General features: G+C 38.6%; 1 protein-coding gene across 1 annotated transcript; it reads left to right on the top strand.

Annotated features, from left to right (window-relative positions):
- Window positions 1–3,661: 3,661 nt before the first annotated feature.
- On the top strand, window positions 3,662–92,808 carry LOC139721053 (high affinity cAMP-specific and IBMX-insensitive 3',5'-cyclic phosphodiesterase 8B-like). The gene is made up of 19 exons (XM_071632383.1): window positions 3,662–4,302; window positions 24,893–24,949; window positions 26,479–26,669; window positions 45,454–45,513; window positions 58,962–59,108; window positions 60,815–61,034; window positions 67,012–67,100; window positions 69,362–69,480; window positions 72,499–72,572; window positions 74,489–74,659; window positions 84,387–84,423; window positions 85,692–85,827; window positions 86,495–86,693; window positions 87,267–87,397; window positions 87,830–87,916; window positions 89,300–89,447; window positions 90,102–90,269; window positions 91,426–91,555; window positions 92,674–92,808. Exons 1-19 carry the CDS (start codon window positions 4,030–4,032, stop codon window positions 92,805–92,807), a joined length of 2,571 nt encoding a protein of 856 aa, XP_071488484.1. The 5' UTR covers window positions 3,662–4,029; the 3' UTR covers window position 92,808.
- The last annotated feature ends 29,088 nt before the right edge of the window (window positions 92,809–121,896 follow it).

The raw sequence follows: 121,896 nt of genomic DNA, 5'->3' as shown, positions 1-121,896 counted from the left end.
TTTGAAGGATTGACCAATCAGCGCGAACTTCCGGTGTCGCAACTCTATCTATCAACCCGCTCTGGGCAATGTGCTATAGCGCCATCTACGTCTGCACTCCACCATCTATCACTAAGATACGAGCAGGGAGATGGAAGAGCCACCTCCCTGATACGAGTATGCCTTCATACGGGTAGTATTTCTCGAGGTTTGAAGAGAACGGCAAATTAACAAGTTTAAAAAATGGTCTTCAAAGAAGGCAGTACATTTCAATGCGAATGATGCTAGTGACTACAGACCTTGTTTCTTCAGTATCAATGCTTGTGTCATTGAGTTGCGTGCGAGATTCACGTGTAGACAAGATATCAACGCACATGCTGTATAGGATGCAAAATGAGGAAGTAATGACGCAATCATGTTCATTCTTGTGTCTCTCGATGTACACGCATTGCTTTGACAATTCACATTTTAGGCATCTGTAACAATGTTTGATACAAAATGAAATAGACAGTTTTGCATTTTAAAGACATGTAATATGACTGTGTTAACTTTAAAGGGTGTGTACAGTTCTGCTCGAGGTGAGGATTAAGCTTTGTGAGATATTCAGAAACCACTCTCACATGAGATGTCAAAGAGCATGCAATTCTAAGGGGTATCAAAGTTTATTTGATGAAAATCGGTTTTGAAATGGCTGGGATATCCAAAAACAAGGTGAGACAAAGAGATCCTAATAAAAGGCGTGGCTTGTAGTCTTTTATTGTTATCACTTTTTGGGATATCTCAGCCATTTGAAAACCAATTTTCATCAAAAAACCCAAACAAACAACGTTGAATTCTTCTTAAAATTACACGCTCTTTCATATTTTCATAAGAGGTTTCTTATTATCTCACTTAGGAATGTTCAAAACATGAATCCACACCTAAACCTGTATATTGTACAGTCCCTTAAATCATATTTGTTGCAAATTCGAAGAGGCAATGATGTAATAACTTCACATTACTAATATCTCTCACTGATTGTTATACAACTAGGCCCCCCCCCCCAAAAAAAAGGGGGTAATAAAGATCGTGTTTGGCTTAGTTGATAATCTATAGCAATGGCAGCTCTTTGCCTTTCAAAGGTATATAAAGAGTCATTAAAGTTGTTAAGAAATGAAGTTATGAAGACCCAAGAATACTTTTAAGCGCGGGAAAATATGATACTTTTTTGTAATTAATTTTATTGAAAAATAGTAAAGATTTTCCTACAATGAGTCGAAAGGAGTGTTGTGAGGTGGTCGTATTGCTATCCACTGTATATTACTGGGTATGGTAAACGCTGTTCCACTCGTCGAGTGATAAGGATCAATAGATTGTTTCGCGAAAAGATTTGAAATGATGCAAAACACAGCAGGTTCCATATCTTTCTTAAAATGAGCAAGTGTGTGATTACTCTCCTACCATTCTGTTTTATTTCATTTCATGTTATTTTATGAAGCCATTGAACAAAAGACTTGATGTCCGCTTGATAAAGCAAAATGATATGCCTTCAGATGGATGTTAATGAGCACTTTTATGTGACAAAACAAAGAAAAGAATGTCTTGCATTTTAAAACTCTCAGACAGCCATACTGTACAGACGGGAAAAAAAGTTCTTCAAACTCAGGCTTCAAACCCCACGTTGGCTCGCAAAACACTACACACACACGCACACACACACACACACACACACACACACACACACACACACACACACACATACAAACCGTCCTCTCGACAGCAGCTGCCGCAGCCGTCATTATGCGATAGATGATAAAAAGAAAACAATATATTACATCAGTCATCGTCGGCTCCAGCTGGTATCCGAGCATTGGGTTTGTCATCAGTTCTTATGATAACAAAAGTGAGTTTTTTTTTTTTTTTGTATTTTTTGGTTAACATTACCTCGGGGACTGCCTGATTACAGTATAGTACAACCGTACACGCAACCCGTGGCACGCAACCAGGAAAGACTTCTGATATTGATATAAATGCGTTCATTCCGCATCCGTAACTCACGGTCGTCGCTCAATATTCTTGAACGCCGGATCATGTCAAGTACAAACGATGTCCGGATATTGCCTACTGGTAGCAAATCCCTCATTATCCATGACAATGACTCGGCGAATCTTGAGACAAAAAACTAACTAGAATAAAAAAATAGAAATAAAAACACAAAATTCAGACCGATAGTGCATATTATAATTCATGAGGGCCTACATAACATTGTTGGCGATATATATATTTTTTCGCTGTATACATTATAAGCCTAAAGGTTTGCCTGTATACCATTATTCAAAAGTCGCTCGTTTGTTTACGATCGTTAGAGTGTGGTTGTTTCTTTCTTGTTTGTTTGTTTGTTTGTTTTTTATTGAACATGTTGCGATAAACACATTAGTTATTTACATTTATTTCCGCAAATAAAAGTTATCAGGGAAAGTACCAATACACTTTTCGCACTTCTGAAATGAGCACAAAAATGATCAAGCAAATCTACAAATTATCAAAACTTTGTTATCTCAAAATGAATGGAAAGAACAGAAACTAAGGCCCCTTGAGACAAATTTACTGACAAATTTCAAGGTTACATTAGAACTTCTTCTTGCAAACAATGATACACAGTTGCCAACTGCAATTAAAAAGATAGGAGTATTTTCATTTTCATTCGAGGCCTTGAAAAGTGGGTCGACATTGTGATGTTTTTTTTTATACTGGCCTTAGGATGAATTGCAGAAGAAGAGGACACAAAAGCAGGAAGAAAAGAGAAAAGAAAGAAGGAGAAGAGGAAAAATAAAAGGACAAGAAAAATCAAGAAGATATACTAGGAAATAGTAGTTAGGAAAATGATGGAGAAAAAGATTGAAGAAAATTAGAAGCAACACTGTTTGCCCATGAATAGTCCCAACCAAAAAAAAAAAGAAAAAGAAAAAGACAACATAACAAAGAAAATGGAGAGACGTACAGATAACTTTACAAGAGACACACAAAAAATTTCATCTCCCCCCCCCCCCCACCCCTTCCACGCGTACACAAGGCAGGGCTGCCAACTCTCACTCATTGAGAGTGAGACTCACTCATTTTGGTCCTTTCTCACTCTAAAACTTTATTTCATTTGCATGCATTTCTATTGATCTCACTCATTTTGACTCCTAAATTATAACATTGGCCTATGGGAGTCTCACTCTCAACTAGTTTCCAATGTTGGTAGCCCCGAAAAGGAGACACTAACACGATCATCTCTGCAGGAAAAAAAGTCTAAGTAGATGAACCAAATGTAACGTTCTTCTAAAGGAATATGTTGCTTAGGCCGAGATACCTTGTTTCAAGCACCATTTTAGAAGATCGGCGACTGATGAGAAAATGCTCTTTTTCATCATTCACGAAATTCTCTTCACGCAGTGCGCGTGCGTGCGTGCGCCTCGGTTCGCTCTCCGCGGCGCCAGTGAGAATGACCGTCGATGATCTCGGCTATCGGACGGGAATTGATCGGACTGCAAGCCATTGGTTTCAGCGCAGCATTATCCGCGGCTACTTCCAACACACAATCGCACGGCGTCGCGTCGCTACATGCATGCGAGGAATATTGAAGGAGGGAGATGTATCGGATCTACTCGTGTGGTAGATGTCCCGTTTGCGTGTAATAACAGTACAGGCAAGGAATACTTTACCGTATACCATACGCCGCGCCACCGCGTTAAAAAACAACGGTAGGGAACCTACTTTTTAGGAGATTATTTACGTAGGAGTAGATTCAGTCGGCTAGTTTCTTGAAGAAGAACAAGTGGAAATTGCCAACAGCTGTTGTTTGTTAGCTGATCATGTACTGGGGTGGAAATATAGGCTACAACATGCCGATACACTTGCGGAGGAGATGAAATGATCCACGATTATTATCGTCATGAATCCCCATCATTTATGACCGGACAGTATATGTGCAGACTTCATCGAGTAATCTTCGGATCTTCGTCATTGCCGAGATTCCTGGCGTTGTGGTCACCACAAATCACAGAAAATTGCGTGTCGTGATCTGCCATGGGCTGTGCGCCCAGCATTACTGTTTCTCAGAGTGGAGTTGTATACTGTCGAGATTCTGACGACTCGAATTCACCGCGGCCGTCTTCTTTTGGCCAACACCAGCATCTTCAGGTCCGGTCCGCCGGCGGCGGCGGTACCGAGGCCACCTTGGAGGGTACGAGTTCATCGGGGGGAGGAACTGTTAGCATGATTCATGGCCGCATGGACCGTCGAGGAACAATTAGCATTGAAGCGGAGACGCAGACAAGTCGGTCAACTGTCACTATGAAGGTTTGTCCATAAATTGTAATTAATACAGAATCGTGTCGAGACCACGAGCAACTTTGGTATTTGATGCCGCTCACAGAACTAACGTTAGCCGAGTTTGAACTCCAGAAATAGAGCAGAAGTAGATCTGGAACAGATTCATTCATTCATTCATTCATTCATTCATTCATTCATTCATTCATTCATTCATTCATTCATTTTATTTAATCATGTACTAACATCAGCCAGCCACGGCTGTTTTTCAGTTAGTCCTTGCGATAAAAACAAGTAGACATATAGATCTACATAACATACATAACAGGGATTGTCTCCCCATCCTAAACAAAAACAGTGACAGAGGCAATTTCTACTAGTAAGTAGTAGAGCCTATAAAGTGTACTACACCAGAGATTCTGTGTGAAATTCCCATTATTATTGTCTACTAATTGTGTTAGAACTTGCAAGCACATTTCCAAATCACAGATCCCAATACGGAAAGGTTAAGCCCTGCCTCCTGAGCTGTGATGAGTTTTCCTTTTTATTCTGTCAAGACTTTGATTGTATAAAAATGTATTTTGTTTCATGTGTGAAAGTTCTGAATGCTGCAGAAATTGTCTGACATTAGCAGGACTTGCCCATAACTTTTTATCTTTTTTTTTTTCAGGTGGCCAACCGGGCCACTTGAACTTGAGTTTATGTGGGCAAAGGAATCTTTAGGTGGCCCAGAATGGGAGTGGAGATTATGCAACCTGCAAATTGCAGAAATGTGCATGAATCAAGCAAAAATTGTGTACAAGAGTCTATTCTAAGTAGCACATTTTATGCCCATATTGAGGACTAGTGACATAATGCAATCTTGTTATGTCTGATGAGAATAATCCTAAGTTGTTACTGTTACCCTTGACCGAAAGATCAGTCTGTATTTGGTTGTTGGGGATATATTCCGCGGAGACTGCGTCTGGCTTCACGGATCATCGCAAACGTCAACAAAATAAAAGACTCAGGACAGACGGATCTTTCTGTCTAGAGTTACCCCTGATACTTCCCAATTCCACCCCCCCCCCCCCCTCCCTTAGATTTCTAGTTGTCTAACCAATTTCACCTTGGGAATTAACAAACATTTCTCTTCATACGTTCATGCCCTTGGGGGCATTTTATCACTACAATGTTAGTCAGATATTTTTTTTTCTTCTGATAAACTGTTTTAAGCTACAGAAATCCACACAATCTGATTGGCTGAGAGCAAATTTGTCTGAAAAAATATCTGACAAAATGATGAAATGCCCAGCTCTGGTGTTGCTGTGTCCCCTTTTTTTTCCAATTCAAGGTATTTCCAGACACTGCTGATGATGATATGGATGCACCCATTTATGTCATCATTTGAATTTGTGCAGTGTATAGTAGAACAGAAATCATTGATAACTGTCAAAATTGTAAAATATGCCTGATTTTACCTCATGATACAATGAAGTGTGTAGTTTTGATTGACAGACATTTTGATACCATGGAAACCGGCTGAATTTTGTGCAGCATGGCCAAGTTAGAAAACAAAATATCCCATAAGAACATGGTGTGTGTACTCCATAGAAAGTAGTACCAGCATACAATGTTGCTACCCGTAATATGGATACTTGGCACAAACATAAGTTTACTTTTTCACTTGTGATGGTGAAATATGTCAGAACAAGAATCGTCACCTGTCAAGGTTATACTTGAGAAGTGTGATATCCCCTTACAATTTAGTGCAGTTTTGATTTAAAGGTACACATTTTGATACCGGTACGTACTTGAAATACTGGCTATATTTCATTTAGCCATCTATGTGAAGTCAACCATACCAGTATGGTTGATTTCGAAAACAAAACACTGCTGGAGAACACAGAAGGTACGTACCAGCATTTGTATGGATACTTGGAAAAATGTGATTACTTCATAGCTTGCATTCGTGAAATGCCACAACCAAAAGTTGATAGGTGATGTTTTTGTACTTGGGCAATTTCTGTCTTTAATTCTAAACCTTAAGTGAACACATACATTGTATGTAGATGACCTGATGTGTCTTTGTTGAGATCATGAAAGACAAACAAAGAATTTCAGTGACTTGTCTGTTGATAATGCTAAAACATGCTCTGGTTTTATCAAATGCATGAGGCAGGTGGTAAGTAGAAGTACATAGGTGACTTGATAATAGTGTGTTTATGATAGGCATGAACAATTTATCTACCTTACTTGTAAGCATAAGTTTTTAGAAGTCACATGGCACTCCAGTAGCTTATGCATATAAAACCAACTATTCTCTATGCAAAAAAAAAATTAAGTGTGATATTTAAGTATATTGGACTGGTTTGGAATGGCAAAGATACCTACAGTCTGGATGACAAATTACAAATGTACAGATCAACAAATGCTACTGGTATCACAGGTTGTAACTAAACTGAATAGCAGGCAGTGCTTCTGTGAATCCTCCAGGATTATGTGTGAATTCATTCCTTGCAAAGCTTTCTTTGGGAGGTGTTTGTCACTATTAATACGATCAATCAATCACAATCCGCAGTCCAATAAAATTGACAATGCACTCCCTATTCAAACCAAGTGACCATTGAGTAAGACCTACTTATCCGTGCACAATAGAGTATTGACCACTGATCGAAGATTGCTATGATCAGACTGTCATAGTTGGCATTCAACCCTCATTGTGCCAGGTAGAATATCAGGGCATCACTGTACAGTGTGGCCAAATCCTGACTGATGTAAGTTATAAACCTTGACAGCCTATACAGTATACCTGTATGAAATTATCTTGTCCTTTTTGGCCTTCTCATTGCTGCTAAAGGAAGCACTGAACTAGCTGAGGTATCATATCTTCGGTCTCTGTTCGTAGATCTGAAATTCATTTCTGAAATACAATTGTATGTAGGCATCATTTATTTTTAGTGTGTAGACAATGAACTTGGTGTGATTTTTCAGACAACTGTTGATCGATGTCCACAGCAAATCTGGTTTACCTTTTGGATAATTCCATAGCACAGGAGATGGTTTTTGAAGTCATTTTCTCCTTGTTTGCAGATGCATCATGAGCCAATAACTTTAATCGACCAAATCAGTCATATTTATGAGATTGCAGTGTGCCTCAAAAGCAACCAAAGTCCTATTTTCTTTCAGGATTTTACTGCATGTAGTAGACATAAGAAAGGGGGGGGGGGAGTTGAAATCAAGAAAAAAATTCTGTTACTTACTAGATACTCTGTAGGAAAATGCCTCTTATTTCATGGTTTAACAAAGTTGTTTTTATAGCCTTAAGAAAAAGTAAAGATGATAGCAAAAGCAGATTTTGAAAACAAACAAAATGTCAAGTGTTATCTTCGTAGACATTATTTATGTCAATAAGACAACATCATTCTCAGAACACTGAAGATAGTTGGAACAGTTTTAACGGGGAAAACCATTGAGGTACAGTGTGTGGTACATAAAGGGATGAAGCCAGAGTAAATACAATCCATACCTTCTAATCCTCTAATGTGGAAAGAGAGTACCTGGTATGTGGTAATGACCCATTTAGGGTCCTATTCACCCAACTGGTCTCTATAATTCCTTTAATCCCTGAGATTAGACCTCAGAATAACTTGAGGGAAGGAGAAGAAAGGAAGGGTGGACACAGATAATCCTTCAAGTCTGTTGTTCAGGCACATTTTAGTGTGTAGGTAGTGAAGCACGAATTTGGGTCACAAGGAAACAAAGATTGACAATGCTTGGCAACCTTTAATGTCGTTCTTTGTGAAGTAAAGTAAAATAGCAAAGAAAGTTAGGTGTCAGTCAGGTTAACCGAGAGAGGGAGACTGCACACTGACAATGGTAAAGGATATCAACTGAAATTATTAATTACATCTTTTATACTAGGGGTTGTACTAGATGTCATGGTCCTATGGTGAAAAGCTTGACTTCAGACCCAAAAGAGGTTGTGGGTCTACCTAGTAAATATGGCCGCAGTTCTATGGTCACTTGCTGGAAGATTTGTTTTGTTGTTGTAGTAAATGCCTGGGTGTGTCCTATCATTGCTGCATTTCTAGTGGAGAAGCAGCACTGCTCATTTGGAAAGGTAAAATTTCTGGTATTGAAGGTAAAAGGTAAAATTTCTAATACAGCCATGGGATCAGACTCTCTGTAGGCAATTAGAACTCCTGTGCTTTTAATACTAAGTCCGTCCTTGATCCATTAAAGATGTAACCTATTAAAACTCTCCTTTTAGAAACAAACCTTACAAGCAACCTGGGAGCAACAATAGCCTAACGCTGATCCCTTGTGCATCTTTGCTTACCCTCCCCCATGGACCCAAGAACAAAAACGCATGTACCCTGGTTGTCAGGGCATTACATAATAGTCAAGGACCCTACTCACTGCACAAGGAGATGTCTGTTGTTTTGTATGACAGTTCGGTAACCCTTCCATGTTTGGAGTGGAACAAACCAATATCCAGACTGACTTGCCGTTGCTACCAAGTGTTTGATATCAAATACATGTATAATGTAAGAACAAAAGTGATATATCTGTTTCTTTGCCTGATTTTGTCAGCCAAAGTCCACCAAAAATAGTGCTTCCTGTAAAATTAACTTTTGATATCAAATATCTGTGTGAACTGTGCATTGGACTAAAATGAATAACAGCAGCGATCATATAGCATAGATTCACTGAAATTAAAGGTTCAGTTTACCTTTGGGAGCAGTGATTTCAAAAATGTTCAAGATATCACATTTGATGCATATGATATGTGTAGGTCTGTTGTATCACAAAACGTCCTACCATATAAAATTTTCGCAATAAAGCCTAAAATATAAGGAGATATCAGTGTTTTTCTCAATAAACCATAACTGTAGACGGTATTAAAAGTCTGGAAACATTTTTATTATAACTATTGTTCACATTTTGTGTATTTAACAACACTTAACAGTGATTATACAGATTCAAATTTTTACAATGGTTGTTTCTATCAATAACTCACATATTAGAATAATTTTGAAGCGTTAATGCTGGGTTTTTATTTCATCTGTAAATGGTAAATTATGCCTATAAAGGACAAGTTCACCTTCATAGACATGTGGGTTGAGTGAATGCAGCAATATTAGTAGAACACATCAGTGCGAGTTTGAGGAAAATCGCACAATCCGTTCCAAAGTTATGAATTCTTAAAGTACAGTTATCTCTGCAGTCACTGCTGAATGAGAAGACTACCACAGTGTATGATGTCACATGCGTACAACGACATAAGGAAAATAAAAAGAGAATTTCACAAAACTTTACTTTTTGAATAAAATGCACATTTCTTTGACTTGTTGCTGATGTTATTCCCCCTGCCTTCTGAAAGAGAGATGTCGAGTGTTCTGTAATCTTATGTTATGCGAGAAAAGTGAAAATATGTTGAATTTTCTTTATTCTTTCTTTATATCGTTGTACACACGTGTGACATCACAAGCTATAGTAGTCTTCTCACCCAGCTGTGACTGAGCAGAAACTTCAAAAATTCATAACTTTTTAATGGATTGTCCGATTTTGCTCAAACTCTCACTGATGTGTTCTACTATGTCTATGAAGATGAACTTGTCCTTCAAATACTGAAACAAAGAGCAAGAAGATGCAGTGTAATAGTATGTTTTCAAGTGAATGCAAACACACAAGTTTGGAAAGAATTTTGGAACCCAACTCCACATACTTGTGGGTATTCATCTTATGGTCAATATTCTGTGTATTTGAATTGTCTATGGTTTATTTTTATTTATATAGCTTTGTTATCATTTTTTTTTGTCTCTCACAAAATAGTGTTGCTATAATGTAACTTCGACAGTGATATCAATATCTTTCGATACCAGGACAAAATTTGATCTGTAATTTAGGGCATAGTGAGAATCCAATTGATTTTACTCTGCCCTCCTTATGTCCACTGAATTTTATTTCAAGATGACATTATTGATAGGATTATTTTAGAAAGTGTTAACTTTTAGACATTTTGTAAAGAATTGACAAGTTCTCGAAAATTATATCAAACTGAAGTTGTATCAAACTTTCTGAGAGACACTGGTGATCTTGCTGTATTATGACTAAAGGCAATTGAGTTATGATATGATCTGTAAAAATTAGAAATGTTCATTTGCAGTTTCATTTCGCAAATTTCATGAGAGCCAAAATTCACAAAATTAAAATGCACTCAAAAGTTTCATTTTGCGAATTTCACAAGAGCCAAGATTCACAAAATTAAAATGCACTCAAAAGTTCTTGTCTACATTATATGCATGGAATGCCAGTGGCAATTCGTAAAAATTTCATACACTGCGAAAAAGGCAGTTGGCTCCAAGTTGCAAAAATTTCATGCCGTGAAAGTATCTTTACAGTAGTAGGCCTGTGTTTTTTTCTTTTGTCCTCCCTCCCCCCCCCCCCCCCCCCCACTGAAAAAGAAATAGATTATGACTCATTACCTTTAATGACATAATGCTGATACATTCATTTGATGCACAATTAAGTTTAATATCATTGGCTTGGAGCTGATGAGCTCAGCGTATCGTAAGCATCTAACATAATTTGCTGTCTTCTTGTAGACCTTGTGTAAAACAAGGTCCCAGAGCAGACCTTTGTACATGTAGTACTTAGCAAAACTTCATGTGAAAGGTTTAGTATCAAACCCAAGTGAGAGAAACAATGCAAAGTTAATTAAAAAGTAAAGCTACCTGGGTACATAAAGTCTAGACTTGATACTTGTTATTCTTCTACATTATATGAAGATCTCTTGTTGGGCAACATCTGAATGTACGTCGAACTGATTACTGGCTCGATATGTTGCTGCTTTAAATGTTTCTAATATGCATTATCAACTATTCGTGTTTAAACTTGAATGGCAGTCCATGCAAAGTACAAGCATGCAGTTGTCTGGATTTTGATTTTTGTATTTTTTTTTTTAATATGCAGTTCAAGAGGAGAAAACAGTCGTTCTGAGGGTCATGAAATGTTCATTTCTGATCTGTCTTCAAAATCATGCTCCTGGAGGATTGAAATTCTGAATTCAGTATACCTGCAGTTGCTTGGTATATATGTTTTAAGGTGATAACTATACGCTATGATAAGAAGTGCTTATATTGTACTTTGCCCACATCACGACTGGTACAAGTGAGTGACCCTGATATGAGAATCAATGCTGATAATGCTGGACAGTGCACAGAGGTCCTAACAGACTGAGATTTTTGTGTTGTTTTTCAGTCCCTCGAAATGAATAGGAGCTTCTGTTTGTGTGCCCTGCTTTGCAGTATTGGCTAAGGATGTTGCTATTGTCATGCATTGTGTTTTTCTGTGCTGAGGCTGTTTCTCTTTCCAATTAGCAGGGTGCTGGGCATTTCATCAGTGTGCCACTGAGGTTGGTGTGAGATTGCTAAAATTTCTGTTGCCGTGGCGACATCCATCAATTGCATTATCGCAGTCAGTCTCGTGAGACATGTGTTTCTTTGTGAATGGCATATGTCTCCGACAATTATTGTAAACTCAATGTATTGATCGGGCTGCCGAGGGCAAACACTGCACTAATTCTTCAAACACCATGTCTAATTGGACATTGATTGTGAGGTCCCAGGGAGAGAGAGAGAGAGAGCGAGAAATCAGCTGCACAATGGGATTGACATAATGAATTCATGTGGACAATGGAGTACTAAGTAATAATGACAGGTGAATGAAAGAGAGGCAGATTTCTTTGTTGTCATTTCATGGTACATTTTACTTTATTACACCGTATGTAATGGCATAGTGTTCCATGAGCGTAATTTTTTTTTGTTAGAATTAGATATTGTGAGAGAATTTTGTGAGTGGTTTGATTTGTGATTGAGAACCACATGGATAGAATGAGAAAGAATTAAATCTGTCTTCAAGAGAAAAGCTAGTGATTTCCCACCTTGGCGACCATATATGCAACATATTGATAGTGTTTAGTGTGTGTTAAGCAATATTTTTATGAATGTTAATTTTGTGAACATCAGTTGACTTATAAGATTTGTGAAAATAAAAACACCACAAAATATAAGGCTTATATAAAGAACTGTATGCAGTGTACTATGTGAGTCCATAGTGTGCAATACACCCAACATATACCCTGGACCATACAATGTGTGTATACTCATCAATTTGAATTTCTATTACAGAATATGCTAACCTATCTTGAATGAAGTGCTGAAGCAAATACCAAAAATAGCTTGACACCAGGATTGAAGCCATATACTGTAGATACATTGTATGTATCAAAATACTTTTCAACACACACCACTAGCATAATATAGAATGTCTCTACTGAGCTTGTATCTTAAAGGCATTATTTACCACTTGTAGATGAAACAAAAACCCAGCTTTAGTGCTTCAAAATAGTTTTAAATGTGAGTTAGGGATAGAGACAACCATCTACTATTATAATACTCGAAGTTGTTGTTGTTGTCGCGGCCTTATGTATTTCCTGTTTTATTCCGGCGTTGCTGGTTTTTCTATCTCCTCCCGAGCCGTCGGCTCCGGGCAGCTGCGACCGGTGCCGTCGGCCGCAGGAGAGTATCCTGCATCGAATGGCGCGGGTTCCGTCCCCGCTCCGCCTCCGTGTCGACGTCGAGGACGAAAAAGAAAAATTAATTAGATAGATGCATAATGCATTTTTGTGCGTGACGAAAGAGCCGAGCGTTTTAATATTCACCGAACCTGCGCTGGACTCCTGCTTTCTCGACCGTTCATCTATTAGCTTGCAGAGACAGTGGGATACTAAAGATGATGGATGCAGCGAAATCTCTGACATCTTCCGGCGGACGCGTACGCACACACACAATGTACCTCACAGAACTCTACACACTCTACACTGTGTGTATAGTTCTGTGATGTACCTTTGCCTCCGCCTGTTACGTGTATGTAATGTATTGACGATGGCGTGCGCGTGATATGGACTACAAGGGCATTTACGTACAGTTCGCCATTGGCGTCCCCAAAATGAAAACAACGAACGTTGTTATTTAATTGTATTTTGCACAACTGCAGAATACTATGCAGCTCAGGTACGTCATTTAGTTTGCTCGCCGTTTGCTCTCAAGTCCGATGTCATTGTACGCAGACTGTTATAAATGTATTTGCCGATCGTCGTACCCTTCCATATCAGATTACACGCGTAGCTGTGTCCATTCGTTTAAGCTGCAGAGCTGCTGTAATCATACATATTCATAAGATGAGCGGACGTAGGGGAAAACCTTGCTTTGCCAACCGCCTATTTTTAAAATTGCAAGTGGAAATAGAATGTGTGGTTCTATGGTCTATCAAACCAAGTTTTGGTGACAAAAAAAAAAGAGGGAGCAAATGAAGACGAATATATATTCTCCTTTCTTCCATAACATGGGAAAAAATATTAAAGAAAAAAATACGAGGTCGTGAGACCCTACTCCCACGGGTGCCTGATAATAATGATAATAATGATAATGATGATAATAATAATAATAATAATAATAACAATAATGGGAGCAATATGTGGTAGGCCTAATATTAATTATGATAATGTATACAGTCTGAAGCAGATGATGGTTCTATGATATATCAAGCCAAGTTTTGGTGATTAAAAACAAAAAGGGGGGGAGCAAATGAAGACGAAAATATTTTATTTTTCTCTCATAACGTGGGGAAAAGAAATATGAAAAAAAAAACCAAACAAACAAACCGAGGCCTTGAGACCAGCCATGGATTCCCGCGGGTGCCTGCGTGGATGCAAGAGCAGGGGGCAATCAAAGTCATAGTGTTAATATCTTCCCGTTTCGACGGGAACAATCTTTGGGCAGAACTTTCGGGGAATCTCATTTGAGTTTTTGGTAATTTTCCCTGAATGTTTTTGTTTTTTGCCCTGCGGAGGTGGAAATGTGTGTGTGTGGGGGGGGGGGGTGAGGGGCAACAAGACAACTGTTGGACTTCAACGGGTGCAAATAACCCCTCGAAACTCAAGTTCTATAATGAAAGCAAGTAGTGGCGGGAATGATCCCTGCCAATGAACCGGATCGCCGGGCACATACTACAAAAATGTACAGCTGTATTATTAAATTTCTGGGAAGGGTGGTCATTTAGAAGACAGCACAATTAACGAAAGAATGAGAAGACTTTTCTTTTTATTTCTTCAATAAAAATGTGCAAAATCGTATTATGAGAAAAAAGAATAAAACCCCTCAGACCCGTGGATTTCCACGGGTGCTGCTAGTTGATGTAATAATGTTAATCAGTAGAATCAATGTTAAGTAAAATATTGTTAAATAAACAAAATGTGAACAATAGTTATAATAGAAATGTTTCTACAATAAACCGTCTACAGTTACGGTTTATTTAGATAAATAGTGATATCTCTAGTAAGGCTCTATTGCGAAATTTTTATTTGGTAGGGTGTTTTGCGATACAACTGACCTACACATGCATCAAACATGAAAACTCAAACATTTTTTTGATAAACAATACCTTTAAGAATCATGCATTCTCAGGTGCTGTAAAAGGGGATATTTTTGTGTGATTAAATTTTTGCACTCAGCCGAGTGAGATGAACTTAGCATGTTTTTAATTCAACGGAATCGAGACACTACGTAGTGGTGCATATATAACAAACAGATATTCCCATGCTTGTATTTTCATGCTAGCTTTTAGTTGCGGGAAATTTGTGAACATTTCCACTCTGCAAATGTCTAATTCTACAGTTTTTCCCACACTGCTCCTTACTCATAAATGTAATTTCATCAAGTGCCAAGTCGGTATTACACTGGTTTTGTGTGTGGACCTTTTCTTGCTCATGTTTTTTCATTTTCAGGGTTTTGATGTGCAGTGACTGAAATTATTTGTTGGTTATCATGTCAATTGTAGTTGCCTATGATGGATTGCTGTACCAGTATACATGTACCTGACATTGTTTCCAAAAGAGTAAAGACATTGAAGCATGCTATGTACAGAGTAGTTTACGTCATTGCTTATAAATGTTGATTGATGAGACTGGGCGAAAGTTTTGTTAGTGGCTCAGAGGAAGAATTTAAGGTGTAGTCATAGTAAAAGCTAACACATTCAAGATTGTTGTGAGACCCTTGGTTACAATGATACAATTTCCTTTTCTCTTTGTTTTCTTTTTGATAATTATTCAACTTTCATTCTTCTTACCTGGATTTGCAATTGTCGTTGTAACATTGCAACTATCACATCATGGACAGGATACTCACATTAATGTAATCTTGCAATAGGGTTTCTCATGATTGCATGGAAATCAGTTTCTAAGTAGGTGGATAAAGGATGATTTAAAGCTTTGCTTTGTTTTTCTACTTTGTTGTTATTGTAAATGTCAGCCTGTATGGTTTAGAAGTTTGTGTGTGTGACTTTATGTCATTCAAGCAAGGTTAAGCTGACAATTATGTTGTGCTGACAGGATGCAGTCTGTATTCAATTGAAATGGTCAGTATCACCTTTCTAAATTCATTTGTCTCGCTTTAACAGTTTGTGCGGACACCATTGTCCTCTTAGGTATTTCTGTATATACACCATTTATTTTGCAGGTTTGTTTGGTGTTTTTTATTTGGCCAATTTTGTGAGCTGGGTGCTCTGTGTGAATTTAAAAACACACAAAAAATATCAACTCTGAACCCAACATGAATGCAATGTGCACATGTACATTTCCCTGTTCATTTCTGCACTCCATGATCGTGAATTTAACCACTCACAAAATTGTTTAATAGAAAGTCCTGATTCACACACACAAAAAAAAAATAGATTCACTAAATATATGGTGTATACAGTAAGTTCTCAGAGATATTGCTCAGAAGACTTATTTGTAGCTGTGCAGTATAGATGTCTGTAACAGGATACACCTGTATGTCAGTTGCAGAGAACTGGGGAGTGGATGACATCATTATATCTTGTAATCACTGAAATCTCTTCAAACGACAGTATTTGAATGAACATGTTTTCTAACTAACAGACAAAGTACAAAGAAATATGTGTATATTTAAAGTCAATGGCAGCCGCTTCCCCCATCCTCGATAGGTGTTACGGTCGCATGCCTCACAATGCAATGTATATGGCCAGCTAATGGAGCGTCTCATTACGGAGGAAACGACCAAGCCAAAGCGCTTTTATGACTACAGTACGTCAGCCGTCGCCTTCGGCAAACTTGGAAGTGAGGAAATGAGGTGGTGCTCCTCGGTTGTGATCTGTTCAAGAGAGAATAGGAGAGAAAGAGAAATAGATAGTGGAGATACTGTAGATGGAGAGAGAGAAAAAAAATGATTAGGTTTAGAAAGTGGATTAGATTGATAGATACTCCCAAATAATAAAAACAAAATGAAAAGATAAAAATATATGTGTGTGTATTGGGGATGTGTGCTTTTTTGATTAAATGTTTTATTGTTTCACAATCAGATAAAATCACAAGATTAACAAATTTGATGAGCAGCCATTGTCAAAAGAGGAAAACAAAGCAAAAACAAAAAGTGACAATTTTTCATTTAAAAAAAGTACTGGTACATGAAAAGAACAGCCATGATTGAAAGAGTGGTGGTGGGGGGGGGGGGGGGGGGGAGGTGGTGCTTGAGTTGCGTACATTGTATTACAAAGAGCGTGTTTCTACTGAGAGCACCTCACATCCCTGGCATCGCCACGAATTGTGACCAACGCAGCACCTCGCATTTTACGACCACTCGAGCTGTTTCTACTGAGCGATAAAATACGAGGTGATGCAAAAGTGACATGCTAATGCGGCGATTCCGGAAGTCAGGTATTTTTAAGTCACAGATTTGGGTCACGCGCGCACTGCCTGTTATACGATCCGAACCCTGCCTGCTTTGCTACAACTGCGTCGGCTATTTTTTGATTAGCCATTTCTCTTCGTCTTCCCATTCAATATACCCCGAACTAACATACTGGTATCCTGCCACTGACTGATAAGAAATTTTTGGAGAGAGGGTCCAGTTGAGATTTTCTCAAGGCTGCCACATACTAATGTGGTACTCTCGCGATTCGAGATAATATAAAATGAAATAACGCGGTGTAAAATCAAGTAAGTGATGAGGGCTTATACAATAGACGATGAATGCCACAATTCACATGTAACGTAACGTATAGGGCCTATAACACATACACAAGCGAGTTGGTACAAACAAAGCATGATGCGAACACGGTCGCTGGGTGTACACACGTATTTTGTACACATGTGTCGAAGGAGTGTGTGCGATGAACTGATTGAAAAGCGCGGGGAGAAATTCTAGACGTCCGATACACCACGAATTTCGTTACCCGGTGTGTTTCTACTGAGAATCGTCCTTCGCGTCACCACGCATCGACCACCTCAATAGATGGACGACGGAGCACCTCGCATCAGCCGGCATCGGCCACTACCCGATCTGTTTCTACTGAGGAAAAATTCGAGGTGTCACCACGCATCGGCCGGTATCGGCCGGCATCGGCCGGTATCACCACACATCGGCTGGCATCACCTCGAATTTTCGACGCTCATAGAAAGTATGAAAACCATTTGACTTGGAGTTTAGGAATCCCTTCAAAAATGCTCTAGTACTTGGCAAATTCTATATTAAATTAACAACAAAGGTTACATTAATCTCTAAATTAAGCTGCATTGTAAAGTCGGGACATCTCTGTCCAAATGGACACGATAATGTCCAGTGCATCTTTTTGTTGATACTGTGTAACGTAGGTATCAGATAATACCGGGTAATTATGAAGAGAAGATCTATGCAAATGTAAATGATACACATTGAGCATTCAGTCTTTTTTTTCTGGCAAAGGGCCCATAATAGCCCACATTGTACAGACTTGCAGTGGGCAGTTTGAAGCTATAGGCCTATTATGCAGCAATCTGTCTGTCTGTCTGTCTGTCTGTCATGGTTTCCACCATGGTTTTTCTCAACCTAGGGAGAGGTTATTGAAAAGGTCAGAGCTCGGCAGGGATCTTGACATTGTGGACTTTATATCAACTGCAGGAGTGGAGACCCTCTTATTGTATTCGTCATACCAGTAATTGACTTGGCCTGGGGTTCTTCATTTCGTCCAATACAACACTCTAGTGCCACATGCCTTTCAGTGCCCAGTCCGTATATCAGTAGTCTACATTGGGAGCATGATACACAGAATTGGTTTATGTTCATGTAGAGGTATGTATATGGTGATGGGATAGGAGATCTATATATCATTTACCTAGACAGAACATGTGTAAGGTATAGTTTTAGACAAGAAAGAACTTGCTGCTATGCTAGTGTGAACGCCTATTTCTCCAGAGCAGTTGAAGAATGCACTGTATTTTACTCTGTGTACAGGAACACAAAAAAAGAAAAAGAAAAAGAAATTCATGTGATGTTGTACAAATAGAGATTGCAAATACCGGTAACTTTCTTTAATATTGAACATAAATGTGATGCCTGTTTCAATTAAGACTTACATTGCATTGTACAATTCAGATTGATGAATCATATTTGAATAAACTGGAACTGGCACTAAAAATCAAATGCAGGATAAAGGTTGTTGTCAATGTGCTCATTGTACTGAGATATCTCAATATAGTCTCAAAGATAATTTATATGACTTTACTTAGACCATAAGAAATTATTCAGTGTGTCTATCCAATCACCCCTTAATTCAAATGTAAACTGCTAAACAAAACCCCAACAACAAAGGCATCAACTCACACACACACACACACACACACACACACACACACACACACACACACACACACACATAAGAGGGTGCTGCTGTGTATCCAGCAGTTCCCATGCATTATGTGTCTGTCAATTTCACATTTTAACACACACTGGGGAAAACAAAACAAAGCAACACTGACAGAAACAGTTTTTGTACATTTGTCGTGCAGCTAAAGGAGAAGTTAGTATAACTATCAGCTGTTATCTGATAAGTGCTTGCCATTGTTTGTAAACCCAATTGGTAGCTGGGATACAGTCTTTCATTGATAGGAATACATACACATCACGCCTGTACTGCTGACACTTCTTATGTAGCTAAGATATTTTTTTCTTTCTCTCAGACAGTCTTTATTTTTCTTCCATTTTGCTACCAAACTGAAACAGATTATGATGAATCCTTAGTCATATGAAATACAAAGATTTGAATGAGTCTGATTATCAAGAACTTTTAGACACCCTGTTTTTGCTTCAGTAGCATAGTACAGTTTACTAGGTAGCTGCATTGCCATGAAACTGTGATGCCAAATGGTGGACGGCATTGTGCTGACAGATTTTGTTATTGTTGGGACTATTGAGAGCTCATTGTGAGTGACAGGCTCCATACAGTGTTGAAACTGTACACCTAGAAAAGAGAATGTGATGAAATTCCTGTAGGTGTATGAATTTTTTTTAATCAAATAGCTGATTTTCTTGGGTGTTGCACAGCCACCATCCAACCTCATTCTTCACTGAATCATACTTCTTCTTTTTTTTTTTTTTGAGGCATGCCGCATCAAGAAATATTCTCTACAGAAATACACAACCTCCATGAGTATGATGCTGGTGTGGTATTGTGTTGCTGTCCGTTAAGTATGTTCTTCCTGATGTAAAATCTGCCATCAGGTTGGATTGAGCCATTTGTTTATCTACAGGACCAATTTCGCCCTCCTCATGCTCAAAACATATCAGTTGTCGAGTTATGACGCCTGTTGCTTATGTGTTGATGTACGGTATGTTGTTGTTTTTTCACGGTTTTTCGTTGATGACGTCTTTCCCCATGACCTTCTTGATCCCTTTCTTCTCTCCTATTGGAGATCTGCTCAGTGGAAGGGATGAAATTTCAGTGGGTTTGACCCAGGCCAACCCCTCTCCTCCACTGACTGCAAGCCAGGAAGTAGTCTGGTATTCAGTCGTCACGTAGCAACATATTCAGTCATCATACCAAAGTCATATCCACTTTCTTATTGAAGCCACATCGAATTCACAATGCAGCTGTGCAACAGAGAGTGACTTCATCACAGAATGATTGCTTGATGATCCCCCAGTGGTCTGTCATATATCGAGATAACAAATGGATGTGCCCTGAACCGAGGCTATAGTACAGAGACGGTTCTCATTCATTGCAAATAATCTGCAGTCAATTTTTCAAGTCACCATAGGCAACAGAACCTAACCCTATAGTATATGGTGTATATTTTGATATAATGCATGCTTTCTTTCGCTTGTTTGGTAATGCATGAAGCAAGTCCAAATTTTGCAGATAAAATCTGGATCCGCATGAAAGACCACTGAAAGCCACCTCTGCGGAGAAACTGAAACAAAATCTGGACAAGGCAGGGGGAAATCCCCGTATCATTGGCCACCTCCCCCCCCCCCATAGATATTGAATGTGATGCGGTCAAGCATGTCTGATGGAGTGAAGCTTGCCAAGTGAGAAGGAAGCAAGAGATGATGGTCATGCCATTTACAGACTGATAATGCAAACATGGCCACTGAATGATGCTCGTTAAGTCATTTGGCAGCATTGATGCCAAAGCAGTGCATGTGTACATGTATTGTTGGAAGCACAAATGCCGTCACAATGGAACTGCCAACCCCATTCTTGCCACCTACAGTTTGGTCCGTTTCAGCTGGTTTAATCTTAGAATGGATGGTCATCTTTTTCTTTATGAGAAAGATGTTCAGGGAATTCCTTCTGAGGTCACCTGAGACAAACATCCGGGAGAAACACACAGTAGGCGTTTTCACATCAGCCCAATAAAAATCCAAGATCAAGATATTTACCAATTTCCCAAGTCAGAAAATAGCGCGCTATTTCGAAACATCGGGCTGACGTGAAAACGCCTAATGATACTCGTCCTGCTTGAGTCAGACTTGCATCATGTGTGATATTACTATTTATGTCTATAACAACGTATTGCACACAAGTGAACAAGTGCATGTCAATGTTCAGCCCTTAAAGGCAAATACAGAATCTCAAATGTTTAGTTTGTCAACATCCTCGTGTCAATAACTACACTGTGATACTACCGTAAAACCAGAAATATTCGAGTCATGAAATTTTCACGAAATGGAGCTGATGGCCTTTTTCCCAGCATGTAATTTTCAGAGAATTGCCACTGGCATTCCATACTGTAGTATAGACAAGAACTTTTTTGCGCACATTTCAATGTTACGAATCTTGTCTCCTCATGAAATTCACAAATATTGTCTCCTTATGAAATTCACAAATATTTCTGGTTTTAGAGTAGCTCATACATGTATTCTAAGAACATGTGCTGTGCTGGGTTAGACAGATCCTCATTTTGCAAATGTCTGGTGTTAATATGAAAAAATTCAGAATAAGAAATAAATCCTTGTTTTTAATTGCTGTATACAGATATGTGTAAATGTACAAACTTCTGTGCAGTTCCTTGTTTTTACCCACGCCGATGTAATCGGCAGGGGGTTATGTAAAGGGTTCCGTATGTTTGTTTGTTTGTTTGTTTGTTTTTTTGTTTGTTTGTTTGTTTGTTTGTTTGTTTGTATGTTTGTTTGTTTGTTTGTTTGTGTACAAGATAACAAGAGAACGGGTAAACGGATTTGCACGAAATGTTCAGGGAATGTTTGGATAATGACAGGAAAGAATCGATTAGATTTTGGTGATAATCGGTTGACCCTTGCAAATTCTGTGTGACCTTGAAGTTTTGACCCCATGGTATAGTGACCACTCCGAACATTTTCCGTTTCTTTGCGATTTTCCGCTACCATACAAATATGGCGCGCCATTTGATCAATAATGCCGATTAACTGTTCATCGCCGAAAAACACTGTTTATCGGCGATAAACACTGAAAAAAACACTGTTTATCGGCGATAAACAGTGTTTATCGAACGAAAAACACTGTTTATCAAGTGATAAACAGTGTTTATCGAGAAAAACTATGTTTATCGACCAAGTGATAAACAGTGTTTATCGAGGAAAAACTATGTTTATCGATCGACCGATAAACAGAGTTTTTTGTGATAAACACTGTTTATCGACCGCCGATAAACGGTGATTATCGAGAAAAATTCAGTTTATCAGTTGATAAAGGTGTGATAAACAGAGCTTCATCTTGATAAACAGAGTTTATCGCTCGATAAACAGAGTTTATCGCTCGATAAAGTGTTTATCGCCGATAAACAGTGTTGTTGGTCGATCGGCGCGCCATATACAAAAGCGTATCTCCCAAACGATCCGACTTCGCTGCATGCAACTCTGTTCGTAAGACGATCCAACTTCGCTGCTCAACACCATTCGTAAGAATTTCGAAATTTACGTTTATTTGAGGAACTATGTCCTTCTTGATTTATGAAAGTTCGGGGTTCGCTCTCCGTCGTCACAAACTGTCCCGTATTTGGTGATTTTTCAAATTAACATTGATTCTTTTTTTGTTTGTTTGTTGGAGGAGCATTCCTCAATCATGAAATAATTTTGCTCGGTCCCAGTCACACTGCACGATATGCGCACTCATTGTCAATGCGTGTTCAAGGCCGGTGAAACTGCATCGCGCTCTACCCTGTTGGCGCAAAATTGCATCGCGGACGTTGCGGCGCTCGTTGGTGACCGAATACTGGTGCAGTATATATTTGCATTCAACCCTTGCATTGAATAATTGCCGTAGGGGGGTAATTGCCCAGGGGGTACGTAAATTTTGTTTTTCTTTTTACCCACGCCGATGAAAATCGGCAGGGGGTTATGTAAAGGGTTCCGTATGTTTGTTTGTTTGTTTGTTTGGTTTTTTTGTTTGTTTTTTTGTTTGTGTACAAGATAACAAGAGAACGGGTAAACGGATTTGCACGAAATGTTATGGAGATGTTTGGATAATGGCAGGAAAGAATCGATTAGATTTTGGTGATAATCGGTTGACCCTTGCAAATTCTGTGTGACCTTGAAGTTTTGACCCCATGGTATAGTGACCACTCCGAAAATTTCCCGTTTCTCACTTTGCGATTTTCCGCTACCATACGAAAACATAAACTCCCAAACGATCCGACTTCGCTGCTCAAATGTTCGTAAGAATTCCGAAATTTACGTTTAGGCCTATTTGAGGGACTATGTCCTTCTAGATTTATGAAAGTTCGTTCTCCGTCATCACAAACTGGCCCGTATTTTGATGATTTTTCAAATTAACATTGATTGTTTTTTTCGTTGGAGGAGCATTTGCTCGGTCGCAGTCACACTGCACGATATGCGTGCTCAATGTCAATGCGTGTGCAAGGCCGCTGAAAATGCATCGCGCTCTACACTGTTGGTGCAAAATTGCATCGGGGACGTTGCGGCGCTCGTTGGTGGCCGAATACTGGTGCAGTAGACATTTGCATTCAACCCTTGCATTGAATAATTCCCGTAGACACTAATCATAGGGGTAATTGCCTAGGGGGTACGTAAATTTTGTTTTTCTTTTGCGCTTTTGTGGATACAATCGTACCATCAAAGATCGTACACTCATACGACCTTTGATATCATCACACTCTCGGCTTGCTATAATCAAAATATCCCGCAAGAAAACGGCGTATTTCTCGATTTTTAGCGCTTTTTCCGCGACTTAATTCGCGCGCGCATGGAAAAGTTCCGATTCTGCACTTTTGACTGTGGAATTTGGGATTTTCGATGGATTTTTGGAGGAGACTTGAGGACTTTCCTGTACGTGAATGAGTGTTAATACCGTATGTGTAATGATGTGATTTGCGTGTGATGTGACCGTAGAACCAAAGATCGTACACTTCAGTGTACGATCTTTGGTAGAACTCACTGGCTGGTGATAAAGCACACTGGCAATTAAGTGGCCGAATTCTGGTAGATGACCGAATGCACATTATGTTTACCCCGACTTTGTACTTAGGCGTGGGTCTGCCGCCTTTGACGGCCCCTCTCTAGTTATGACTATGTTTGTATGAAATGTAGGACAAAGGTTGCACAAAGGATCTTGATAGAATGATTGATACTCTTTGCATTTTCTGAATGTGCACCCTAGAATGGTAGAATGCAGTGCTATGGGTAGAAAATTCTGCTATGGACATGTGGAATTTGTGTGAACATCTTTATTGTTTGCAAAATTTGAAAATATCACAGTGATTTGTATAATACTGTACAAACCATATATGCAGTGATGTTTTTCTTTTCTTGAAGTCACCTGGTATAAATACAAATTTAATAACTCACAGAAAATATTTCATGTGAGAGAGATGCAACTTGCTTCTCATTCTGTCACTGTGGCTTGCAATTGCAAGTTCAACTACTGTAGAAGGGGTTATTTTCGCGCTCAGCAGGGTAAGAAGAGTTGTGCATTTTTTTAATTTCGCAGAATCAAGACATCAACTACTGGAACATAAGGCAAGCAAAAATATTTATGTGTTTTTATTTTCACGCTAGTTTCTGATTGCACAAAATTTGGGAAAATTTCAGCACTGCGAAAATTTCCACTTTTACAGCATTCACAAATTTTAAAGCAGTCTGTTGAAGTCCTGATTCGTGACAATATCATGCATGCAAAGTATATGGTGTAAACAGTCCTAGTGCAGCCCTTTGCCTTTGTGAGCATCAGTATGGTTTCCAGGTTATCACTGGTCTTGATCACCTTTTTTCATATTTTTTTTTTTTCTTTTCTCGCTATCTTGCAGGGGTCAGCCAATCAGGTATCCCTTGGCCCCATGAGGCTGTCACATCCAACCATGCAGGTAAGTGCCAGTCAATTGTTAGATTCACACGATGTTTCATAATCAAGATTAACTAACAGTTTTACACTTTGATGATTAGCTGGTAGTTTAGCCCCATGTAGATGCACTCGAAAGTTAGCAGTTACCATGCATTTGTACATTTAACATGACGATCTTGAAACTTAATTTTCATCAAGACTTTGATAGCAATTCACTCGATTGTAGTGTTTGTGATAAGTCAAGGAAATCATGTGTCATATTTACTGGTAGAAGGAAGTATGTTCAGGTATAGAGTGCATCTGCTCTCATCAAGGCAGTATTCACTGCACCTAAATACTCCCATTCATACCATACTTGATGGAGAATCAGGAAGGTTACACCATGCGTCATAACTGCTCATAGCTGCTCAAGAAAAACCAAACAAATTGGAGCATAAATGAAAGAAAGATATTATTCAGAGGGGTGAAGGTTCAGATGTGCGTTTCTTCACTTTGTCTCCCTCTACAAATTAAATTTGTAGAGGGAGACAAAGTGAAGAAACGCACATCTGAATTGGAGCATGTTGTACTGATGACATGAGCAACTTATTGAATGATTTACGGTTCGTTTCAGTGAGCATGTTTTTTGTTTTGTTTTGTTTTGTTTTTGTTTTTGTTTTGCATGGTAGGAAGGGTAAGGAGTTTCATAAACTTGTGCTTGTTCCAGCAATTGGTGTTTACAGTGGTAGCAAGAGGAGGTCCATAGAAGTTGCTCCAGGAATCAAAATGGAAGAAGTGGAACCTTTAGAAGATTTTATAATTGCTTCATTTGTAGCTGTATTTTGATGAATTATGTCTCATCTAGTACATACCTCCTTGATTGTAACAAACTCTCCGTATTCTACACCATTGTTCAGGACAACATATCACTGTTTGGGTGACAAAACCTCGTATCTCAAAAATATCAAATGTTCAGGAAGTGAAAAAACATGGCAGCCTACTAAGCACTATTATAACAAAAGGGATTGCCTTTCCTTTGACATGCCATGGTGGCTTCATTTTGGGGGTAAGACAGCTACAATTTGGATAGGATGTCATTTGACTGATTATCTGACAACTGATTGTTGAAAGGTGATTTTCACCAATATTTGAGATACAGGGTCATGTTAGCCTAGCAACAATATGATTTGTTTTTTTTTGTTTGTTTGTTTTATGTGCAAGCTCTATGTCCCCTCTCCAATGGCTCTCAACTGCATGCATGAGAAGGTATAGACTACATGTACCTACTAATCTATCATGCAAACATGTGCTATTAAATTGCATCAAGTGACATATTTTACAGTGTCAACCCAATGAAAGATAGCACAAATGTCATTTTCTGGAGTCAGTAGGAATTTTTGAGATGAAAAATTAAAGAGTTGGTTTACTGGTAGATTGGAGAATTCCTCATCATAAGATACCAAAACCAAAATCCTTGCCTGTTGGTGCCCTTTTAGCAGAGGGTTGCTCAAACTTGCCTCGCAACTGTTCCTCGACGATGTTAGAGGTTACCACTCTCCTGTTGTCTTCCAGATCATGCTGGTATTTGCCAAAGAGGACGCCCAGAGTGATGGCTTCTGGTGGGCGGCAGACAAGGGGGGCTACAAGTGCAACATCGTGCGGAACCAGCCGGACGCGTTGCAGTGCTTCCTGGAGAAGCAACACGATGTCATCATCATCGACCATCGAAGCTCCAAGGGATTTGATGCCATCGAACTGTGCAGGTGCGTCCGTCCCATTTGAATTGCTTGGTCCCACCCCTGACTCACAAAATCCCAGAAACCACATTTCTTTTGTTTCAGTGTTGTATCTCTTTATTATAATTTTTACTGTTCACTACTATATACACCATATATTTTACAAGGTATCTATTTTCATGAATCACTACTTGGGTGCTATTCACAAAATTTAACAGCACAGGAAGATATTTGTGACCTGCTACAACAATAGGATCCGAAAGTCAGGGGAGGACAATTTTCTGAAAGTGACATGATATTATTCCCGTACTCTTCCACTTTAATTTCATATATAACACGACTCATAAAAGTACTTGGTTGTGGAAATATTGATGATTTTATTAGCGCATTTTGAGTGGTTTAGGAAATCAGCTCTTCGAGAAAACCCCCTTCAAAGTTTTCCTTCCGACGCTATCATGATCCAGGGGAGGCAAGACAGTTTTCACCGCTTGACAATGGAAGGAATGCTCCTAGCAACCTCCGCGATGTTCATTCAAGCTTAGCGCCAGTGGTCTACGCATGACCAATCAGTAACCAGGATGCCACGCACTGACCAATAAGATCGCTCCCTAGGGGCGGAGTCTAGCTGCAGCGCTAAATCTAATTCTTTGGACATGTTTCTGTTCCGTTGAAAGTTGGAAAATCATGGCCCAGAAAAATACTGTTATCTTGCCTTTCCTTCGATCATTTAGCTTCGAAATTTCGGCAGATGATAGATGATACATTGCACTACAAAATTATGCCAAAAACAGAAATCCTATTGTTTTGACCGATTTTGATGATCTGACCTCAAACTTGATTTTCTCAGCTCAGCTGTCAGCGACTTTAGGATCCTTTTGTTGTAACGGATTACATTTAATCTAATCCCAACATGAATGCAACATGCACGCATTTGAGTCTCTGGAGCAGTGAAATTGAGATGAGCTATTACACAGAGTGATGACAAGATGATAGTATACAAATAATGACTGCTATGAGGGGCACAGTTACAATTATGGGCCCAAGGTGACGTGAAAACCGTAACCATGCCCGAAGGAAAGCTGAGGGCATGGTTATGGTTTTCACATCACCGAGGGCCTACATAATTTTAACTGTGCCCTGAATATCTATCAGTCATTATTTGTTTTATATACCGAAAATACAGATTCCGAAATATAGATACCGAAAATATAGATTCTAGTCTCTTTTACAGCACTCGTAATCAATGCTGATCAACAGCGCGGCGGTCGTATCATTGGTCCGTGCGTACATGAGTGATCATCTATGTGTACAGTGTACGGGGTTGCGACTGTCTCCAAGCCAGTTTGCTAGTCTCTTTTACAGCACGCTGATTGAAAGTGCGGCGGTTGTGTCATTGGTGCGTACGCGTTATGAGCGATCTTTGTGTACGGGGTCTCGACTGTCTCCAAACCTATTAACTAACTGTGCCCGGGCCCGGTCACAGTAACTCAAAAATAGGGCACAGCTATTTTCATGACTCCCCTTTTAGCCAATCAGATGAGAGGATTCTCGAAATGAGGTATATAATACAATCTGCAGCAAGATTTCCCCCAAGGATTGAATGGATCAATGTGCTATTCCCTCGGAATGCCAGCATTTGGTGAGGCACCAAGTTTTGGGTTACGTGTTTTATAAAATGTGTTAAGAATGTAGCCAATCAGAAGCACTGAAATTAATCATGTGTCTTATATTTTTTGCTGATGCACAGGAGTGCAAAAAGGGTGCAGGAAAAAGGCACAACTGCATCGTGGGGGGGGGGGGGATGTTCACAGTGTTGTGTAACTTGCACTCTACTGGGACTCCTGCATGTTGCACTGTCATTGTGAATACCGAGAGTGCACTGCATCTCCACTAACACACTCGACCCCGTGAATTATTTGCGTATAGTATAACCTTCACTCCCTTGCACTATGGAAAGAGGCTGCACAGAGTGTAATGCACAATTGTTCGTATTGTTCATAAAACATTCACCTCGTACTTTAGCATCCAGGATGGGTACCTGTATGTTATTGCTGCGGCTAATTAAATTGCAACTTTAATAAGTAATATTGTAAAATGAATGTGGCACCCAAGAAAAAGCATCATAGCACTGCCCAATACCATAGACAGTTTTCACTCTACTCGCTTCATAGTATCATTGTGGATACTCAACATCTTACAGTTTCCTGTAGGTGTGTTGGATGGATGCAATTTTATGCAAGTTTATACATTTATTACATGTAGCTCATTTTTCATCGTTTGCCCTGACATTGTTGATTTTGGTGAAACTTTTCTCTCTTTGCCTTTTTCCGCTCGATCCTGTTTCACTGTCATGTAAGGATTGAGGCTGACTAGTCTAAAATAAAAGTCTTTATTTAGATCACTTATTACTGCAATCAGAGGACATACAATCTTGTAGTGCATCAAGGAGAGTATTTATAGCTTTGTGTCCATTGCAATACAGATACACACTTCAAGCGTGCAGCTTCAGTATTCACAACACTGTCAGAGTACTGATAGTGTATGGATACACAGGGTTTCTGTGCAAGATAGCAGTGTGCATGTATGCACTCATATAGAATTTATATGAGTAAGGTTTTGAAATAACACAATAATATTGAAAAAAAAACCTTTCCAGTAATACAATTACTTTAAATGAATAGTTTTATACATGTATGCTTATATATTGTTGTAATACATTGGTCATTTGCTTTACTTGAAATTGTATGAAAACCAAAAATGTGATATTGGAAATAAAATTTGATTTGAAATGAACTGAAAAAAAGGAAAATGATATTAGTAAAACACATCAGTAAAGTTTGAGAAAAGTTGGACAATTCATTCAAAAGTTATACGTTTGTAAAGTTTTGAAAGTACAGCCATTGCTGAATGAGAAACTCATGAACTCAGTCAGTATAAAGAAAGAGAATTTCTCACAATTTCATTTTTGTTTTAAATTAAAAGTACACATTCCCGCAACTTGTTTCTGAAATACATTGTAGTTCACAATATTATTCTTCTTCCTGCTGTCTGAGAGAGGTGCATGAAAGTCAAGTGTTCATAATGCTGGAAAAGTGAAATATGTTGAATTATTTTTATATTCTCTTTATGTCATCCATACATGACATTACAATGTATTGCAGTCTTCTCATCTTGCGATGGCTGCCTCAAAATCAACTTTTGAACTGATCATCCAATTTTTCATATTCTGGGCTTATGTGTTGTGTTGATATTGCTGCATTCCCTCAACTCACTAATACATAACTATATTAACTACAATTTGACATCCACAAGAAGGGGATTTTTGTCCTAGTTAAATTAACTCTTTGTCTATACTCAAGACTATTGTGTGATGGAAGAAACAACCTGGACTAAAGAAAAAAAAATGTTTATCTGGATTTAATGACTATTGATGGCTGCTGAATTCTCAATTATCAAGTTTAAACTAACTCCTACACACAGTTTGTGCACTCTGAGTGCCGCAAAATGGAGGGGGGGGGGGAATGGTTATAATGTGCATGTATGCAAATTTCTATAGTGTGTCTTGGAGCAGGGAGGTGGAAAACTTTCCACCTCCCTGCTTGGAAAGTTCTGGCAGTAAATCTTCGAATGAAAATATTCTTGTTGTTGCCAACTGTGATTGGTTTTGATTAATGGCAAATTGTCTTTTATGACATTTTCATTATATTCACTCATTTAGACTGAAAATTTATCTTATTTTTTTTTTTGGTAACATCAGCGTGCAAGACTACATCTGGCCAATATCAAGTGACTGCATTATCTGATCTGTAGGCAGATGGCATGCTCTGCAAGTTGAGATGCAGGTCTTGCTGAGTGTTTAATGAGAAGCTCTGTTTTGGGGGAAAAGAGAAAAAAATGTGGCTGATACATAATCTGCTCATTATTGATGATAAATTGCTCACGAAGGCAACAGGGAGATGGAGAAGTGACTTTCTTCAAGGTAGTAATGGTGACTCAACATATGAAAAAGTGGATTTTCATGTGAAACTGTCATATATTCATTTTATGGTAGTTGATTTGCAGATAAAATATTGTAACGTGAACTTCTTTGTTGATAACTCCATTAGAAATGGATTAGTTGGGTGATTTTTTTTTTAACAAGTACAGAGCTAGTAACTAGAATCAGAGCTAAGAAGACAAAAGAAAAGGTGTTTATATGCTTTATTATATTTTCTGATGTTTTTATGCATGATAGAGATTATACATTGCATGTTATCCCCATGGATTGGACTTTGGATGGCAATGGGGAAAGAGACAGCTTGGGAGGTTTCTGACTAGGCTGTTTGGGAGGCAGAGAAGCTAACCACAATATTATCAACTCTGAACTGACTCAGAGACCCCTTCTAATTGCACAATATTGCAACATCAGAAATCTTGATGTTTGTCCTTTCTATACATACCGCAGAGAAAATCATGAAAGTTACATTCACAAGGTTTTGTCACTGTAATACACATACTGTACATGCGTAATTAGCTCTGCGGAGTGCCGTTATACAAATAATACACAGCTGAGAGTGCGTTTACGCAGTTGAGATGCAGCATCATGGCTGTAAACCTGTGCATTATTTGTTTCATGAACTAGGTGTATGAAGTATGATATCAGCTGGTTAAACTCGGTGTAATACCGTGTTTCAACACAATGGGGCCCCTCTCCGCTGTGCAGACAACCATGTGAATCAAAATAATTCGGGTTCGTGTCACGAGTACAACTACCATGCACAGAGCAATCTATAACCTGCAATAGGATAACACGCCGTGCAGTTATCCTTTCTTGCTACTCACTTTTTGCATGCCTGTGCATGCAAAAGTTGGAAAATATAGAGTGCACTCTTGACTTATCTCCGCGCTTCTGATTGGCTACATTCTTGAACCCATTTTATATGCAATTAATACCCTGTTCTGAGAGACTTTACCTGAACATTCTGGTAGAGATGAAACACAAGGTAACATTCTACAGATGGTATTCACAACATGGAGTGACAATGTGTGCACAATGTGTTGCTGAAAGACCTTCCCGAGGTGTGTTAATTGTAACCTCAACATCCCTGCCTAGCTCATTACAGATATGAAGGAAGTTTGTATGTAAGATTCTTCGTTCAGCTACATATATGTCAGATTGATATTGCACCCATAGGTAGTGGTCTCTCAATTATTTGCATGTGCACCACTGTGTGAAATAGTATTATGTTATAATTTGTTTTGTAGAGTGCATTATGTAAAGAATTTCGTAATAGCCTATGATACGTACATAATATTCTGTGCATAATGCTGTGATAATCATTATTATAGTATACTGGGCATACGATGTACGTAACAATGTACCCTTGATCTTGATCAAACAACGGTATGCTACAAATGCGTATGTGCATGTGTATATAGTACAGGTATGCATTACAATTTAAATGTTTTTTAAAGCAGAATCAAAGATGTTGTTTGCATTACGGTTTCTTTGTTAAGATACATCTACCATGTGAACACATTTTTTTTTCTTCATTATTTAAGGATAGAATGATTTTGTAATTATCAGTATTAAAAGAAAGTATAAATCATAAAATCAGCAACATTGGTTAAGTCCTTGGATACACCTATACATTTGGCACTAATTTGTAAAGCAACATCATATTGCATATTGCTGAATATTTCACTCATCCCTTATGATATGAGATAGTGTAGAAATTCTCACATACAGAGACACGGAAGCTGTTCTCTGAAACGCATGCTGCAATACATCACACATATATCTGTCACGCAATTCCTACGTAGTGCACGAATTGAAGACAAGTCTGAATGCGTACAATGGTATTTCAGCCAAAATAAGATTTGCATCTGGCCTTGCCAACAAATTTGACCCCCCCCCCCAAAAAAAAGAAGAAAATATGAAATCAGTGAGCAATTTAGGATAATTCACACCCTGTGGTCTTCCCGCACTGCTTGAATATTTTTGTGAGAATGTACGCTGCTAGAAAAGAACTATTATGGAAGAGAGTCACAGAGTCTAGACGCAGCCAGAGATGTGATTATCGAGGGTGTTGTGTAGGTTGACGGGAGAGAAGATGCATCCCATAATTGTATTTGCAGGTGGTCGATTCATCTCCATCAGGTAGTAATTGGCGTGCACCATCTTTGACCTTTGTTTCCAGTTATTCCAGATCCGCAGACGAATTCTCTTCTCTATCAGCTGGATGCCGGCATGATTTAGGAGAACAAGTAGTATCTGAGAAGTTCTAAGGAAGAAGAATTTTTAAAAAATATTTCATTATGACTGTCCCTGCAAGTGGTATCCGGTGGCAGACTTTGAACATTTTTAGTGATTATACTAGGCATCTTTGAAATCATCAAACAAATGTTTTCTTCTTTGTTACTTTTGTTTTTTTGTTTTTTTACTGGCAAACTCTTAAGATTACAACCCTTCTATATACTGTCTGTGGAGAAATAAATTACTGAATTTTTTTTGGAGATTGACATTGCTTATTTTGACACACACAGTACAAGCTCATTTATGCAAATGAACTTGTTTTGTTACTGGGGCTGGTTGCAATATTTTTACATTTAAGTTTGTGTCGATACAGCTGACATGTGTTGTGATTGTGTTTCATACAAACGAAAATTCCCTTTTTATGGCCTCTGCCCTAAATGATGCTGGAGGAATACCGTAAAGTTCCGTGTATAAGACGCACTATTTTTTCGTCGGAAAACGTTGAAAATCGGGGGTGCGTCGTATACACGGGTACAGTCGAATCACGGAAAAAAAATCTGTCATGTACACCCAATTTTATAAGGCCAACTTGGGGCCATGTATGCCCATCGACGTTTGGAAGGTAAGCAATCACTAAAACTTGCGGATAAAAGAGCGATCTTTCAATCTGGACACACACAAAAGCTGCAAATACGAGATAAACTTACATCGGCCTTGTGCAGTAACGATGTATCAATCTGGCCATAGACAACAGCTGTAACAGCACTGCTGTACATGCTACCAATGTCAGTCTACCAAGCTACCAACAGCCAACCTAGTAGCTGGAATACGCGATGTACAGGTATCATTACTAAATTACCGATACCGTAAAACTTATCAATGTGCTAGTATCAATATGGCCATAGACAAAAGCTGTAAAATACGGAGTAGGATCGACACTATGTCACCGTAAATATGAACGATGTGTGAAGCATGCATGCATATCCATGTCGTTCGTTTGCTCTTTATTTCACGAGTGCGAAGCCAGCTAGGATACCATAGCTACACTGTAGCTAGCTAGCTAGCTAGCATGCAAGCCTTTGGCAAAGGCAGCAGCTGCAGAGAGGCTTTTGCAATGGACTCGCGTGCACACAGCGATCGGATCGAAGCGCGCTTGCCCGTTGCGCGCTGTGTGTGCAAGTCCATTGCTCTCTGTGAGCGTGTGCTGAAATTATAGCGAGCTGCCTTTTGCAAAAGGCTAGCACTGTGCATACAAGCATGGTACAAGAGACACACATGTTACTGGTAACAGTGCATGAGTGTAATTACCGTACGCACCGTACGTCTTGCCGTATGATCCCTCTGCTACACTTGTTGATGTTTTTCTTATTTTTCGTAATGAACCTTCCAGTCTGACATGTGTCAATAAGCGAGACACCCTCTGCTATGTATGACAGCAAAGATCGTACTGTACACTCATGAGTACGATATGCATGACACATGTACCATGATTGAAAGGCGAAACAATAGCAAGTGAGTACCGAGACAAGTCTCGCATTTTGCGTCTTCCATATTTTGTTGATGTCCGATGAATACCGTTAAAAGAAAATATAAAAGGAAACGAAAAATAGAGCAAATACATGCTGCATTCTAGGGAAATTTTGAGCTGAAATAATATGTATGACACACGCAATATTTGCGTGGACATTTTCGTGTTTTTTTTTTTTTTTAAATTTTAGGTCCGAAATTAGGGGTGCGTCTTATACACGGGTGCGTCTTATACACGGAACTTTATGGTAATGTTACTGTAAAACGAGGAATGTTTGCATGCTTTTTGATTTTACGAATTTCACAAGAGCCAGGATTTGCAAAATTAAAATGCACGTGAAAGTTCTTGTCTACACTATATGCATTGAATGTTAGAGGCAACTTGCAAAACTTTCATGCAGTGAAAAAGGCCGTTGGCTCCAATTCGCGAAAATTTCATGCTGCGAAAAAAAATCATGTTTTACAGTATTCAGATTGTCCATCTGTCTGTCCCACATTTCGTTTCCTCCTTTCGTTGAGAACCCTGTCTTTTAACTTAGAATATGTTATATCTAACCCCAGATGAGACCTTCGAATGTAAAAAAGGTTCCTTGACATTTGCTCCTGCGATGAATTCTCCCATGAAATATCTGCATGCTCAGTCAAACATGAATTCTACCCACGAATATAACCCTAAGCCTAATCCTACCAAGGTAATCCTCACATGGAACTGACACCTAAAACTCTCTCACAGCCCTAACCCTGATGAGTCCTTGGAGAAAATAAGACCGGGGCAAAATAATGTTACAGGAGCAAGTGTCGCGTCACCGTAGAAAAGAATACCCCCCACCTGAAAAACAAAATAAAACAAGACACACCATTAAATAATACCCTTTATGGCATGATCGTGGTAGTGTCTGCACCTGCGTTTGTATTTTGCTTCGTGTGTCAAGTGGTACTCGGCACCTCATTCATCTATTGTGAGATGAATAATTCATTCTCCTGCCAGATCACTCACACGGCTCTTTTATCTCATTGGCGTCCGATCATACGCAGCCATGCAGTCATGAGCAATGGATTCTATATCTCCAGTTACCACTTCAAAAGTTGATGCTGTTTGTGGCTAATTGTTTTTCTCTGAGATCAGCAGGTTTTTTGCTAGGTATGACTTGGCCCTTTGCTAGTGACACATTCTTTAGCCGTCTTCTAAACGCAATTCTGCAGTGGCAGTGTGAGAAATGTTCACTCTTGAAAACAGCCACTTTTTACTTCAGGAAAACATCATGAAGTGGTGACCTTCATTATTGTAATGCTTGTTCAAGTTACAGGTCTAATATGACATCTTTGAGATACTGGGCAAGTGTATGAATTAGTGCCTATTGTGCAGAGCACAAGGGAACAATGAATTTGATTCTCTGTTCTGTTACATAATCTGTAGTGAGATAGGTTTGATTTTAATTCAGTACAATGCTTCAGTGTGGTTTCTAGAAATATAAAAACTTAATGAAGCATTCAAGCAATACCTTAAAACTAGTGATAATAATAATACCAATTTCTTTTGCCATGAATTTACCATGAATTGCCAGAAACTGTCATTTTTGCATTTATTTTTTGCTTTTATTTATGGCATAACAGAAAGCAAATTTCTACCTGACTCAAATGTGACAGTTATGTATACTGTAAAACCAGAAATATTTGCGGCATGAAATTTTTACCAATTTGAGCCGACAGTCTTTTTCGCGCATGTAATTTTCGCGAATTGCCACTGGCATTCAGTGCGTTATAAATGTAGACAGAAACTTTCATGTGTATTTTGATTTCAGGAATCTTGGTTCTTGGGAAATTTGCAAAATTAAAATGCTTATGAAAATTTCTTGTTTTACAGTACATACACTGTAACAAGGCCTGTCAGTTCCGCAAATGAACTTCGCATGTTGAGAATTACAAGCCATGCAACTTGAGCTGTGTGCGTATTAAAGTCGCGTATTAAAGTCTTGTATTGCATTTCTCGCAAACATGTTTCTATTAAGTCATAAATGTTTAGCCAGTTGCATTCTGGAGGCATTTTCAAGTCCAGTTTTACTAGATGGTGGGAATGTGCCTGTAATCTGAAAAATGGCTAGGCCCCAAAAAACATGTTTAATGAGGCAGAGCTTAGCTTAACCTTCATTCACTTCCACTGATAAACAGTGAACAGTGCTCTGTGGATGTGTATTAAGACCAGAAATATTCTTGGCATGAAATTTTCACAAATTGCCACTGGCATTGATGATACATTGTGTAGACAAGAACTTTCGCTGCATTTTAATTTGCGTGAATCTTAATTGACTCCTTGCAAAATTCGCGAAAATTTCCAGTTTTATAGTACAGGGCTCGACAATGGCGGTAGAATTGATATTGGGCCACCAATTTTTCAAAAAGCATTAATCTTTTGAAGGCCCAATTGGGCAACTGAGATTCTGTTTTAATATAGATACTAGTAGCTATTTTTCCTCTTATTTAGCTCCACAACACTTCATTTGGGGCCACCAACATTACGATTAAACTGATTTTAGTGGCCCAAAAGGGCCACCAGAGAAAGTACTGTAAAACGAGAAATGTTCGCGTGCATTTTAATTTCGCGAATTTCGCGAGCGCCAAGATTCATGAAATTAAAATGCACGCAAATTTTTTTATCTACACTATATGCATTGAACGCAAGAGGCAATTCGCGAAAATTTTTTGCCACGAAAAAGGCCATCGGCTCCAATTCGCGAAAATTTCGTGCCGCGAATATATCATGTTTTACAGTAGTGAATGTCAAGTTTGACATACGTATTACGTTATATATATTATGTGTGTGTGTGTGTCTGTGTGTGTGTCTGTGTGTGTGTGTGTGTGTCTGTGTGTGATATGTCGTGTACACAACGATGTAGAATGTATGTGCTCTTGCATGCATGTGTACGGAGATATGCATATTTGATGAACAGGCCATTGAGTTTGCGGCACAGCTGTTGGAGAGCATGACACTTGCAGTATGCAGTTGCTTGGGAGACTTGATCATTTGTGTGTATTCACACTCCATAAAACTATTAACCATGAGTAAAAATGTCTTTCAGGAAACCTGTGACTGGAAAGGAGGCACTAGCTGCTTTCTCACACAGGAGGTATAATTTTTTGCATCGTGACACAAAAAGCAGTTTTACTTGCCACAGTTCACACATGTCACCCCCTCCCCTCCACCCCTGAAAAAAACCCCATATATATTGTATGATTATATATATATATATATATATATATATATATATATATATCACTAGGCTGCATTAAAATGAAAGGCTTTGAATCTTCAGTTGACTGGTTTAATATGCCTGGGCATAATGTGCTGCGCGGGGCATACACTTGTATCATCACAAGAAATTAACCGACCCCCACCCCCCCCCCCCCCCCAAAAAAAAAAAAAAAATGAGATGGATTGATCTTTTATTGTGATGTGCAATGCAGGAGTTCACTTTTTTTTTTTCTATCATGTGTCTACACACAAGAATTAACTGTTTCTGCATTGTGTTGCTAAAATCAGTTTGTGAAAAACAGTTAAATTCGGATGCGTGTGAATGCGGCTAGGTGTAATCTGAATGCAGACACTGCCTCGTAAAATGGACATTTTTAGCATCGATGGTGTTTCACGTGACGGGACGGAAAGGCCTCCAATGATGTATTTTTTCTTCGCAGGGCTCTTGGAGTGCCATCACCGGCTAGAATGTGACAATTTTGGGACATTTTCAAACACTGCACATGCTTCTATTCATAGCAGTGTGTACATGCCTCTCTGTGGTTACGTGTTTGCAATTCAAACAGTAATGGGGTTGCACCATTAGCATACTTTTAATAGCAGCTGACATTTCCTACATGTAGTTGCACACATGAACTGATATATTAAAAAAATAATGTAAGTGATCCTCAGCATCAAAATAACTGAGAGGACTATGTGAGTTGCTCCAACAGCTTTTTTATTTGTAAACAGACAAGATATGTGTGCTGTCGCCCAAAACTTAAGTATCCCCTCTGGTTTTTTGTATTTTACGAAATATCTCATTTTGTCAATGATATAAAATTGTGTTTCTAATATAAGATATAATTTGCATCATGCACATTATCAACTTTCATGACTTAGGAGCTGTGAATCTGTTATTTGCAATTATTCATATTACTGGTTTCAAATGGTGTGGACACTTAATATGAAGGATGATTTTGCTTTGTTTTGATCAAATGGGGAAAATTGACTCCTGCCCATGGATTACTGCATTGAAAAGATTGTCTTTCCGACTTCAAGACTTTTCACTTGGTGAAAATGGTAAATTTCAAGACTGTTTTGGATAGTAGCTAAAAAGTTGTACAGCGGTTCTGGAACAGGTGAAAACAAGGGGAAATATTGCAATCTGGCTGGCTTGGTTTGGGTTCACTTTTACTGAGGAGGTTTGGAGAGAATGGAATCAGAACTGTCTTATTTCCTTTGCTAAAGGTTTGATGCCACCACTCGAAAAGATTTGAAGCATGTGCCAAAATGGATATGCCGTGCAGATAGGAAGACAATTGGCTTGTGTCTCATTGCAAAATCACCAGCCACTTTCTAAGGAAGATATGTCTTTGTGATGGTAATTACTTTTCACTATCCCTACTTATAAAAGATAGGTCATATATTATAATGGTAAAGACACAGGGATGCGCGAATAGAAATTGTGTAAAAATAAAATGATGAAATAAAAAATGAAAATTACTCGACTGGGCATTCCTGGGCACCAGTCTGATATATCTATCAATTAAGAATTATACTTGAAGATTATTCCATATAAGTTTTATAAGTAGGAATTAAGCGGAAAAATAATAAAACTGGCTTTCTAGGATGGTACAATTTTAAACACTTTCCCATGATACAGCTCTGATTTTGTAATACACATTTGTACAATTTCTGGACGGGATTGACTTTTGTTTGATATGCTTTATCATTAAATGAGATTTCATTTCATTTAATGAATAAGCAAGCAAAATATTGCCAACAGTAAGTCAAAGTTCAAAATTAATCTTCAGATCGCTCGGCAAGACAGCGGCATCAAACATTGATCGTCAAAGGCACAAATGCACCTGTGGAATCCTTTTGTACATCAATAGAAAACTGACAACTTTTTGAATAATTACAGCCAGTTGGAACTCCAACTCTTAAACCTCCTTGCTTTCACAAACAGCTGTAGTACATTTGCTTTGCTGTCTCATGTGGAAAACAGTGGTATGTTGATTTGTTTGTTTGTTACCTTCCAATGCATTTTATATGTTTAAGTACCTGCCTTACTTATAGGTGGATGTGTGATGACACTAGTTTCGTGGAACCCGTCCCTGGCTTGGCAGGGTTACAGATTGACGCAAGCCAGGTTATACAGTGTAGCTAAATAATAACCGGTAGCCAGTAATACTCCCAGACAGCTTATAAAATGACATTGTAGTACGGTCTTGGCCTAACCTACCCTCACTATTTACAGGACAGAGATCTTTCCGCAGAACCTGCTTCAGAATGTCTCAACAGCAATATGATAGGCTTTTTAGGTTACATCAGGATAGATAATGTCCAATCAATAGATCATCAATACTGTTTTTGTTTCTTTTCATTTTGTTTTTGCTGAAAATCTACATACACACTTTACACAGGTTGATGCCTTTATAGTTCCTATCATGCATCAATACTCTTTAGATGTTGTGTGTGTGTGTTTGTGTGTGTTAGTTACTGTGGAGGCTTAAAGGGTACGCAAACCCAAAGAGCAATGTGGATTGTGTGGAAAGCAGTAACATTAGTAGAACACATTAGTGAAAGTTTGAGAAAAATTGGGCAATCGATGCAAAAGTTATGAATTTATAAAGTTTTAGTGTTGGAACTGCTGGGTAAGGAGACTACTGGAGGTTATGACGTATGAGTGGACTACAATGTAGAGAAAATATAAAGGGAATTCAATAAAAATTCATTTTTCATGAAAATTACACATTCCATCAACTTGATACTGACATATGTTAGGGGGTTGCACTTACATATATTCCCGCTGCTTTCTGAAGGCGGTTAGTCAAGTACTCTTTCATTTTGCTAGAAAAGTGAATTTTTGTGTAATTGCTTTTATATTTTCTTTATATTGTTGTCCACTCTTACGTCATAACCTCTTGTAGTCTCCTCATCCAGTGGTTTCAACACCAAAACTTTAAAAATTCATAACTTTTGCATCAATTGTCCGATTTTCCTCAAACTTTCACTGATGTGTTCTACTAATATTAATGCTTTTAATCAATCCACATTGCTCTTTGGGTTTGCGTTCCCTTTAAGTTACATCCAGATGCTAAAGCCTACAGGTAATTTTGGTTGTCTGTGCATGTTTTGCTTTGATGAACAGATTAGAATGTTTATGACAAAGGCGCATACACATGGCATAGGCAGCAAATCATACAAATACAAACAAAACAAAGCATACAAACAAATGCTGAAGAAATTTGGGAAGAAATAAAGGTGGACCTGCAATTCTATGAACTTTGGTACCCACTTTCAAAAGGCATGAATAGTTTAAGACATACTGTAGTCACAAATTCTCTTGATTCATTTGGCATGTATGTGTGACAGTCATGAACTATTATTTAAAAGCAGCCAATAAAGAAGGTATACTTTGTAATTGCCTCTTTTCAGCAAATTCTTTCACATGAACTGATACAAGCTTTTTATTATGCAGAGTTGTAATGTGTTATATAATATCATGATATGACATAAAACAATCTTGGATGATATTCTCTATGTTGGAAAGAACTAGAAAGTAATTGTGAAAAACCAAATGCATAAAATGTATAAGCTGTCATTTTCGCGAGGGTTTAACTTTCACGAATTTCACTAATTATTTTTGGACTACGAATTTAATAACACATGAAAATACTGCTATGCGCAAGGATGATATTGCACTTACAATAGCCTTGTTGTCAATTCGCAAAACAGCATCTTAATACAAAAATGTCAGTGACCTCCTCATTTGTTGAGATATCTGTATGCAAAAATACAGCTTTAATACAGTAAATGATTCCTGGCAAATTCTCAAACCAGTAAACCCCCATCCCCAATATATGTGACATCTTATAAATCTGGCATTACATGTTTGCTGTAACATTCTTTATGACAGTCACCATCAAAATCCTGTATCATGGTTGGTTACCTGAGAAGTTTTAAGTTTCTAAAGACTGATGCATTACACAACTACAACTCCCATATGAGGAAGAGTAACCTATTGATTGCAAGTTGTAACAAAACTTGCAAATGCCTTGGTAATTATAATGCTGCAGTTTGTGTGTAACTTTGTCATTATTCAACATATTGCAATTTTTCTTTCTTATCAATATTGCCTTGGTTGTATAAGTAGAGCTGTGCGTGAGCTTAGTTAAAGGGAATTAACATCATGACCGTGTAGAGTAGAAATATCAACACCATTTTTATTCTTGACTGGTATAAGGTGGAAACTTTTGAAATTGAAGTGTCTGGTAAAATGCAGGAAGCATGTGAGTGCTTTTTATTGACCTTTCATCAGTATGGGCGCACTGCTGCTTTATGGTGAAAGAAGTTTGACTGCCAGCTCTCCATAATGAACCTTTGCAGAAATCACACCAGCTGATATGTGTTGGTGCATTAAGCCAGGTTCGTGAATCAGTCAGCCTATCCATGCTGCACAACCGCACACATTTCTGCGCGAGATGACAGTGAGTGTGACTGTTGAGGGACATGCTGAACACCTTGGTGGAGCAATTTGGATGATATCACAATGCGCATTTGCGATGCCACTAATGGCTATCTGATAAGAATCTCGCGAGGAGAGTGAGAGGGACAGGGTTCTGTCTATCTAGAGCTCCTTTTCCTTGATACCTGTGCGGTTCACAATTGCTAGAATCTCACCATTTGAACGAATGATTACATTTTTAGCTCACCTGAGCCAAGGGCTCAAGTGAGTTATTGTCCCCAAGCTAGCAGGCATTGTCACTAGGGTGAGAGAATATATACTTGTAGAAATGGGCACCATGTCCCCCTCCCCCTATAAACACACCAGGGGACCCCAAAACCCCCAAACTGGAGAATCTATAAAAAGTAACAACAACAACAACAAATAATTCTGTAAAACCAGAAATATTTTGAACAAATATATTTAATAATGAATATCCTTTCAAGGTTATTTATTGTAGATCCAGAGGTTACTCCATAAAGGCCAGGACTGAATTAGGAGCCAGTTTTTACCCATTGATTTTCTTTTTGAAAATACATTTGATGACCACACTTTCTACAAACTTGGCGGGTATTTTTGCCCGTGTCACTGTGATTGAATAAATACAAATGGACTCCATGCCCCCTGGGAGGCCGTGAAAACTGCCCCAAAGTTTGCTATGTTCTTTGGTATAATAGTTTACAAGAATGCATGAAAGATGAACTTGCGAAACTCAGGTGAGCACGAGGCCCCGGGTTTCTTGTTATTTTTTCCCCAATATATTTGCCATCTTTGCCATTAGTGGAAATATGCATTTCATAGAAACATTTGCATACCTTGAACATGTAGCCCGTGGACCTTCAGCAGTTTATTTTTACATAAAGACTCATTCACACTGCTAGAGAAAACTTTTGACACTAACATATTACAATGTCTCATTAGATTGACTAGGTATTTGTGCCAAAAGCCTCCTGAAACATCGCCAGAAAGTTTGCAGGCTCGAGTACTATATCTTCGTCTTTATATGGCGTTTTCTATTATTATTTGCAATGAGAGCACTCACTGCAGGAAAAAGTAACTCAGTATGATGAAAACTGTGGTGTGGTCTCTCAGAAAAGAGAACAAACTGAAGTGTGCATTTATCTAAAAAATTTCTGAGGCATAATCACGATCCTAAACGCATTTTACATATTTTCGGTGGTTAGATAAATGCAACCATGTTTTCAAACATGTCTAGAAATGCCGTTTTGAAATGCCATTCAAAGGGCATTTTGAAATGCGTTTGAGACCACGATAGCCTTTCTGCGAATAGATAAACGCAATGCCGTTCTGAAATGCATTTATATCTCAAGATCAATTCGCAGAGCTGTTTTTGGTTGTGTTTTCTACCCATTATTTGTGTGTGAATGATGAGGCATGTTTGGTGGTTCGCAGTTGACCTTTACTTCCTGGGTCGAACAGCACACAGCAGCTGCGCAGTGACGACACCTGAATTGCAATTGTATGATGGATAGATAAATGCTGCATCCCGAGATTCGCGTTTCAAACTGTATTTGCAAACATCATTCCAAATGCGTTTTGAAACATGCTTCTCTCTCTCAAGTTAGATAAACGCAGCCTATGTCAGACGCGAAAGACTATTTAGTTTCTTCCCGATAATCGGCTCTTTATGATAACTTCAAATCAGCAGTTATCTCCAGTTCATGTGTAAACATGCAGTATGAGCTATGTGATGAACAAAATGCTTCTTTAAATTCAGTTTCTGTAGCTGATATTTCCCTTGCACAAGTTATCCACAAGCCTGGTCACAAACAGCCTTGCACTAGTTTGTGGATGTTATGAGAAACATGTTCATTTGGTATAGAATTGTGAAACATAACAAAAAAAGAAAATCAAACTTTCAAGCAACACATAAAAGATCTCCTGTGAAAGCGTACAGAAAATTCTAACAAAAGATTTGATTTCCTTTGCAACATGAAACCCTTATTCCCAAGAAGATATTGAATTCCTCCTTTGACTGAACTTCAGTGAAGTGTGCATTCTATCATATTCGATTGTTCCTTACAATAACTTGGCCTGGAGTTGAGATAATGGATACTTTTCTCTTTTGTCTCCCAACTTCCATATTAAAAGGTCTCCTGTCTTCACTATCTTAAATTGGATATGAAGATGCCCATCAAATGCCTGTTTCATAACATACAAGATGTACGTAACAAATGATAATTTCGTAAGCCAGTGGAGGCGACTGAAAGCACTTGTTGTCCAGTGCGTAATTACTTTGTGCTATCACCAGTGCAGTACTAATCTACCTTTATCTTGCATTTGTTGATTTTGTATGATCTGTCAACACCTATTGAAATTTTTGAATCCAGGCTTCTGGAAAAGTGTGACGATTACCTATGTGTTGCAAATTTATGTACTATCTCCTTTGTTCTACTGGATGCTATTACCAATACAGTAATCACAGCATAACTGGGCACGTGATCATTGGGAATGTCAGTTAAATGATGTACACCTCCTTGGAAGATTTCAAGTGCATGCTTTTTTTCACTGGATGGTTGGGCAAAGACCTCTTATAAGGGAGACACTTTTTTTTTTTCAAGCAATCTTTATTTTTCTCACACTCATTACACAAAAGAGATATTCTTTTGTATCAACAACCAAAACAAAACAAAAAACTTTACAAAGACTTTGTATCAGTTGCTGTTTATATATCAATATGCATACAGTACCTACAATGCAAGATTTCTGTACTGTTGGTGCGAGATCGTATTTTCATGAAAGCAATTCCAGGGTGTGATATCATCATCATAATTCTCTTCCATGGTTCTTTTATCTCAAGCTATTTAAGGGACTGTACAGCACTAGCTGAGGTGAGGATTCAGCTCGTAACGTTTTGCAAGATATTTAGAAACCACTATTTTTAAGAGCATACAATTCCAGGGGAATCAAAAGTTTATTTGAAGAAGATCGGTTTTGAAATGACTGAGATATCTAAAAACAAGGTAAAATGAAGAGATCCTAATAAAAGTCATGGCCTGTCAATTTTATTAGGATCACTTTTTTTTATATCTCTGCCATTTCAAGACCAATTTTCATCAAATAAATGTTTAATCCTTCTTGAAATTCATGTTCTTTCATATTACATAAGAAGTTTCTCATTATCTCACCAAAAAAATGTTATAAACCTGACATTAGTTCTTGACCAAAACTTTACGATCCCTTTAAGTACATGTCTTAATAACTTTATGACTTATGATATATGCTAGGTGTGTTTGCATCTCATTTATGTGTGTTTTGTGTTTGGTTTCTCCTCAATTTATCACAGGTCATTGCGAGCCACAAAGTCGAGCAAGCACACAATCATCGTGGCAGTGACCAAACGGAAGTAAGTTGCTCCAGCCCATATTTATATTAATATCAAGATGGCCTTTGTATCCAGCCTGGCATGGCTGCATCATCTTTGGTGTGATGATTGTTGCCATGGCAGCATGACAGTTTGTCAGCTATTAGACAGATTAATGGGGATGCAGATATTGTCAAGTGACAGGGGCAGAGATGAAGAAAAGCAGAAAGTAGAGTGAAGAATAGTGAGAAATAGACACAAATGAGCTTCTCAGGAAGGAGATGAGGTAAAAAAAAAGAAGAAATTAAATATTAAAGGGACTGTGCAGTACTGGTTGAGGTGAGGATTCAGCTTGTAACGTTTTGTGGGATATTCAGAAACCACTCTATGAAATGTTAAAGAGTGTACAATTCCTAAGGGGAATCAGATCAGACAATCAGTTTTGAAATGACTGAGTTATCAAAGAACAAGGTAAAACAAAGAGATCCTAATAAAAATCGTGGCCTGTCAATTTTATTGGGATTGCTTTTTTTGGATATCTCAGCCATTTGAAGACCAATTTTCATCAAATAAACGTTGAATCATTCTTGAAATTACATGCTCTTTCATATTTCATAAGAGGTTTTTCATTATCTCACCAAAAAATGTTATAATCCCGATGTTAGGTCTCGACCAAAACTACATGATCCCTTTAAGTATGTAATATACAGTTGTCACAGAGCATTGGGAATGATTGTGTAAAAATATAAAAGAGAGAGGGAGAGTTCAAAATAGATAGATTGAAAGAGAGAGACCAAGAAATGGAAAGTACTAGTGTATTTACTGTGTAGGAAGACAGAGCTATAGGGAGAGAGTTATTGCAAAAGAAGAAGAGATGTTCCTCTCTATGTAAGTTTCAAAGAGAGAGAGAGAGAGATAGAAAGGGCATAATACATAGAATATTATGACCCAAATTGATTGAGTATACACATACAAAGAGAAGATTTCAGAGACATATAATTCACTTTTAAATAGAAAATACATTGTGAAAAGAATGTTCCACTGCAGTGTGTGGGAGGACATCTAGACATTCTGTTTGCCACATTAACAAGATAAGATTTCATGATTTATTAAAGACACATAAAACTGTTTAGAATTGAAGAGAAATGTTCAGTAGAATTAGTAACTCAGTGAGATTAAAAAAGTTAAAAAGGGGTTGTGTTTTGTGCATACTGTGCACCTGGTTGCAAACTCTCTCACGGGTGCTGCAATATCATGACGTGTGTGAATAATCTGTGCTGTGATGGCAATGAAGTCTCCATTGTATGTCTGTGATCATGTCACACCTGGTAGCAACTTCAACATGTTACACCAACTAATCATGTTTGCAAGCCATAAAAAAAGAGAAAACTCTACCTTTGATAGATATCATTGACTGTTGTTCTCTCCCCCTCTCGCTCACGTGCACTCCTGCTCTCTCTCCCTCTGTCTCATTGTATACCACTAAAATTGATTACACTCAATCATTTAAGATCCATTAGGTGCAAATCAGCCAATGTTGAGGAGCAGTTTCATGCAATGCTGACTGGCAAATCAGCAGCCGTATTGTCAGGGTAGAAAGAATGATTCATAAATACGCCCAATATGACATCACACACATGCACGCACCGTCTCGGCGGTGATATTGAATTAGCTCACAAGCGACTTCAATCAGGCCAGGGTGTGTGTCATAATGGCCAATGCAATTAGGGGTTGATCTAACATGTACGCCATGTAATAATGAGCAAAACAATGTATAGTCTGTCAGTTGTGGTACATTAGATCTTCCCGTCCATCTTCATTCTTGATTCAACCAAATCAGTAAACGTTTCATGCAGTTTGGAACAAATTAACATGTCCAGCGACATCGAAGTTCAGACACCAAAAATAGGCATCTAATCTTAACCTATGTTCTTGTGATTTCATAAATTGAAAGTGCAAAAAGAGGGATTAAAATTAAAACTGCTTATGAACACCATTCAAATTTACGATAGCTTCTGGTTACAAGTGTTCTTGCATTTAAGTGCTTGTAAGTTAAAGAGAAAAAGTCATACATTTGGTATTTACATCTTGAATTTAGTTTACACCAGTTTAGTGCAGCTAGTGGTTCAGCCGCTCCAGGACATACACTGTACCTGCCCAAATGCCTAGCACACCAAGAAATTGTCAGACAAAGAGATTATGATGAAAATACAGAAGAAAGATATTTAGCGAGATGCACACCTTTTTGTTCATTCCCACCCCAACATATGATTACAAAGTATACAATCGGATCATATAGTAATGAAGTATATATTACTGGTTTACAAAATTTAGACTTGATCATCAAGTTAGTGTAGAATAGTTGAAATTGGTATTATTTGTAGATAAATAAGAATTAAAGAATGAGCAGTGATTATGCCGATGTAAAAAAAAACAACAAGAATAACCCAGCAAACTTAATAGTACAGAAATGAAATCAAGAGGTACAAAAAAAATAACAACAAAGTACTGTATCTTGAACAATGTTGCATGAAATCTATTGCAGGAGATATGAGCTTGAATTCTCAAAACAAAATTTAAACTTGTTTTGTGTTAATATCATGGCCTAAACTCAACTGGTACAAAGTAGAGTGCAAATGTTAGGCTGCAAAATAGAATGAAATGTCCTGTTTACCTTTGGGAGCAGTGATTTAAAAAATGTTCAGGATATCACATTTGATGCATATGTGTACATTGTAGGTCAGTTGTATCACAAAACATCCTACCATATAAAATTTTCACAATAAAGCCTGAAACATAAGGAGATATCACTATTTTTCCTCAATAAACCATAACTGGACGGTTTTGTTTGGAAACATTTTTATTATAACTATTGTTCACATTTTGTATATTTAACAATACTTAACATCGATTATATTGGTTCAAATTTTACATTGGTTGTTTCTATCCATAACTCACATTTAAGAATTATTTTGAAGCACTAATGATGGATATTTGTTTCAGCTGCAAATGGTAAATTATGCATTTAATCTGTCCATATTAAATTTGAATGATATGATGTCAAATATATGGAGTGCAGATGTAAAGCTGTGAAATAGAATGAATCTGTCACTACTATGATATCGAAATTAATCATCATTTACATGGAAAGTTCTTGGTAGTGAATTTAAACCAAGTGAAAAGGTGAGCGAGGAGAATCACTCTGACATGATTGCATGTTAATGAATTTGAATGAAAGTTTTATGAAATCATGCAGGAAACTCCATACTAGTGGGGTGTAATGGGTTGTCTTCAGTGCTTGATGTGAATGGCACGTCTTTGACACGCAGTACGTACTGATCACTATCATCATGAGATGTTAACGTGTTCAGCCTTTTTTTTTTGTCAGAAAATACAGTAGAAGCTCATTTTGTGAGAAGAGATGTGATGTTAATCAAATTTCAATCAAAGCTGTAGTTGACCAAACAAATCATTGGACAGTGCAATATGAATGTTTTTTTTCTCAGGCATGGCAGATTTAGTGATGAAGCGCAGACTAGGAATTATAAAAGACAGTGTGCTAGATCAGTCATTATTTTTTTTTTTTGGTCATATTTTGGATATTAATATTGCAGTTTCTGCATGAATGTCAAACAGAAGTGTGTAATTGCAAAATCTTAGTGATTTTTTTTTTTTTTTTGGGGGGGGGGAGGGGAGTATTTAAACTGCTACAAATCCATGCAATTTAGTTGGCATTACATAGAGAAATATTAAAGTCTGTGTGTGCATTCAGAAGAGCTAGGAATCATCAGAACCTGGGAGCCTTTGTCTGGCTGCCGTCAGTGAAGAACTTTTTGTGCATTAAACGTGTCAATCATTTCATCCTCGAATCAACCCAGTGAACAGTAGGAGGGAGGAGAGGAAACTATTGTCCTGTCTCTCTCCTCCAGCAATCAGAATGGGAATGAAAGCCAAACAGCAACCAGCGTTTCACTTTCCGAAGTTGATAACGAAGAAAAAAAGAATTATTGGGAAAAAAATAATGTTTCCAGCAGTACTGAATGAGAGTTGGTGTACAAAGGTACATGTACATTGGATGGACCAGGGGGGCGTTTCATCAATTTAGTCAGCGCTGACAATTTCAGCAAAATCCTTGGTTTTGATTGGCTGGGATGCTCTGGTCGCTGACTGTTACTATGGTGATTGTCAGAGACTGACAACTTGTCAGTGCTGATAACTTTCATGAAACGGTACCCTGGAGCAGATCCAGGAATTCTGTAAAGCGGGGGCGCCTTAACAACATGAAAGGGAGAGGCACACGTGCCCCCTCATTTTTTCTTTTTATTTCTTTTGGTTTAACCAAAAAATAAAGAGGGGGCGCGTGCCCCGTGTGCCCCCCGGCCTGGATCTGCCACTGATGGACCATGTTGAATCAAACAACTGGAAGGAAATTTTGTTTGTACATTGTAGATGTCATGAGAGGTAATAGTGTGTGGTTTGCATGAGTGCTGCTTTTAGCAGGCATCTCATCTGTCCTGATAGATGTGCTTCCATGACAACGCAGGTTTGTTTGCTGTTGGCCAGAGAAGTGGTGCTGAGAGTACCCGGCATGATACATGCATAACAACGATCTTGTGGTATAGTGTACGTGTATCCAATGTTAGTGTGTTTCCAAGTGTGCAAGACTTGTCAGTGGGCATTTCCAAACTCAATTTTTCTCTGTTTTTGTTCTTGTTTTTGTTTTCAAAGGGGGGGGGGGCGGTTGAGAGGGATCTTCTTTATGCAGAGTATCCATTTATACTTCATCTGTCATTCCCTTATAGATATCACCTTAAAATATGGTTTGTAAAAAGATAATTTTAATTTCCTCATCAAATGGTAAAAAATACTCTGCCTGTTGAAACACCAAAGAGTTTCATTTATGAAGCTGCAGTGTCAGAATAGTAAAGTGTTATATACATCAATGTTTTGCTTTCACTTTTTCAATATCTTTCTGTGAGATAGAGATCTGTATTTCTCTTTCTTTTTTCTTTTCTTTTTTTTGATTTGCGTATCGGATGACATACAACAAGAAGACAGACCAGCTTGTCACTCATGAATATCAGAGAGCATTATGTGTGAATACTTTTTCCCCGTAAATGTGTTTATGTGCACGGGCAGAGCAATATCGCTCAATGAAAGTCAAAATGAGCACACCACATTGACCTGGGGCAGAGGCTGTTAGTGCCTTACATCCCCGAGATGTTGTCACAGATCCCAAAGATTGCTCTGTAATTAAACTGTCAGTCTCGTGACATTTATTTCTCTATTTCTTCCTTCTGTTCTTTTTTCTGTTATAAAAAAATGATTGTTGGCTCAATTACTGGCACTGTTCCTGATGGGTGCAGGGAAAATTGCTGCATCAATCATCACGCTGCATATTATGTGTACCTCTGTTTGGTGATGTCAGTGTGAGCACTCATCAAAAGTTGTATTTCTTGTCTCCTGCACAAACTTTCATGCCCAAGATTCAAGGAAGTGCACAATGGCGGGAGTTGATGTGTAGATCAAACTGCCTCACCTTGTTTTTTGTGTGTGTAAAGAACAAGGAAAGTGTTCATTTTGTGTCTCCCCCCCCCCCCCCAAAAAAAAAAAGGAAATTGTGAAATGCTGTGACTTGGAAGTTCTTAACAGGCTGATGAGTGGTACAGTGCTCACCGCTTAATCGGGAGGGGTCGGGAGACACGTTTTTCTCCCGTTTAAGTGGTGCTCCTGCTTAAGCGGTGGCTGGTACTGGCCATGCAAACCACACATCATGAAGCCCAGTATGTGGGCAGTACACTAAATCATGCACAGTTATTAAACCCAACGATAACCACAGCAACAATTACAGATGTGCTATGACACGCAGATGCAAAGTTGCAATAAGGAAAGACACAGCAGTCTCATAATTTTGGAAAATGCATCATCTGAACATACCTCCAATACATTTGATCCTCAAAATAACGCTTTTTAGAGTTCTAAGTACATAATCAGTCACGATGCCTATGACCCTATCAATGCAGAGAAAGAGGCAGCTATGCCAACTTCCAACAAGCTGTCTAAATTACATGCATGTTACGGCGACACTGATTGTAATGATTGTACAAACACATTTTTCTCACATTCATACCCCCCTTGTTCTGCTGCCACACACGAACATACACACACTGCATGCATACTATGCGCAAACATGAAGAGTATGGGCCACATGCGGGAAAGGGAATTCTCCGTATCACACTGAAGGGGTGGTAAGCGAGTGTAAGTGCATGAGTAGAAGCTGACGACGCTTGATAGATGACCACCTCTGTGCTATGTCTTACTGCCCGACACTGATGCCATAATCCATCGGAAACTAGTTAGAAATTAACCTTTGTGGTGCGGAAATGACATCTGTGCAATTATTTCTAAGGATTGGCTTATTCTTTTTAGACATTAACTAGAGAGGGGCCGTCAAAGGCGGCAGACCCACGCCTTGTACAAAGTCGGGGTAAACATAATGTGCATTCGGTCATCTACCAGAATTCGGTCACTTAATTGCCAGTGTGCTTTATCACCAGCCAGTGATTTCTACCAAAGATCGTACACTGAAGTGTACGATCTTTGGTTCTACAGTCACATCACAAGCAAATCACATCATTTCACAACAGGAAAGTCCTTTAGTCTCCTCCAAAAATCCATCGAAAATCCCAAATTCTACCGTCAAAAGTGCAGAATCGGAACTTTTCCAAGCGCGCGAGAATTAAGTCCAGTTTTAAGAGTATTGTCTACGCGACAGGTCGCCGAAACAGCGCTAAAAATTGAGAAATACGCCGTTTTCTTGCGGGATATTTTGATTATAGCAAGCCAAGAGTGTGATGATATCAAAAGTCGTACGAGTGTACGATCTTTGATGGTATCCACAAAAGTGCAAAAGAAAAACAAAATGTACGTACCCCCTAGGCAATTACCCCTATGAAATGATTAGTGTCCACGGGCATTATTCAATGCAAGGGTTGAATGCAAATGTCCACTGCACCAGTATTAGGTCACCAACGAGCGCCGCAACGTCCCCGATGCAATTTTGCACCGACAGTGTAGAGCGCGATGCATTTTCAGCGGCCTTGCACACGCATTGACATTGAGCGCGCATATCGTGCAGTGTGACTGCGACCGAGCAAATGCTCCTCCAACGAAAAAAACAATCAATGTTAATTTGAAAAATCATCAAAATACGGGCCAGTTTGTGACGACGGAGAACGAACTTTCATAAATCTAGAAGGACATAGTCCCTCAAATAGGCCTAAACGTAAATTTCGGAATTCTTACGAACATTTGAGCAGCGAAGTCGGATCGTTTGGGAGTTTATGTTTTCGTATGGTAGCGGAAAATCGCAAAGTGAGAAACGGGAAATTTTCGGAGTGGTCACTATACCATGGGGTCAAAACTTCAAGGTCACTCAGAATTTGCAAGGGTCAACCGATTATCACCAAAATCTAATCGATTCTTTCCTGCCATTATCCAAACAGCCCCTGAACATTTCGTGCAAATCCGTTTACCCGTTCTCTTGTTATCTTGTACACAAACAAACAAACAAACAAACAAACAAACGAAAAAACAAACAAACAAACAAACAAACATACGGAACCCTTTACATAACCCCCTGCCGATTTTCATCGGCGTGGGTAATGAAGGACAATAGTAGTGTTTCAGCCAGATTTGTTCCAATAAAGCGGTTCACAGTTCCGATTAAGTGGTGGAAATAGCACATGAAAAATTTGTTACATCAAGTTTTGTTGCACTTAAGCGGGGTTCCCGCTGTAAAAGCAGTTCCCGATTAACAGGTGAGCACTGCACTAAGCATTCTTTTGATTAGATTAGGTAGGGATTGGAGTACCCGACTGCTCTGACCAGCAGATTGTACTGCACATGCCGGGGGCTCCCTCTGACTTATCGTGAAGAAAAACATCTTCTCTGTCCCAGAATATTTTTGTGGAGACATTGGAATGGAATCAAGTGATGCCTGTGTACGAGATTCATCCATCCATAATCCAGGCTGCACATAATGTTGGATATTTTTTTTTCCAGGAAATATCCACAGTGCTTTGAAAATGAGTGCTGCTGACAGGATTGCCGCAAAGAATGTGAATTGAGGTTAGAATGATAAAGAATGTGAACTGAGGTTAGAATGATAATGAATGATCCTCGTAGCAAGGTAGGAGGTCAATAGGCACATCACTTTGAGTCTTTAACCACAGTCTAGAGCCACAGAAGCTCCACTTTGCAGTTTGTGCTGTAGCTTCGTATTTTCATCTCTCTCTCTCTTTTTTTTTATTCATTGTTGTTTCCATATAGAGTAAAAAAAGAAAATGTAAAATCCCTTTGAGTCCTTTGTTGTCCATGATATAATTGTTTCTATTCCAGAATCTTTCAAAGCTTGTTGTGTATACACTTGATATGCACTTCATTCTTGAATTGACAACATATTTTAGAAATCTTAAGGCCCTGCTTCTCTTTCAAATTGACATATTTTTGTGCAGTTCTTTCTGATTATATAACAAATGTAATGAAAACCATAATATTTTTGATTGGGTGATGGTGTTGCGTTGCATTGGGGCTTCTTCATGCAAGTGTTGGAAAGTTGATCAAATGTGCGTTGCATCACTAAGCTGTCATTATCTTTGGGCTTCTGCATGGTTGACTTCATGGGTTTATAGGGCAGAATAAGTGAAAAAAGGTGGCTTCAAGTTTATTTTATTTTTTTGCTTGCCTAATTGGGTAATTCCAAACACTAGTCCCACTTTGATTTTTCAATTGCCCTGGGAAATCGGGCAAGTGCTTATTTAGCACCTTCTTAAATTTCAGCTTACACTTCCAAAGTGTTCAGCATGCAAAACAACAAGTCTGAGTTAAAGGGATGGTATAGTATTGGTTGAGGTGAGGATTCAGTTTAAAACTTTTCGGAAGATACTTAGAAACCACTTTATGAAATTATGTTAAAGAGCATACAATCCTAAGAGGAATTCAAACTTTATTTGATGAAAATCGGTTTTGAAATGGCTGAGATAACCAAAATCAAATAAAGCAAAGCAATCCTAATAAAAGATGGGTCCCATCTTTTAATTAAGATTGCTTTGATTGGGCTGTCCCGGCCATTTCAAAACCGTTTTTCATCAAATAAACTTTGAATTCCTTTTAGAATTATATGCTATTTCATATTTCATAACTGGTTTCTCGTTATTAAAAAAAAAATAATCATAAAAAAGCATTGGAAACCTGAAGCCCATCTCAACTGAAACTGTACCATCCCTTTAAACATTGTCTCAACAATGCTCATCCTAAGGCACCAGGCTTGGATTGTGTGCCGCTACCCACAGAAAGAAGACATAAATTTCTCTCTGTTATTGGATATTAAAGTGCAGAGAAGGGTGATACAGGTCTGGTATTTAACAATTCAAAAATCACAAAAATTTCCACACACCCACAACCCACAAATACACACATGCTCGCATTGGCAGATAGGCTTATGTCAACCAACTTTTATTTATTTTTTATGTATTTATTTTTTTTTTTGCAGTACAGGTGTACTAATATATTACCCTTTTTTTTTTCTTTTGCCAAATATACTGCAGGTTTTATGGAAAATACTGTTTTCCCCTAATTGTACAGTATGTCAAAAAAAAATTACAAACGGATTTTTGCATTGATAACACTCAATATGATTAAACCATCTAAATGCTACTTCAGGGTCTTAAAATATAACATCTTAGCTCTATTTTACAAAAAACCCCATTCAATTTGGTTAAGCGGTCACAGAGAAATGTGGATTGTTGTAAAGCATGTCATAAGTTTAGCACTTGGATGCTCTTGGAACTGCATATTAATGAGTAAACACAATAGACAGAACTTGGAGGGAAGGGATTCCTGATATGCTCTACAAAAATCCTCATTTCTCTTTGACCGCTGAAGCAAATTGAATGTTTTTTTCTGTAAGATGTGGGTAATGAGTTATAGTTTCATACCCTGAAATTGTGTTTGGATTGATTCACTATTTTTAAAGTTATCATTGCAGAGGGTACCATTGTAATTTTTTTTTTTTTTTTTTTTTGGGGGGGGGGGACATACGGTATTACTACATGTGTCTATTGCAAGATAGGCAAAAATACTGTTTGTTTGTTTGTTTTTTCAATCAGAAATACACCTTTTTAGCCCTCAGAACCCCACAATGTTGTTGACAAGGTTTTGATCCCTGCAAGGGTGGCTGTGGGCAGTTTGGATGCTAATGACTCACAAAATGTCATTATTCAGTCACCTATGGCCAAGACGGTACAATTATTTAAAAGTAACGTTGTGATATCTTATATTATCTATGGCACTTTTGTATTTTCCAAGCTGCAGCTTTGTACACAATGTCTTTTCTAGATTTTCTCGTTAGTGCTGATAAAAAGCATGGCCTACAGTGTACCTGTGAGTCGCTGTTGTACAGTGCCACATATTTACATGCAGGTGTTCTTGATACCTTTCTGTATGATTTCCAGCTACTAATACGTTTACGAGTATTTATATGCATTGTATGTGTGTGTGTGTGTGTGTGTGTGTGTGTGTGTGTGTGTGTGTGTGTGTGTGTCAGTGTGTGTGTGTTAGCACGCAGGTCATAATGGCAGGTTCATTATGTTTGATGACTGCCTACAGTTGTACGTACATTGTACATATGTCAACTACTGGTACAAACACTATGATTCAGGCGGGGCTGCCAGAAATTGTGCTGTGAACAAGTTGATCAGTTTTGCAGAAGAACTATGCCATGGATGGGTGAATTGCATAGAGTATGAAATGAATAGGAAGAAAGCAATGAAGTATTAGCAAACAAATTGATTCACAAATTGACAAATTATGCCATTGATAAATTCATTGCAAAGTGATGTTAGAAATCTAAGACAAGGGCATAGTGCCTCTTCTTGATCTCTCCCTGATCTTCATGTATTTGGCACATTTATTGTTATTATTATATCATGGTTATTTGTTAATAGTATAATTGATACTAGGCCTAACAGTTTTACCACTTGAAGTGTAGATGTGCAAACTCCATCTGTTACAAAATGGCTTCAAGTTTAAATAAAAATGAATCAAACCCTAGTGAAGTTTGGGGGGCATTTCATGAAGCATTTTGTCTGACAAAGTTGTCGGACAAATTTGCTCTCAGCCAATCAGATGCAGGGATTTCAGTAGCTTGTAACAGTTTGTCAGAAAAATATCCGACCAAACTGCTTCATGAAATGCCCCCCAGAGTGTCATTTTCTAGCTAAAACGCGGGCCAGAAATGTTCAGTAGTAATATGACTTTGTGGGAGGGAAAGGAGTTGCATGAAACAACAGGAAAAGGTCAAGCCTCTAACTCAAAGTTTGCTCAATTTTGGCTACTGTAAAAGTGGTTTCTTTCGCGGTGGTTTTATTTTCGCGCTTTTCGCGCTTTGAGGTCGAACCGCGAATTTAACATCACGCGAAAATGTTTTGAACTCGCCGCTTGTTACAATGCTATTGCGCACATGCACACACGGAGATTCCACGCATTGAGTGTAGGCCTATTGATGCTCAGCACACACACACAGCGACACCGTGCAATGTAGGTACAAGCATGGACCTATTAGGTTTTATGGTACCAGCATGTTATAAAGTACTCGAGAGACGGGATTTCAGGAAAGCCTGCCTTTAATTCTAATTTCTATTTAATAAATAAAGGAATAATTGGATTATAGTTTGGGTTTTCATGTGCAAAATAAAACAGTTTTTGCCAACTGTGAATTCACAGATTTTGCCGACCGCGAATTTAAACACACGCGAAAAAGTCGGCATCGATGGAAACCGCGAAAGTATCTGTACGCAAAAGAAACCACTTTTACAATATTAAAGATAGTTGTTGCTGCTTCAGCTAAGAAAGTAATTTTGGAATGTGATGTGGTATTGATTTACACATTAACCTACTGAAGACGAGTCCCGAGTATACTCTCGGGCAAGCGTCTACGGGAAATGCGTGTTGTAGCAAAATCGGTCCCTCCTGAACAGGTTAATAATAAATGGGTGAATATTTCCTTTGTGCAAAAGAGGTCAGAATCTAACCGTCAATGACAAAAGGTCAAGATTGTGCAGCTTTTTTTTTGCTGTGAATGAAAGGTCTACGGGTAACTAATGTGACTAGGAGTAATTAGATATCATGAAAGGAGATTGAGGTATATCACATGACTGCAAACTAGCAATTGAATTGCTATAGTCTGTAAACACCATAAAAAATAACAAACAAAATGGTAAATACTCCCAGCTAACATGATTTGCCACTTGCATACCTATGCTATAACTGTCTGTCTGTCTGTCTGTCTGTTTCTCTACATCAGAAGTGCATGGCGTGGTATTGGTAGGCATGGGCCTCATAGAACAGACATGTGAGGGTAGTATTAAATGTAATGGCTTGGTGCTGCATTCTTTCATGTGCCACGAACATAATATCTCGAGTTTCAGTGTATGCAACCCAAATCCTCACTCCGGTATATTATTTCTTTCATGGAAGCGTGTCTTCTCTTTGTTTTTGTTTAAAGTCTTTTTTTTTTCTTGTCCATAATAATAGGTAAGATGAGATTCTAGCTGAGTTTGTGCACTATTAGCTTTAATAACAATAAAACATACACAAACACACACACACATGCAGGCACACACTCACACACACACACACGCACACACACACGCACACACACATACACAGTCACTCACACACACAAATGAAGTGTGCATCTCTTTTCCTGGTATGGGCTGGTATCCCACACCCATGCTTTTTGACTGTAATAGTCAGTAGGTATGGTGAGTGTGTGCATGTCTATAAAGACAAGTGGATAGATCTGCAATCTGTGATGCAGAATTATTTCCAGTTTAATTTTTGCACAGAAGAAGAAACAAAGTGTTATGTTCCATTCATTTAGCCCGGAAATGAATTATCTCACTCTTTATGCATTTGATATATAGTTTGCTTTTTTTTAAAGTCGTTAGATATACATTATGTAGCTTGCATTGTTTGTTTTTGAAGCGTAAAAAATTGAGTGAGAAAAAAAATTATTCAAATAACAACTTTGCCTACTTTTAAAAAGAAATGTATCATGCAATGTGTATGCAGTTGAGGTTAGACAGGAACATTTTGTGGAAGAGGAAAGTGAATACAATGTTACCTTTAATGTACCGATTTAAAAAAAAAAAGAGTGAAAAGACTCATATTGTATAATGTGATAATGGTATTTTATGATTTATATTTTTGAAACTTCTTTCTTTTTTTTAGGATGGAAGACAAAAGGCATTCAATCTGCATGAATTCAGAATGACAGCCAAGAAATAATGACTGCAAATTATCCTTGGTACTGTTAGCCCATCTATGAGTGGAGGCAATGTATAATTTGACACTGTGATTAATATGCATACCTCAATATGTGAAGTATTTTGTTTTCTCACCCATCTCATGTTGTCTTTGTCCTGCAGTCCACTGGACAAGGACGAACCTTCGATCATGCCCCTCATCAACGCTGGCTTCAACCGCCGCTACGCCGAGAATGCCAACACGGGAGCCTGCCTCAACGAGCTGCTGCAGATAGAGTTTGGAGAGTTCCGATCACAGTTCAAACTCAGGTGAGACAGTTGCTGGGATACTCTGCTTTGCTGCCTCCAGGGATGCGGTCCCGCTGACAGGAGCACAATAACATTCAGAGTGACCCTTCAGATTTACATATCTCACATTTTGCTATGCATATTAAAGATAGCAGAGAAAAAAAACCCGAAAGACTGTATCGTATTACTTCTCTAGATACTGTTTTGGGTATAAAGAAAATCTTTGCCTCCATTATGAAAAAAAAAAATAAATAAACAAACCAAAAGATTTGAGTGGATGAATTTTAAACAGAGAAATATCAGCATGATGAGTCTCATCAGAAAATTGTACATTTTGGACTTGTTTAGTATGTAGAAAAATTCATCTCCAATATCCATAAAAAAAATCTCATGTAAAAAAAAAAACACACACAAATCCAATTTCTGTACAAATAATGTGTAGAAAAAAAAATATAGTGCATTTCCAGTTCTTATTCTCAGACAAATCATGTGTAGAAAAAAATAATCCAATTTCCACACAGATTCTGATGGCAAGTTATTTTCCCCACACTTTACAAACTATGCTTTTTTTCTGTCTCATATTTCTTCTTTTTTTGGTGGGGGGGGGGGGGGATGGTTGAGATGGGGTGGGGGAAACAAATGAATGTTATGGTGGAATAATAAGTAGGTGGTATGCTCATCCATCTTGTTCAAATGTCAGCCAAATGACAAAGAAGCTAATGAACTGTCAACTAACAATGCATACCAACATGCATGTCTATGTTTTGATTGGTTAACGGCTAGTGTCAATGTCAAGATGATGATACGCACCTGTTCCAATGTCCATAATGAACTCTGCTTTGCATCCAGTGGGGGTGATAATGAGAGTGGTTCATTTAATGGACTTTCAGGTTATTGAATGAGGCCCTCGAGGGTTGTGAATGTAAAGACAAAAGTTCTTTCATATTCTATTAATACAGTAACTGTGCTCTCCCCATGATTTTGTTTTTTCTTCTGTGTTGTTATTCGGCTGTACGTGTTTGTGCATTGATTTTTGTTTCTCCTTTTTTTTTAGATGTATTAAACATTATTTATAGCCTTAAGTTTACATACAGGGGACAAAATATATGGCATAGAAGACAACATCTATCAATCAGACATGTACCTCTTTCACCTCATTTCATATCTATTATTCATATGGTATAAAGTATGGAAGAAAGTTTGAAGTCAATGGGTACTTGAAGGTGGAAATAGGATTTAGTCTGTCCAATGCTTCAGTGACATGTTGGTTGGTATCTTTATGATATCCATAATATTGTTCTCTTTATCCCCGTCCTAGCAGGCCACAAAATGCAGGGTAGCCTCAGGGTAGCCTCTGGCGAAGATTGTTCCCAGGGGAAGATTGTGTCTGTTAAGACGCAACACAGTGGAGAGCCTTGGGGGTAGCCATGGGGTAGCCTCCTGCGAAATCTTACCCTGCGATCAACCAGGGTAGATGCGGGGTAGCCTGCGGCGATTCACCTGAGGCTACCCCGCGATGGTGTCTGTTAAGACACTTGCGGGGTGAATCTTTCCTGGAGGTGTCATGTGACCAGCGCTACAGTCAGGTGACCAGCGCTGCTGCCAGGTGACCAGCGCTGCTGCTGTCATATGTAGTCAAATAATATGCTTGGCTGTTTATTTATCAATTTTTGTATTATAGATCCTGCCCAAACCAATGTGAATGATTTTGTGCTTGCTTTTCGCAGAGCCACCAACTCATTATTCGCCGCACTGGAGAGCAGTTCGGAAGCCATCCAAATCACGAGCGAGAACCGCACCATCCAGTACATGAACCCCGCCTACGAGCGGCTGTCAGGTTACACCAGTGAGGAAGTCCTTGGCCAAGAGATGGAGGACATGCCCAGGTGCGACAAAAACAAACCAGAGCTCGTCGACGGCATCTACTCACAACTGAAGAAGGCAAAGGTTTGTGCCACCACCACCCCCCCTCCTCCACACACCTCTTTTAGAGTTAAAAACATAGTTCCCAAAAAGGCTCAAAATTCATCTTCTACGGTTTGAAATATGCTTGCAATATATCGAAAGGCTCTATCCAAGAAACTTGTCTGACTGATGCGATTTTGTCAGGATAGTGAGTCATTTTGGAGTATTTTGAGATCAAAAGCATGAAATAATAAAAGTCAGTATTGAAGCTTTGATACACTAGTGTCTTGCTCCAAAACAGAAGGTTGCCATGATTTGATATTGTCTAAAGCTGCTCCAGAAAGTGGGAAGCTATTTTCATTGGCTACGCCATATATGGTTTTTGGCGAGTGTAATATTTCATGAATTTGGATTCTAGACAGTTTTTTAATCTAGGTTAAATTTGCTGTAAAAAGGACCACATTGACTGAATGACGAAGAGGTAATATCTCTTGTCAAGAGAAAAGTTAGTGATTTCCCACCCTTGAGATGTGTTTTTGTCAGAAAATAAAAATGAATTTGAATTTAATTTAATGGAATTGAAAGGAGATGATATAAAAGGCAATTGTAATGTGGGAGGCAGTATTTCTACCATGTTGTTAATTTCACAAATATTGTTTGACTCAGAAAATTTGCAAGCAATATCAACTTGCCTGCATCTTCTTCTCTAGGAAAGGCAGAATATGTTGAGAAGATCGAGGATGTGAGATTTTTACATACTTTACTGATTAAGAATGATAGAAGGTGTGTACTGTCATGAAGCATGGTGTTGGAGTTGCAAAATCCCTGAGTATATCAAAGTGCAAGAAGACGACACACCATCACGCCGCAACTTACTGTGTGTCAAAGAGGCGTGATATATTTTTCCGCTATTTTGTTTTTCCAGGTCATCTCAGAGTGACTTTTACATGACATTAGAGCTGATTGGGTCTCATTGTTGTGCATTTCGCCCCAGGCTACAGCCACGACAATTTGCTAATTGCAAATGCCAGAGAAAAAAATGATTCAGCCAGATCTAATGATAAGTGATAAAATGCTTTTAAAGGAGAACATGTCCATGATTGCAGGTTGTATTGTCAACAAGTGTGGGAGGACTTGGCGATTGATAAAACGTTCACCATTCTGCTTCACTCACCAAAGAAATATACAGTAAATACAGAAAAATACATGCACACCCACATAAAATGTACTTACATGTATACACATATGTACAGTTACAAACACACACGTGCGCTCTCATGCACACACACACACACACACACACACATACACACACACACACACACACACACACACACACATACAGTCATGTGCAAGGGCAAGCACACAAACACAACACAATTGGATGTAATGAACATCTACGGCTGATCTTATCTGTTTCTTTGTTCTCGATTTTGAGCTGTTCCCGATGCCAGATTATGGGTGATTATGCCATTCCTTGCACTAATCACTTGCCTTTTACCCCTTCAGAAGAGAGTAAATGAGCAGAGCAGGTTGCCCCCTGTTTCTTGAGAGCACAACATGCCAAATTACCTCTCCTAGTTTCTCTCATTGGCACAAATTACAATGGTGCCATTTTTTTTCTAGCATTGGGGGGCGAGAGAAAGTGTGTCAGTGGACGATTCTGAGTGTTCATGTAATACTTTGTAGTGAGGCAAGGTCATATATGATGATCAGAATTATGAGGGGATGACTGCTCGAATGGCTAAGGGTTCCCATGCTAATAGTTTGTTTCTCCGTTGGGGTGGGGGAGGGGTAGGGCCTTGAGCAAAGCCAGAAATCCACAGCCGCAGCTTAGCATGACTGACGTCAGCTGCTGTTGTTATCTGCCTGGACGTACCAGGCAGGAGTAGTACAGGCGTGGGTGGCAGTCGTAAAACGGTTGCTCTCCGAGTGTGACATGGCGACGTATTTCGGTGGAAGTGCGTACTTGAGTCGGCAGCGATGAATAATTTATCGCAAATTTATAATCACGGGAATTTTTGGTGGTAAATGCCAGTGACTAGCATTTACCTCTGTAATTTATGTGTCAGCTCCCTTGATGGTGACTGTATATGATTTCCAATTTATTTACAAGATAAAAGCAGTCGGCATGCTATTGTGACTGAGGAGCAGATGGCTACAATTACCGTAGTCGATCATAGTTTATACACACGTAATTCACTACTGTGCACAGTAAAGTTGATTTAGCACCATTTAATCTATGGAAGTGCCTATGATTCTGGCGTGATTGAACAGTATTTAAGGAATATAGGTGTTTTTTCAACTGCTGCAGGTGCACAAAATGATAATACATGAAATTTCAATGTATGACAACCCTAGATTCGATACCTTTCGAGTCAAGGAACTTTATTTCTTCCTGACTTAATGTGAAATCGTGCAGCAGTGGTTATCCCACATAAAAAGAGCAATGATGACGATGATAATAGTATTATTAATAATAATCATAATAATGACGATGATAATGATAATGGTAATGATAATATTAATGATGATAATAATAATGATAATGATGATAATGATAATGATAATGACAATGATTATGATAATGATGATAATGATAATAATAATGATAATGATAATGATAATAACAATAATGATAATGATAATGATAATAACAATAATGATAATGATAATGATAATAATAATGATGATAATAGTAGTAATGATAGTAATAATAATGATGATAATGATAATAATAATGATGATAATGATAATAATAATGATAATAACTATTTCTTATTGAACACTTTCACAGGGGCCTGCAAAGCGCTGTACAATTTACATACAACATTCATATGTTATAAAGACAACATAATTAAAATTCAAACAGTTTAGTCTTAAGTTACCTTGTAAACATTTCTTCTGAAACACATAGGCGGAGTTGTTTTGGTAGAGTATTCCAGACGACAGATCCAGCATATGCGTTCGAATGCTTTGGTTTTTGTTTGTGGGATTTGTAGGATTGTTTCTTCATTTTGTGACCAAAGTTGATATCTGGAGATTATACATGTAGGAGTGGTTATTAGGTGGGATAGGTATTGACAAGCAGTATTCATAATGCACTTGTGAACAAGAAAGGCTAGTATGTAATCCATGTATACGCTCTTTGATGGGGAAGCAGTGTAACTCCCTTAGTACAGGAGCGCTAGAAGATCTACTCTGTATACCAAGCACTGGGCGAGCTGCTCGACTTTTTGGAGTCTTTTCATATCGCTGACATTCATATTTGCCAGCATTCACAATGCTTTACTGAATTGAAAATAAAACAAAACAAAACAGCAGATCTGTGAAGATGATTTTATAGAATAACACAGATTCCCAGTTATTTCACTGCTATTCAATATTCATAAACAGATACTAACATGGATGAAAGCCATAGTCCCGTACACCATCACATCGGGTAGCCATTCAAGAAATGCGCATTTTACGCTCTATGTACGCTTCATATCCAATCTCCCTGAAAACTCAAGAGTCTGTTTTCTCTCGCCCTGTGACTTGCAAGATGCGTGTGACAATTGTTGTCTCTGTGTATATGTTCTTTTTTGTCAGCTATGTCCATTTCTCTCCCCCCTTGTTTTTTCTCTGTTTTTTCTCTCTTTTTTGTAATTGTCTTTGTCTCTATTCTTTGTCAGTTATGTCAATTTCTCCCCCTTTTTGCTTGAATTTAGGCAGACAGATGCACGTATGTTGGCCAAGTAGTACACTTTTGTTTTGGAGCATTTGAGCCTTTGTCCTATCAACAGATGACAATATGAGTGTGATGAGTATATGTTCTGTGTAAACAAGATTAGGATATTTTCTGTACACTGCTCTCCAGGAATAAGATTTAGGAATGACATGTATACTCAGCTCTGATAATAAAATAGCTATTTCACTGATGGAGTGGTGTTAATCTCTCTATTTCTGTGACTTCTCATTGATCAAGTGTGAAGGCAACTCATGCATGCATAATTACCTCCACCAAGGGAGGAGGTTATGTTTTCATCGGCATTGGTTTGTTGGTTTGTTTGTTAGTTTGTTTGTCGGTGTGCAAATAACTCAAAAAGTTGTGCACGGATTTGAATGAAACTTGCAGGAAAGGTTGAGAATGACACAAGGAACAGATGATTAGATTTTGGTAGTGATCTGGAAATTTTTATGGATTTTATGAAAGATTTTCGATATTTTGGCAGGTAGGGTCAATGAACTTGGGAGTTCAGCACATTTTTTAGGTTTTCATACGCGCACTAAAGTGCGTGCTCTAGTTATTGCTAGGGCGAGGTGCGCTGTGCAGCTGAGGGTTTATGACGTAACAAAGGCTTCTATATTGGGAAATCGGACGATTTTTCAGGATGCATACGTATGGGGTGGAAATCGCTGATCTCTATGGAAGAGCAAGATCATCGATGGAAAGTACTGTAACTGTTTGGCGGAGGTCTGCGCTCTCAGAGTGCTTTTCTTGTTGCCAATATTTCTCATTTAAGAAAGAAACTTGTAGCCTTCCTCCATTTTACACAAGCAAGTTTGTTGCAGAGATTAAAAAAGAAAATCTAAGTGTCATGTATTTTTACTGGTACACAAAGTATCTTCTGCCGTGTGTGTGTGTGTGTGTGTGTGTGTTTGTTTAGGTGTCTTTAAGGCTATCACTAAGCTATGAATCTGTCAATCAAACAGTGGAAGTGCAAATGCAAGATAGGCTAAAAAACAACTTTTGTATGTTATTCACAATTAATGATTCAAGTGCCTCTCTGAAGAGGATGTTGATGTATTATTCATCAACATTTTGAGAAAGCATCTCATCTTTTTAAGATCGAATCTTCATCATGCATGATCTTCTAGAATGTTTAACATACACACAAAAGGTTAAAAAACAAACAAACTCAACAGCATGAAGTCAGTATTGCATGAATATAAGAACAAAGCAAGGGAGTACATTGTAGTATTCATATCATTTGTTCTGTTTGAAGACTTTATGCTTTTGACTTTGTACATAGTGCTATTTTTCTAGGTCTTCAGAGTTTCCTGAAAGCATTTGTAGATTCCAGTAAATGAAATTATAGAAATCATGATTTCAAGCATTATTAACAAGAGACTCTATTTTATGGAAATCATAATTTTAAACATTATTTACATTTTATGGGAAAATGGAAAAAAAAGGGTTGTACCTCAAATGTCATCTAATACAGATATGAAAGGAGTGCAATTTGTGCTTTACCGTAACTGTGACTGTGTGCAGACAAAATAATAAGTAAGAATACTAGACAATTTCAGATGCATTATATGTAGCTTGTCACAAAAGACCAAAGAAAATGTAAAGCTCAGTTATGGTGATTGACAAGTCTGTCTCTCATTCAACTGCCATTTGTGAAAGACACAAAGCCTGTCATGTGGTTGGCATACTGCCAGATTTATTGACAGTCTACTGCTCTTCAATGAACCATACGGTACAAAGAGGAATAGCCTGTCTGGAGAAAAGTGAGATTGAAAAGGCTGTGGACAGATTGACAGAGACATAAATACCCTCTGGAAGGAAAGAAGGAAGGGTGATAATGAGATAGAGAGAAGGGAGAACTCTCACCACAGAGATATATCTTGAATATAAAAGAAATGTTAACAATAGCGCTGTGTTTGTCTAAGAGTGAGAGCAAAAGATGGGGGAGGGGTCAGAGAAAGGAGGTTCTGATGAAAAGCGAAAAGTGAAAAAATGCGAAATACGATACTGTACTTTCATTGTATACAGACTGTCCATTGTTATACCTTGTTCTTAAATATCACCAGGGTAAGGTTTCATATGTTGGTTTTATTTTGGTTTGTTTGTTTGTTGTTGTTTTTTGGCAATCCTCATTAATAGATTTATTTGTACAATGAGGTTGTCTGAATCATCTTTTTAAATTCTTTTTCCTTTGTGTCTCAGCCAATCTTGGCCAGAAAGTTTCAAGAAAAAAGAACTCCTGTTAATATCAAGCTTGTTTGTTTTTTTTTTCTTCTTTCTCTACAGTCCTGGGAGGGTATGCTGTACTCTAAGAAGAGAAATGGTGAGAGCATTCCACAAATGGTCCACATCACACCTGTCATAGGCTATGGAGGGTAAGTCTCTTCCATAAGATGTATATGATATATATATATAATATATCTATGTATAAAGTGTGATAAAAGGCATGTACCATGTACATGCTGAAAGCTCGGAGGCCATTAAACCTGTTGAAATCTATAGCTACGCCTACCACTCCTTTCGATTTCTCATTTACATACTGTATAAGTAGTTATTTTCATGTACAGATATTTTCGCAGATGAGCAGGTCACTGACATTTTCGCGAGATGTTGTTTTCGCGAATTGACTCTTCATGAGGCTATTGTAAGTGCACTATTAGTCTAGCGCATGATGACGTTTTTGTGTAGGAATAGATTCGTGGTCCAACAGGTCATTCACGAAATTCGAAAAAATGTAACCCTTGCAAAAATAACAGCTTATACAGTATATGTATATATATATTTTTTTTTCTTGTGCAGTCTTCCTGTAACAATGAATCAGCAAACACTTTTCATTTTTTTTTGTATCCTGTGCTCTGTCCATTAAACTGCTTGTGTTACAATTTGAAATTGTTTGATTTTCTGTCATTGCTATCATTTTTTTTTAAACACAAATATTGATCCAAGGAAACTACATGTATGTGCCAAGTGTTTTATTTTTAATAAAAAATTGATGAAACATATGAACGAGTGATATTATTAAGATATTTCCAGCTCATGTGACTCTGTCTCCCACATTTTGGTTCAGGTAGAATTAACGAAGGCGATGAATTATATAGAGGTTTGTAGTTGTACCTGTTATCAGGAGCAATTGGGGTACATAAGACCAAGGTGATGATTATGTTATCTTTTTTGCTATCTTATGATATGAATGCAAAGAAGGAGATCTCCATGATAAGGAGGTTGTAAATGTATTAAGGGATGGGGGGGGGGGCGAAGAGAATTACCCAGATGCCCATGTATCCTGGCTCCTTGAAACAGAATGAGGTGAAATACTCATGAAATTAGCATATTGTGACATTTTGGGAACATTGCGTGAATATCAAGTGTCACGATTTCTGTGCAGCGAGGCATCTCCTGGTTGCCATGGGAAGGGAATTTTGTTCATTTCTCACTGTCATGAATCAAAACGCAATCATGAGGGTATGGTTTGAGACACCTGTTGACTCGATGTGCCATATATGAACATCTTGTAGTGAGATAAACTCCGTATCGATGTCATACAATGGAAGTGTACTTAACAATTTGAATCCATTATTTGCCACCAGATAAAGTTTTTAGCTTAAATGAACAAGTAAAGGGTGTGCAGTCCATGTTAATTCTGTTGGCAAATTTCTAAGTGTCATGGTCAGACCACCCCTTCGTGGAGCTAGCTGTTATGGATGTCTGGATAATCAAAAGTTAAATTGCTTTTACTAAGAACATTCATTTTGCAGATAAAACTTTCATCAAACCATTACTAAAGTTTGAGAGAATTCTTGTTGCACACAATTGCAAACAAGACAGATTTTTCAGAAACTTCACTGTGTCTTTGAAGAGCCCACAGTGACATGGGTAAAAGTTCCCATGGGATATGTAGTATGGGATTGAAGATTCCTTTATATACAGTTGAATAAGGATACATTTTCAGCAGCTGTTAAAAGTTCATGGATCCCTGAGGAACCCTTTCTCTCCGCCATGTGTGAAATCCTAACTGTGTGACAGAGAATATTGAGAAATGAGTATCCGATTCACCTGCCTTTTGAAAAGCCAGTTTTCTTCTTCATCATCCTTCCAGCCCATTTCTGTGCAAACTGTGCTGACATGATATAAGTTCACCCCTTATGAATTCAGTCGGATATGATTATGTCATTGATATTCTTTCCCCCCACCCCCCTTCAAGTAGCTTAGCATTTATGTGACAGAAAACCCTCAAATGAATGACTCTATTCATGAACAATATTTGTAGCCAACTCTTCTGGCTTTACATAAAAAGTCATCAATAAAGAATGGCAATACTCCAGTAAGATCCTGCATGTACTTGAATTGGGCATTACCCCTCATGGGATGCAAGATTCCATTATGAGTAACACCTTATGTGGTTGGCGCCATCAGTGTTTGTTGAATTTTGAATTGCAAAGTTGAGTTTCAAACAAGAGTCTTGAGGATTTGGGGCTTTGTCCATTTCTAAGTCACATTCATGCAGTTGTGAATGATTATATCTCAATAACATGTTTGGATTTCATAAAGACCCTACTTTGTTTGTGTCTGTGCTTTGATTTTGTTCTGCAAAACGTCTTGTGTTTCACCGATCCCTCCACGCATATTTAATCACCAGGAAAGTGCGCCATCACGTCTTCAACAAACGGAGTCCCCAGCAGACCACGAACGGCCCCAGCGTCTTCAACCAGGAGTTGCAGCACACCGTGGACAAAATGGCACAGGAATTCTCAAACGGTAAGCCCCCGGCCAGTGGCCCCTCATGGTATGCTCGCATTGCCATGGTAACTGAAAATAAACTTGCCGCTTGACTGCAATCCAGTATTTGAGCCCATCTATAAGCAGATTTTGCTTGAGACGAGAATGCAAATTCGGGAGAGGTAATCGGATTGTTTCCTTGTTTGTTTGTTTTTCCATGAAGTCAAGAGGCAATTGAGAATTATATGTGTGCTGGCCTGAAAGTATTTTCTTGTGCAATGTTGTCGCATGAGATATAAGGTAGCAAATGCACAACTAGGCAAAAGTAAACTCATGAATATCATTCCTCCATTCAGACATTAGTGTATATATCTGCACCAGTATGTCCTCTTTGTTTGTTTGTTTGTTTGTTTGTATGTTTGTTTGTTTGTGTTGGAATGTGTGTGTGCTATGAATTGTTACTTTTTCCTGTCATGTAATTCTTCAGTCCTTAAATGATATATCAAACAGCAGATTGTTATAAATCATTTTGATGTAACTTAAAGTAGATTTCTATTTATGTGAGTTTGCTTGAATTTGATAGATCACATAATAGATTGTGCCCTTGCTTAATTCCAAAAGAAATGATGCATGACCAAACATATGACCACCCTGGGTGCTATATTCTGATGAAATTATAAAGTTGCATATGTAAAAAGTAATTTTTTACTTGACTTTTGGCTCAGAAATCTCACCAATTCTACATACATACATTGTGACTGCATTCTGGAAGGGAGGATAAATGGGTTGTTATGTACATATCATTTTGTTTTACGATAATCACTGGATATAAAAGATGCTGTGGACGTGATGAAAATGTGTTTATTAAAATACTTTTGCTGCTTGTAATTCTTCAAAACATCAGAATATTTGTGAACTTTTATATTGTTACAGATCAGTTTTTGTGAAGATATCTGTATAAATGTGAACATAACATATTCAAGTTCTATCATATATTTCAGTAGGGATCCCACAATTGGGTATTCTTTATACAGACAATATTCTCACTCACATTGTATAATCTCACATGTCAATATTCAGGTCAGTAGTTCGCAGAGTACAACAGTTTCATTTGTTTTGAGACTTTTTGTGGTGCATCTACCATTTTTCGTACCCCAGATTCTATGCTGTTTTGTGATATGCCAACTGCACTTTATGCTGATCATACAAAAAAATATTCTAGACAGCTCTGTCGCATTACACTTTTGTTCCTAAGACAATTCAGAGGTTTTATAGATGATGCATTTATTTATCACCTCTCCATATTTTCTGTGGTAGATTATACTACATATTTCATTCACCAATCTCTCGCTAGGTGCCATATCCAGAGATGTTAGTGATCACGGTGTACCATGAATTTCTGTTTCTGGCCTTCTAAAATCAGCTTCACTTCTTGATGTCTTATACTCCTTTTTATTACCTCCACCAAGGAGGGTAGTTTTTCGCTGGCATTCAAGTTTGTTTTTCTTTTTTCTGTTTGCAATAAACCTTGAAAAGTTGTGAATGGGTTTGGATGAAATTTATAAGAAAAGTGATAACGATACAAAGAACAGGTGATTGAATTTTCGTAGTGATCTGGATCATTAAATGTTTGGTGTTTTTTATATTTAAACTTTCAAAGGATTCAGAATGGTCATACATGATTCATCTTAAAATGCTACAATGAGTTATTACGCGGTTTTTATTATTTTTAGATGAATTGTTTTAAACTTGTATCTGTTTACAATAAATATAAAAACTGATCTAAAAATGAATATAAACTTTTAAAATCCCAAAAGTACCATGCATTAGTCATCAAATCAGCATGGTCCTTTTTGAGCTGACATCCCTGTTGCTTCCTATTTTGCATACAAACCACGCACATGCGCATTCATATCAATACTGATACCCTGTATGTAGTCAGCTGTGTAGTTTGTTCGGCAAAGAAAATTATTGTATTGTGTATAATTACCCACTCTTCTATCTCGATAGGACAGTGGTGTAGCTGCTCATGTTGCAGCATTATGCCAACGTCGAGAGAATGCAAAAAATGTCAGTCAACCAAGGGCAGAGACATTGTTTAGGATATGTGTATCACGGAACTTATGCATACTGCATACAACACGATTTGGAGAATGTTGGTAAATTTTTATGTTCAGCTAGGTAATTGTCCCAAGGTCTCTCAACCATACAGGGCACCTTTCATGATTGTTTTTATGGATCTGAGATGGACAAAAGAAGAAACCAAATCTCACTAGTGAGCGTTTGCTTAACCTGTTGAGGATGGTTTCATTATGCTACAACATGCATTTTCAATAGGCGCTTACCCAAGTATACTCGGGACCCATCCTCAACGGGTTAATAAGCAGAACACGATGTTCTTACAGGTGGGCATGATCAGTGACGTCTGATCTTCCACTAACACTCCCTCATTAGCATATTCACCACTGCAGATTCACACTTTCTCAGTCAAAATATATGCACTTGTTTGATGATTTGAAAGTTTTTTTTTCGTGAAAGTAGTTCATTAGAGATACCATCATCAACATAACGTTTTTTTTTTAAAATTTGTGAAGACTGCCTCACTTTAATCACTGGGAAATAGGACCATTTTTAGCATATTAATTATGTGGAAATGAGCTGCTTGGTGGAGGTCTTTGCTCTGCGAGTGTGTTTCTAGTTGTTCATGCATGTAGACTGGTCATCCAAGACATTCGCTTCCTACCTTTGTCCTTCTTTCTCTCTATCTTTCCTTCTCTCTGTCTTTCCTTCTCTCTGTCTTTCCTTCTCTCTGTCTTTCCTGTCAATATAAGATTTTCCAGTCTGTCTTTTCTAATCACTTGCCCAAAGAAGAATATCATTTATCTAGTTCTTATCTCCCCAAATAGTTTTCTCCCCACTCTTAGCTTTACATTCATCAATATGCCATGAAATTCTACATTTACCAAGCTCTTTCTTCATATGCGGTATGTAAATTTTCTTTCCTCTTTTCTTTTTTCTTTTTTTTTTTGTGTGTGTCGCACATATCCATCTCCGCAGGTCATCAAGCACTGCATCGGAGGCAATCTGTTGCTAGGATACACTCGATGACAATAGAAGCTCCAATAACGAAGGTGGGTTTGTTGATGGGCCCAGCAGGGGCTGTAATCAGATACCTTGATGGCCTCTTCAAAGGAGTAATTAGTGCGGCGTGTGATGTAGATTGTGTTCTGGGACGCATTATTGGCCGTCACTTCATCTAGATTATCAGTGCGGAGAGAATAAAGATGGGGGGGGGGGGGCAGCGAGAGAGAGACAGAGAGAGAAAAAGGAGTTGATATTAAAGCAAACAATTTAGGCTGAGCGAAAGTGTTAAAAGCTATTTTTTGTGTAGCCAACTATCAGAATATGCAGGATGTGGGAAAAAAAAACACCAGAAAATTCTCCGTTTTTCTTTCTTTTTCATGGCAGCACAGGTTGCCATTTGATATTTTCGCATTTGATATTAATTTATGTGTTTTGTGTCTTCTGCCTGTGAAATGTAACAAACCCGAAATATGTATATGTGGACTGAGCGAATGCAGAAATATTTATAAAACATGTCAGTGAAATATTAAAGAAAATCTGACGATCAATTCAAAAGTTATCAATTTTTCAAGTTTTGCTACCACCAAAACTGGGTAAGCTGTTTGTGTGTAGCCTCCTGTCAGTTGAAAGCTTTGGGATATCAAAAAAAATTGACAAAATGTAATTTTTGTAACGAAAAGTGCACGTGCCCTCCAACTATTACTGTCATCTTTGCTGAGGATAATGTAATTCCCCACACCTTCTGAAACTGATATGCCAAGTACTCTGTCATTATGCTAGAAAAATGAAAATATGTTGAATTCTCTTTATAATTTTGTTATATATCAGTGTACTACTGCAACATGACAAGTCATTGTAGTCTCCTTATCCAGCGATGGCTGTTGGTACCAAAACTTTAAGAATTTAAAACTGTGAATGGAATATCCAATTTTCCTCAATCTTTCACTGATGTGTTCTACTGATATTTCTGCAATCACTTAATCCACATGTGTATGGGGGTTTCATTCCCCTTGAAAGAGTTATTCCATTCTGTTATCACGTTGACTTTGATACAGAGTTTAAAAAACAAACAAACAAACAAACAGAAGATTTCCGTCAATACTGGGTGCAATAACTGGAAAGTTATAGGACCTGAGAGTTTCCATTTTGTTAAAAAGTGATGTGATATTTGCAACCACATGAAAAAACTACAACCAGGTTAAGCAAAGATATTTTAGCCTCAGCAGTCTCTCTTACTGTGTATAAAAGTGTGTTTTGTTTTTGTTTGTTTTGTATTTTTGTATTGTGCATCAGTTTGTGGTTTCATGTAATTTTTATTGTACATTAGTGTGTGGTTTTATGTTGTTGTTATGCAGAGTTTAGCAGTCATATGCATGGCTTATGAGAATTTAATAGAGCAATACCTCGTCTTTCTTGTCATAAAATGTGGGCGATTCATCCTTACAGTAGTTGAAGTTTTGACGTACAGTGTAAGGATGATATCAGCCTCATTCTATCCAAATGCATTAGGGCGTGTCAGACAGTGGGATTTTAAAACTGGTTGCAGTGATTATATAAAAAAGAAGACACAGTAAATAATGGTGTGTTTCTTTTTTCTCAGGAAACCAAATGCTGATTTAGTTTTATCAGATGTTACAGTGCTGCTTTTACCGTACGAGTATAGGGCTTGATCCAGTATTCTGTGTCAGAGATTCGAAGTTAAAACGAACTGGTCTGTATAAATCGAGGTAGCTGCATTTGAAGCACTGTTTCTCACATTTTTCCAGTTATGGTAGGAACATAATTCATGGGGTATACAAAGGGGCCTGTTGTTACAACTGTTCTTGCAAGCGTTGTAAATCTGGCTAATTCTGCATTGGGGGTAAAAGTCTGTAGCAATCATATTCTGAGCATATCTCGTACACAGCAGTAGAGTGTAGGTAGTTGACGTGTACTTGCTGCTTGGATTCTGTGCGTCTCTCAGGTCATCAACATAATAAACACTGCCCAAGAAAATAGCCCGAGCACTGTGGTCCAGGCCTTGGACCGAGTCCTGGACATCCTGCGGTCATCGGAACTCTATAACCCGGTACAGGTCAAGGAGGATGACCAGATAACAACTGACCTCGTCGGTGGACTCATGGCGGTAAGCGATGTGACTTATCCCTTTAAAATGCTTATTTGACCATTACTTGTCACCACAGTGTATATATTGCAGCTGATATTCAGACTGTGTGTGTGTGTGTGTGTGTGTGTGTGTGTGTGTGTTCATCTTTGCCAATTCACTCCTCACAAATGTGATCACCCATTCACCATTATAGAAATGTTGCCCGTTTTTGTCCCACCATGCAAGACCCATGTATTGTCATTCATGACCCTTCACGGTATGCACACATCACCTCACACTGCTTTGTGGCACATGCATGCATATCACGTTTGTGCAGAGTGCACAGTTTTGACCATTGAAGATAATGTAGGCAAGACAAAAGAAGTTGTTCAGTAGTCCAGTGCTCAGTGAACAGGCAAAACATATGGGTCCTGTAGATTCATAGTGATATTGCTCTTTAATTTGTCTTTAACTGTGTGATCAATGTAAGGATGACTAAAAAAAGAATTGATCATTTCAAAAAATTTACCCCCCCCAAAAAAAAACAACAACAACAAACAAACAAACAAACAAACAAACAGAAGAAACCTCTGAATTTTTCCAAGGAACTGTCAAACAATCGGCTATCATTGACACTACACCATAGCTTTCATGGTTTTCTTTCATTATGAAAAGAAAAGGTAATTTGTCAAATGTTCTCCTGGTGTAGTATCCATCATTTTATGTGATAATTTGGGATCCTCATTTTCAATGACATTAATTGTGGTCACACTCACATGCCCAAACCGCTTACCCACTCATGTGTATGTGCCCTTCCTTATCTCCCTCTGACCCATTCCCACATCCCCTATACCTCGCCGTGAAATCAGAAAAATAAACTCATGAAATGGCAGCTTAACCCTCCTTGCCCAAAGAGGGGTGGGGGGGGGGCAAAATAGCCCCATGAACATTTTTCATGATAATTTTACAACAAAAATGAATGTGTTTCTTTTTATTTTTCCTCAGATGACATCAGTTGTGGTGATCCTAACTATTCTACATAACAAAACAATGAAAAAACAAGAGTCAAAAACAGAGAAACACATAAGATTTCTGCCCTAATAATCAAAATTTGAAAATTCTGAATTGCAAGAAAAACTAGCATATTTGCAAAATTAATCACAATTAAAAATCTAAAATTTAGATACAATTTGATTGAATTATATTATAGATTACATGACAAACTGTAAACAAAAATTTGATTACATTTACTTCATAAATGGTAGAAACTAAAAATGAAATTAGCATTCTTTGAAAAAACATCAAATCTGCATAATCAGACTATTGAAGAATAAGAATAGAAATAACAAATTTAACTATGTGTCCTCGTAAAATACAATGTATATGATGGGACATGAACACACTGACTGAAGTCACAGTTGGTGTACGAATGGCCGAAATCTGGGGTAAGGCAAAATATCCCCTCCTCTGGTTATGCAGTTTCAAAATAGTGCAACTATGTATAGTTAAAGAAAGAATCTTTTTGTACCGGTGCCTATTCCCCATGCGACACATAAGCATCTGCCGCAAGTGATCTGTGTGAATGCGACCCCCGTTTGTACCTAAAACCCATTAATGCTCCAATATGAGTGTTACCCTCAAGGACCTTGATCATGCTTGCTGGTTTGAGGCTGTTTGAATAATAGCATCCTTTCCCCCCACTGGAACGGCTCTGTGTTCTCGGCACTTGAAAGCCCAAACACCAATCAAATCAAGTCACTTAGCGCATAATGGCCTGTGCAGTAACCCTACATCCTGACGTATAATGTGTGATTTCCACAAGGCCATATTGTTGTAAAATACACAGCTACATGTCAAAAGTAATTTTACGAATATGCATTATCAGTCTTTTTTTTTTGGGGGGGGGGGAAGATAATAAATTTGTCCATTAAACCATAGTTATATGATTCATTGTCATGCTACTTTTCAAGGAAATGCTGAGAGATGACATACTAAGATGTAGCCTCCTTCATTTTATGTTTGGTTGTTGGGTGGAACATGGATTTGTGTGAAAGTGATGGTTATATAGTGTGAACTGGATGTATGTAGGCAGCATTGGAAACAACAACAAGAACCAAACAAGGATTCCATGCGCTGGTCTTCCGTTTTTTCTCCAGTCCCGTTATAATGATAGTATTTAGAAATAATGATCAAGAGTATATGTGAAAAATGGCTGCTTTGCTGAAAATGTTGCATACTTTAATGTTGATTGTAATTTTGTCAAAAGGGACTGCATTCAGTAGCTGTAATTTGATAGACTGGCCATTTGCTTTTTTAAACAGCAAAAAAGAGAGTTTAACAATGGTACAGGAGTTTTTCCGTGCACACTTCACCCAAAAAAGTTTGTGCAAAAGCAAAAACTTTTTAAAATTCTAAAAGCCCATTTTTAGTTAGTATGTTTTTATTTGAAATTATAGTTTTATTTTGAGCAGAAGCTGTGTTGAAGAGCAGGTAACAAGTGATTTTTCCAGAATGCAGCTGAAATAGAAATTAGCATATTTTATGTATCACCCTTCAGCCCTCCTAGTTTATGATAAAATCTCATTTTGAGGAGGTGTCTGCAATTCTGTGTGTCTGATTTTGCTCTCTTTTTTTTCAGAGGCAACTTGAACAGGGTGCAGAATTACATTTTAGATTGTTGTGTGCAATCGCAGTTATATTTGAAGCACTGCATCTGTGCAGTGTTTGCTAGGGAACACCTTATGCAATGACCTAATGGTAGTCTAATAATGAGATTATAAATTGTTGTGCATAATGCATCCATATCTATGCATGATTTTGTTATCGTTGTTGTAGTTGATAAATCTCCTACCCTACTGAAGTCATATATTCTCAACACGTATGGTGAGCTATTTTTAAAAACCATCAAAGTAACTATGCTTCCACCTTCCAGGGCTTTGTTTGCGACAAAACCTCACTTAAAGAATCTGTCTTTCGAGTGTAATGGCGCCTGTGGGTGAAGGTGGAGATGGTTCTTTAACCCAAGCTTTGCACCCATTTGGATGTCACAATCTCCCTTTTGGGCATCATCTGCTATAAGAGTGTTGGTGTGTTAAATAAGTAAAGATAATTCCTTTGAGAGATATCAATGGCATACTGTGCACTCTTTTTTTTACCTCATCTTACCCAATAAATTATTCTGTATCTTCAAGAGACCAGTACAAATGAACAAAATATGAATCAACTGAGAAAGTTATGAAAATGAGCAATATGTAAAATATTTAACTTCATGTCATACTTATATTCACCAATCATTTTCTTCTTCAGATATCCTTTTCCTTCTTCAAACCTGGTATAACAGGCTACCGTGTATAATGGGATTCTGGTATACCAGGTTCCTGTAAGGAACGGGTTAAGATTTGTAAACTGTTCAGAGGAGGGCAAGTCGGGATATTATGGCCCCATCATGACAAACGATTGTCTTAAATATACTGTCTCTCTAAAAAAAATTTAGTGAAAATATTCACTCTTGAAGGAGTGAATACAAAAAAGAGTGAATTTAGAGTGAAATTGGAGTGAATTTAGAGTGAAATTGGAGTGAATTTTGAGTGAAACTGTTCATTTTCACTCATTTTGGAGTGACCTTAGGGATCACTCAAAGATTTTGGAGTGATCCCTGAGGTCACTCTAAAACTAGTGAAAATGAACATTTTCACTCAAAATTCACTCTAATTTCACTCTAAATTCACTCTTTTTTTATTCACTCCTTCAAGAGTGAATATTTTCACTTGACTTTTTTTTTTAGAGAGTATCACAAAGCATCCAAGGATCACAAGGAATTCTGAGGATGTTTATCATTTTTTAAACCCCCAAAGAATGACAAGCTAATGAAATTATTGCAAATTGGAGCCCACAGCCTTTTTTGAATCATGACATTTATGCTAATTGCCACTGGCATTCAATGCATATAGCGTAGACAAGAACTTCCATGTGCATTTTAATTTCTCAAATCTTGGCTCTCGCAAAATTCGCGAAGTTGAAATGCATGCAATCTTTCTTGTTTTCCAGTAGTTGAGACAATAAGAGTTCTTGTATTTTGGGGCCATGCTGAGATAGGTAAAGTTACAATGCACATGCTCAAAAGTAAGATAGAGAGATAGATAGATAGATAGATAGATAGATAGATAGGTAGATAGATAGTAGGTAGATAGATAGATAGATAGATAGGTATATAGATAGATAGATAGATAGATAGATAGATAGATAGACACAGTTGATAGGTAGGTTGGTAGGTAGATAGATAGATAGATAGATAGATAGATAGATAGATAGATAGATAGATACAACTGTAGATAGATAGATAGATAGGACTGTAGATAGATAGATAGATAGGAAGATAGATAGATAGAACGAGCAATGGGTAAAGAGAGACTCAGACAGAGATAGAGGGAGGAAGATAGAGGAAGAGAGAGATGTAGAGAAGAGGGAGAGGGGATAAAACAGAAATGGACTTCATCCCAGAGCTGACAAGGGCACGTGGGATGTTTAAAGTCTGGCCGTTGCCATGACGTCATCATCAATGGACATTGCACTTTACCATTTCCGTCGCCTGTGAGAAGTTGAGGCGTGGGCACAATCTGCCAACCACTCTCTATGCAAAAAATACACCTTTATACTCTTTCTTTATGTACAGTGTGGTCGTACTCACAGTATGTAACACTCGTCACCATAGCAACAGTCTGGTGATGTGCAGTATGTGTGTACACACATACTGCACATCACCAATATCAAATCACATTGCTGTCATTTGTTTGCATTACATCTTGTACAAATTATATCATGAATAGAAAGAAAAAATGTGTTTGTTACTTTTTGTGTATTTATTTTTTAGTTTTTGGTCAAGTCATTTTTTTTTTTGTTTCTTTTACATCATGCAATATTCAAATCTAATGTCCCCTCACCCATCACCTTGTGCCTCATCCCTGAATGCACACCCTCTTTTGCATCATGGCTGGACTGTCGCCATGGCCATCATCATCAAACAGGGTCGTAATGCGAGCTTGACCTCGCTGAAAGAGGTATACTAACTGCTTACTTGGATGCTACTTCATATTGGTGTGTGTGTTTTAACATCCTTTCACCCTCATGGAAACTTCATTGACAATTGCAAAGATTTGCTCCCTTCCCCCACAATAATGTTTGAGGTGGCAGATGTACTGTATACGCTGAATATTTTGCGAGGTTTTTATTTTCGCGAAGTTTGCAATTCGGGTGCTATTTGCGAATTCAAAAACACACAAAAATATGAACTCTGACTCTGACATGAACATGCATGCACGCAAACATGTCTCCGTTCAGTAATGTACTCCACTATCGTAAATTTAACCACTTGCAGAATTGTTAGGAAAGTCCCGATTCGCGAAAAGTCCCGACTCACTAAATATGTGGCGTATACAGTACTTGCACGCAGAGAGCATGAAGCACTTACATCTGAATTTATGCAGGATTATATGCAGGATAACTTTTACCATTCAGTGATGTGCACTTGGTGCGTAGAACACTGTTTTCGTAGTGCCTGTACGTCAGCCTGCATTCGTCAGGCTTGCCTCTGCTGTTTGCCACCGTCAGATTTGCAGTTGTCAATGAAGCGTACTGGCGTGTGAATCTCTCCTTCGCCCCGGTCTTTTTCTTAACTGGCTTTATGACATCCAATTACATACTTCAGTGCATGCTTCCCCCAGTCTGTGCATACTTAGCCACATGATGAACATGCTGCCTTCAGCTCTTTTCAACATCCTTTGAATTTGAATTATTCTTGCCTCGTTCTGCCTCATGTATCATGCTTGCATACATACATACTTAGCTGCAGTCTTTCCTATTTTGGTGTACTCCAGTGTGCAATGAAAAAAAAATGTCTGCATGAAGTACATTTATGGGAGTGCTAGTGAAGAAGAATGCATCCTATATGAGGAATGAAAGAAAGAAAGAAAAGAAATACATAGAGGAAGAAACTATCTAGTGAAACTATTTTTTGTTTGTTGGTGAGTTGTATTTTTGTGCAAGCAAGAGATGCATTCATAGAAGGCATAGATTGTAGGTGACATACTGTAAATGTGAGAGAATAGGATGATGTCATGAATAGTGTTAGTCTATCATGAATATGTGAATTCAGTGCTGAGAAATGAGAAAATGTGAAAACGGGTAAGGGATCATGGTTCAGGCCTGCAGGCAGGCAAAATTGATGGAATGATAGAATTATATGAATGGACAGATGGATTGAAAATAGATGGATAGATGATTGAAAGATTGAATGAGTGAATGAGTGAGTGAGTGCACTAATGATTGAGCATTTGACTGGTTGATGCACTAATTGGTTTATCTGCTGACTCTTTGATCGATATGCTTATTTGTGATTGATTGATTGAATGAATGAATGATTGATTGATTGATTGATGGATGGATGGATTGATGAGAGGAAATCATGAGCAAGATTGGAATGGCATGAAGAAATATTGTCGAATCACTGTTCAGTTACTGCCTTCCGAAACATGACACTTGAATCAACAGATGAGTCAGAATCAACAGTAATAGCAGCTACCATAGAAGAATGAGTGAAGTGTGCCTTAGAGAAGTTAGCTACTATTAGCTGTTGTGATTTTTTGTTTGACGGAATTCTGATTAATGAGTACATGATGATAGCATATAGTACAAATTAAACATTAATATACAAACTGCTTTGAAATGTATGGATACAATCTGAGAGAATGATGTACTGTCAGTGCAGTTTTTATACCCCCGCCAAACGAAGTTTGAAGGGGGTATATAGGAATCAGCGGACGGTCGGTCGGGCGGTCGGGCGGTCGGTCGGGCGGTCGGTCCGTTGCAAATCTTGCGTCGCGAACTACTTCCTCAGTTTTCAACCGATTCCCATAAAACTTGGCACAGATGTGTGCCTTGGGTTGTAGATGTGCAAGACGTATTTTTTGACAGTACCCAAAAGTACGTTGCCATGGTAACGGCATATTATGGGCAAAAATGGGTACAAATCTTGCGTCACGAACTACTTCCTCAGTTTTCAACCGATTCCCATAAAACTTGGCACAGATGTGTGCCTTGGGTTGTAGATGTGCAAGACGTATTTTTTGACAGTACCCAAAAGTACGTTGCCATGGTAACGGCATATTATGGGCAAAAATGGGTACAAATCTTCCGTCGCGAACTCCTCCCACAGTTTTTGATCAATTTTTATGAAATTAGGTACAGATGTTCATCTGAGTATGTTAATGTGCAAGACACATATTTCCGCAGTGGCAAAAAGTGCGTTGCCATGGTAACGGCATGTTATTGGTAAAATATAGGGCAAAATGCTTCATGGCAAAACTGCTTCATCAGTGTTCTTCCAATTCTCATGGAATTCATATTGAATGTTTGTCTTAGGATATAGGTCAGCATGACACATTTCTTGACAGTGACAAAAAGTATATTGCCATGGTAACAGCTCACATATTATGAGCCAAAATGATGGAAAATTTTGTGTTGCAAACTACTTCCTCAGTTTTTGCCCAATTTCCATGAAACTTGGTACAGATATGTGCCTTTGGTTGTAGATGTGCAAGACGCATTTTTCGACAGTACCCGAAAGTATGTTGCCATGGTAACGGCATATTAATGGCAGAAGATCAAGGAAAGATCTTGCGGATTTAACTACTTCCTCAGTTTTTTGACCAAAGCTTATCAAATGTTGTTTTGACCAAAGCTTATGAAATGTTGTTTGGCGGGGGTATAACGCGTCGCTGTAGCGACATTTCTAGTTTGTTTTAAATCTGGTTCAATGTAGAACATTGCATACAAAATTTGAAGTTCATGGTTATGAAATGTGTTCATGGAATGGAATTCAAAGAGTAAATGTTAGCTTGGAAGTCAGTGACCCTTTTTCTGAATGTTGATTTCCCTAGCAGAAGATACTTAATATGCAGTTGTCACTCTGTCTGGAAATTATGCAGAGATGGATACATGGCAAAGGAAATGTCGAAATTAGGCTCTGATCGTATGAACATCGTGATATTTGTGAGGGCATCTTAAAAGCCATCGTATGACCACAGGTGGAGTTTCTCAGGCTCCAGTTGCAACTTTGTGAGCAGTTGCAAGACCTTCATGTACCCATTGTGTTTCCCTTGTGTGTCTTTCAGGTAGGCTTCTTAATAAAGATTTACATCTTTTGTGTAGCCTTCGTACATGAAGTAGGTGCCATAGTGCGACCTTCTGTAGGCATCGTACTTGCTTCGGCCTTCTGCTTGGCTTTTGACCAAGTTCGGGTCAACTTTGCACGAAATTGAGAATTCCATATTCATATGGCCATCTTGTGTAAATTTTGAGACAGTGTGATTCCTTCCTATATTATTGTGGTCATACTAATCTACTTACAAATATCAATCTGTGATTTGATAAATGTTACTACCTGGATTGCTGTGAGCCCTAATTACTGTTACTAATTACAATTAATGCTGCTGTTTAACCTTCCTTTATTCCATTTGTTATTTTAGCTTTTACCATCTTAACCAGTTTTCCCCTGTATACTAAAAAGTCTTTCCCCCCTTCCCTTGGGTTTGCTGTGATTTGTTATGAACTACTTGACTTCTGTAATTGCATGCTGGTACAATTTATGGATTTGATGAAATAATGCTTCTACCATGATGAATGCTGGAAGCAGTTTGATTTGGGTATGACCATTTTACTTGATATCTTTGTTTTTTCTGCATTGTTGTTTGACAAGCATTCATTTGAATTAAGTAGACTTAATTGTGTACATGTGCTATAAATGAAAAAAAAATGCTGATCACATTACTGTAAAAGTGGATATTTTCACGTGAGTAAATTTTTGTGCTCAGCTTGGTAAGATGAATTTCACATGTTTCTAATTTTGTGAAAGCGGGATATTGATTACTGGAACATATGGCATGCAAAAACATTCACGTGCTTTTATTTTTGTGCCAGCTTCTGATTGCGGTGAATTGCGCGAAAATTTTCACACCGTGAAAATTTCTACGTTTACAGTAATGTAAACACTATTTAGTGACAATCAGAATTGAGGGGCATATACAGCATGATTTTATTATATCAAAATGATTTTTGCACGTTTTGGAAAAAAAAAAAAACAATCTTATTTACTCTTAAGTTTTTGCAGCAGAAGTTTCATTAACAGTGCAAAGATTGATTGAGGTTTTTCTTCTTCTTCTTTTCATTTTCTTTTATAACTGCATGTGTGGCTATGTATTTTGAGCAAGGGTGTATGATAGGAAGTATGAATAGTTTGGCATGGATCAAATATGGATTAAATGGTTGCAAGGCCCTGGCAAAGACAGATATCTTGAGACATATCTAGTGACATGATGAGATTCAAAATAAGAACATCGAGACAAAGTTGTGGAAATAGCGACATCAATAGAGACAGAAATACAGACAGACAGACAGATGCAGTGGTGAATGATCAGAAGGTATACTTGGGGGGGGGGGTGAGCAGTGATGAGTGACATCTTGTTCACATATAAAATCCGTTACTTGCAACTGCTGTCGTGCCAACGTCTGCCTGATGTAGTAGATGTATAATGCAATTAGCAGAAAGAAAATCAAATGAAGGGTAAAACGCCGTGAAAAAGATCTGACAGATGTCTTTCGATAATGGTTTTAGCTTCATGCCTCATCTCATCTTTTTTTTTTCTTTTTTTTCATGTCTTTTTGATTTTTTTTTTCTTGTCTCGTCATGTCTCTCCCGCAGCATGGAGCATTCTCAGGGAAGAGAAAGATGTCTGGTTCAGACGTGGCCCTCTGTAAGAGTGAGTTTCAGATTCCCAACATGATTCCTGTCGATCTTCATCAGATATTTGTTCCATCATCTGTCTTTTTATATGTTATGTTTAATCAACTTGTGAAGTATTCTTTTTTTGTAAGAAAAATCAAATGGAAATGGATGGGAGAGGAGACACCGTGGTGCCTAGATCTAGCTCGTAATGAAAGGGATATAATCCCCCCCCCCCCCCCTCATCCAGGAGGGTTTTACAGAACACTGGCTAAACCATAAATCCATTAAAATCCATTAAAACTGGTGATGACTTTGCAATATTTAAAGATGCTTTCAAGTCACTTTTTTTTTTCTTAAAAAAAAATGAAAGTAAACATGGAGTGTATAGACCTGAAAGAGAGATATAGCGTAATGGCAAGGGAGGATATAACAGAATAGTATTATAACACTATAAAAAAAAATAAAACAATACAAAACAAACTTGTATGGTGATTAGCACAAACTATACTGTTAGCAAGAGCAAAGATTTAGAAAAAAAAATCAATTACCTGGTACGTATGAAATACTGCAAAAAAAGAAACATTAACAGCATAAAACTTTCACAATTTTGAGTCGACAGTCTTTTTGGTGGCATGAAATTTTTGTGAATCACCACTGGCAAGCATTCAATTCATTGTGTAGACCAACTCTTTTGCGTGCATTTTACTTTCGCAAATCTTGGCTCCTTACAAAATTTGCAAAAGTTTTATTCACATGGAAATTTCCGATTTTACAGTGGTCCACACATTAAACTATGGGATGCCAGATATGGTGTGGAGCAGAACACATATTATCTATACCCTTGATATTCATGAATAGGACTCCTTCAGGATATGTGTTTCCAATATATCACACGAGAACATTTTAGAGGTTTACCTGTCCAAAGAACAAAGCTTAAAACATGAATAGCAGAAGTAGAAGCGTAAGGAAAGATGTCGAGGTACATCAGAGAGGGGTTATGAACACGGCTGAGAATCAAAAGAGAACAGGACCAGATCACTAATATCATCTCTTTCCACAAGAGAATAAAAAACAAACAAATAAATAAACAAACAGACAAACAGACAGACAAACAAAAAAAAAAAACAAACAAACAAACAGAAAGAAGCTCTCTGGTATGACCAGGCAGTAGTGAAGCTGCAGAAACATTATAGTGTGTGTCGAGTCATAGGACAATGTTGAATCACTATCTGGAACACGCACATTGTGAAGTGGATGTCTTCATGATCGCATTCTTGCTTCTTTACCGCCCTGCCCGGACAGGCGTGGCCTCCAACAACAGCCAGTCCTCACCCCTGACCCACCTGAGTCAGGCTCCACCTGAAGTGGTGCGCCTCCTGGAGGACGACGCATTGTGGTCATTTCAGATCCTGGAGGTGGAGAGGATTACCCAGCACAGGTACGGTATACATTTCTCCCTTTTTCATATAAATGTAAAAAATCAAACAGCAGCATTGCTGTTTCATGTTCGTAGCAATGCATCGCCAACACTGTGCACTGGAGCTCTGTTTGATCACACATAAAAAACACGGAGCACTATTTCTATCTCCAAACTACCATAGTTTTGTGGATTTTTCAGCAGTTGTTAGTGAGGAAAAGAAATATGAAGCTATAAGCTCTGAAAATGCATTTCTATTGTGAAGTGACAATGCTGTAGTCATGATAAAAGGGGAAAAAATAGATGCAGTTACCGAGTATATGCTCTCCCCATGTCTGATGCGCAACAACTGCATTCCTGGAAGTTGGCAAGTCGACACTGAAAATGTGATCCCACTTGACCTCTGTGTGTTGTGTGTGGTTGCATAATCTCACCTCATTTGCATGTAGCGTATGGCCAGCGTATGGACAAGACCACTAGCAATGAAATGTTTTCATATATGTGCAAAAGCTCTTATTCTAACTCCTCACAATTTATTCAGATGTATGTTCTGAGGTAGTGGTGATAATATAAATTGCCAAAAGCATCAATATACCCGATCGCAAAGTTGTCATTGAATATGCATGTCTTTTTGGGGGGTGTGCAAAATCTAACAGCCACATGCGTGGGCTCTTAATTTTTTTTCCAGGCCACTCTTATTTACTGGTCTGAAAGTGTTCTCTCGATATGGCGTCTGCAACTTCTTGGGCATCTCGGAGAATGTCTTGCGGAACTGGCTGCAAGTTATCGAGAGCAACTACCACTCCAGCAACCCCTATCACAACTCCACACATGCTGCCGATGTGTTGCAAGCCACTGCCTACTTCCTGGGGAAGGACAAGTTGAAGGTAAGACATGCCACAAGCCAGATCCACATCAACTTTCAAATGGTAACACGTTCTCTCTTGTTATATTACCCCACATGAACTGACAACTCCAGTGACCCTTTGAAATCCATTTTTCGTCCTTTGCTTTCATAATTTTTTAGTTTGCTGTATGTAATTTACTGTGTGTTGGAAACCTTATCATGCATTTTCATGTACTTCATTCACATGCCCAGCCAGATTTTAACTAAACTTGGCCAGAATCATTCCCAGCCAAGTTATTCAAGCTCTACATTGTCTCCCTCATTGTCTCGTACATAAAGAAGTACAGTGCACTGCCGTTATAATGAACATGGTTCTAACAAAATGCCGGTTACAACGTAGTAAAAATTTCGGACGCAGTGTTGTCCACATTATGTATTTTTATTGTTTATTTGTTCGGTTATAGCAAAATTTCGATACAAAGTGTCATTCAAAGGGGAACAAGTGGTCCTCCTCAGTTACAGGCATATGGAGGAATAAAACACTTATTTCGAGAAGTTTCAATGAAGTCTTTATCTCCATTTTTTTTTTTTTTGGTGGGTTTCTCCTCTCCAGTCGTGCTTCGAGACAGCAGACCAGGTGGCCGCACTCATCGCTGCAGCCGTTCACGACGTGGATCACCCAGGGAAGACAAACTCCTTCCTCTGTAATGCCGGCAGTGAACTGGCTATCCTCTACAATGACACGTGAGTTTTACACTGTCTGCTCTTTGTTTTCTGTAGATTGTTAGCATTCAGTTTCTTTCTTCTTTTTATTGGGGGGGGGGGGGGAGGTGGACTTTGAGGGTTGCAGGGGATTGGGTTTAATGGGATGGGGCAACAGGAAAAGAGATGTAAAGCTTGTAGTTGATGGTTGACTTGAAGGGAGGAATAACAACTTTATACAATTTTTATTGTGGTGAGGTCCTTATGACAGTGACAAAGTCTGTTATTCATGTGCATAATTTGTTTAAATTCTACATTTTTAAGACATTTTCTTTACATACAGAAGTAGAATGGATCATGAAAAAGAGAGAAATTGCATAATTCATGAGCTCATTTTACTGTTATTGGTGGTGATTCTCCGTCAAATTGATGTCAGTACTTGCCACTCTTCATGTGCCATTTTCCATTTTCCAGAGCTGTGCTAGAAAGTCACCATTCAGCTCTGGCTTTCCAACTTACGACCAAGGAGGAACGGTGCAACATCTTCAAAGAATTAGACAGGTAAGTGGTTTGATAGTATCTTTTACCTCATGCAGGCTTCAATTCCACTCCAATTGATTGAATTGGAAAAAAAAATGGTCTTAAAAAAAGGCCTTCTTGGATGACTATCTTTTTTTTTCAATCTGATGAAAGCTGATTCTTGTTGATTGTAGTCACATCCCATCTTTCTTTATATATTTTATGAACATTTTGCATAGAGGTCTATCCGATAAAGCTCACTTACCGCTCTAACAATTTACTCGCATTTCATGTCCATGAATTGAAATTAGGAGTCCTAAACTGGGTTATAATCTTGAAGAAAATATCCAAGCATGTCATTTTAAGATACTGTGGATGACATGGACTTAAGAAAAAAAAACCCAAAACCTTCTTTGGATGTCGTTGTGTCTGTGCCATGATACAGACACATCACTCACATGCAGTCCACCCCAAGGGATCATGTGACCCAAGTGTGAAAGTTCATTTTGGAAGATGATGGACAGAATTCTACATGTGATGGAGGTCCTGTAGTTGTCTAATGTAGATGTGAAAGAAGTTATTAAGAGTTATAAAGTACTGCAATTATGCCCGAGAATGAAGCTGGTGGGTGTGATGTGTGTGTATTCATCAGTCCATACCCCACAGAGAATACTCTTATCTGAGTGTGTGAGGCTGTAGCAGCATCTCTTTACACCTCTCCTGTCTCTCTCTACCTGTGTGTCCCTTTCTCACCCTTTCTCTTATACATCTGTCTGCTTGTCTGGTTTGATGGTGTGATGTCGTATTTTCTGTCTTTCTTTCTGTTTGTCTGTCTCACTTTTTCTTTTATCTATCTGTCTGTCTATCTGTGTATCTATAATCTTTATATCTATCTATCTATCTACCTATCTATTTATCTACTTATCTATCTATCTGTTCATTTATCTATGTATCTGTCTATCAATCTATGTATTTATCTATCAATTTATTTATCAACCTATCAATTTATTTATCAACCTATCAAATCTTTCTATCTATCTACATGCCTTTCTGGTTTGCTGGCTGGCTCTCTTTCTTTTTTCTTTTTTCTCTCGTTTCTTTCTTTCTGTCTATATATCTATATATTTATCAATCAATCTATGTATCTTTCAATCTATCTTTCTTTCTATTTATCAATCTTTCAATCTATCAATCAATCTATCTACCTATCTATCAATCCATCTATATATCCATCTATCTATCAATTCATTTATCTATTTTCCATCTGTCTACATGCATGTTTGATTTGCTGACCACCTCTTGTCTTTCTCTTCTTACTTTCTCTCTGTCATACTCTTTCTCTGTAACAAATATCTGTTAATCTGTCTGCCTGTGTGGTTCGCTGGCTGACTCTGTCTGTCTCTCCGTCTGTCTGTCTCTCTGCAGGGATGACTTCCGAGCCCTGCGTCACTCCATCATCGACATGATCCTCGCCACGGAGATGACGAAGCACTTTGAGCACCTCTCCAAATTCGTCAACTGCATCAACAAACCTGGCGCTCGTGAAGGAGATGACTCCTCCTCCTTGGTATGTGTTTGAGGCAACAGAGAGAGATAGATGATAGATAGGCATCGGGATATGGAGGAGGGGAGGGAGAAATATATTACCCTTGTGTCATTGAGCATGCTTCATTCTCTGTCCTTACCATAGAAACTAATATCATGAGCTAGACAAAAAGGTCGCATTTCGTATTGTTTGCAGTTGGTTTCGAATCTGTTCCAGATTTGTGTTCAACTAAATCTTTGCTTTCAGCAGGCCTTGCAACAATGCTTCACGTATGCATGTGAGTGCATGGTATACACATACCCACTAGATGTTTTTACTTGTTTTGAGGAAGTCAGGCTAATATATTGAAATATGAATTTTTGAGTATTCATAGTGTAATCTCACAAATGTCTGCAAACTTTAATAACAAATCTCACATCTGCTGCACAATACTCAGCATCACTCGTGAGTCCACAAGCAGTTGTTTGATATGCGTGAGTAAACTGTCTGGTGTAACCCAGTAAAGCATCAATAGGTTTGAAGATTTTTGTTGTCCATCATGTGCTGTCAGTATTCCTATCACTTGGATATTTCAAATCTTAAATGCAGTCAGCATTGGTAGAAACAGGCAACAAGTTCAGATAACATACAGCCCCTAGAGTTGAGTTGATAGGGTATACTTCCCATCCCACCCTCTCACAGCAGAGCGGCGGGCGGAGCACCCCCGACACGGTGGCCCTCTCGACGCCGGAGAACCGCGCCCTGATCCGGCGGATGCTGATAAAGTGTGCAGACGTGGCCAACCCCACCCGACCCCTGGAGCTGTGCCGCGAGTGGGCCCGCCGCATCTCCCAGGAGTACTTCAATCAGGTCAGTCGGTTCGGCAATGAGGGTTGCTGATGTTTCTCTTAAAGGGGAAATCCAGTCCAAATATAAGTTACTCTGATAAGAAAGAGTAAAATATTACGAGTTCAATGGTATAGATTTGATCGAAATCGGATGAAAAATAAGGAAGTTATGACATTTTGAAGTTTCGCTATTTTGGGGGAAACAGTTCTTGAACAGTCAATATGAATATGCAAATGGCAAAGTGAGCATGTCATTCCCTCACAACTCACCATATGGTTTGTACATAAAATTTTGAAATTTCCAGTTTTTCATTCAAACGCAATAATACCCGAGGTTCAAATCCTCATATATCTAACTGATCACTATTCTGAAGCTATTCAACCAGGAATAACATCATGCTTCAGACTTCAATGACAGAAACATTGAATTTTCGTCACTTTTTTGTACACGATCAGTGGAAAATTGTGAGGGTATGAGATGGTTAGCTCACTCATTTGCATATTCATACCCACTGTACAAGAACTGTTTTGGAGAAATTATCAAAACTTCAAAACTTCATAACAAATTTTTACCATTGAACTCATAGAATTTTACTCTTTTTTTATCAGACTATCTTATATTTGGACTGGATTTCCTCTTTAAGACTTGTACCAACATTATTGGCCCGTCTTTAGTTATTAGCTCTCAGAATGTAACCATTGTCCCACCATTTATTCAATGTGGTATTAATTTTAGCCAGCCCACAGACCAGTCTTGGCGGATTAAACTACTTGGTTATAAAGATATACATCCATGACCCCATGAAGGACTGACTGACTGACTGAACAAATGACCAGCTGACCTTCCATCCAGCCGACTGACCAACAAACTGATGATCCGTCTGCCTAGCTTTTGACTGGATGACATATTGAATGGATTGATTAACTCACTGATGGACTGACTGACTGACAGTCTTTGGAGGAATAAATGGATGAATGAATACATGAATTAATTGATTAATCAATTAATGGAATATGTAACTCTATGCTGCATGGAGGCCATGTGAAAAGATGCCGATTTCAGTTCAGCAATTGGGCTGCTACTCTCTGAGAAATAGATTGAAGAAGTCTGTGTTGTGTCTCGTGCATATGATGAAACGATCAAAACAACTACTTTTCCTCCCCCGTTTTGTTGTTAGACTGACGAGGAGAAGAGACGAGGTCTTCCCGTGGTCATGCCGGTGTTTGACAGGACGAGCTGCAGCATCCCCAAATCACAGATCTCCTTCATCGACTACTTCATCATGGACATGTTTGAAGCGTGGGACTGTGAGTACAGGACCCATCCTCCCTGACATACCAACCCCACTTATGCTGTTTTACATACATTGACCTCAAATCAATGTTGATTTCCTTTTGGTGACAGTGGTAGTGTTTTTTGCAACTGCGATAATTTACTTCATTTTTTTGTAAGTGGATTTGCACCAAAGGTGCCACAAGTGTTTCTGAAAAGATGTCTGGAACTCCAAACTCAGCTTACAAGGAGTTACAAACGGCTTCAGAATTTGTTTTAAATGGAAAAGTTGCGACCTCGATTTAACACATAAAAAAGTCTTTTTACGAGTAGTTTTGTATGCAGTCATTTGAAAAACATACATATTATGATAGATGGGAATGAAGGCATGATTCAAATGTCTTTGTGTTTGATAGGCAAAGAATAAGGTGTACAAGGTTCACCAGAAAGCCATTTTAGTTGCTTCATGGGTGCTTCAATAATTTAGATTTGGAAAAGTATTTTATGTAAACATGAAAACAGATTACATCATGCCTTATCATTTAGATATTGCCTTTTTAGAGTTGCAATATAATACTTGACATCCCCGCGGGAGTCATCTTTTCTTCAAGAGATTATATGGAGTGCTTCGGGAAACTGTCGTCTCAAAGGGAAAATATAACTCCTGGGGGACTTTCAAGTCTCATATATATTACAACGATACAAAGTAGATGAGTAAACCATCACTGAGAACTAATAGTTGAAATTATGTATTCCGAGGTGACAGAAATAGCGCAATTTCCGTCACAAAGGAAGCCATAATTCTACTAGAAGCTGAAAATAGTGCATGAAATATTGGTTTTATATCCTCAAACACATCCTTTAAAATGAGGCCATGAGACTGATACAGATAACACTTTATACACGCTATCAATGACTATACCTCGAATATGACGTCATGGTCGTCTTGTCTTCAACATAGCAATGTTATGCTTGGTCACATGACACTATGTAAAATTAATTAGCAAACAGGATATAATGAATGCCAATATAGGATTGACAAACTTAGCTGCATACTAGTATTTGATTCCTTCATTCATTCTCTGACCTGTACTGTGATGGTGAAGGTATCTATTTGTTTCCGTCCCCCACCACAACCCCCCCCCCCTTCCAGCTTTCACTGACAGTCCTGAGCTAATGGAGCATCTCCACATCAACTACACATTCTGGAGAGAAGAGGAGGAGAAGGAACAAGAGAAGAAAATGAAGGAGAAAGAGGAGGAGAAGATGGACGAGGAGAAGGAGTAACGAATAGAGGGCTCCAGTTACCCCATCGCCGTCAAGGCCTTCCAGCAAAAATTCTGGAATGAAGCGATGGCACGTTGCTGGATGGAGTGGTGGTGGGAAAATGCACAAGAAGCAATGTGAGATGTATTGCTGTGGATGGAGATATTCAGTCATCGTGCATGCAGAAAGTAGAGACCACTGTGTAATTAAGCTGCCAATGTGTTTAGATGCATTCATTACTGATGATGTGTGCATTTTGTGCAAAAGAGCCGGTATTCACATGTTTGTATTTGTCCAGCGGTAAAGTGACATCATCCAGGATATTATGTTTTCCAAAATAAGCAGAGTTTTGCCGAAATCTTTCAAGTCCTGAATGAGATGTAACTTGCCAATACATTTATGATTCAACAGTGTTACCATGACAATGACCCTCCAGGATGCAAGAGAGGAATTCAGGGAGACGTGGTTACTAGTATAGGTGCTCAAAATTGACTCATGCAACTATATCCCAATATTCACCCGAGTGCAGCAGTGTGTTAAAATTACATTCAGTCATGATTGATTTGAATTTAACCTTGCATGTGCCAAAGGTCTTTGCATGATGTATTATCACTGTTGCACCAATATTAGGCAGGAAGCCAGGCACTCTCTGTGTTCCGATACTGAATGCAGCAGGTAGAGACTTCTAAGAAGAAGTCTGGCCTTTGCGGGTTTGTCAAGGTACAAATCACCCTGCAGTATATTCATATTCATTGACATTCTGGTTCATATTGTTTTGTGCTCTTATTGTTGGACATTTCTGTGCTTGATTTGGCCACTTTATGTCTCTTACGAGTGGAGAAAATGTACGTATGTTCAGCAGGGTCGTATGCATTTTGAAACACACAAAGCTTAGAAAACATGCCCAATTGTTGGACGTATTGATCGAACCAATATACCCGAGTCTTGTGTAAAATGATTGTGCAATTGAGATGCAGTTTTGTGTGTTTCTCTTTTTTTTTCTTTGTGCTAAAAGAATGAGGAAATAGATAATTTGCTCCAATATACAAATATACTTTGCCTTGAGAGTTTTCTGTTTAAAACTATGGGCAGAGGTGACTCAAAAAGAACTATTCACTGAGGACCACAGCCACGAAGTGAATACGGTAGTTCTTTTGGAGGCACCAGGGCCTGTAGTTTTAACCAGAAACGCGAAATTAAGCAAAGTATATTTGTTGTATATTTTGGATCAAAAATTTAAACAAAAGAAGGGGGAAATGGGAAAAATTAAGAGGCGAGAAGTTGTGTGGTGGATGCAATGTTGTGAAGGGACCCTTACGCTTAGAAGCAGCACTTGATGTCAAAACTGCTTTGTGATGTTACAATATGTTTTGTTTGAAAATGTTACATTTCACAGAGTGACGGTACAAGCAGTGCGCAATGTCAAAATTTCTCTGTGGCGTCACAATTGTTCTGTTAGAAAGTGTTGCATTTCACAGAGTGACGGTTTGACGAAGTGCATGATATCAAAATTTCTCTGTGATGTCACAATTGTTTTGTTTAAAATATTGTTACCTTTCACAGAGTGACGGTACAGAGCTGCGCACAATTTCAGGAATGCTTTGTGATATTGCAAAATGTCGTTGTAGAAGTTACGTCATTTTGCAAATAGTACTTCTCGGAGGGTCAAACATGCCAACACTGTCTCTGACATAGCTGAAAATACCAATAATCTCGTGAAGCCCTTTCGACAAATCACTAGAGGATGAATTTTTGATCCAAAATATAATGTATAATATTCAAGTGTATAAGTGGAAGTAGAGAGACAGACAGAGAAGGAAAAGGAATATATATTTATATATTTTAGTGTTTGTTTATTTGAACCTGGAGCACTAAATTGGATGCAGTACTCTGTTTCATTAGCTGCTGTTTCAGAAATCAAATTAAATTACTAAAGATATACATATAAATTAAGATCCATAGTAATTTTTATGGTAATGACAATGATTGTAATGTTATTGTTAATGATGATAATAGTAGTGATACTTATAACAATAGTAATGATAATGATAAAAATTGAAATACTACTCCGACTAGTACTAGTTCTATTTATAAGTATATTTATAATAAAGATAATAGTAAAGCCATAAATCATAACATATACATGTGTTTATTATATAATATATAATGTTATAATGATGATATCAATGACAATAATGTTATGACAAAATGAGAATATTGGTAATAGTATAATGGTTTAGAAGACTTGGTGAAGTGTGTTACTAGGAAGAGTAACAGTGCTGTAGCAGGTCTCTGAGCTATGTCAGCCCTTGATTCCTCAACTTTGTGCTAAGCCTAGTTCTCACATTTCTCTATTAAAGGCCACTGCACACTATACGAGTTTCGGTCGCACGACTGACTGACTTCCAATCTGAAACGAATAAGAATAGCCTCACAAAAAACACGCTTGTTTATTTCAGATCCAAAGTCGGGCCAGTCGTGCCATCAAAAGTTGTATAGTGTGCAGTGGCCGTAAAGACTTTGTATTTCAAAGGAGGGAAGAGATGCATGTTTGAATATTTTTGGGGAAACAGTAGATTTTGAAGGATCACTCTTTTCTCTCTCTCTCTCTCTCTCTCTCTCTCTCTCTCTCTTTCTAGTCTGAATGGAGTGTAGATTTTGCTCAGTTTGGCAGTTTTTTTACTTTTTACAAGATATTTGTACTTTTACTGAGATGAGCAACAAAACTGGCTTGTGAATGCACAGGGTAGATTAATGTACATACAAAATAGATTTTATCTGACTGCCCTTAATGCAAAATCTAGTCGTCAGAATTGATCAGATGCTGGTCCCATATCATCATTTTATCTTTTCCTTTCCCCATCCTCCTTCCTGAGGAAAACTGATTTAACTTCCTTGTTCGTGCTTCTCAACTCAAACTTTGACTTTCACTTTTATCTTATTACTGTATACGCCAAATATTTTGTTGTTTTTGTTTTTTTTTTTTGAATTTCGTGAGTCAGGTGCTGTTCGCAAATTTAAACACGCACAAAAATATTGACTCTGCTCCCGACATGAATGTGCCGTGCATTCATCTCCAATCTGTACTGTAGATTATCTACTCCCTGATTGCAAATTCAACCACTCGCGAACTTGTCAGGAAGTCCTGATTTGCGAAAATTTAGACTCATTAAATATATGGCGTATACAGACTTATCTCCAGAAAATGTCATTGAGATTGAAGCAATTGCTCAAGATGGCAGTTTTATGTATTTGTCAACGTAAAGTTATTTATATTATTTTTTAATGATTAAAAGTGACATATTGACATCTATTTCCAAATCGTATTGATGTGTGCTATTAAAGAACATGTATTGTGTTGATTTACACTCTGTATGTTTTATAATCTTTAATCATGTATCAAAATGTGTATATGTTTATGTTTGAAAATTATGAGGAAATCAGTTTAATTCAAATTGAGCTTTTCCACGTCGCATACTAAATATATTCATCAAGTATTTTCTGGACATTCATGTGCCATATAATTTTCTGCCAAAAAAAGTATCAACTCTGTGAAGTATGGTAGAAGAATGCATCTCATGGTCGACTCTTATCAAGTGTACAGAAATTGTGAATAGAAAGAGATTCTTTTTTTAATCAAAGCTATTTAGATAAATAGATGTAAACAGCTGATTTATGGTAGAGAATATGTGTATTGGTCATGGTAATGGATCAGGCTTAAGATGCAATTTTTTATTAAGCGTTGACATATTTTGAAATTTTTTACATAGAGATAAGAACGATGCAAGAATTCCAGTGACTGTAAAATCACCTTGATCTGAGAGGAAGTAGCTATTTCTGCCAGTACTCGTGCCAAGAAATGAGTGATCAAATTTTTAGTTCCTCAAGATTCTGACTTTGGCATGTGTTTATACCAGGCTAGGTTTTTTACCTCTCTTTCTTCGTGTTGCTGCCAACATGTAACTTTACATTTTATGGCTTCGAAACTTTGATCTCTAGGACAGCGTAATGCAAGGATCAAACTTTGTTCAGATTGTTTAAAAGTAGTGTCTTTGGACAAAACTTTGAAGTCACTTTCTCTTTAAGGAAAAAGGGAAAACATTTTTAATAGGAAGTCGCTAGTTTTATACTATCTAAAATGACAGCACTATGAACAAAGGAAATTTTTATTTCTGATCATTATGGGTGGCAAATTACAATATATGTTTTTTTATGTTTCTCAGTGTGTCAAAGACACACATTATTAAGGTGCAAGAATATGAACTCACCCTGCGTTTTTTGTATTCTTTGATAATCACTCCAAAAAAAAAAAATGTTTGTACAATTCAACAAATTATGATTGAGAATTTTGTGAATGTTTATGGTAACACTTCAAAATATATTGAGTTTGATCCATTCCTCTTTCGTGTAACTACTGACAAGACATCTGTGGACACATGGATCGATGTTTGCATTATATTGATTTTGTGATTTTTTTTTACATTTTTTTGGATAATGTCTTTTTTTCAAGTACTCAGTGCTATCTGTTTAAAGGCATCTTATTGTGAAAAGCTGTATTCTGTCTGTCAGTGAAACCTAGATTCCAAATTTTCTATGTTATCCTGTGTGATCAAGGTATTATAATCTTAACTGATCAAATTGACGGTACCAAAGACATTTTTTTTTTTTTTTAGTCAACTTCCTGTAGTATCATAGGGTATCCTTCTGTTAGAACACAGTAATGTAATGCATAATGTGTTTCAGGCAAGTTTCAAGTGATAAAATGTATTCATTTGAGGTAGATTCTTATTTGCCAGTTTATGTGACTGTTGACACTTTTAATATCTGATCTTGCATTGTCGCTACAAGACAAAAATTTGATATTAAGGTGTCTGATTTTATGTTTCTTGCCAAGATTATAGACTGTTTACTGGCAAAAAAACCCCAAAACACACGAACAAAACAACACATATGTGTGCTACGTTATTTGATCTGTGTACAAGTAGAGGATCTCATGCGAGGCAAATGTATTTGCTGTTCAAGGGACACAACAAATATTTGACTTGTAAATAGAAATAGGACAGGAGAGAAGGTATAGTATCATCTATCATTCAAGATGCATGTTGTATGTAGTCCCATTCATAGAGATTAGTGATGCAATTGTGTCGCGTATTCCATAAGAGAGAATGCAAAGACATACATGTTCTTTGAATGCAAAGGTGATGCTAGAAGAAATGTCTGTCCTCATACTTTGTGTGTTTTTTTTTTGTTTTTTTGTTTTTTTTGGGGGGGGTATGATTTTAAAAATGTATGATTCCGATAGAACTTTAGATTGTGCCATTGTGTTACGGATATCATATGTCTGATATATGTAGAGAACTGCACCATTGTGTGCGTGTGTGTAAATAGTGTACAGAGAAACCAAATTCCTATTTAGGTACATACATATATTTATAGACAAAACCAAGAAATTATTGTACGGCACCTTGCAGCTTAGCTCTGAATGTACATAGTGATATTCTATTTCCAGACACGCACACCCAACTGGCAATCCTCTCTGATTGCAATCTGTTATTGTTAATGCTTCTGCTTGTGCATGGTTTCAGAGGCATTATTGGTCAAGATGTCATTATATATGTAGCGTATACGAGAAAAAAAAAAGTATACTACTGTATCTTGAAAGTTCACCCACAGTTTATTATTACCCATTTCATTTCATATATTCTGTTTTGTAGCAGGCAGGAAACAGGATTGAAAAGGAAGGAAATAATGTCTGTTGTGTTTCAACAAATATGCAATGAATGTGATAGGAACAATGTAACAAACAAATGACCCAGTATTAATTATGTAAAGTAAACAAGGAATATTTTGCAGTGAGGTCATTTTTTTTAGATGTGTGTATGTTAATTTTTTGCCCCTCTGAATTTGTGCAAAAATGAGAACATAGGAATATTCAGGAGAGATATTAAAATCGTCAAGAAGAATTATTTACTCCAAAATGTCCAATTTTACAGAAATTTCCTTTGCGTTTTAAATAGCAACTATGAACCTCATCTCAACAATATGATATGATTTTGTATGCATCAAAGGGATCAGTATTACAGAATTAGCAAAAGAGGACCTTGAAATATGGATAATTCCAACTAGAGACCGTGAAATATTTTTCATATTGAAAAATGAATGATTTGCTAAACATATTTTTGTGCTATGCCACGAAGTATTCCGCATCGTAGTAGATGACATTGTTGGTTTTTTAACAGTATGACTGGGTCTAATCTTGGAAAGGAAATCTGTGACGCTGTGTAAGACGATTCTTGATTACTGTACACAGCGCCTCTATGTCATTAGTGGTATACGTATTCGGGAAACCATACTTTTAATCTTTGGTGCCATAATTTCGTAGCCCTTTGTTTTCCATGATGATTTATAATTGGTTCGGCTGCAGAATTGTCAAAAACCTCTAAATTGCTAAATTTGTAATTGATTATTTAGATTGGTAACACATTTTAGAAGATTAAAATTCTCACTGTCGAATTTACAAAATTTTGTTTAAAAAAATGTTATTGATTTTGCCCAGATTTAATTGATTTAGCTACTGTATATGCTGAATTTCTTGTGAGGTTTTTATTTTCGCAAATTTCACAAGTCACATGCTATTCGCAAATTTAAAAACACGCGAAAATATTAACTCTCATCCCGACGTGAATGTGATGTACACAAATACATTTCTCTGTTCAGTACGGGTACTCGACAATCATGAATTTAACCATTTGCGAAATTGTCGGGAAGTCCCAATTTGTGAAAAAGTAGACTCACTAAATACTGTATATGGCATATACAGTAGTTCCGTCTAATCTTTCTCCAATGTAAGATATGTAGTGAAATACAAAGGTGCCAATTTGATAATGAGAAGATGATCATTTCCGCAGCCAAAATGGATTGATGTCAGAATGCAGAAATGTTAATATCCTATCTAATGTTATCCCATGCTTCAAAATGACTGAACAGCAACATGTGGTCACAGGATCACCAGCCACTACCTCAATGCATGGGTGGCAGGGAATGAAAACTGCACATACACACACACACACAAACACACACATGCACACATGCACACTTAAACATATACACCTGACAGAGTAGGTGCTCAAAAAACATTAGGACACTCTGTACAGATGCCAGATACTTCTATTTCCAACTTGCAAGATTTTACATCTAGAGTTTTTCAGTCGAACAAAATGGAGAGAATGCTTCATCAATGCAAATGGACTTTGTTTGGTTGTACATGTATATGTCGATATAATTATGCTGTATGAAATTGCAGATGAATGTTGTGTGTAGGATCACTTTGTAATTTGTAAACTATCCCGCATAATATCTCACTGAGCACTTGACTTAGATGAGCAAAGTCCTAGCTGTTAGATGAAGCATCGAACTACCAAATGTTTTGATGGAGCTCTCTCATTAAATTGCTTTATGGAAGACAGTGTATTTTCTCCATGGAATTAAGCCGTACAGTGAATGTCGACGAACGGGAAAAATGCAATGTACAGTGTGATATTGGTGGATCACATACAAGCCAGTCTCTGCACAAATATACACCATGCAATTGCACTAGTCCACATCCATCATTGTATAGGATAGTGTAAATTTACTGACTTAGAGTGTATCTTAGCTACCACCCTTGAACAAGATCAAAGTACTGTTGAAGGCCTTGTGACCAACATTCCAATTTATCCTTGTACAATGATGTACACAATGTGTGCTGTATAGTATGTCTGTGTAAATTGCATTTTGTTGTATTTGTTTTTTGGTTTTTTTTTTTGTGTTGTGAAAGAGTGAACCGTCTCAAATTTGTGGTACCTCCGGTTCGTCCTTTCCCCTCCGATATTTCGGTTGGCATGGATGACGGTGGTGCCGAAAGTGACAGAATAAAACCGAATCTTATCGATCAACTCTCCACGGGGCCGTTCACATCTCTCGTCTTTGTGTTGAGGTTCTGTTTTTAATATGAGAGTAGCATCAAGGCTGCACTTGCAAATGTGAGCCCATGAAAACCTCATTGGTGCAAGCATTGATTTGAGTATGATTCATCGTAAATTGATGTCGATCATTTTTGCGATGAAGTACACACGTTACTACAGTAGATGTGGTATGGAATGAACATTGTTGTATTAACAAGGGAAGGATTTTGGTGAATCTGCACCAACAGGCAACTTTGGCATTTGGGACAGACATGCATTTCAGGGAACTGCAGTTGTTATTGAATAGATATTTGTATACATCTATATCTCTCTCTCTCTATGTCTCTCTCTCTCTCTCTATGTCTCTTTCTCTCTCTCTCTCTCTATATATATATATAATGTCAACATGCACACCTTTATTGGGTTGAGTGAAACTCCATGAAATAAGGTACTGTTGAACCTTATATCAACTATGTATCTGTGTGAATGTTATTATTCTACACTCTACCTCCACAAAATCGAGCATTCTGTACAAAGATAGCCTTTACAAAGTGAGTGTGTGTGAGTGTGTGTGTTTGTATGTGTGTGTTGCTTTTTTTAAAACATATGGGACCATACAAATGCTGTGAATCATATGCACATGTACTAAATTTTGAGGTACATGTATCTACTGTAAAAGTAGGTATTTTTGCATAAGTAAATTTTTTTGGGGGGCGTTCTGTCGACTAAGATTAATTTTGCATGTTTTTAATTCTGCGTAATCAAGACGCTACATAGTGGTATATAGCAAGCAAAAACATTCATGTGCTTTTATTTTTGGCCCAGTTTCTGGTGGTGCAAAAGTTTCCACACCGCCAGAATTTCCACTCTTACAGTATATATGATGCTCAGTATTTGGGGGGGGGGGGGGGGGAGGAGAGTGAAGGGGAATGGGAAGAGGTTTGATTCACTTCTATATCCAAGTGAGGAAATGACAAATACTGAGTGAGCTGAATAATTTTGGGGCCACCATGAAGGGCTATTGGTTCTCAGAATGCAGGCATGTTATGTATTAGGCACAGGCAAATCCCAAATATCAAGACACATGTCTGTTGTGACAATTTTGACATAGTGAATAATTCCACTGAAGGGAGGGGTTCATACTTATGAAATATATATATGAGTATTATAAGTACACATCACTGTCAAATGCCATCTTCTGTTGCAATTTTGTAATATGTGTACACTCTTTGGAGTACATCCATGAGTGATTCCACAGCAACAAAACAGAACACAAGCAAAACTAATAAAAACGACAACGACATTATGGTCTAGACAATGAGTTGTTTTATTGTTGACAAAGAAGTTTTAGTACTGAAACAAAGGTATTATCACATCCACAATCAACAACTGAGACAAATATAACAAACATTTAAGTACAGAAAAATCAAGCCTTTTTTCTCAAACTGTCTGAGGCAAAGAAGAAGTGAGAACGTCATTCTTTACCTCATAAAATTCTCAAATAATTGCCATTATTTCATAGCAGTAGCACAACTGTAATATGTACACATCCTTTTTCACATACATGTATCTGTGTGTATACATACATACAAAAAAAATATGCAAAAAACATAAATTCAAATGGAAGATACCTTTCACAAACTCACATTCGGAGGTGAGAAACATAGCTCTCAAACATTAACTATGCTATTTCACACTGATAAACCAGTATCAAAATTGCACCTCAAAGATACATTGGCTGTGACTTAGTCACAACCTTTCATTCACCGCTAAAGCCATTTCTGAGGAATTGAAAGGGGGAGGGGGGGGGGGGGTGGGGTGGGAGGGGGCTGGGTATACAGATAAATAGGCTCCAACTCTTGAAAATTGGACATTATAGTAGTGTGTGCAAGATATCATACTTCACTCTCTGCCAATCTTTCCTGTACGTCAGTGGATAGTGCGCATTTTTGATATGTTACAGACACGACATGATTGCATGAATTACTGGCTTCCGTCTTGAAGCAGAATTTTCCTTGTTTTATTTCTTTTCATTGTAAAATGTGCAAACACAGGAAGAATATGCACACACAGAAATTTTCACAAAATATACCAATGTATTGTTCCAGCTTTGGAGTTAATAACATTTGATAGAAAGTTTGTGCATACGTATCAGTGTACAATGCCATTCATTGCTGCACACAATTCAATCTTCGTTGTACTTCATCTATTGAAAATACACAGGGGTGTTTTTTTTTTTAAATCTTCTTGATTTTTTTGTTTTGTTACAATTGTTTTGTTACAAAACTCACCAACACATGTGTCCATGAATCAACAAATTATGCAAGTCATCAGTGTGGTAACTTTTTGTTCATGATTTCATAGGTACTTGTTGTCACACAAAGAACAAAAATACCCAAGAAATTGTCAACCAGGACAGAGTTCACAGTAAACAAAAAAAAAAAAATGAAGATGTACATCTTTGTGTACACTTAGAAATTTCAGGAATTTATCATGATATTGTAATAAATGATTATAAATATGAACAGTGCTGATTACATCATTATCATTAAATATATATATATATATATATGTATATATATATATATATATATATATATATATATATATATATATATATATGTATGTATATAAACTACATAGGTAAGTATCATTTCATACTGCTCAGTGTAACTACATAATGTCCATAACAAAATATGCCAATGCTTCTTTAATGTGCAGTCTGTGCCACTTAAATTGAAGTACAAATTTAACTTGTTTGAAGCAATCTACACTTAAAAAAAAATGTTCACTTAAGAAAGGGGACATAGAAAAAGAAATGCATGGCAATTGTCAGAATTAAATGGACATGCATACTGCTGTCTGCGCTGAGATAACAGAGAGTTGATAATACTTGTTGGTTTTACTTAGTGCTTTAATACTAGACCCTACATTGTGGTGTAGTATTTTCTTTTAATATGACACATTATTTCCATTACAATTCCAACCATTTCTGTCAATGAGGAATCCATAATTTCACCGATGGCTTGCAACAGTACATTTTATTTGTTTGACAGCCCTCCAATGAATCTAAAAAAAAATAGTGAAGTTGCTGAAACATCAATGTTTACGTACAGTAATACATTACTTTTACCATATTCTCATTGTACAAGCCACTAGGAAAGTTGTGAGGTGATGTTGTTATCACCGCAACTAATTTGCATAAAGGATTGTCACCACTATCCTATGTTTTATGGAAACTTGTTCAAACACTTAAAAATTAAACAAATTGATTTCATTTCCAAATGTTTCAGTAAACTTCCATAATGCCATTGAATATAATTCCCATCAACAGTCATAGCTGTTAGAACGGGTTTACAGACAGCAGCTAACCATTTACTTCACAAGGCTGCCCAGGGGCAGTGAGACTGTGCTAAGCATAAATAGCAAGCATGTGTAGCCAATGTGTTACAATCTTGTTTGCTTCAAACAGACATACTCTGTGCACAGTGATTTCTATTTTAGTTGTTTCAATCACAAATTGTTCATTTTGGGAGGGATCAAAAAAAATGATTTTGGTGTGCAGTGTGAGGCCCGTCTACCCGCAGTTTATTCGAGTGAATTTCTTGTGAAGTACCTCTTCCTATAGAATGATCATAACCAAATCGATCCCAACACAACATGGTGGAGAACCCGCTTTGAAATGAGCAACATGAGGGCGAGTTGGGACTGAGATAACATTTTCTACCAGAAGTTGATCTGCATTGCCTAAAGGATTTGAGCTCAATTCGTCAACTCAATATGGCATCTGTTTCATTGCTGGATCTTCAAATAACGATTTACTTCAATCATGGTTGCTGTTGAGCTCTATCTGAGCACATATCCTTGTCATTTCAAGGGATGCAGATACCACTGTGATATCCGTCAACACGACTAGCTGCCTCCTTGCTCGAAATCTGTCAGAGCAGCTCACCTTCCAGTGTTTCTACAGTTTCTGCCGTCTTCACCTTTAATTGACATTCAACAGATGCAACCATGATCTACCTCGGTGTCCCTGTGACTGTTGGTGCCCAGCTGACTACAATATTACTGCACTGCACGATGCGAGCCTCATGGACATCAGAGGATGCTTCAGTGTTCTATTGACTATGGGCAGACAGGGATCAATTGACCAACCTTCGACTGGCATGATGACTACAGGCAAACCGGGATCCGACCAACTAACCCACAGCCTGTGCCTTATATGACTGATAGGGTCAACAAATCACTGGAGAGTTCTTGTGAACTACTTAATTGCTACTGACACTAAACAAGAGAACATTATTAGACATGTTGGACACATTGGACTTTCAAATAAGTAAATATTACGTTTTTTGTTAGCATGTTTTTTATGAACAACTTCCATTAATTAGATCACTTGGGTAAGACCAGGCGTCCACTAGGGCGTGGACAAGACGCGGACAACACCCGGAAAGCAAATTTCGTATTCCGCACTCGTTCGGCAACCTGTCCGCACGTTCCTGAAAGTGTCCGCTCACTGTCCTAAACATGTCTGGGCATTTCCGCATCTTCCTGAGAGAGAAAAATTTCCGCATCCAAATTTCGATCGAGACCAAAATTTGGACGCGGAAATGAATTTCCTGACACCTTCGGCAACTAATTGTCCTGACTATGTCCTCAGGGCATCCCGCCTGTGCGGAACCCTTCCGCAAATGCTCCTGAAAGAATCCCGCGGTGTGGGGAAGCTTCGCGAATGAAAGCGGAAGACACCAGGAATGTTTTAGGACAGCGCGGAGCCGATGCGGATCTATATATGCAAGTGTCCGGAGCCAATGCGGAGATTTTGTGATCCAGACACGAAAGTGTCGACACGTTCCACGAGCGTCATGCCAATGAAATGTAAAAAGAGCAAGAAGGGAGGCGAGGCCCCCATGCAAATATCCCCATCACAGGCACACCTTTCGTCTAGTGATGAAGTACACTAGGTAAATCTAAGGAGTTCCCGGTCCCAGAAGGCAAAGAAGAAGATAGTAGAGACTGTGCCAACAGCAACCAGAAAGAAGAGGAATCAGCCCCCTCACTTCCTAGCAAGTTTATGTTGATTTGATTTTTTCAGAAATCATTTTTCATCTGAGTGACTTTCATGGTTGCCATTACCTACTATGGTACATTTTCTTTTATGTTGTTTTCTTATTTTATCTGCAAACAAACTAAGTTGTCCCATGTGACTGCCTAGCTGAAAACTCACAAAAGTAGGTGAAAATACACTCTGAAAAAAAAAGTGCATGTAAACACTTTTTCAAGTTTACATTTCTCATATAATTTTTAACTACATGTTAATGTATTATATAAAAATGAACAAGTTGTCATTCATAAGTAAATGCTCTTCTATGATACAATTAGAACAAAAGACAAATTCAACACAATAAAAAGCATGAATTCAAATTGCTAAAATTCTTACATATATTCTATTATTTCATAACTAAACTGAATGAATGAAAGGAATGTATTGTGTTCATTGAGTCACATTTGTGCCCTTGCTCTCTATGTCATTTGAAGTTTGTCAAAAAAATATTTAATTTCCCCTTTAGTTTTCCACTTTGATTTTGTTTGAGTCTTATAAGAGATAAAGAGAACGAAAACTCATTTTTGCTATTTCATTCATGTCTTTCATTGTGTTAAACTGCAAGCAATCATTGTTATCGTCAAGGGCATTTGCAAACGAAAGATTGTCCGCGTTAATTCCTGGTGTAATCCTTGATGTTTCCGCGCTGCCCGGCTACGATTAGCATATTCCGAGGTATTTTGCGCTCTTCCGGAGTGATTCCTAGGACACTCCTAGGAATGTCGGCAGTCAGTTCGCGGACAGTCCACGGATATTCCTAGGAATGTCCCAGGACAAGCCGATTCGCACATTTTTTCCGAGTCTGACGCGGACAGGATGCCGAAATGACAGAATTTGCTTCCGCAACCCTTCCTGGGCTTGTCCATGCCCTAGTGGACGTCCGCCCTAAGTGAAGCACATTTAATATCATTATCCTTTCTGAGAGCGAGTATGAGAATGTCTGTGAGAAGGGAATGCATCATCTATTTGTAGTAATTGTTAGTATAGTACGCATACTGAGTATGTATGCTTTGTAAGCAAGCATTAAAAATTCATTTTATTCTTCTCCTATTTAAGTATGTTTACTAGGTTGTCCTAGCAGACAACATGACTACTATACTGTACTTCTTCGACCTCAACGACTGACAGACAACCGGGACTTCGACAAACAGACTTTCTGTCCAATCGCTTTTCAGGCGATCGTATTATATTGACCGGGACCTTTGCACAGCTCACATTCTTACATTTGAGGACTACCTCGATGTACACAGCTGTGACATTTCAAATTCCTCCTCATTTCCTGCCATTTTGAAAGTCTTCAAAAGGAGCTTACAAGGCCAGGCAAGACACTGGATAGAAGGAAAATTATTTGACAAAGATGTCTTCAGGAACTACACATGCCAATGCTATTTTGGCCACCATCGTCGTCTCATCAGGCTTACTGAAAGTGAGCCATGACAGGGCCATGAGTGCAAGTGGAGTGGGAGAAATGTCACGATGAGAGACAGCTTCTTGACCAACTACCAACAACCGCATCAAAAACCAAAAAAAAAAAAAAAAAATCTGCAGTAGAAGAAAGGGGAAGATGGGACTCCTTCCCCGAGAATGCCGCAGCCATCCTCAAGATCATGGAAGCTGAAATAGCTCCCACTCTCCTACTTCCAAACAGATGAAGAGCACAATTTTGATGTCAGAGAAGGTACAGCTACCCACAGGCACTTGTGCAGAAATAAATGTGGATGTCTCACCAGAGATGGAACAGGAGGTGGAGCAGTCCATCGAATCATCTCAAGCTCCACCAGGGGGGTGTTGGTGATGATGGGGTTTTCTCATACAGGGTCTGGATCGTCAGACTCGGGATCAGACAGTTCACCATCTGAGCCAGACGGAGACACGCTGGAAGCACACTTAGGTACGGCAGGTCCAGGTGAATCATCCTATACGAGAGCTGTCCACTCCAGTCATGCTCCAGAACCAATGGGCACACATGGGGTGGGGGAGCAGTCTTCGCGAGCCGTGTCTCGAGATGGGGGGGGGGGGTGGAGATCTGGGGAGAGAGCTATTTAAAAGAGGGAACATACAGAATCATATTCCTGTGAGCTTAAAGTAGAAGCCCGCAAGTACAGCTCATCAGGTTGCATCACGTGGATACTCGAGTACCTGGCAAAGCAATGACAGGATATGCAGTTGACAGTCTAGCCGCCCGCTGAATGGCAATAGGGACTTTTCGATTTGCACATTGAGCCAGGCGTCACCCTGTTATGACGTAGTTTTTACATGCTGCGCATACGTCAGTGTCGACTCCCAGCACATCCACGTACGTGTGTGCGCGCTAGACAGTAAGCAAGTTATGGGCGCTGCCATGATCACAGATTCAGCGCATTTCAAACTCGAGGGGGCGCTTGTCGCCAATGCGATTAATATCCAAGCGCGCGATAATCTGATCTTATGACTTCACGACCGATCGCCGATTGTAAGTTTTGGCGGCAAATTTGACAAGAAATAGGCGGGGCCTCACTTGGTTTCTATGGAAAACTGAGAGTACCAATGGAGATGATGCATTTTGAACATAACATGACGTACATAAACCCAAATAAACAGGGCTACACCCGCCACACCTAAACACTACGGTGGGCGGTGTCGGCACTCGCATGCAACACAACATCTCACACAGCAAATATCTATTCACTTCCCATCTCTTGTTCTTTTTTTCGTGTTTTTTTAACATACTTATTGATTTTTCCAGAGGATATCTTGTATGCTCTGTGATTCAGTGATAGTTTTCTTATCATTTAAGTGCATTTGCTTTCATTCTTAATTTTTTTGAACGTTGGTAGGGTATTCCAAAATAAAGGGACCCCAGAGGCCAATACAGCAAGATATCTACATCTTATCAAGATAGCTGCTTGTGTCTCAGACCAACTCAGTTGTTTTACAGTACATTTGTAGTCTTTGAAGACAGGTGTGATGAATTAAATGATCAATGGATCAGAATATTGAGCATTTGCAGTCACTTTGTCGATTCTGTGGAAGGAGGGCAAAGTCATGTGCCAACACAAAAGCTGTGTCTTTCAAAGTATCTGATTATGTTGGTGCTATAAGAACTGCTATTCAAATTGATGCCAGCAAAGATGAAGTAGCCGTCCACCCAAAACACTTCTGCCACAGTTGTTACTGCCAGATAATAATCGATAGGCCTACTGAAACTAAGTGGCAACCAAAGAATGACTGGAGACCACATAGTCGATTGAACAAATGTCACACATGTGATCTGTACGAGCAGAGTTCAAAACCAGGACGGCCAATCAAAAAACGAAAGCGTAACCCTGGTCGCCCACCTAATCCAAAACCTGATCCAACCACCCATTTCAGACGCATGACACCGAGTAATATTGAAAAATGGGCGATGACGGGTTTCACATTGAGTGAGGGGAAATCTTTTCTTGTGTGTTCAATTTGTATGTCGTTGTCTTCCTGCCCTGTCCAAACATCATGCCATCATTTGTTTTGTATCGACTGTGTATCATTGCTGTTGTATGCTGGATCTCTCAGCTACCCTACAATGACTCGGGTTCACTATCAATGGTGGGGAATCATACTGATTGAAGACATTTTACATCGGGTCTAAGAGTACAACTGTTAGACTTTATTCACTGTAATGTTTCTCTCAAGAGGTGGCGCTATACACCTCTTACATCTCCCTTTTTTTTAAAGAACAAAATGCCAAGATACTTTGAAAACAATTTCTGTAAATCTGGCAAATATTAATCTATGAAAATATAATACCCAGTAAGCCACCTTGCTAAATATCACAGAAGCCCTGTGGTTGTTATGTACTGAATACACGTCCTTGATCCACTGTATCTAATTACATGTTTCAAATAATGTACTTACAGTTATAAATACTATTATAGGCCTATTGTTTCTTGTTGTAGCTTTCATATGCATTCATTGTTACTCAATAAAATACAAATACTATACAACATATTACTTGTTTACTTATGTGTGTTTCTTCTAAGCCTCCTCTAAGCCTTAATTCCAAAACTCTTCTTTTTTTTTTTCTTTAATATAACTTCAAATTCATACCTGTATCTCTCCTCTCTTTCGTTCTTTTTTTTTTTTTTTCATTAAACTAAATCCGCCTATTTTACCAAAAGTATAATAGTGTCAAGACACTATGGTATCGGAAACTCTACTATTTCTCACCTAACTTTAAACACCTGGTAAAACAATACTTTCAACACTGTATTGTTATAGCTAACACTCACAAACTGACTTACACATTGTTACACTACTATGTACATCAAGTATGTATATACATTGTATACCGGTACTTTGTTTCAACCATATTGTAGCTACTATTTGCCTACATGCTAAATACGGGTAGCAGAAATGGTAGTTAAACTGAAAAAATGTTGTGAACTTCAAAATCCTCACATCCTTTGTGTAATAACTCCAACATCATATGTGAGGGGTTTGTTTGGTTTAATCTTGTCTTTCTTACAAAAAATGATATGACATCACAATAACAAAATACGGGGATTTTACTCACATCAACCAAAATTTCCTAACTGTTGGAGAGGTACCTGTGAAAACTAGCAATACCATATGACATCACAACACTATGTGCCAAGCATTGTGCCATCCTTGTCATATCTCGTCCTTACAACTAATTTTGGTTTGCATGTGGACACTTGAGAGCAAAAATAAAATATATAGCACCAGATACCGATTTGAAGAAAGTGCAAAACATTATGCACCAATACTAACTATATACAGTATGTGTAGCTCCTTGCAACTTGGGTACAGAAACAAATAAATTTGCATACTGACATAATCAATACACACGCATTTTCAAAAATAAACTGTAAAGGAAAAAAAAAACAAACAAACAATGCTTCATCTCGTGTGCAAAACAAATGTTCGCCCAAAATGGCTGCAGTGAAGCCATTAATAATTGTATTTAAAAAAGTCCCTGAAAATCAAAGTCATATGGGCATATTGCTCATACATTCTATTGTTTTGTGTGTGGTGCAGTTTTAAAGAAAATACAAAAACATAAACAATTAAATCTTAACTTTCATTGTCCTGAAATTATTGAACAATGTATTTATGTGTTGTTGTTTTTTTTTTATGTTATTGTTGGTCTTTTCTTTTTTTTTTTTTTTTTTAAACCACAAAGTTCAAAAACAATACTTAAAACTGAAACAGTCATCTGAAAAAATAATCAAACATATGACAGAGTGGATAACAATTACACCTCACTCTGCAGTGATTATAATCCATAAAGACTGGATTTTGAGAAACTAAACTACATAATCTATAAATGTTTCACAAAAAAAAGTACCGCTGAGCGTCCATTTAAAAAAAAAAATGTCTGTCCAAATAATCACGAAAAAGCATCCGTTTCAAAATGTAGTTTTAAATTATTTCCTCAGAGCGTCCAGTTGAGAAAATTGTCGTCCAGAAAATCACCAGAAAGCGTCCTTTGCAAAATATAATGTTCAAAATTATTTCCTCAGAGTGTCCAGGTGAGAAAATTGCCGTCAAAAAAAATCACCAAAAACATCCTTTGCAAAATATAATTAATTGAAGCAAGAAAAGGAAAAAAAAAAACGATTTATGGGACTTAAGTCTTGGTCTATATTCAAACCTTTTTCTAGTTATTGGTTATTCACTTTGACACGTAATCGGCAAAACGCTTGGGGGGATGAACTACCCGTCCTGATCTGGTGGTTACAAGCAGCCTTCCATTGCGGTGTTGCGGTTGGGCTGCCTGCTTAGGGGTCACCGGTTGATCCTCTGGAATATCTATCTCAACTGAGGTAGACATGGCTGGTTCGTCTGTACAAACCAAATGGCGTCGATTTCGTCGATAGAGAGCACCATCTGCTGTCTTTACCATGTATGATCTCGGCTCTCCTGTCGCCTGGACCACAACAGCTTTCTGCCAGACCTTCTGCTGTCCAGTTGTAGGCTTCATCCGAATGACATCACCAGGTTGTAGAGGTTTTAGATCCTTGGCATTCTTATTGTAGTAAAATGCCTGTCTGTTCCTTGCAGCTCTCAGTTCTTTTGCAGCCTTTTGTACCTTTGGTTTCATCAGTTTCTCTGTAGCTGGAAGTACAGTCCTGGTCCTTCTGCTCATGAGCCTCTGTACAGGGCTGCTAGTCATACCATTAGTAGGCGTATTTCTGTATGCCAAGATACTCAGATATGGATCTGAGTGCGATGCTTTCGCCTTTGTCATAATGGCTTTCGCTACTTTCACAGCATTCTCGGCTTTCCCATTGCTCTGGGGGTAGTATGGGGACGACGTTTTATGCTCAAACTCCCAGTCGTTACAGAACTTCTGAAAATTCTCTGCTGTAAACTGTGGGCCATTGTCCGTGATCAGCACTAGAGGTATGCCATATCTTGCAAACTGTGCTTTCATCTTCCTGATGACAGTGGATGATTTCGTATTTTCCAGATAGTCGATCTCCCAGAATCCAGAATAGTAATCGACTGTCACAAGATACATCTTGTCTGAGAACTGAAAAATATCAGCTCCAACTTTCCTCCACGGATTCTGGGGTACATCATGGGAATGCAGCGTTTCTTTCTGTTGGTTCCGTCCCAGGGATCTGCAGGTATCACACTTTTGGATGAAGTCTGTCAACTCTGAGTTCATATTAGGCCAGTAGATGCATTCTCTGGCTCTTCGTAGACATCCTTCTATCCCGAGGTGGGAAGAGTGAACTTTCTGCATCATTACTCTCCGCTTCGACTTGGGAATCACGACTCTTTCCCCTCTGTAAACTAGATTATCATCTAGGCTGAGTTCATCTCGCACATGGAAGTATGGTCGCAACACTGGGTCAAGATCATGTTGTCTTTCTGGCCATCCTGACCTGATTACTTCCTTTAGCTTTGTCATCGTCTCATCCTGATTTACTGCTTCAGTCAACTCCTCCATAAGCGGTTGGGATATTGGGACATGTCTAGCCATATTCACTGTTTCCATCCCTGTGGCAGGTTGATCATTGCAGTCTGTCAGGTACGCTCTGCTGAGCGTATCAGCCAGATACATCTCTGGTCCTGGTCTGTAGATAATCTTCGCGTCATACGTTTGCATCCGCACTAACATCCTCTGTAGACGTTTAGGAGCTCTATGTAATGGCTTGGTGCTGATGATTTCAAGCGGTTTATGGTCAGATTGGACATTCACCCTCCTGCCATATGTATAGATGTGGAACTTCTCTAATCCATATACAACTGCTAGGAGCTCTTTCTCTATTTGGGCATACCTCGTTTCAGCATCCGTGAGGGCCCGACTTGCGTAAGCTAGGGGCTGCCCATTCTGCAGCAATGCCGCACCAAGTCCTACTTCCGAAGCATCCGCTTGCAAGGTAAGCTCCTTCCCGGGGTCATAATATCTCAAGACAGGTTCAGCAGTCACCAATTTCTTGATTTCCGCCACTGCTGCCTCATGGATATCAGACCACCACCACTCAACATCCTTCTGTGTTAGTTTTCTGAGTGGTTCACACTTGTCACTGAGTCCTGGTAGGAACTTGCTCAGATAGTTGACAAAGCCAATGAATCTTTGGACTCCCTTGACATCTGTGGGGTTTGGCATGTCCAGAACCGCTTTCACCTTGGTAGGATCTGGTTTGAGACCTTGCGATGTGACCAGATGACCAATGAATGGAATTTCTGTTACTTTCAGTTTGGTCTTTTGTTTGTTGAGCTTCAGGTTGACAACGCGACATCTCTCCATGAGATTTCTTACATTCTGGTCATGGTCTCTCTCTGCCTCTTCGATGGTCTTGCCTTCACCGAAAACCAGTATATCATCAGCAACTGATCTGACACCCTTTAGACCTTCCAGCACCTGGTCTTGTCTCCTCTGGAACTCCTCTGGGGCTGTATTCAACCCAAATGGCATTCGTAACCAACGATACCGTCCATGTGGTGTGTTGAAGGTAGTTAGGTAAGAGCTCTCTTCATCTAGCATCACATGCCAAAACCCATTCTTGGCATCAAATGTGCTGAAAACTTTGGCATCCTTCAAATCCACTACAATATCCTCTATTGTTTTCATTGGGTGGTGACTTCTCTGCAGACCTGCATTGAGATCTTTTGGGTCCAGACACACCCGTAGTTGCCCATTCTTTTTCTCAACGCAGACCATACTGGAAACCCATGGGGTAGGGACATCAACAGGTGCTATTATCTGCTTGTCGGTCAGACTATCCAATTCAGTTTTTAGCTTAGCTTTCAGGGCAACAGGGACTCGTCGTGGGGGATGGACAACCGGCTTCGCTGTACTGTCCAATTCCAGATGGTACAGTCCTCCAAGCTGTCCTGTTCCTTCGAACACCTCTGGATACTCATCTGCGAGCTGTTGTACATTTTCAATGGTCGCTTCAGTTGTGGTCACCTTTAGAATCTTCTCACTGTTGACTTGGATCAAGCCCATTTCCTGCACAGTCTTGCTACCCAAAATAGGCGTAACATCTGGCAGGTCAACAATCAAGAAATCAACCTGGAACTGTTCTGTATTCCTAGGATTGATGACATCAAAGGTACATCTGCCAGCAGGCTTTACAATTGTCTTATTGTACATTGATAGTACATTGCTTGTCGGTTTTAAGCGTTTGTCATCAAGAGCTATCTTGTGTCGTGGAAGCACATTACATGTTGCGCCAGAGTCGAGCTGAAATCTGATTTGTTGGCCTTCTACCAACATTGTTGCATGTAGACTTCTTGAAGGTGCTACCTTAACTGACTTGATGTCATCAACGAGTTCTACAACCTGTCACTGTTTTCAACTCTTGCTCAGAATCAGATTCCTCAGTTTGCTCTGTCATTTCATGCACTTTTGAAGACAATATAGTGGATTTGCAAACCGAGTGGAAATGGTTCATTTTGTCACAACGAGTGCATTTCTTTCCGTAAGCAGGACAGCGTTCTTTTTTCAGGACATGCTTTGTCCCACAAAAGTGACACCACTGAGGCTGATTGCCGGTAGACTTGCCTTTCTTCTGCGGTTGGCCAGTCTGAGGGTGACTGACGGGGAACTTGCCTTTCTTCTGTGGTCGGCCAGTCTTTTTTACTGCGTGTACTTCAGCATCAATCTGCTGTTGAACAAGAACTCCGGCATCTCTTTTGCTCAACTCTGCTGCTCTGCAGGCTTGGACACATTTATCAAAAGTCAATGTCGATTCTCTCAGGAGTCTTTCCCGCATTGCATTTTCCTGAATGCCACAGATGATGCGGTCCCTGATGAGGGAATCTCGAAGGTCACCAAAATTGCATTGTTCTGCAAGCAGTTTCAATTCTGTGAGGAAGGAGTCAAAACCTTCTCCATGCTCTTGCTTCCTGGTAAAGAAACGATAGCGATTCACAGTCTCATTCTTGGGCGGGTCACAGTGCTTGCCCAAGGCATCCAATGCATTCTCTAGCGTTTCCACCTCTGGCCGGACAGTTTTGTAGATCTCGCGACCTCTAGGTCCAATCAAGTATTTGAGCATCTGCACTTTGACTTCATCTGGTTTTTCAGTCATTGCTAATGCAACAAACAAAGAGAATTCTTCCCTCCACTGCTTCCATTCTTTTGGAAGGTTGCTCGCTTCAAAATCTAACTCTTTTGGGGGTTTCAACTGCTCCATGATGAAATTTCAAATCTGAAAAAATCTGGTCGGTATATCCGGTCACGAGCACGTATTATACCAATGGGACTTTTCCTCGCTGGTATATCCGGTCACACAGTTTTCAGCACCCTTCTCTGCAAAACGTGAAAATTTTCTCAATTCACGCCAATCACTCAGTTCATTACAGTTGTCACTTCATAATGATAATTCTCATTTCTGCACGATATATTCATATCTCCGAATCGGGGTTGCAAACTCACCGTCGCAATGCACTGTTCAATGTTCACTTCCAACCAGCCCCACTCATATCATTCGATGTACTGTGTTGCCGCTAGGAGCGCAATCATCCCGGCAGTCGGCACAATTTCCGACCGGCAAACAAATTTTAGCTCCTCTCCTGACACCATGTATCATTGCTGTTGTATGCTGGATCTCTCAGCTACCCTACAATGACTCGGGTTCACTATCAATGGTGGGGAATCATACTGATTGAAGACATTTTACATCAGGTCTAAGAGTACAACTGTTAGACTTTATTCACTGTAATGTTTCTCTCAAGAGGTGGCGCTATACACCTCTTACAGACTGTATCTCCTCTTTGTATCATGGCACTGTGTCTGTTAATTGTCCTGTCTGTGACACCTTGATTCATTTCACAGAAACATTCACACCGCCACACTACATTCAAACACTTCTCAAGGACCTCAAGGTCACTTGCAGAAAATGTTCTCTCAGTCTGCCTTACACGCAAACAGACATCCGCAGCTGTTCAAATGCACATCAAACAGATCACACATACAATGCTGTACGCAAAAGACCACATCATGAACATAGAGTCGCTGACACCCAAACAAGTGCAAAAACTTGGGACAGTGATTGTTAAAGACAGCTTGTCTAGCTCAGCAGACAAGAAGACTGCCTCCTTTGGCATTCCAGGATGTGGAAAGGTAAAACTACAGTGCTATGTTTAGAGTTAATTAGGGACATTGTGGTAACAACAGTTAAAACAGTTTTAAGGACACGTATAGTACATGTATAGTCAACCTCGCATCCCTCAAATCATTAGAGACTGAAGAAAATGGTCTAACTTACACGAACTTTGAGGTATGGGAGCTTGAGTTCTCATAGGAGGTTCTCAATTAGGAAAAATTGGGGATTTTATTTTGCAATATTCAATATTTCAGGACAAACTCTGAAAAGGGAGCAAGGAAAAGGAGGAATACAGGCAGTGATACCACTGAATACCTAATGAAGAAGCTTGAAATGGAGAGAGATCCGAAAGGCTGAGAGTTGCAGCTGAGAAGAGAGGAAATGGAAAGTAAATGACAAGAAGAACATAGATAGTTGGAGCGAGAAGAAAGAGAAGAAGAAAGGAGGAGACAAGATGAAGAAAGAAGGCGCGAAAGAGAGGAAAGAGAGGAAGAAAGGAGGAGGCGCGGTGAAGAAAGAGGAAAGGAGGAGGAAAGAGAAAAGGAGAGGAGGATAAGAGAAGATGCAGGGAGTGACAGAAGAATGGACTTGCTCCAACAACAGCTACTCCTGCAGAATGAAGTTATATATGAAGGGCATCTGATTACAGAAGAAGAACTTGAAAGAAGAGAAGAACATTCAAGAAGAAAGCGTCTTCTGATATGAATTCACCTGGAAAGGAAAGAAGCTGTGGTAGGTTTTTGTAGCAGACCCAATCTTTCACATCCTGAAGTTATGAAATATCAATCCTATTGCTCAGTTCTCACTATCACATTGTAAGCTCACCCTTGCTAAAAGCTCACGGTAAGCTCATGCAATTGCTTTCACCAGGCATCTGTCGTGCTAAAGTTTGTTCAACGCAGCCATGCTGACAATGCATGGCTGGCCCACCACCAAGAGGGGGATGCAGTGTGGTCAGGGTTGGAGGCAGCCGGATACGAGGACATCACAATTAATGGAACGATCTTGTTGGCGTTTGGTAGATGGCTCAAGAGGCACATCAGCCAGGAGGGGGAGGATCACTACTACCGCTACTGCATCATGGAGTTTGGCATGAGGATGCCCCTCATCCAGTATGAGGTCTTCCGACTGAGTATCCCAATCGAGGAGGTAATTTACCATTTTACTTTTCATGTAAAACCACATATTAAATGCCTCCTATCAATAACTTGAAAGAATTACACTTTTTTGGTTTTATTTTCATATTTTAGATCGAGCACATTGAGGTCCATCTTGGGACTGACGTCGCCTACGTCACCCCCCCCCCCCCCCCCATTCATCTAATAAAAGTTCTAGGGCCAAGGAATATGGTGGGAAAATGCCTGTTTCGTTGAGGAATAAAAGCTGTTCATGGGATTCCCTACGGTAATCCAGTTCGGCACCTGGGATGGGTGTAAGTCGGGAAGGGCGGGACCTCTCTAATGTAAAATACACAACATTTTGACTTTTTTGTAAAATGAAGGCCAAATTTCAACCAAACTTGATGGAGGTCATCATTAACGGAAGGGACTTCAAATGGGGTTTGTCACTCCTAAAGGAGGGGAGGGGGACGGTGGTAGGGGTTAGAGGCAAAGCCCTTGTACCAATTACTTCATGTTTACCAGGAGTCTTTGCTACACCCAGGCACGCTAGAGCCCAGTATTTTGAGTGCTTATGTGTGCAGATAAAGAAGTAAAGTTCTTCATGGACCCCCCCCCTTGTCACATGATAGAAGGCCAGATGACACTTCAACATTGTTACAAAGTGAGCAATGCAACAAGACGTCAGTATCCCACAAGCGTGCAGCAGAAGATACATCTGACATGGATAGAAAAAGAACGAAGACCATAAGGCGAATGTGCCCTTTCTGTGGTAAATCCTACAAAGACAAGCTACATTGTCAATTTACAGTGATGCACGATGACCAAGATGTAGTTAAAGATGCCCTGAAAGCACCCAGGAAAGAAAGAATCAAGCAGTTCAGTTTGTTCAAGAAACAAGGTATCTATGAGGCAAACAAAAAGATTGCTGGGGACCACAGCCCAACATTTCAGCAAGGGAAAAGAACAAGAACAACAGACAAACTGATGATGTGTGGAAGCTGTAAAGGGTTTTTCAAATCTCGATTACGAAAATGGGGTTTTCGTTCATCTGCCTTTGCATTCTCGACTCCACAACTCATGCAAAAATGAATTACAAATTAAAAATTAACGATGATTTTCTTCCTCTATTTCAGAAAACTTAATAATCATATTGACACTAGCTTATGTCTATTGCGTATTTTAGATGGCTCAGAAGATTGTGAGGGTGGATGGCTGAAAGACCCCATTTCCTAACGACATACCCAGAGTTACGTGGGTTAGGAACTTCTTGAAAAGGAACAAGCAACTCTCGAAGCGCATCCCACAAGGCCTAGGTAAAGGAAGAGCGGTCCTAAGAGTAGAGAAATTAGAAAAATGGTACTTGGATCTTCACAAGTAACTTGAAGAGTAACATGCTCTTTCAATATTAAAAGATCCAAGCCGAATGTGGAAAGCCAATGAGTCCGGGTTTGCGTTGTGTCTAGAGGGACAGAAAGTTCTTGCGATGACGGGATCGCGTTTTGTCTACTCTTTCACATCGGGAGCGCGGACAATGCTCACTACCCTGGAAGCTGCATCGGCTAGTGGGGTATACTGCCCACCGTATGTTATCTATTCGGGAAAGAAGGTCGGAAGGACCTGGCGTCCGCTTCAAGGCGCACCCGACTCCTGGTTCTGGGGATTGAGTGACTCCGGATGGATGACAGCCGAGCTGTTTTACAGTTGGTTGTCGAACCACTTTCATCCCTTCCTAAAGAGTCAGGACGTATACTTTCCAGTTCTCCTACTCGTTGACGGCCACTCAACACATCTTGATGAGAGTGTCAGCGAGTTATGTGTTGAAAACAAAATCATCTTGTACAGGTGAGAGGTGCACGCATCCCACATCATGCAGCCACTTGACTGCTAATTATGATATTCTGTAAGAAAAATAAACTTTCGTCCAATAACCAAACAACGGGACACCAGGTTTATCGGCGCGAATTGCGCTATGACGAACACCGCCACCAAGCGGTCGAAGACTGGCATATTCGCACGACTCTCAAAATGGCCGCAGTGACCATTTACAGACAATAAGCTTCGCTGACGATTACATTTGGGGGATTGGTAGGTATATGTCCTAGGTATTAACGATGGAGTTTGAATGAAATACCTGACAGAAAAAAATTAAATACGGGAAAAACGGTTAACCCGACAGACACCGGCATCGTTACTCTACAATGAAGAGTGAAATGCTCACGGCTTTAAAGGAAGCCAAGTACTTTTCCATCATGGTTGATGGTTCTACTGATGCCAGTGTGATTGAGAACTTGTCTATGTTCATTCTGTGAATGAAAAAACTGGTGAGGTCTGGTCAAACTTTGTTTTTGCCTTACTGATGTTAGGTAAGCTACAGCACAAGGATTGAAAGATGGGCTGGATGAAATATTCACTGATGTAGATATGTCACTGAAGGGAAAGTTGATTTGTGTTCGCACTGATGGTGCCGCAGTAAACGTGGGAGCGAAAAAAAGGTTTGGTTGTTCTTCTACGGAATGATGAAATGCCCTGGTTAATTGGGATGCACTGTCTCAATCACAGGCTGGAACTGACAGCTAAAAATGCCTTTGAGGACACATACATGAATGAGATCAGTGACATGTTTCTGTTGTTGTATTATGCGTATGAGAAGAGCCCAAAACGTCTGCGAGAGTTGAGGACTTTGGGAGAAGTCATGGGGGATGTTGTAACTAACCCAGAGAAGGCTCATGGGACTAGATGGCTACAGCACAAGTCCAGGGCACTTGCCTCCCTTATGCGGTCATATCCAGTCATTGTTGGCCATCTTGAATCTATGGCCAGTGAAACATCTGCAACAGATTTCGTGGATACCTGAAGGTGTTGACAAGTTTCAAGTTTGTGCTTCACATGCTGCCTTTTTTTGTTTTGTTGCAACCTTTAGCAGCACTTTCCTGCAATTGAGAGGAGGTACAAGTTTAGGGGCCCTCCTCATATAATACAAAATATATTTGTGACCTCTTCATTAAACGCATGACCCTATTCTAACCGAACTCAGATAGAAATCATCCATATGGGACTGAATCATGGGTGTCAAGAGCATAGCCCCCCCCCCCCCCCTTCAAAATGGTCGGGGGATGTGGGGGGACTTGATAGGTAAAATGCATGTTCAGCCTCTGTCTGTAGGGCTCATTGCAGGATGTAAGTACAGTAACACTATTTAATACACATGAACAATCATTATACGGATTAGCAAAAGCGACTCCAGTGTAGATCATGTGGGGCACCCAACCCTTACTCCCTGAGGGTAACTTGAAAGCCAATAGCTTATTTTCTTGCTTTAAATGCCAGTATTCAAACATGGCAGGAATCATCCTTAAGAGAGGAGTTTTAAAGCTAAGAAAGTGGGGCATCTGGACCTTCTTCTCCCACCCCACCGGAAAAAAACAACAAAAAACTGATGGTCATGGGACTTCTAGGAGCAGTGGTGATGGCCATAGGACTTCCAGGAGCAGTGCTGATGGTCATGGGACTTCTAGGACAACAGTCACCTACCAACCAGAACCTGGGATCAAGTACACAACAGTCACCTACCAACAAAGAGCTGGAATCAAGTAAACAACGGTCAGTGCTGATGGTCATGGGACTTAGATCTAGGAGCAGTGCTGATGGTCATCTGACTTCTAGGAGCACTGCTAATAGTCATGGGTCTTCTGGGAGCAGTGCTGATCATCGTCGGACAACTAGCAGACGAGGTGTGTTTGCAGTGATGATGCTTAGAATGCATTATTCATTACCAGAATGTGAATTCAACTATGATAGATACTGTATAAAAAATGCCAAATATTTCATGAGGTTTTCATTTTCGCGATTTTTGTGAGTAGGGCGCTATTTGTGAAATTAAGGACACCCCAAAATATTGACTCTGATCCCGATGTGAATGTGATGTACGCATGTACATAATTTTCTCTGTTCAGGACAGGACTCCACGATTGCGAATTTTAACCACTTGAGAAATCGTGAAATTCTAGACTCGCGAAATATATGGTGTATATAGTACATGAAACATGCATGCCATATTTGACACAGTATTTTATCAGTTTGGTCATGCCCATTGAAGGCAGAGAGAGAGACTAAGATAATCTGCTGTTGAACCGCCCCCAAATGTAGAAATGCCCACAAATATACTTAAGTAGAAATACATCAACCACAAGTGTAGAAATTGTCCACAAATGTAAAAGTAAACAGTGCCCACTAATGTAGTAAAATTATTTAATAAATTTACGACAAATGTAGAAAATTTCTTTTTTTTCCTGAAGACTTTTTTTTTTTCATTTTGGTTGCTGAACACGAATCCTAACAACATCAAAACTAAACTGCTCCACATATATACCACCCTATGATTTCCTTATTGCAATA

The sequence above is a fragment of the Diadema antillarum genome, unplaced genomic scaffold, assembly GCF_040938485.1.
Source record: "Diadema antillarum isolate AM-2024a unplaced genomic scaffold, OU_Dant_1.0 scf00000137, whole genome shotgun sequence".
In the NCBI taxonomy this organism is placed as follows: Eukaryota; Metazoa; Echinodermata; class Echinoidea; order Diadematoida; family Diadematidae; genus Diadema; species Diadema antillarum.
Note: the sequence above shows the minus strand (reverse complement) of the source record. Positions and strands in the feature narration are given on the sequence as shown.

Coding starts and splice junctions, on each gene's coding strand:
- LOC139721053 (XM_071632383.1), top strand. CDS start 4,030: ATGGGCTGTGCGCCCAGCATTACTGTTTCTCAGAGTGGAGTTGTATAC. Junction 86,694..87,266: donor TGGGGAAGGACAAGTTGAAG/GTAAGACATGCC, acceptor TCTCCTCTCCAG/TCGTGCTTCGAGACAGCAGA. Junction 87,398..87,829: donor GCTATCCTCTACAATGACAC/GTGAGTTTTACA, acceptor TCCATTTTCCAG/AGCTGTGCTAGAAAGTCACC.